We start from the raw sequence: 118,046 nt of genomic DNA, 5'->3' as shown, positions 1-118,046 counted from the left end.
AGCCTATAGGCACCTATGGGCGGAAAGAAACAGTAGTCATAGAAACCAGCAATGGTAAATCCCTTCCGTCTGGGAGGATACATGCTAGCTTTTGGTTCTGGTAAAGGAGGGTCGCTGCCACTGGCACCTTTCCTGGTTTGTGGTCTCCCCAGCTAGAGCCATCAGTATACCAGGCATCTCCAGGTACTGGAGGCTGTCCTCTATAGGACGAGGGCTCCAAGTCCTCCCCCCAGGCAGAGTGCTTGGCTCAGCCTGGGCTACAAGCTCCACAGGCCCCAGGACCTGTTGTATCTCTGTGCTCAAAGGGCTTGAACTAAGGGTGCTATGTTGCTCCAAGTAGGCACCCCACTTGGCGAGGGTGGTGGTCTGTGCCACCCCCGTTTTGGGTCCCTGGGTCCCCAGATGGACCCACCCCTGGATGGGATAGGTTGTTCGAACCAACACCCGTGCCATTCCTGTGATGGCTTATGTGGCCACTAGGGCTGCGTACACAGCAGCCAGCTGTTTATTAGAAAGTAGCGAACTTCTGCTCCTTTCCACAATTGGGACCAAAATCCCACTGGTGACCGGAGGTGGTCCTGCCGTTGCCAGAGGCCCCAACTGTACCCCTCTTGGGTTACGTGAACATCAAGGTCAAACGGGCAACCAGGGTCTACTACTTGTAGAGCCTGTGCCTACTGCACTGCCTATTTTGTGGCAAAAAAGTCTTGCTCTATAGCCTCTGTCCAATCCCATGAGGCCCCTGTTATATCATGTTATACAAGGGCCTTGCCATTTGTGCTAATGATGTACAAACACACGCCAATACTACAGCAGACCGAAGTACGTCTGCAGTTGGGAGACCTTGGTCGGCCAGGGAAAGGTTTCTATCTTGTCAATAACCACCTCAGGTATAACCTTTGTCTTACCCAACCACACAACACCCAGAAACTTGACAGATAAGCCAGGGCCTTGGACCTTTTTCTCGTTCACCACCCAGCCATGTGACTTAAGGTGGCAGAGAAGAGAGGGAGCTGCTTGCTCTAAATCTGAAAGAGAATCAGATGTTAGTAGAGTATCGTCAACATAGTGAAACAAGGCGACAGAGGACGGGTGATCCCACTGTGTCAAGTCCTGGGCTACGAGCCCGTGGCAGATAGTGGGGCTCTGCAAGTATCCTTGCGGAAGGACTTGAAAAGTCCACTGCCGCCCGTCCCAAGTAAAAGCAAACTGCTCTGTGACACTGCCTCAATATGTGCCTTCTCCAATTCCAATATTATATGACCAATCACTGTAACCACGTGCCAGGGCTGTGGCAACACTTGGGGAGGGTGGTGAGTATTCCCACGTTTCACCACTTTCACCACCCGGATCCGGAGACGGAACTCTCCTACCAACATCTGTAAGCTGAGGCCATGTAGCACGTCCACCCCTAGAATACATTCTGGAACGGGGGAGACATAAACCTTGTAGGTGCGAGGGGGAAGCCTTCCTACACCCAGTGGTAAGGAAATGGCTTTCACAGTCACAGTCTTTCCCCCGTAGCCATCAATGCAGATTGCTTGTCCAGGGAACAGTTCTGGGTTCCCATAAATGAGACTGCAGTCTGCGCCAGTGTCAACTAGAGCCAAAACCCTCTGCACATTAGAAGGGGATCAATGTATGTACAGTTCCATGTGGGGCCTCCGGTCCCTGCGCACCCCCTCTGACTGGGTACCTTGGCCCCACCCCTAATCAAGCTGAAAGGAGTCGGCCTCAAGCGGCAGCATGAAGTCCTGGAGGGACACAGGTCGCACTTTTCTGGACTTCTCCTTTAGGCTTTGCCGGAATTACTGTTCCAGATGCAGCTGTTTCCAAAGTTCCAACAAGAGTGCATTGGGTTGTTGGTCTATTTTTTCCTGATCAACCCCTGCTCCCACGACATCACACCACATCTGTGTGCATGTTACTCACTGAGGCCCGCGACCTAGCCTCCTTACTTCTGACTTGGGCTTCCAGGCCTTAACTTCCCTTGCCACTGTCTTTCAACATCCCCCAGGGTGGCCATGGCAGTGGTAATTTCATGGATCCGCCACCCCACATAGAGTGTAAGAATGGCAACCAAGGATCCAAAAGCACTCGCAGGTGTAGTATCCAAAACCAGATCTCTCATGCTGGTTGTAAAACGCTCACCATCCAGCCCCCGCATATTAGGGTTGAACATAGCATGTCTCATACACATTTCATGGATGATTTGAGTAAATTCAGTACACAGTTGCCATTTATTCACAGTGTCTGGCAGCTCGCTAGCTTCTCCCCATACTGTGCATAGTGCTCCATTAGAATGTGGTTTCCCTGGTCTTGGGCCAACCTATGGCAATTCTGTAACCTTTATCGCAGGGACGAATGCACTGTCACGGAGTCTAACTTTTCCATTTCGCCTGGGGAGCAGAGAAAGCTGTCTGCCTCCTCATCCCATAAATGCAGTAGCCAAGTCCAGATCTACTCTCCATGGCGCTGTCTGCACCGCCTCCCCAGCTCTTGCAACTCAGTGAGAGTGTAAGGGGTGTAGGTTGTGAACTCAAGTCACAATTGGGTTGCTGTCAGCAATGCCCCCGGGGCCAAAATGTTGCTCGTGTTTTATCTTTTGCTTCACGATGGGCCGATGGGCCGGGCATGGGGTGGGGAGCTACACTGTCTCTACTTGCGACGTCCACCTCTGCCTCAGAGTCTCCACTGTGGAGCTCCTCCTTTAACAGAAGGACCCAAGCTTCCAGCACCTCCCACCAGGACTGCTGGTCCTGCACCTGGACTATTTCATTCAGCGCGTCTTCTGTGCTACAACACAATGCGGCGAGGAACATCCAGCCCACACAGCCCGCTGTACACTTCGCCTCCCTCCTCCGGCAACCGCTCAGCTAGAACCTGCAGGGCCCTCTCCATGCTGGCCGGAGAACCATCCATGTCCTCCCACCCCTTCTCGGGGGTCCAACTCCTGAGAACAGTGGAAACTGGGTACCACACATTGTGTGGGGGCCACACATCCTCCTGCCCAGAGTCAGACACTATTCCTACCTGGTCGGAATCCTGCTTGCAGTGCCAGGTGTCTGAGTGGGTGGTGGCCTCAGTATAAGATGTCCACATCTCTAGGAGCCCACAGCAGCAGACCACCAAAAGGAAGATGATGCTTGCTTTGGCCAATAGGTTGGCGTGCAATCCGGGGCTTGAGAGGACCACCAATTGACTGAGGGATCATGTTTCTCCCAGGCAAATTGCATTTCCTGCTCCGGGCACCACTCCTCATGGGCTTCCTGAGACTGAGTGTTTTCACACGCACAATCTTCTCCACCATCCCTCGGACAGTTCTGGCCGGCACCATACCCTGCTCGCGAAACTGAGCTTTCATACATATAAACTGGTACATTATCCCTTTGAAAATTCTGGTCGGCACCATACCCTGCTAGCTGTGCCATGTGTCATGCGGGGTCTCTGATCTCGCTCCTCTCACAAGAACGCAGGACATGGTGAGGCCAAAAAGGAACACAAACTGAGCCATAGATAGGGGAGTCATACCACTATATTCTCGCTGTCTTCTGGGTTGGAGACACAGGGAGCAGGAGCCACATGAGCCGCAACCTGCCCTCTGCTTCTCTGCCAACCAACCAACCCCCTAGCATAGCCACAGCAGTTATATTAGTGGCTAATGGCTAACTGGTTACAGCTGATGGCCAACTAGCCAGCACCTTTCCACGTGAGACCGAGAGCCTGGAAGCTGCTCTCAGGGACTCTGTCACCACATAATCTTTCTAGTATTTGGCTGTTAATCAATTACACCCATCTTAACCACCTCACTCTGTAGGCTCTTTCCTTCTCCCAACTTTGTATTTTGGAAATTTACAAACAGAAGAGTCGGAAGAATAGAATAGTATAATGATATAGCATCTATACATACCGCTTAGATTCAATTGTTTTTAACATTTTGTCTTTTACATATGTGTGTATTTGCTTTCAATTTTTATACATATATGTATATATAAAGCCATATATATATATTTTTTGTTGAGTTATTTGAATGTAAGCTACAGATAAGACATTTCATGCCTAAATACTTCAACATAAATTTCTTTGAAGACGTCTACATAACTACAATATCATCACACCAAAGGAAAATAACAGTAATTCTCCAATATCATCTAATATTCACCTCATATTCAAAATTTTCTCCTTGTCCCTAAATTGTCTTATAATTATTGATGTTTAATCAGGATTTCATTAAGGTTTATCCGTGGTGTTTGGTTATGTCTCTTGTCTCTTTTTCTAAAACTTCTCCTCTTATTCTCTACCCCGTTGACTTTATGAAAAAATTAGACCATTGTTTTTACTTTTTAAGAGTAAAGAGTCAGTATTTTAGTTTCCTACTTGTCATGCGGGGTCTCAGCTCTCACTCCCCTCATAAGAAGACAGGATATGATGAGGCCAAAAAGGAACACCAATGGAGCCATAGATAGGGGAGTCATATTCTCTGGCAGCTGGGTTGGAGACGCAGGAAACAGGAGTCGCAATCTGCCGTCCACTTCTCTGCCAACCAACCCCTTAGTGTAGCCATGGCAGTTGTATTAGTGGCTAATGGCTAACTGGTAACAGCTGATGGCCATCTAATAACCAAGCCAGCACCTTTCCACGTGAAGCCGAGATCCTGGAAACCACTCTCTGGGACTCTGTCCCCACACTACCACTAGTGTTGAATGAGTTTCTTTTTCCTTCTCTCTATCATTATGTACTCAAGAATTTTCTTAACTGTTTGACTGTCAATTACAATTACTCGTTCTAATACTCTGTGTACTACTTGCTACCTCCCTGCTAGCTACTCTTGTTCATAGCTGGGCTCCTTTAAAAAAAATAGTCACTGTTAACTTGAATACCATTGACCATTCAACCTCTAGCAATCTGTTCTCTCTCCCCCACTCTTAGTGGCCATCGTGTCAGTGATTTTCTAACCCTCAAATCCAACAGATTTGTCATTCTCCATATTATTTCCTCTCTTTGCACTTCCTCTATGTTCAAGATACCATTCTCATGGTTTCTTAGTTTCTTCTTTGCTTTGATCAGGGCTGCCTACAGAGCAAATAATTTTTGATGGGCCCTTGTCTATGTAAACAATTTGATTTAAAAATGTATTATGAAATTCATGGGCCCATGTAAAGTAAAGTGGTTTGTCCATGAAGATCAGTGATGATTTCTACCTAAATTACACTGTGGTTATAAAACTTAATTCTATATTATTTCAATTTTTTGATCTTTGTTGACTTGTTTAATGCCCAATCTATACTTAGTTTTTGTAAATATTCCAGGTGTGCTCAAAAAGAACACATATTCCGCAGTTAATGGGCACAGAATTTTATGTGTGTATTAGGTATGTTCATCATGTTGCTCAAATTATCTGTATTGATTTTCCCCTGTTCTGTCAATGACTAAAAGAGGGATTTGAAAATCTCCCTCTATGATTATGAATGTGTATGTTTCTCCTTTTAGTTCTGTCATTTTTTTTAAATTAAAATGTATTGTGGTGACAATGGTTAGTAAAGTTACATAGGTTTCAAGTGTACAATTCTCTGATACATCATCTATATATCACATTGTGTGTTCACCACCCAGAATCAGTTCTCCTTCCATCACCATATATTTGATTCCTTTTACCCTCGTCTACCACCCCGCTCGCCTCTTACTCTCTGGTAACATTTTTTATCTTATTTTGAGGCTATGTTATTAGGTACAAATTCAATCTTGTATCTTCCTAACAAACTGAAAGGTCCATCATGAAAGTCCTGTTTCATCACTATTAATGCTTTTTGTCTTAAAATCTTTTTGTTATTGCTATGCTACTTTAGCTTTGTTTTGGTTAGTATTTGCAAGAAGTTTTGTTCTTCATTTCTTTTTCAATGTTTATGTCTTAGATGTGCTTCTTGTAAGCCTCACATGGTTGGGTTTTGTTTTGTTGTCCAATTGGACAACCTTTGTGCTCTAACTGGAACATTTGTTCTATTAACAATTAATGTGATAATTAAAATATATTTGGGTTTATCATTTCATACTTCCTATTTCTCCTCCCTATTCAATGTTGTCTTCTTGATTATTTTCTATTATTCCTGTTTTTCTTTCTCCTGGGTTTGGAAGTTGAATGCTGTTTCTTTTTGTTGTTACCCTAGGAATTACAACACACAAGCTTAGTTTATCAAAGTGCCTATGATCCCTGACATGATATTTCAACCTATGATTTTTTTGGACTATGATGGGGTGAAAGCAATACACACCCAGTAGAAACTATACTTCAAATTTTGAATTTGATCTTTTCCCGGACTGGTGATAGGCGGTAAGATACTCTCTCGTGATGCTGGGCGGCAGCAGTGAACTACAGCTCCCAGTCAGCCTCACAATCACAAGGGTACACAGTGTACTGTGTTGCCAGCATTTCCTGGATACTTTATTTAATAAATTACATGAGATATTTAATACTCTATTATAAAATAGGCTTTGTTAGATGATTTTACCCAATTGTAGGCTAATGTAAGTGTTCTGAGCATGTTTAAAGTAGGCTAGGTTAAGCTATGATGTTCAATAGATAGGTGTAGTAAATGCATTTTCAACTTACGATGGGTTTATTGGGATGTAATCCCATCCTAAATTGAGGAGCATCTGTAATTACAAAATCAACCAACCAAAAGCATTATGAAAATAGATATTATCCAAGATCACTAAAACAGAGACCCAAAAATTGGCAGTGGCTGGAGAAGCGTTTTTCCAGTCTTTGAAGATCAAAACTTAAGGTACATGTGCTTGGTAAAATAGCTGTAATTCAGCCAGATTACTTGTCTTGAGGCTTGCAGTTTGGCTGGTACCAGATGATGGGCCTGATTGAAAGCATTTGAACAAATATTAATTTGAGCAAGCTGAACGGATGTGATTAAGTTAACTGGAGTCATTAAATTGACAATGTGTTATAACTTCTTGATCTTGAGGTATTGCTTCCTTATATAACAAAAGGGAAGTAGATATGGGTCCTCTGGTATTAAATCTGTAACTCTTGAGTAGCCAATCAGCCCTATTAACTAGATACCATCTGCTGTTGACTGAATGTTTGTGTTGACCCCAAATTGATATGTTGAAACTTAATCCCCAATATGATAGTATTTGGAAGTAGGGCCTTTTGGAGGTGATTAGGTCATGAGGGCAAAGCCCTCATACATGGGATTAATGCCCTTATAAAAGAGGTCACAGAGAACTCCCTCACCCCTTCTAAGCATCAATAAACTTTGTACAATATTAGGCCACATAGAGTTGTTAGTTCTTATGGTTTCATCTCTAAGATCCAAGTCAAAAAGACCAGCCTATTTCTTCAAGCTTATTTTTACCTAGATATGAAAATATAACTATCCTATGGGAAGCCTGAATAAATTCCACGTATGAAAATGTAGACAGGATGTCTTCTGTGACTAACATGTAGATTCCTGCAAGTAATGGAAATGAGGTACTTCAGTTCTTGAAATATTCAGAGGCGAGCACCTGGCCGAAAGCACGGGCACATGATTGTGGTTTAAATATAGCTCTGGTTTTCATTTTTCAGCTGCAGAGGTATTTGGGGGTATATAGATAGCACATATCAGGTATAGTCTGTGGTTAGCAGATGTGGAATAATTGAGTCAACTAATGGTAATGATCCTGAAAGCTTTTCAAAACACCAATTTCCAATTTGCCAAGGACTTATGCATCCTGAAGCATTATATTTCCCAAATGAGAAGCACAGTGATCTAAACCTTTAGCTATTTTGGGGAATAAACCACATTTATACTTTATTTCCAATGATCTGTAGTGATTTGTACATGAAGAAGCATTTAAAAACTCTATTTCAAGTTTGCAATTTCTCCCATTTTAACTAATGAAAAAAACCACTGTGCAAGATTAAATAACTTGTCCGAATTTCCTTAGTGGCAAAACACTAAACAAAATAAAGTGAAAACATGTAAGAGTCAAAGTACCTCCTCCAATAGTGGTATTTTCCTCCCAGTCTTTGCTGCTTAGGACTTACTGTGTCAGAATCACATGAAATCGCCAGTATCTGATAGATTTTGACCTACAAAAACAACAGTTTCTTGTGGTTCAAATTAATATTAATAATTGAACACTTCAAACCACAGCATGTGTAAATTCAGAAATCTCTGCAAACACATCCTTTTGTTGAGTGTTATTAAAATAGCAAAAGTCTCATACCAACTACAGAGAAGCTGTCATTGGATAGTAACATAAAATTATAGTATAGTAAGTGATTTTGCAAAGCCCATGACTTTTATACATGCTGAACGATAACATCACTTAAGGTTATGCTTAGTTAACTAAAAAACACCATGCCAGGGAGCCCAAAGTCATAGGTTTAATTCCTCTGTCATCCTGTTTACTCACTGTGCCCCATGACCCACTGTACTCACTCTTAATCCAAGACATTCTTCTCTTAAATGCCTGTCCCAAGACAGAGGAAAGGATTGGGGTGGGGATGAATTTCAAAAACAGGTGAAAATCCATGACTCCTTCAGTGGAGGTAGGGGACATCTAAAAGCAGATTCCTACACCTGGCATACAGTACATGCTAAATAAATGGTGAATAAATTCATGAATGCCTTACTAGTGATGAGTAAGTAATCTCATTCTTATTTATGAAAGATAATATCGCTAAAGAATATAGAACCATATCATGTGTTTTAGCTAGAAGGGACCTAAAAGATATCTAGTGTCACATCATTCCTCAGTGTAAGAACTGGGACTAGAATTTATGACTCCTGGTTCCCAGTGTAATATTCCTTCCAACATATCATCAGAAAAAGCATCTTTCTCACCATTAGAAATATTTAGCACATAATTTTCACATCCCGACTACTCTTATTTAGTGTTGTGATTGGAGGAGGCCTTAAAGATTATTCAATCTAGTCCCTTATTTTACAGAGGACAAATCCATGGTGCAGATTAAGTGACTTGTCCAGGTTAAACACTTAGAGAATCAACAGTCAGGTCTCCAGATGTCCAAATCCAGAGCACATTACACGTCATGCTGAAAGACATTAGTATACTTAAAGCTTATTAGCTTTTTACATACTTTGATAGCACATGACCTACCAAATGGGGGCAACAGGAAATGTTTATTTATGTACAAGTACATGGGAAAGCAATTTCCATTCATGTTTTTTAAAAATTATGTTACAAATAAAAAGTCATTGATACATTCATCCATTGCACACAAAATACATTCTTTTTACTTTGACTCTCAGTATGAATTGTTTCTTAATAATAAACACTTAAGCTACAATGGACAGTTAGGTGGTTTTGCTATTTGACAATCTTTTTTCAAGAAGGAAAACCCAAACTTTAAAAGCCAGTCGGTAAATAAAGGAAATTGTATATTAAAAATGCTCCTTCATTGAATCTTAGAAGATGGAATGAGTACTCCTGTCCAGCATGATTTGTAGCTGTCCTTTAAAACAATAGAGGACTTTATAAATTCTATGTATGATAACTCAATTTCTATAATACTGAAGCTGTCTTCATAAAATTGATTATCATAACTAAATAATAGGCTCATAGAAAAATTCTTATGGACTTATTGGAGAATTAGCCATTATTCAGAGGTCTTCTAATTGACCAGTTGATCTAAGATCAGTTGCATTCTCTAAGTAGGACTTCAAGAAGTTCTGCTTAAATGAACACAATGACTTGATTTGCTAGACTAATTGCTTTTAAGAGAGATAATGAAAACATATGCCCACACAGAAACTTTGTACACAAATGTTCATGGCAGCATTATTTATAACAGCCAAAATGTGGAAACAACCCAAATGTCCATCAATGATAAATGGGCAAATAAAATGTGGTATATACATCCAATGGAATATTATTTAGCCATAAAAAGAATGTATTGATTCATACTTCAACATGAAACTGGAAAACATTATGCTAAGTGAAAGAAGTCAGACACAGAAGACCACATATTGTATAATTCTGTTTATATGAAATGCTCAGGTCAGGCAAATCTGTAGAGACAGAAAGTAAATTAGTGCTTGTCAGATGCTGGGAGAGGAGACAGGGAGAGTGACAGCTAATGAGTACAGAGTTTCTTTTTGGAATGATGGTTCTGGAATTAGATAGTGGTAATGGTTGCACAATTTTGTGAAAATACTAAAAAACACTGAACTGGACACTTTCAAGGGGGTGAATTGTATGGTTCTAGGTATTTTCACTGTAGACATCTTTACTTGTCACTGTATAAACCATCCAAGGGCTAGCTAAGATTTATATATATTGCAAAAATGGGAGTGAGAGAACTTTGTCAATGGGGAAGTGGAACCAAACTGACGACTAGCTTAAAAGGAAGTTGATCAATGAAGAAATGAAACCAACCAAACAAACAGTCACCCGTTACTTTATCTTTCTTTTTTACAATGGTTGATTGATTCGTCAATGGAGAAATGAAACAAAACAAACAAACAAAAAAACCCTGTCAACCAGTTATTTTATCTTTTTTTTACAGCAAAATTGCCTTATGGACAATTAGTTATGCAGCAACAATGTTTGCAGCAAAAAATGCTTGTGGCTAAGATGTCTACCAGAAGATGCTACAGCGAAACTACCGGACACAGAATTGTATGATGTGTGAATTATATCTGAGTGTTTAAAAAAGAGAGGGAACTTCATTTAAAATATTTTGTTTAGATTCCAGTTCCCTATCCCTCTTTTTAAATATTGATTGAAGTTCTCATACAATTTCCTTTCTACAGACTGTTTTCAGCTAATTGCACTCAGGTTATTATGGGCTTATATTTCTATCAGGCTTATTATTAAGGGAAAAAAACATGATAACATAAGACATGGTACAGTGTACTGTTAATATCTGCATATTAACATTTAAAATCAAGTATTATGTTTGTATTGAAGCTGCTGGTTAGATTTTATATACTGGTGGATTCAGGTATTACTGATAGCCTATTCTTAAAACCAACAGCCAAATATTAAGAATTGAGTTCATAAGATCTGATGATAAACATGTTTTTTAAAACGATGTGTATGTTAAAGATCCATGTTTTAATGGAAAGAGATAGGAAACGGGGAAATCAGGGATTCTCAAAGTCTTCATAAAACAGCTTCTCTAAATATTTTCACTCGCTGCTGAAAAGACCTCCAGAATGAGACTTTGCATTTGATTTCATCCCTATACTAAAAGTCATGCACTAAAGTGTATGCAACAATACACCATATTTTGCCATACGTAATGCACACTTTTTTGCCCAAATTTGTGAGGGAAAATTAAGGATGCACATTATACCTGGGTAGTACTAAAAAATTAAAACGAAAGACTTTTTTCCATGAAAGTTTGGGCCAAAAACGTGGATGTGCATTATACACGGCAAAATACAGTATATGGGGTCACTTTTTTTTCCCTTTAGATTACAAAAAATCTCTTTTTAATCCTGTATTAAGTGAAATTTGAGCAGAGTTTTTTTGCTGAAAACAATTTTACTCACAGACGTTTATGTAAATGTATTGACATACATACATTTATATAGCTCCCTTACATATCATCAAAGGAGCTCCAACCATCTGGTATGTCTAGAGAACACTTCAGTGAGCAGAAATTAGATCCAACATTCCAGTCATTTGAAATTTTCTACAACAGGGACATGAAAGTCCCAACACACCTTAAAGGGATAAGAGGATTAAAAAAATTTGTTTTTATTTAAATCAATCGACATTCATTGTCAAATAGCCTACAAGAAAGTTCCACTAGCATTCTGCAATTGTATAGGATAAGAGAATATTTATTCCTAATGATTACATTCCAGAAAGCAATATGTTTAGCAGCTGTTTTTCAAAGGGTTATCAAGTCTTGTTATTGTTATTTAATCAAAGCATAACTATGTAACCTTAAACAAAAGCTATGCACCATTCAACCAACTAGTGACAAATTATTCTAATAGACCAGGTTCTTATCTTTTATCATTCTGTACATAAATTTTTGCTTTATTAAGCATATGATATTCCATATTTTATTTCAGACTTTAGTGCATACGTAGAAAGGGAAAGAAACCCTGCTAAATTTCAAGGTTGGTAATTATGTCTATTAAACAACACTATCTATGAAAGTAAATTCTAAAAGCAGATTACAAAATTAGAACTATGACTCCATTTTTACCAAGAAAAAGAAAGAAGAGTCACACTGCCAGAATAATTCTTCAGAAGCACACTTTGTTATCAATTATGTTACATAAAGAAGAGAAATACATGAATAATTGAAGAGTTAACCAACAGCAACATGATGATCTAAATCTCATACCAATAAGCTGAATTTATAAATACCTAGCCTGACATTCCCCAAGGGAATAATTATCATCACCTTAATGAGCTTTTCTGACTGCCATTAAAGAAAAACAGTGAGGCAAAAGGGCAATAATAAATGGCAAACACAGCCACTTACAAAGAAAATAGAATCAACCCATTTTTCTTCCCATGGACAATAGGATCTAGAAGAAAGAGGTTCAAATTGCACTGTGAGGTATTTCAATAATAAGGTTAAGTTTGTTGATAATGAGGAGTTTACAACCCTGGAATTGCCTATGGAGGGGGTGGAGGGAGAGAGAAAGACACAGAATATGCCTTTCCTGTAGTATGTAAAGAAATGAAGAGTCTCTTGGGTAACAGTAACGTCCAAAGGCAGACTGATGCATCAAATAAGTGATTTCCTTTTAAGGCCCTTTCAGAAATGGAGCTCTTAGAAGTCAAGAAGGGTTCTTTGTTTAGTCCTAAGGATCTATATTTGCATCAGACCATCCAAAGTCTGCTTTTAATCAAGGAGAAAAGAACAAATATCTGAGTGCTTATTGTTTACTAAGCACTGTACTTTCAATGTATCTTATCTAATTTTCATAATAATCCTGATAGGTATTATAAGTCTGTCTCATCAATGAGGAAACTGATGCTGAAGAGATTGTGCTTTGCATAAAGTTACAGCTGATTAATTCATGGCAGTACTAGGCCCCCTCACACCTAGCCTACGGTCTCCCTTCTATACATCCCCCTACATCTCTCCCTTACGTGTCAGAATCACAACCAGCCAAGGAATCCATCAGGAACTAGAACACAACATCTCCAAAAATCATGCTTTCACTCAGTGGGAAAGGAGAATGTTGTTGACTCATGCACCTCAGGTCGTCAATTAAAGAAGAGGTAGCTCGCTTTTATGCCCTGACCTTTTAGCCAAAGGAGTCCAAGGAAGTCTCACCCAAACCCGAGTGTTTCTCACCATAGTGATGCAAGGCCAATGACTCTTATCAGCCTAGCAAGGATGCACGTTATTTTGCAGGTGGAATCATTTGGATCATGAGATTTATTTGCAAATGCCGCTTATAGTTATCTCCGGTTTTCGAAGACCTGTGTTTCATTACTTTCTATATGAAGCCATTTGGCCTCAGTTCTGTTAAAATCATTTTCAGATCATGTTTCTTCAAGAGAAACCCACTGACCAAAGGGCATTTGAGATTTTTCCAAAATAGATCTTGGGAACTGCTTATGCCAATGATCCACCTGCCTGTCTCTGATGGGAGCTGCAAAATTTCATGTTGGTGTATTTATGGGATCTTTCACTGAAAAGTCTGTCCTGTTTAAAAGGCCTATCCTGAAGAGACACTAATCATTCACTAAACTGAGCCTGGCCTATGTTTGGCACGTGACAAATATACAATTTTCACGATTTCCTGTAACTTCTACTAAAACAATACATTAAAAAAAATTTTAACTGAAGAACCATTTTGTGATTTCAACAGGACATCAATAAATGGATGTCTCAGCTTAGAGCATAATTGCAAGTAGTTTTTTAGCCTAACAACATGGAACTAACCTCCTCCCTGGAAGGTAGGATGCACTTTTGGTAGAAAAGCAAAGCCTTAAAAAATAAAAAATCATCAGCTCTGGGGCAACAAATATTTAATTAAACATGTTATAATGTTAGGAGGGGTAAAGTACTACAAAATAGAATGTTAATAGGTCATCTGGTCCAACCCCCAGCCAATGCTGGGATCCTCTCCACATCATCTTTGCTGAGTTTTTTTTTAGCCTCTGCTTGACAGAAACTCTTACCCAAAGTAGACCCTTTCGTGGTGAACCATCTTTTTAAGAATGTTCTCCCTAACAAATCTGTGGTCCTATGGCCTCTATTTAGTGGACCTCTTTTCACCCCCTTTGAACCACAGAATCTTTCTCTAATGTACTAATTGTATTTCTTTCTCATTCCTGGGCTAAATCTCCCCAAATCGTTCACGTATTCCTCAAATGTCTTAAATTTTAAATTCATTCACCATCTTTGTTATGCCTCCATTTTGTTTTTCATTCCAAAGTATGGCATCCAAGAATGATTGTAATATTTCAACATCATGGACTTAGGAAAGATGAAGTGTCATCTCCCTTGGTCTAACATTACTATATTAATTAGTTGCTTGAAGGGATGATAAGTTCTTAATTCAGTATACTTTGTACCCAGTGAGAAGAATGTCAGGGAAGGCAGATTTCCTGCCAGACACACATAGGCTTATGTGACAGAAATGAAATCCAAAAGGAAGAAAGAAAACACACCCCCTAATCCCAGAATTAGTGTTCAACTATACTGCTTATGGCGGAAGGTTGTTTTTCACTGCTTTTGATTTTCTAATTAAGTCTTAAAAGTATTAGTATAGTTGCATTGAAACACATCTGTCAGGACTGTGGTTGAGGAAAATAAGTAACCAGTTGCAGTTAAAAAATTCTAGAAATAAGGGCAAACCCTAGAGGAGCTCTTCCAGAGGCTAACAGGGTATTGGTCCCTAAAGTACTAATGAGCATGAAATATACAGAGTTCTGCAGGATTAGGAAACAGAAAATGTCTTATCTTTAAAGCCATTGGTTTGGTATATGAGGGGGAAAAGTGAAAAAGTTTTTTTTCTGATTATAATAAGATGATATCTTATTCACGTGGCTTGGTTTATAAAACAAGATCTTTTCATTTTAGTCAGAAGACCAATTCAAAATCACTTACAACTGCTACTTACTCAGAATGACACATTAACTAAAACTGGATGCTGAATCTAGAAGAATTATGGGATAGCTAAAAGGCAAATCACTGATCTAACCATGGAAGTCACCAGTGTCCTCCAAAAGCATATAGAAAGAAGCACAGAAGAAAGAAGAATCTAGTCTTCTGTTAAATTCTGTCTCCTCCCTCCAACAAGTCCAAACTGCTTAAATAATTCTAATCCAAATATCTTATTTTGGCCTGTAGTTTTTACCTTTCTCACCAAACTCCAAATCAGAAATTGACACATTGTCAAATCAATCCATTTGACTTTCATTTTTAGTTATTTTCTTGCCACTTTACTCAGGAAGAGATGCAAACATGAAATGACTAAAAGGGAAAAATAAAGGCCAGGCAAAGCTAATGAACTAATCTAAGTAATCCACAGAAAGGATCACTGGTCCTGTATAACCAAAATTAAATGTTAACATAATTTAATAGACCTAATAAAAGCATATAAAGGAATAAAAAGCCTTGCATAGGTATAGGAGGAAGCACAAAATCATTTGAGGATACAGTCTGCACAAAGCCATAATAAAATATCATTAATGTCAGCAAGCTATATGATTTCACACATTCTCCCAAATCTGACTCCATGACGTGACTATGATGCATTTTCATTGGAAATAAAAAACTTCTGCCACATATTTAGCAATTTTATTAAAAGAAGAAAAAGATCACACCAAAAATGGAAGCAGACATGGACTCTGGTAGTCTTGTAAGTCAGATCAAGCCAAACTGAATTATGAGAAAGCAACTCTCTTTTGCATCCACCCTTGAATGAGAATTCATTTTTATTGAAGAAGACTCATCATAGCAAAGAACGACACGACGGTTAGAACTAGAGGGCAAACCACTAAGTTTAGTTCCTGGCCTGGGTTAAGAAGAGCACATTTAGTTAATGTCCTTTCTCAAGTTCTATTTGAAAAATTTCTATTTAACCAAAAAACGTTCCTTTTGGCACTAAGTAATTTATTCAACTAATACTTATTGAGTACCTACAATATTGCCAGGCATTATTCTCAAACTTGAGATACATCAGTGAACAAGTGTCCATAAGGCCTAATCTGGAATTCACACAACTAAGGGGAAAAGAAAGAAAGAAACGAAGCCCTACATTCTCATGTGTCCCTGCTGATGGGCCATGGACGGGTGTCTGGAAATTACAGAGAGGCTGGGAGGAGTTAAAGGGTAGCAAGGGGCCAAGAGCAGAGCTTTCTAATCCCCTTCTGAGTACAGCCAAGGGTAGATAGAGGCGGCTGAGCCCTAGGGAATAAGAATTTCAAAATGCAAGAGCCGCTCTAGAAGCTTTTATTTTACAACTAAATGTGTCCAGTCTAACAAATTCCTATCCTCTAAAGTAACAAAGCAACTTTATTTTCAACACACTTGCTGCTGTGAGAGAATGTTGGGTCTTGGTGTACTGGGGAAACTGGATTTTTGCCCTAACTGAAAGATAATAAATCTGAACTTAGGGACATTTCCTTGCAATGTAAAAAGAGTTCTTCTGCCCACCTTGATCAACTTGTTTTCTGAGTACATTTACTTGCTGCCTTAGTGGGGAAGATGAGGAGGAAAAGGCAACAGATACCGTATAAATTGCTGTGGTTGCTGTTTATTAAAATGATTTTTCTTTCCTGCAGACTGTGAGATAAAAGCAATTCAAACTCCTGGGGTCCTCTTATCCACAGGATCGGGACAAACACAGTGAGTCGAACCAAAAGTATCAGTCCCTTAAACAATATGTATAGTCCCTATGAGCAAGAGATGGTCGGTCACTCTGAAACCTGCTAGAGAAATGCTAGAAATTCTTTATCAAAATCGTGTCTCTACATGACTCATTTCCTTAAAATTAAATGGCTTTCAAACATCAAAGTATCAGGACTGAGATTGCCACCATCTACAAAAGCAGTGGAATTACATATATTATCCTTAATCCATTACTCATCTCTCAGTTATGCTAAACAGCAAGCTATATAAACATCTGACAGCATCAACATCATACATGTTTAATTATTTTTCGCAATTTGCATTTATATCAGTGAATAAATTGGAAGGTATCAAAGTATGGCACTGAAGAAATAGTAACATATTCAGCAGCACAGCTTCCATTTTGAGTCCTGTTTTTAAATTGGCTAAATAAAGGCATATACACCTCCATTTGAATTGGAGATTTGCAGTAACACATGCATATAAGGAAAGGAGGGGATGGGGAAGAGTGAGGGAAAGAGCAGGGGAGGGAGGGAAGAAGAAGGGGGAGACCAGGACAGAAAGAGAGGAAAAGAGAAAAGAAACAGGAAAGAATGTATGGTCTGAGAGGGACATTACTACAAGAAGGAGGTGACAAATGACAATTCAACCTGCTTCCACAAGCAGAAAATTTTTAAGGTTATCATTGAAGATACAAAAATGGTTCGTGAGAGTTTTCATGTGTTGCTAGTCTCACTTATCAGACTAAAAACGTCTACAAAAATCCTAAGCCTTGGTCTGTCCAAGATGGCTAGAACCAGAAAGTAAAAGACGTGACCTGCTATGAAGGACTGTGCTCTGCTTGCAACTCTCAGTCCTTTAATCCACAGTATTTTGGTCAGATCTGGTCTGTTTTATCATACTACTCATCATGTCTTAGAGCTAATCTTTTATATTAGAATATTATCAACCATTTTTTTTCAAAGTTTTTCATTTGCTTAAAGGGCCGGAAAGATGGGAGAATAGAAGAAAACGGGGAACAAGAAAGGAACGTATTCTCTTTTCTAACCAATCTACCCTAGAAAAGGTAGCGAGAAGACTTTTAGAAAGAGTGCTGATTCATGGGCTTCCCTTATTATTATTTTTTATTTCTATGAAATACATTTAACGACATCAAGGTACTAAAATGTTTGGTCTGTGAAATAGTAGAATCGTTAGCACCAAAAGGAGTCATGGAGCTTGTATATATTATTAAAACAATAATTGTTAACTGTTGGTCATGGGTAAGGGTTTCATTTCATTTTTACATCCCAAAGTTCTTGAAAGTGCCTGTGGACAAGAGAAATAACACTTTTCAACATCTCCGTGGGGTCATCAGCACGTACCACAGAGACAGTTCTTGGCCTTCCCAGTTTGGGTTTATCAGGTGGACAAGAAAATCAGGGCCTCCAGACGCCCTAAAGAACAGCCCCCCACATGCACCCACTGATGTGCAGGAGGGATTCCCCTGGACTGTGTTCAGGAATGCGCTTTTACTTGTTTTAAAAAAAACAAAAGCAACATGCTCTGCAGATCATGGAGCGCGTAGTGCAATTTTCTCCTTGCTCTGACTCCAGACTGCAAAAGGGTCAAACTGTTATATGTTCTGCGAATGCCGGCCTGGGGGCAAGGCCCTTGGCCTGCCATGCTTTGTAAACTCAGGAGCCACAGGAGTCAGAAGGTCCGGGAGCAGGGGCCACCATCATCGCCAGATCTCCCCAGCAACTCGTGGCCCATTGGGGCAGCTGCTGATTTCTTTTGTTTCTGCTTGCCTCGGCCTTTAGTTGAAATTACAACAAGTCAAATAGCTGATGCTTTTCCCTTCTCCGGGTAAGGGTGACGATACATTGTTCACAAGTGTGTTCTGCCTGGCTTCACTGATGAGGCGGCAAGCTAAGTCAAGGAAGAGTTTCTCCACGTTATCCGATTCCTTGGCTGAGGTCTCCAGATAATACATGTCCTGAGCTTCGGAGAATTCTTCTGCTCTCTGCTGGGAGACCTCTCTCCTTTCAGCCAGATCTATCTTGTTGCCTAAAACAGTGGTAAAAAAATCACAGAAGGAATCATCATTTCATCTTTTTTGCAGTCTCAGAAACATCAAAATTCAATTCCATATGCGATGTTAAACCAGATAGGTGGGCAAGTAAAGCACAGCAAATGTGACCATGAGTACTAGAATGTTTATTTTTAAATACCAGTGCCATTTTTAATGGCAAGGAACTAGAAACAGCCGAAATGTTCATCAGTTGGGCTCTGGCTGAATGCACTGTGGTACACTCATAGTTATTCGGGTTATTTGGCACTATAAAAAGCAATAAGGATTACCTCTATATGCTTCGAGGGAATGAGACACTAGGATATATTGTTAAGCAAATAATGCAAAGTAGAAGAAAGTGTATGTAATATACAACTGTTTATCTAATAAAAAGGATGAAAAAAATATATACACACAATTATTGGCTTATTTTTTTTAATGGGAGAATAAACCAAAATCTTAATTTTAGTACCTGTGCTGACAAAGCGAGCACAACAAAATCTTAATTTTAAAGATAACGATTAGCTATGAAAGGAACGAGACTGGGGGAGAGAGAGGGAAACTAGACCTCTCTAAATATACCTTGTTTTATAGATGTAACTTACGCATCTTACAAAATTATACAATCAATATGAAATTAAATTTAAAAAGCAATTCCTAAAATTGAAAGCAAAATGACACAAATGACCCTGTTTGTCATGAAGTGGCATAACCACACAGAGAGAAACTTTTTCAGGTGCATTTAAGATACAGTAATTTAACTGAGCCTTCCCACTGGTATATTCCCTAAGAACAAAAAGGACTGAAGGAAAAACCTTTGAACTGTTTCAGTAATCATCTCATCAGTGGTAGTGCTATCATTGCTACCGTGTTTCCCTGAAAATAAGACCTAGCCAGACAATCAGCTTTAATGTATCTTTTGGAGCAAAAATTAATATAAGACCCGCTATTATATCATATTATATTATACTATATTATATCATATCATATCGTATTATATTGTATTATACCCAGTCTTATATCATAGTAAAATAAGACCGGGTCTTAAATTAATTTTTGCTCCAAAAGATGCTTAGAGCTGATTGTCCGGCAAGGTCTTCTTTTGGGGGAAACACAGTATTCTGAGGATGCTGTGCATGTTTTAGGGGATAAAACAAATGAGTCATTAGGGAAGTGTCACTGGACAGGGATTTTTGGCATGGGAAAAAAGAAATACAGATACAAGATTAATGAAGTATAATTTCTGAAGTCCTGAATTACAAATGGAAGTATCAATGTGAATAATTCATGGTGTATTTTATCTTTAAAACATTTTCTATCTCTATTCTCCTGGAAACTCGACCAAGGTGCTATGTCAACTGTGTTACTTGGTGACGTTTTCTATGGTAAAAGTGACCCCTGATTGATAAATGCCATCTGGCCTGGGAATTCTATGTAGGAATTACAAATACCTAATGGAAAGCCGTATCTTTGGCTTCCCTGAGTGTGGTGATTCTTCATTTGAAGAGACCTGAAAGTTAAGCCCATGGAGTTGTTATAAAAGAGATTGACTCCGATGGGGCACTGAGGCTTCTAGGCAGGGGCAGATACTGCACTTGCTTGAAAGTGAGCCTTGTTCCTCAGACATGAAGTGTCCCAGGAGGTCCAGGACAGCTATGGGGACTGCTATGAGGAATGCCTGATGCTGACCTGCTGTTAAGCCGTGTTTCCTATCCTGTCCTAAGTGAATGTGATGCTAAGTGCAGCCTATGGTTGTCTGGGGAGTCAAATGTTTAGTAGAGTCTAACAGTACAACCCCTGTGGACGCTACAGAATTCACCACACACACACACACACACACACACACACACACACACACACATTAGCTCTGTCCACGGACAAGCCTAAAAGCAAGGAGGATTATTATCACCTTGGTTGTGGCCTCTAAATACAACTTCCCAATAAAAAGAAATAGTGCTTGGGAGGATTGAGAATTGGTGCAGCCACTATAAAAAACAGTATGGAGGTTTCTCAAAAAAATTAAAAATAGAACTACCATATGACCCAGCAATCTCACTTCTGGGTATTTATCTGAAGAAATCCAAAACACTAATTCAAAAAGATATATGCACCCCTATGTTCATTGCAGCATTATTTACAACAGCCAAGATATGGAAGCAACCTAAGTATCCTTTGAGAAACGATTAGATAAAGAAGAGGTGGTATATATATACTATTCAGCCATAAAAAAGAATGAAATCTTAGCATTTGCAACAGTATGGATGGACCTAGAGGGTATTATGCTAAGTGAAATAAGTGCGACAGAGAAACACAAATACCATATTATTTCTCTTATATATGGAATTTAAAAAACAAATGAACAAACAAAACAGAGACTCATAGATACAGAGAACAAACTGATGGTTGCCGGATGGGAGGATGGGGGGGGGCACTGAGTGAGAAAGGTAAAGGGATTAAGAAGTACCAATTGCCAGTTATAAAAATAGTCATGAGAATATAAAGTACAGCATAGGAAATACAGTCAATAATACTGTAATAACTAGGTATGGTGCCAGATATAAATGTCTAACCACTATGCTGTACAGCTGAAACTAATATAATATTGAATATCAACTATAATTGAAAAATTTAAAAAGTATATTTTTTATACTTGAAGTATAAAGTATACTTAATTTGGTGAAAGCACACCAAATTAAGAATGTTTACAAAGAGAACTTAGAGGAAAAACTGCTTTGCATAGTATAAGTAATAAATATCTGTTGGTCTGATTTAAAAAAAAAAGAAACAGTGCTTCTTGAAGAAAAGGTTAAGTCCAGATCTGGGGCAGGAACTGCACACAATGTGTCTGGAACACTTTTCATACCAGAAAACAAGAAAATTATCAGATTTCTGGGGTCATGTCAAAAGGACTCAGGAGCCCATTTGAAGAAGCTCCAACTCTCAGAGTTGGAAGAGTTGCAGCATTGATAATAAAAATTGCAAAGGACTAGAATACATCAAATATATTTCAATCTATAATGATATTCAAAATATAAACAAACTTCAACAGTTACTTTTGGAAGATACTAAGGCACCAACTCATTACCTTGAAAAGTGGCAAATAAAAAAGAAAAAAATCAAGCGTTTTTCTTGACTTTCCTGTGAGAACTATACCTCAGAATACCAACTATGAGGTGTTTTTGCTAAAAAGAAAATGACCAAAATAATCTGAATCTGACCAGACCTCTAGATTTACCTACAAATCTAAGAAATTCAGGTGATGGAGGAGTATATGAAGTGACACCCACAGGGGTGAAATAAAATTCAGACTTGAAAACTCTACAAGGACAAACATATGCTTTAACAAATAAGTTCCAGGGGAGAAAAAAAAAATGGAAAGATAACCTACAGATAACAGGAGAATTAAAAAAAATTAAAAATCAATTATAACATATGGCCCTCATTTAGATCTTGATTTGAATAAACTAAAACATTTTTGAGTCAATCAAGGAAATTTGAACACTGTCTAAATTTTTGATGCTATTAAAGAATTGTTAATATTTTCAGGTGTGAAACGGCATTGTGGTTAGGTTCTCTTTTTTAAAAGAAACTTAACTTTTAGAGATATACACTGAAATTTGAAAGATGAACTAATACAGCATCTGGGATCTGAAGGGGAGGGCAGACAAAATAGATGGGAAACAGATGAAATAAGATTGGCCATGAGCTGATGATTGTCAAAGATGAGAGATGTGTACATATCGGTTCATTATACTGTTTTCTCTATTTTTGCTTATGTTTGAAATTTTCCATAGTAAAAAGTTAAATAATAATAGTAAAAAAGCCAGTGACTCTTTCACACGGAATTGACTAATTATCTCCCCTCAAATGTGCCGTTAAGTTCCTTAGATAGATTCCCAAGTAGTAATGCTTTGACTCAAGTTCTCAGGGGATTTCTGTGAAACAGAAAGAAAGCCCAAGTCCAAAGCTGAGAGGCTTTCAGGTGCTTCATGGCAAAGGCTCTCCAGGATGCAAGAGGGTTTTCAGGACTGGGCAAGGAGCATTAGCTCATAGAGAGGCAGATACTTAACCCAGCTCCTTGAAGAAACATCCACCAATTTGTTACAAGGCAGCACATTAACGTTGGACAAATGCAGGGTTTGTACTAGATCCTACATGCTGTGTGACCTTGGGCAAAAACCTTCACCTCTCTGAGCCTTGGTTTCCTCATCTGTAAATTAGGGATCACGACACATAAAGTTCCTAAAAGGATTCCTGGAACATACAAGCTAGCTATAATACTTACTATAAAGTGTTAACTCACTATTAGCCATAATTTGTAACTTCATGTTTCTAAGGTTTTCTACCCAGATTTCCAATTCAGGTCTTGCTAGAATATACAGCAATATTCCTTCTAGGAAGAAAACATTTTAACAGCCATATATTATTAACATCTTTCCATCACCACTAGAGGAATTTTTAATGATCTGGTCCATTTCACTGCAATTCCATTCTTAATGGGTATATTTGTCACCATAGAAAATCATGGGTTCTTTTCTGCTTTTCCCCCCATACTAAACATAGGTTCTATGCTCCTACAAAGTGAAACAAACTGCAGAATTTCCCTTACTGGATTCTTTCTGAAAATTAGAATTTCTCAAGTCAGCATAAATGTAAGAAGGGAAAAAATTAGCCAAAGTCATTTTTTAGGCAAAAAAACACACAAGGGCTTCAATAGTGAATTCCTTATCAACTTAGGAGATATATTTTACTTCTACACCAGCGGTTTCTGCGATCTTATAATTAGATTTAAAAAAAATGTTTAGCAGGTCACATAACTTTCATGGCAGTCTGCCTTCTTCCCTAGACCCTGCATTGATAAAAAAAATTAAAAAAATCCATCAGCAATATTTTCTACTTTACTTTCAAAACCATCACCATGGGGTAGGACCTATTTCACTTTCTCTTCAATTGCAGAAGAACCGGATGTTGACCGCTGGAATGATAGAGCCGTAGACTATACTCTTGGAAGGCACCGAGGCACAAGCTTTACGTGATTATAAATTCTCTGATGCCCACAAATCAATTTCCCTCCTCATTAGTCCTCACTTACCCACTAGCACAGTGATGACCTTGTTGCTGGCATATTGTTCTATTTCCCGCAGCCACTCCGGAAGGCAGCGGAAGGATTCCTCACAGGTGATGTCATAGGTGAGGATCAAGGCATTGGCGCTTCGGTAATAACTCTGGGTAATGGACCGAAATCTCTCTTGACCTGCTGTGTCCCAGATCTGAAGCTGTAAAAGCATAAGCGAAGGATCAGGTTGGAGAAGCAGAAAGGAAAGGAAGCATTGTTTTACTTTAGTTCAGGAGTGGAAACACCTTCACCCAAATAATTTCATGGTTATTTTCGGCCCTAAGAAAAAAAGCACCTATCTTTTTTTTCAATGTGTTGTGTGTGTCTGGTTAGGGACACAGGTTTGCTTTTTTGTTTTGTTTTATTTCTTTGTTAGATCACTTAATTTCCCTTTTACTCTTAAAAAACCCCAACCTATTGGGCATTTATTATGTGCCCCTTATTATATGCTCTAGTCTAAGCACTTTACCAGTAATAACTCACTCAATCCCGGCAATAACTCTAGGAGGTAGGTACTGTTACTATATCCATTTCTCACATGAGGTACAGAGAGATTAATAAACTTGCTCAACATCTCTCAGCCAGTATGTCCCAGAGCCAATTAAACCAGGCATTCTGGTCCCAGAGTCCATGCTCTTAACCACAATGCTGTATTATGAAAGTTGGATACAGGGTGTGCTGTCATTCTGCGATTGTCTGCATTTCACTCAGCAACTGCAGAGGGAGAAAGTCCAACCTCATCACCTTCTCCAGTTCAAAATTCAAATGATTACATTAAGGTTTTATCTTTGTTAATGAAAACAGGAACAATGCTATGGAAAATAATAATTTCCCTCCCCCACTTTTAAGCTCTGTGACCTTGAGCAAGTCACTTAAGTCTCTTTGGGCTTCAGTGGTTTCTTTATGAAAAGAGGTTAATAACATGTGAACCTGCTGAAAGTTCACATTTTCTGAAGTCATCTACCAGTTCTATGACCTAATAACTGGTTCCAATAACAAAGAAAAAGGCAAAACACTTCTCACTCCTCCCTGAATCTCCCTGCACAGAGCAGAAGACTACTGCAAGAGAATTGTTCTCCAGAGCGACTGCTGAGCGCAGAACAAATCGGACACCCTTGAGAAACAACAACAATCATTAGCTTATCTTCTAATCGTATACATTTCACTTGTCACAACATGCATGTATCCCCACTAACAGAACATCATTTCCTCAGAGAAGGCCTTCTGGAACCTTCTGACTGGGCCAGGTACCCCATTCTCCCCCACCCCCACTACACATATTTTCTCCTGCAGCCCACTTTGTAAGTCTCCCTCATGGTACCTAACATACTTGAATGATTTATTTATGTGTAATAATTTGTTTCATAGCTGTCTTCCTCACTAAGCCGAAAGCTTCACGAGGGGGAGGTTAGGGTCCATTTTACTCACAGTTTTCCCTGCACCAAATAGAGTGTCTGGCAAATAGTAAGACGTTCAAATATTTATTGACAGTCTTACCGAATCCTTACAACAGCCCAATGGATTAGGCAAGTTTATGCCTCCCCTTCATTAACAGGAAACTCCATCTCCTAACTGGTTTCTCTCAAAGCTGGGACTCGACTCCAGGCTTTCTCATTCCCAGCTGAGGACTCATTCCATGCCACTCGCAGCCACCCATCAGCAGCAGACAGGCTCTCCTTTGGCTTGGAGTTGCAGCTGTCTTTGATAATATACATGAAAGTCTGTATGCAGAAGGCAACCATAAAGATGCTCTGGCTTTGGCCAGGACAAAAGCTACATCTCTGCTCTGCCCCAAATCTAGGGACATGGGACCTCTCTGCCAGGGTGTGTCTTAGAACAACAGACTATGCCACATGGAGCCGCTAAAAACACTTGTGATTGGATTTAATACTGTCAATCATTAGAAATCAGTATGTTCTCGTGACTGGCACGTCTTGAGAACAGCTTTGAGAATTAAAGCCATTGAAATATTTTCTAGACTAGTGACTGGATGGCCTTGCCAAGAAGTATGCTGCTTTCTCATAGAGGGCTGCCTATTTCTAGCCTATGGTTCATTCTTGAGGATATCCATATTCCATTGCCTTTATCATTCAAGTCGGTTTCCATTCTCTCTGCAACCCATTTGCTCCTTTTCTACATGTATAGGCCATTAATAGATGCAGAGCACTGTGCTAAGCACAGGGAGCACACAAAGATGAATAAAACCCAATCCCTGACCTCAAAGAGCTCACAGCCCATAGGAAAGACAAACACAATGTTAACTAACCATAGTAAAATGGGAGATGTCCTATTACAGAGACGCCAGGAGGAGCAAGTGTCTCCTGGTGCTAGTCTCATGCCAGTCAATATGTGCTGAGTGCCACAGCCAGGGGCTTTCTAACCACTCTCACCTCCAGCGTGGGGCTATGCTTTGCACCCCACTACTTACCCCTCTGTCGCCTCACCGTCACAATAATATATCGCAATCACTGGTTTACTACTGTGTCTCCTTGCAGCCTAAGATCTTTGAATGCAAGGGCTGTGTCTTATTTAACTTTATGATCCCAGCACCTTCCTAATACAGAACGTGGTACATGGCGAACACATCTGAGTGATGGCTAACTGAATGAACAAAGGCTTGTGGAATCACAAAGCAAGGACTGACGAATTCCATGTAATGATTAGTAGGGTATTTAAAAGGGGAGCCAAGATGCTTTACCTAACACAGTGCTTGGCACAAAGCATCTGCCGTGATACAGGATGGGTGAATAAATGGGTGGATGGATGGTCGAACAAGCAAATATACGTGCATACTTTGAAGACTTTGCTATCTAGGCATAATATTCCTGATTATAGAGAAATCCAGAAACAATCTTCTGTATCTATTATGATTAATCTCCTAAAGTTAAAATGTTATAGACTAGCTCAGAGGTCTACTTATTACTCCTTTATTTATGATAGACTAAAAACTATCAATGGATAGGGGGAAAGTCTATATAAGTTTTAAGTCTATTTTCTACCCAAGGTCACCTTCATAATACAGAGCACGCATACAGAGACCAGGGCCTGTTCCTTAGCTTTAAGCCTTTACTGGGTATGGCACTAAGCCTTAAGAACTACCAGAATGTTTCTAATACCTTTCATTTCCCGCCTTCAATCCTGGGAGCCATTCTAGAAAGAATGAGATTTATAGGGAAGGCCAAGGGGTAGGGGAAATGCTGTGAGACCTGGGTCCTGGTCCTGCCCTGCCACTTGCCAGGCAGGCAATCTTTTTGCCAGTGTCTCTATGGGGTTCGGAGCAAGCCTGCAAATCACTAGCAAAAAGACACACACATCACCAAAAAGAGGTGTTCCATAAATGTTCAAGAACAAGAACAACAATGAGACAACAACTATTTCTTTAGTGAAGCCTGGGCAGGTCTGCCCTCTTCCACTGAAAGACTAAGGAACTTGCTCCTTGTGTGTCCACGTGTTAATGAGGCCCTGGATTAATGTGGTTGAAAGGGTCCTTTTGTGCCTTGATTCTAGAGATACGGCTAGAGTCACAGGCAACTTGGTGAGGACTTCAGTTGGGAGATTAGCCAACTCGCACTTTTTCTGGATGAAGGTCCAGAGGCCTAAATAGGTGACGGCGACAGAAATGTGCTGTGAGTCCAAAATCGAGTAAGACACAAGCCTTGCTCTTGGGGAGACTGTGGTCTTGTGATGGAGTCAGAGGTCGTAAAAAGATAGATTTTTTACCTGCGTGTAGTAAGCACTTAAAAATGAGGCTACGGTTTGCCGAAAGTGGAATACATGCAATACCTAAACCTGGCCATGCAGGAAAGAAAACTAAGCCTGTCCGTTCACAGAGGGGCCTATTTCTTACTCGCTCGCACTCACTCCCAGTGCCTGGCACAGGGCAGGCATGAACATGTCTGGTCAGAGGAATTAACTCGCACACCTATGTGCACATTACTGGGAAATGCCAACCTCTGTCTTGACTCCACTCCTGGGGCTGGCAAGCACTTCTGCTCTGCTGGAACAATAGAGCAGCGAGGGGCTCTTCCTGCCAGCGCCTCCTGAGCACACACCCCCATCTCCTTCCTACCCCACGCCCTAGCTCCTTCCTCCCACCCCAATGCACTGTTTTTCTGAGCTTTCCGGTTGGCATTTACACTCATTTCACTCTCTGCTCTTGTTTTCCAGAGCCCCCAGCTCTCCATCTCTACTGTATTTGATGCAAATGTCTACACTGAGGAACCACTCTGAGGAGTCGGAGCTGGAAGAGACACTGGGAGAGCTTCTTTCCCCAACTCAGGAGCCTCGTCTTCAACACTTGTGTCTGTGTCTACGGAATGCTGGAGAGCACCCTGGAGCTTCTCTGCCCTTCCCTTCTCCGCATGTGGAGGCCGGAGCTCATGTACATAGGGCAGAAGGATGCAAATGACAGGGACTCAAACTTGGGATGCTTAGCTTGAGATCGAGCTGGGACTCTGATGCCACAGTTTCCACTGTGCAGCCGATGCCAGGGTTTTGGCTTCTTTCCATGCACCGCAGCTCTGAAATATCTGACATAAGACTTTACTAACTCTGAACGGGCAGGTCTCTCTACCCTCCTTCCCTGTAACTTAGTCTCACTTCACACTTCTCTCCATCATCTTCCTTTTTTCCCTGCCCAACATGATGAGCTTAGTGTGCCTTCATTCACCTCTTCTTTCATGGCAGGGGGGACCGGGAAGCAGTGGGGTGCACTAGCTCACAAAACTGGTTCACATCCTGCTTATTTCCCTTCCTAACTGTGAAGCCACAGAAAAATAAGTCACTCAACCTCTCTGCAACCTATAAAATGAGGATAATTTACCTTACAGTACAGATTAAGTTAAATAGGACAATACATGTAAAATCACCTAGCAGAGGGACTGACACATATCAGGTATGTGATGAGCACTATCTCCCCTTTTCTGGTTATTGCACATACCACAGTTCTTACAGGTACCAAACCATTCAGAGGCCACAAATGGGAAGGGAGATCTCATGGATGCCTTCTGAACCCCTCATTCATTTAGCATTTCTCCCTTGCTATTAATAAGGGTATGATGGGAGATAGAATAACTCTAGTAAATGATTCATATGATCCATAATAAATGCAGGAATCAGTATGATCTTTCATGCAGCTGCTGTTCAGAAAACGTAGCACTGCTTATGGGCCCAACTCAGGAGATGCAAAAAAAATTTTCTTCCTTCTTTTTACATCTCCTCTGGCATGAGAGAAAACAGGACAAATCTGCCTTCACCCTTCTTTCTGTGTCTTCCCATCTATAAACACACCATCTAGAACCCCTTCCTGCCCCCACAGAGGGAATAGAAGAACTCTGTTTAGAAATAAGCTGCCATTGCTGAGTATATTATTTTCAATGTGGGTTTCAATTAGGAGATATAATAAATGTTATGAAAACACAGCTTCCTCTCACATAGCACAAAAGCCTTATTGAACACTTAGCATCTTACCTTTACTTTTTCACCATTAATCTCCACTGTCTTAATCATAAAATCAACTCCAATTGTGGCTCCTTGACCTGGGGGGAAAAGACCCTAAAGAAAAAATAATGGAAAATAACAATTAAGCGAATCTTTCAACTAAATGAAATTCTCCCCCCTCCCCCATCACTACCCATCACCAGCCCCTTCCTTTGGCTGAGTTCACTGGTAGTAAAGAGAACTGTGGTTAGTGTCATGGGAGCCCTATTTCACTTCACATGTATATATGTTTTGGGGGAAGGAGAAAAGGGGAGAGAGAAATTCTGAAAGAAAAAGAAAGGGGACAAAGAAAGGGAGAGGAAGGCAGAGAGTGAAGGGAGAATATCGGGAAAGTTCAGGGGGATCCGATTTCAAAGAAAGAAACAAAAATCAGACACAAGCATGAGCCTAGGAGCATGGAGCCACAGGGTGAGGTCGGGATTGTCACGGTGAGGGCAAAAGGGATACGTGCTCTAAAAGAGGTAAAATCAAGGAAGGTTAAAACTGGCTATCAGCTAGGGCATGGACAGCCATGGGGGTGGGCAACCAATGCGACAGAACCAACAAGAGCTCCATATCATAAACATGAAGGAAACAGGGAAGCTTTTGGATATCCCTCTGCCCTTACGGTGGTAACTATTTCTCTCAGTTGTACCATACACGTACATATGCGTAATGACATGAGATCAGGACCAAGGATCCTGGGAAGACAATTGAAGAAAACAAAGTCATTCAGGGAGGAAGCATAGCAGAAGTAGCACTAACCCAGGAGGCAGCAGCCTTAGGATCGCTGTGTGACCTCAGGCAAACCAGGCCCCCTCTCTGGGCCTCAAATTCAGTGAGTTTTAGGCTGATGTTAGCATTTCAAAACAAAACAAAAAAAGCTTTTCCTCAAACTGGAAGCTGAACAAGATTTTAGCAAAATTACATGTGAAATGTAATTTACCGTTACATAATATTTCCTGTAAACTTAGGGAGGGACTTAGAGGTAGGAAGGAATTCTGTCAAGAAAGAACAGGTCACCGAGATTCTCTTCCCTCTTCACTTATAGTCCACAATTCCCAGAAATTAAAGTAAAAGGGACTTTATTAGCTCTGGCAGCTAAGATTGGGGCATCTTTAATTAAGTCCACTCTCTAAGAAAAGAATTCCTTAATTAAAGTTTAAACTTAAAAGACTGAGCATGAAATCAACAAAAAATGTTCCACTGCATGTCTGCAAAAGATGTAAACATAAACATTCATAACTTTACTTGCAAATATTGAATCAATTTTCTTCTATTTTGGTTTGGCTCAAACACAAGGCTGCCAAACTTCAAGTTTATAGCTCCAGCTGTTTTGCAGTCTAACAAATGCCAAAACATAAAACAAATCCTTCCCAATGTCTTCCCCCATCATTTTGTTCCCCAAACCCTCATGCCTCAAAAACAGCTGAATCTAATTCATGTTAACTGTCTACTAAATAACAAAAACAAACATAATTCTGCCTATGAAATCTGAACTTTTGGGGTAGTAGAGGGACTCGGAGGGGTAAAAAGTGGACAGAAATGAAAAATAAGGAGTGGTGTGCTTATTGGTAAAAACCAGTGTTGAAAAATTGAAGCATTTTTACCTCTAATGACAAGGTTTATGCTTTTAAAGAGAAAAGTAAGACCCTATGGTCTCAGAGGTTAGGGCATGCAGAAGATAAAAATGATCTGGGTTTTAATCCTAGCCTTGCCACTCACATGACATGAGCTGCAAAGAAGTCATTTCATCCCTCGAGACCCGGGCTTTGCATCCATAAAATGAGAGCAGTGGGCTGAATAATCTCTAAGGGATCTTTCAGTAACTAAGACAAGGTCAAGGGAATTTTTGAAACAGGGAGTGAAACCTTCTCTACATCTCGCAGTCTTGTCCTGTCAAAAGCAGAAAAGATTACTAATGCTAAGTGGAAGTAAAACCACTTGGAGTTCCTCATGTGACGTCATGATGGCTGACTGAGCCCAAATGCGTGAGCTTGTTACTTTCGATGTCACCAGGCTAAGGCTTAGTAAAAAGCATGAGTTCTCGTCTGCGTTCATTACCATGGGAAAACCCCTGGCCTTTCCAAAGGTGACTCTCTGCCCTAAAGCTGTTTGTGTTATCCAATCTGCCTCTCTAATTTTCTACACAAGCACAGGGCTGCAAGGGGCCTTGGAGATTACCAGGCCCCTCGGGTGCAGCAGGGAGGCAGGGAAGCCCCGCAAGGGTGGGTGGCTTACCCTGGAACCTGTGTCTTGACTCCTAAGCCAATGTTCTTTCCACGACACCAGGTTGCCCTACGTCTTAGATAGAAGAGCTAGTCCCAACTTTCCCAACTAGCACTTTCTGAAAATGCAAGATGCAAGCACGATAATCCTGAAAAGGACACCATACATATTTTTCCGGGAAAACACAAAAGAAGGTCAACTTCAGAATGATTTCCTACCCATTCCTGTATAAAAACAGGTATATAATCTCTGCAGTAATTCTCAAAAGGGCGGCCCCAAAGGAAACTTGTACTCAGATTATACGATTAGGACCCAGAGGGAACATTTAATTTCGTTCAAATAGAGCCTGCACTGTTCTCATTTCATTTCCATTTAATAGATCTAGAAAAATCAGCATATTTAGTTCTGAACCAAAACGATTCACTTAGTATTCTGGGAGGACATATGAGGGCATAGGCAGGGAGTTGATTAGTTTAGTTTGTATTTGAGTTTTTAAAAAATTAATAGTTAGGTTTAATTTGATGTCCAGATACATTTGTTTCTACCTTTGGATTATTACTAATACTCTATCTTTTAATCGAATAATCTATTTTTGCTACTGCACACTGAAAGCAAAACTACTTGCCCCTTTCATTAAAGGAAGCAACAAGAAGCGTGGGAGGGTGGTGGTGACATACTGAGCCATGCTCCTTTGAGATGGTTTAAAAACTCTCAATTAGGCTACAAAGCTGATGCTTTCAAAGGGTGCCTTAAGAATTGGCAGCCAAGAGGCTGGCATTGGGCCAATCACCCATTCTATTAGGTTCCCGTAACCCTGCAGGTCAGACCAAGAAAGCCAACCCTGAACTTCCGAGTTCTTACCTGAGTGAATCGTCGGACTAGGCACGTCTTCCCCACACCAGCATTGCCAATTAAAACAATTTTAAACAGGAAATCATAATCTTCCATACTCATTTACACAGCTGCAAGGCAAACAAATACAGACAAGAGTGAGATGGGGCCTGGTCAGACGTGTCCACGGAGCTCAAGCTGGGCCTGCCCTTCTCCTAGGGGAACGACAGTCTCGACTCATTTGAACAGCAATTTATTGCTTCCCTCTGGTGACCCTGCCCACGAGAGAGAACACAGCTGTTTGGTCACAGATGGACTTTATTCTTTCCCAGGTACCTCACGCCACAGAGTTAATGACACAGATGCCCTTCCACCTGGTGACCCTTATTCTTCCAACTAGTCAGGTTGCAGGTCGCTCATGTGATGTGTTTTCTTTTCGCATGGTAAGGAGATTACAAATCAATGTGCAAACAAGCTGGGGGTGCATGGGAGCAGGGCAAAGGAAAGTCCATCCGAAGCTTCGAAGTGGTTTATGTCTAGGCTGTGTATTCCTCTGGGAAGGCCAGGGGCTGGGAGACTGAATGAAGAAAGGAAGCTTTCAGTTTCTTGTCAGTCCTGGGAGTCAGGGCCTTACCAGTGGCAGTTATCTCCACCTCGCTCTGCTATCTCCACCCCACTGCTGCCCACCTCCTGCCAGCCACACTGATGCTGTCTTTTCCCAAAGTACCTGTCTTTTCATTCCTCTGGGCTTTGGTGTATGTCGTTTCCTTTGTCTGGGACGCCTTCCCTCCCCCCCTTTCTGCATCGTAGTGAATCCTTTAAGGCCCCGTGCAACCATCTCTTTCTCTCTGTATTTTTCACTGATCTTCCCCAAATAAAGTTAAACACTTTCATCATTCCTCTATCCTAAAACTTCACTTGCTCTATATAATTATTTGTTCAAATGTTTGCCTCATCCTTGAGGGAAGGGATTACGCCTTTCAGCTCTATTTTTCTAGCCCATGGGACAGCTACACCTAAACGTCTACTCTAGAATTAAAGAATCAATGAATGGTCCTATTGCTTAAGTGTAGACCTTAGTTTCTCCAATTGTGCTAAAAAGAATACTGCATGCTCTGTCTACTCCAAAGGACTGTTGTGAAGATTAAAAAAAAAAAAAAACCTATACAAAAGAGCCTTGATATCCATAAAGCCCTATCCTGGTGAAAACAATTATAATCTACTGAGTACCTACAATATTACTACGCTCATCACCATAGGAAATACAGAGATGAGACATTCTCTGCCCTCGAGACCAACATGAGAAAAGTTAAACAACAACAATAATGTTCAATTCATTTCAAATCAGCAACAGAGCTCATTTAACAAGGTGTAGGCAGAACAAGCCCGGTGGGTCCTAGAGGAGTTTGAAAAGGATGGTCAGCGAGCCCCTGGGGGACGGATGCTTGGGAGAGCTAGAGAAGCCTCGGGGTCACTCCCACCAGCCAGATGAAGTGCAAATAATTGCAGGGTGGCAGGGCAGCAGGACTGCCCACTGCACTGGGACCTGTTAAGTACCCGCAGGAGTCGATTTCCTGTGTGCAGAGATTTCTATGTGGATTTCAACTGATCCTTGGAAAGATGACTGACAACTAAGCCACATGCAGGGGTCAGCTCATGAGGTTCTGTCTCAGTTCCTGGGACCGTGAAGGAAAAACTTTTCTCTGTCAAGAACCTGCATCCAAAGGCTGTTGTTGAACTTGCTAAATTCCAGACACTGTGCTTGATTGACACTTTGAGTAAATTCCCATTGTTTTCGCAAGTCTCTGAGGTTGGTATTTATGAATACGGTACCTATTTTACAGGTGAGTAAACTAAAGTTGAAAGAAGTTAAGAAGGTGGCCCGAAGTCAGGAAACTAACAGTCGGGTCTCAAGTTCAGAAGGATATGGTGTCAGCAAAAGAACTCGGCTTTGGAACCAGAAAAGCCTAGGTTCAAATCCTGACTCTACTACCTTCTAAGTCTATGCCTTTGGGCAGGGGGCAACTTTTTAGAGCCTTGACTTCCCCATCAACAAAATGGGGCTAATACAACCTATATCACAGAGATGGGATACTTGAAGGAATTCATGAAAACCCCCAAGAACAGTACCTGGCTCTTAGTCACCCAAACTCCGTCATATGACACACATTTTCCACCACCTGGTTTCTGCCTTTATTATTGCCAGCCCAGTCTCTGAGCACTCTCTTCACACCTCGTGCTCTAAGCTCACTGATTTTATTCAGTTTCTTAAACACCACGGGATTTTCCCTTCAGACCTTCACATACTGTTCCCCCTACCCAGAACACAGAGCACAACCTCCCCTCACTGCCTGCAGCCCGGCTAACTTTTATTCCTCCTTTAGATCTCAGCTTACACACCGCTCTTTCTAGTGTGCTTCTCTGACCTGGGACAGGGGATGGATCCCCCTGCTGTATGCTCCCACAATACCCTTCCCCTCTGTTAGTAATACTCACCATGCTTTTCTGTGCTTAATCATATACACCTGTCTCACACTCCACCACCATCCCTCAGCTCCTCTGCCCTACACACACACACACACACGTGCACGCATGCACACACACGCACGTGCGACCATGAGCAGCATGAGAATAATGCCGTGTCTGGCTGAGTCCGGACCCCAACCCATCGCATTGCTACCACTGTCATCATTCTCATCTCGCTCTACTCTAGTAATTCCCTTCACCCTCAAGACAATCCTTCCAGGCGGATACTATTAGCATCATAACTTGACAGATGGACATATGGAAGCACAAGAGAAGTTACATAACAAGTTGTTAAGATCCCACTTAATGGTGGGTCCCACTTAACCTGTGGAACTGGGGTTCAAACCCAGACAGCCCGGGTCCCAGACCCATGTCCCTGCACCACTGCCTTGCACTGCCTTTCCCAATACCTGGCTCACAGTAGGAGCTTAAGAGACATACGATGAATTGAATGATAATGGGTGAGCACTTAAGAAACGTGATTTTCCTTCTCTCTTCTCCTGTAGCTTCAAACCCAAAACTCATTCTACTACACTGTAGTAGTTTACGTAAGAATCAAGGTCAAACTCTGCATTTAAACTCGGGGACATGGTATGTTCATTAACACTCAAAATGTCTGTTAACACAGTGAAAAATAAACAAACCTCAGAGATAGGCACAAAGACAGCAGAAAATCATAAGGCCCCGTGGACCACCCATGGGCCACAGCTCACTGCTTTCATAAGCCAAGGAACAGGGAACACAGAACGGGACCGCAATCTTTTTCAGTGCTTTAATTGTGTGCCACACATTTACTTCTCCATCTTTGGCAGAGGTCAAAGAAACAAGCAGAGAATCCAGAGGAGGACACCCAAAAATAAAGACCTGAGAAACAGGGCTCCTAAGAGAAGGTTCACAGTGCCCAAGTGATGCGTCTGTAGGGAAGGAAGGCAAAGAGTTCGTTGGTGAGTCAAGCTCACAGTCAAGTCTCATGTGGCTACCACATGGAGTGAGGCACAGAAAACAAGTTAAGGCCCTTCTCCTTTCTAGAAGAAATTACGTTAATGCTCTGTTGAATTTTTTAAATAAACCTCTGGGGGAAAACGTGTTCAGTCTCTTTAAAACTGCTGGCTGTCTGGGGCTAAGGCTGGATGGTAAATTCCAGGTTACCTGCTGTAGTTACTGTTTTATTTCTAATAGAAAACACACGGCTGCATGAAAAGCTCACGAGATTCTCTGGAAACTGCACTGCAAGGAAGCTGTTCTGTTTGGTACGTAAGGTAACAACAGCTCAGGCATCACCGATCACATGTGATGAGACAGCTTGCCAGTTAGCTACAATCAGCCCTAAATTGGCAGCAAAGTCACACCATGTCTGGGGAGCAAACATGTCCCAAATATGCTACTGGCCAAGCACTATTTTAGGAATTTCATATTCTGTTATTGTTAATAATAATAATAATAGCTGACACTTAGTCACTGTTTACTATGTGCCAGGTTCTCTTCTACATGTATTCGCTCATGTAATCCTCACAACAACCCTCCGAGGTAGGTACTATTATGATCATCCCCAGCTTAGGGAAGATGAAACTGAGGCACAGAGATTATCCTAAAGTCACACAGCCAGTCAGTCTTAGGACCAGGATTCAGACCCACATCCATCAAACTCCAAAGCCCACCTCCTTCGGAAATAGGACGCTGCTGCCCTCTGCCTCGTGGATGACAGTGTTGCTACAGGGCCGGAGGCTCAGTTGAATGGAACCCTAGAACCCCTTGAACTGCAGCATTCTAGAATCTCTGTGCTCCGGAAGCAGACACCCACATTGCTTCCAGATCAGACAAGCACAGCTCCTCACTGTGCCCTCTGAGACCAGGTCTCTTTTAGGAGCTGGACCCAGACTTTTCCCTGCATACAACACCCCCAATTCTATCATTCATCCATGTAACTAAGTACCAGGCACAGGAGATATAAACATGAACACTACTCAGATAAACAAGCAAAACCCCAACTATCATAATTGCAATAGCTCTAAATAAATGGATATGTGCATAAGATTCAGAAAGAAAAAATAGATGAAGAAAAAAACGAGTAAAAAATGATACAGGAAACAATATGTACTAGGAAAAAGTTAAAAAGAAAAAAACCATTTTAAGCAATTTGATTTTGGCAACATAAACCATTTATCAAAGTAAGAAAAAAATGTATTCACTGTTGTACTTCAGAACACTTTCCCCCCTGTCCTTTGGGCTCAGTATAATAGATAAAGTCAAGGCTTCTGGTAAACAGAGGGCCAGATCCCTGCCCTGCATTCTGACCCCAACCTCGCTCAAGAAAATGATATTTTGGGAACTTGTCCTTGCTCAAAAACCATGTGTCTCACTCAGATCCTTTTTCCTTTCAGGGTCTCAACCTTGGTCTGTAAACTGAGAGGGTGGGGTGGATAGGCGCCACAGCCCCTTCCCGGGTCAGCGTGTCCTCCCGTTCTCATACCAAAGATGCCGCATGATAATGAAATCAAGAGACTTGGCTCTGCTACAGTTAACTATGTCAAGTTTCCTCATCCATAAAACTGGAATAATATTAGAACCTATATCACTGACTTGCTTGAGAGGCAAATAAGATAATATATGGAATAACAACCCTTTTAGAAATAGAATAATCAAATGTTGTTGTTTGTTTAACCCTTCTAACGAGAGTCATATATACAGATGGCAAAAATATACAGCCAAACAAAAAGGAAAGAAAATCACCCATAAGCTCTTTCCCTACCGATACCCCCTCCTGGGGATAATTACAGTCAACATGTTGGTATACATCCTTCTAGTTGTTTTTTTTCCTTCAATTTATATATACTCATATCTATGTGCATATTTTGTAAATTTATGGATTTTTAAAAATTTATTGGGGTGACAATTGTTAGTAAAATTACATAGATTTCAGGTGTACAATTCTGTATTACATCATCTATAAATCCCATTGTGTGTTCACCACCCAGAGTCAGTTCTCCTTCCATCACCATATATTTGATCCCCTTTATCCTCATCTCCCACCCCTCTCCCCCCTTACCCTCTGGTAACCACTAAACTATTGTCTGTGTCTATTTATGGATTTTTAAAACAAAAAATCAAAATCATAACATACAAAGATTTTGGTTGTTGTTTTCTGTAGAGTGGTATTTTCCCCAAACCCCAAATCAGAACTCGTGGTCTACAGAGACCATTAGCATCCGGAATCTGCAGAGGGACATGGGCAGGGCCTGAGGAACAACATATGACTGAGAAATCCAAAACAACCAAACAGAGGTAAACAACAGGGCAACAAGTGACCCTGAAGAAGAGATTACTGAGCTGGAGTTCTTTAGAATCTGGGCCAGACTTCGGGGACTGGGTTCAGACTGGCTGTGGGGCTCTGCAGGTGAAGTGTCTCCCTCCTGGACAATGTCAGAGCACTGAGAACGCTCCTCCAAGTACATCTCTGCACGTGCATCCGCCCAGCGGCAGGGCCATACTCTGCTCGTCTATTGCCCCTATGGTAGGAAGCTCGCTTCAACAAGACACTCAGGTCTGCATATCCCACTGCTGTGCTCAAGGTGTATACACTGAATTGAAAGCATTTGATCCGTCTTTCACTCTAACAAGGTTCTGTCTCAGGAAGCTCCTTATTGCTTAATTACTAGATGGCAATTACTAAACATGACTATAATCAACTGTTCCAAGCTCACTTGCTTTACATCAGTAGCTAATTTCATGTTATTGCAAGGTAATTATTTTCCTTGGCCAGGGATGTCTAACACCCACCTGTGCCGTGGCTGCTCCTCATTCACCAGGCCAAAATCTGCAGCATTTTATATGGCCCCTTAAAGGTTACACAATGCTTTCACAGATGTGATCTAATCTGGACCTGCCAACAGTATCAAGAGCTACTTCTTATCATTCATTATGCAGGTGAAGAAACTGGGAGTTTAGGTGATAAAATGACTCACCATTAGACACACACCAGTGAGTTGCAAGGTGAACTCTGGATCCTAGCCACCTAGAACTTCTCTCCCCTCTGTTGGAACACGCTATGTTTTCCCAGGTTCCTGGGTATTTGGACCATGATTTGAACACTTACTATGTGCCAGGAACTGTCCTAACGTTTTCTGTATATAATCTTAGTTAACTGTTTCAACAGCCCCATTAGGTAGGTGTTATTATTATTCCCATTATATACACAGATAAGGAAATTGAGATTCAGAGAGGTTAATTTGTTCAAAAATACACAGCTAATGAGTAAAAGTGCAGGATTCGAAAACCACGTCTTTCCGGAAATAAGCTAAATTGAAACTCTATCTCACTCCTTATACTAAAATAATTTCCAGGGCTGGCCCAGTGGCTCAGGCGGTTGGAGCTCCATGCCCCTAACTCCGAAGGCTGCCGGTTCAATTCCCACATGGGCCAGTGGGCTCTCAACCACAAGGTTGCCAGTTCAATTCCTTGAGTCCCGCAAGGGATGGTGGGCAGTGCCCCCTGCAACTAAAATTGAACATGGCACCTTGAGCTGAGCTGCCGCTGAGCTCCCGGATGGCTCAGTTGGTTGGAGTATGTCCTCTCAACCACAAGGTTGCCAGTTCAACTCCCACAAGGGATGGTGGGCTGTGCCCCCTGCAACAAGCAATGGCAACTGGAACTGGAGCTGAGCTGCGCCCTCCACAACTAAGACTGAAAGGACAACAACTTGGCAAAAAGTCCTGGAAGTACACACTGTTCCCCAATAAAGTCCTGTTCCCCTTCCCCAATAAAATCTTTAAAAATAAATAAATAAATAAAATAATTTCCAGACATATTAAAGATTTGGATTTTGAAAGATAAAAGTATGAAAGTACAAGAAGAAAGCATGATAGATATAAAATCTTGAAGTTTTTAAGATGACCTTCTAAGAATTACTCAAGATCATGGCCATAAAATAAAGAGATTGACTAATTTGACTAATTAAAATTTTAAAAAATTCTGCATGGCAAAACAACAAAAAATGAACTGACTGAAATATCAGAAATACATATAACTGAGGACTAACTTCCTTAAATGCATAAAGAGTTCCTACAAATCAATAAGAAAAATTGAATAACCCAATAGAAAAAATGGGCAAAAGATATGAGCAGATAGTTTACAAGACAGGAAATAAAAACGGCACATATATTTTTTTAAACGATCAGCCTCATTCATAAGAGTCAATCAAACTCTAATGAATTTATTATTCATAATGATAAACTATAATTCAAAAATTGAATTATAAATTACAATTTATAATGAAAATTACAATGAATGTATAATCAGAAACCATTTTTCATCTCAGATTGGCAAGGTTCACTCCATAGTGGAGAGAGTATGGAGAAACGGGGCACTGGTGTACACGTGGTGAGAGGCAAATCAACGTAACCTCTACAGAGGGCAAAACTGATTTAAATTGTAAAAGGCTATTACAAACCCTCTGACCCAGCAATTCCTCTTCTAGGAATCTATCCTACACTTATACTGATACATGTGTACAAAGACACATGGAGTAAGGTGTTCATTACAACAATGTTTGCAATAGCAAATATGAAACAACCGAAACCATCGGCAGGAAAATGGTTGTACACACAGATTTTAGGAACTCTACATCAATGTACCACGTGAACGTATATGGGCACCTGCAAGATGCATTAACTCAAACAAGCAAGAAGGAAAATGGTGTGTAGAGTATGAAAAGGGGGGCATATAATTATTTATTTATCTTTATGTCTATGAAGTATCTCCCGAAGGATACAAAAGAAAACTAGCAACAGGCTGCCTCTGGGGAGGCTGTAGTATCCAGGTCTTTCTAGGAAAGAAGATAACTGTCAACAAATCATCCTCTGCCGTCCCTTTCAGTCTACAGTAGTGCTCAAAAGGCAAGCCATTTCCTAATAGTGTGAGACAGGCCCTTTTTATATCATCTGTTTGGGGTGCTCTGTTTCTTTCTGTCTTTTTCTTTGTCTGCTGTGCTGCACCCTTTCACGTGACAAGGAAGGACTGTCCCACCCAGACGCTAGGGTTGCTTTTTCCAGTTAGTGGTGTGTGTGACACTGCTTCTCTGTTAAACTATATCTCAGTACAGCAAGTCCCTACACGGTGGATTCATGCTTTCACACCTCTCAAAACCAAGTACCGGAAGACGGCCAAAACCAATGGAGAGAACAATATTTGTGTCACTAATAAAAATAAAACTCTCACACATTTGTGTCATGTATTACCGCTCGGAAATTACTCTCACGGCACTCTGACGCAGCATCTTCCTGAAGAAGCAGGAAGATCTTGTGTTTTTCCCCCTTTTTTACAGAAAAGGGATTTGACGTCAAGAAAGCAACTTGCCTCAGGATACGCAGCATGCGAGCAACAGAGTCAGAAGAGCATACATGGGTCCCTTGACTCTAAATCAGAGCTGCTGCTAGGACACAGAAGCTCTGCGAGGAGAAATCCCGACTGAGCAAGGCCATGGGCAGAAATGCCAGGGAGGCTGGCATGGACCCATCAATGGAAAAGAAGTCAAAAGCAGCCCTTGGGAATATTTTTATGGATATGTAAAAAAATAAAAAATAAAAAAATAAAAAGTAGGCCTGAGATCCCCACAGTATTATTTTCAAAAAGCAAGACAATAAGATATCTTATTATTTTATTCTTTGTATATGTTGTCTTTTATATTTTCCTATTTCCTAGAAATACACAATAGATTTGGGATGCCAGACATATAAGGACAATGAAAATTAAGGCTCAAAACAACATTTCACCAGCATTAACCAAAGCAAATGTCTGAATCATCCTGTTGAAGTGCTCTGTCACCTTCCACAGTGACAAGGCGTCTGTGCTGAGCACAGATTTGGTTTCCTACAGAGAGGTGAGAGGAGAAGGGAGGGCCACTGCACTGGGCCCACTTGGGCCCCATTCAGTTCGAGCTAATTTCCCCAGGCAGAGCTCATTGTTTTTTACCACAGCACCAGGGCGCAGGTGCTTGACAGGGCACAGAGTCTTGGATGCTCCTGGAAATACTGGCACCTTCTTTCTGAGGAAAAGAAAGGCACCCTTCCCACTCATTAATCCTCTTCCAAGACGGACAGCTTCTGTCTGCAAAACATGTTTGTTGAACTGATCTGAAAAAGGCCTTTCCAGACCCGACTTGCTGTTTCCATCTTCTGCACAAGTGGCCAAGCTCCCTCTGTTGTTCCCCTCCAACAATAAACAATACCACCCACAAAGAGCTGGGGGGAGGGGGTGTTTGTCCCACTGCCCTCCCCTGTTGTGTTCTCGAAATCAAGGACTGTGTCTAATCTTTCCTCTGCAGAAGCCTTCCTGAGCTTGTCTGGCTCGACAGGAAGGGCCTCCTTATCAGCACCTTCGGTCTCCTCCCCCAGGCTGAGCGCACAATGCATCCCGGCCAGGCAGCCAGAGATCAGGGCTGCGGCCCAAGAGTGGGCTCAAGGCTTCCTCCCACCTGAGGGACCCACGGCCCAAGGACAGAGGTGTCTCCTTCCCTGCCAGAATGCTGTCACTCTAGGCTGAACCCTTATCAGCTGTTTAAGCAGAGCCAGAGAAAAGGAAAAGGGAAGCGTGTCCACATGCTCTGGCCCTCCAACGGATGAGGATCACACACAGGAATTCGCCCAAGATTGTCTTTCAAGTGTGTGCCAGGTTCTGTGTCATTCAAGAGAATGACTGTTTGTCTAGGGCCTAGGTGCTTTACACACAACAGCCCATTTCATCCTGGAAACAGCCCTGTTGGGTGGGATTTCTTAGTTACTGTTACTATCAGTAAGCTTTTACATCTATACAGCACCTCACGTTTGCTAAGTGCTTCCCTGTAAATTATCTTGTCTATCTCCTGGTAAATTCTGATGTGGAAGATAAGGTAGAAATTCTACAGAGAGAGAGAGAGAGAGAGAGAGAGAGAGAGAGAGAGAGAGAGAACATGCCACATGCCACAGGCCATCTGTCACCAAGGCCTGCAGCTTTACTTCCCCCTCTGCTCCACCTGTGTCTCTACTGCGCCTGCCTGGGTCAGGTTCTCATCACCTTGCACCCAGCCAGTCTCCTATAGACGTCTAACTGGGGGAAGTATAAAGTGGTGCCACTCTCCTCAACGGCAAGTTTTTAATACTCATCAAAAGACTTAACAATGGCCATAATCCTTGACCTAGCAATTCTGCCTCTGGGAATTTTCCCAAGGTATGTTTCCAAGATGTGCACAAAGATTTGTTCACGAGTTCATTGCCATATTACTTAGACTAGACCTCCAAAATGGAGAGAGGAGTGAAACCTCCATCCAACAATTGAGAAGAGGTTATACTTTCGTAGAGCCACACGAAGTAACGTTATGAAATATATACTCGGAAGGAAATACATTTCTTAAATGCTTACCTCTGGGTGGGGGGGTTACGCATAGCTTATTTCCTTCTTTAAATATTTATATCTCTTCTAATTTTCTTCAACAAACATGACGTTTAGAAACAACACACTTTGTTAGGATGTCATAGGGACTCAATACTGGCGAGGGAAACATGAGACTGCTACACACACACAGCTAGCAACCATCTCTTTTAAAATCATGGTCTTACTTGGTACAAAACAAAACCATTACAGAGTTCAAACCTTTCATGCAGTGAGCTCACTGCTGGGAATTCACTTTAAGGAAAGAACTGAACAAACTCGAAATGCTAAGTGAACAAAAATGCTCACTGCATCTTATCTAAGAGAAGTGGAAACAATCCAAATGTCCAACAAGGGATAGTTCAGTATGGAACATCAACACCATGGAATGCAGGGCAGCCATTAGAAATGCCAACTATGAAAACTATGTCGAAATATGAAATAATGTTGACAATAGGCTGTAAAATAAAAAGGATACACAACGCTGCACTTGTCAGGACTGCAGCTATGAAAAATAAGCATGTGTGTGAACAAGGGCATTTCAAAAGTAAGAACATACGCTGTGTTAGGATTATGGCATTATTATAATCCTTAGTATTTTATTATTATTTATTTTTATTTTTTTTAAGTTTGGTCCTTTTCTTTATACAACTTTTTAAACATTTTGCATGTGCCATAGACACATTTTTTAAAAACTTAGAAAACATAGAAAAGGGGAAAATAAATTACCAGAAGGAACATAATCACTGTTGACATTTTGATGTGCTTTTCTCTGTCTCTTTTTCCTAGTCACTGGGTGGTTTTGTTTTGTTTTTATTTTTATCGCTGTAATGATACTGTTTTCTTTAAAGTAGTTAAAAAATCATTTCAATTTTTAAAAAAATTACTGAACTTAACATAAGACCTGTAAGAGAACATAGCGGTGGGTGTTTTCAAGTGCTATCAAGAGAACTGACCTAATTTAACATCTGTTTATAACAACACACAGAAATATTGCACCACTGTGACAGCCAGATGGATTCATCAAAGTTCCTAACACCTGCAGAAGACTCTTAAGCCTATTTCAGCAGCCATCAGCCAGCAACGTGGAGAGTACTGTGTTACTAAATACTAAAGTGGACATGGTTGGAAATTAGAAGGGATTTTATCAGACTCTGAAAACACAGACACGATGCTGAACTAGGTTTTCAGATCAGAAGAAGCTTCAAGGGAACAAACCCAGTCGGTCACTGGGTCCAGAATATCTAAACTTGACATCTCTCACATGCTTACTCTCCAGTCTCCCGGCTCCCCTCTTCCTTAGGGCGAACCTCCCACACCTGGGCAGCAGCGGCCCTGTTCTGCCTGCTCTCTCAGCCTTCTTCCCACGTCCCCACTCACATGTAGTCCTGCTTCCACTCTGCTGTCATCACCCACAGGCCTAACTTACATCCATGCCACTCCTCCCAGGACAGCTAGAGGAACTGGGAAATCACCATCTTGGTGATTTGGGGGCTCAGCCGCCTATTAAGTAAGTCTAGAGAAAGTAAGAGGGGTCACTGAGTTTGTTGTCACCACTGAGGGGGCTCAGTTTCCATAGGAGGGTGACACTTTTGTGCTTTTCAAACAACAGGGCCTCAAACAACCGACTAGTCACCTCTTACATGCGTGTCCACCAAAGACAGCCCTGTGTTTCAAGGCTAGGGGAAGAGCGGCTGCATCGGGCTGACTGAGACACGAGACGCCACAGCTGATGCAGCAAACTTTACTCGGATACTCCTCACTTCAAGGGCAAATGGAATTGTGCACTCTTTGCCTTAGAAGCTTTTAGACACAAACCCCTGTACAAGATGCAGTGGGACTCCACGGCAACCTTCCCACAGAATTAATCTGACCATGTCTCTCGCGCACTTCAGTCTCCTCAGGGGCTCCCAGCTGCCTACACAAAGCCACCTGAGAGGAAGTAAGGTGCTCTGGTGAAGAGGGTGAACTTTGAAGCCAAAGGGCCTGAGTCTTAGTCCTGCCTCTGCCTTTCTGAGTCGGGTGGCTTTGGGCAAGTGCTCTCTCCTTTGGGTGACTGTGTTTCGTTATTTGTAAACAAGGGTGATAACAGTAGCTGTCTCCTAGGGTTGTTGTGGGGATTAAAGGAATTAACACACTAAAGCATGAAGAAGAGAACCCGCCTATAGGAAACCCTCAGTAAATGTTAGGTGCTGCTCCTGGGGTGGTTGTTTTGTTGGACAAAGTTCACATTCCCTAGCAGCGCACACAGAGCCATCCATGACCCAGCCCCCGCTCATGTCTCTGGCTTTGTTTCTTGTGACCTTTGAGTTACCATCACCCTGTGATCACGCAGCCACACCAGCTCCCAGAGTGCGGACCATGAGGCAGGTTCGTTCCCTCCTCACCTTTACTCTCCTCATTGGCTGCCGAGCAACCACGTATCTCGGAAACTTTCCCTCCAGCTCCACGTGTATTAGCCACTCCTTCCTTTGTGCCTCTTCTATGTTCTATGGAGACAACCCAGCATGGACACTTGATTGTCCTCACTGGTTTATGTATCCTGCTTCCCCCACTAGACCTTCAGGACAGAGGCCCCTGTCATTCCTATCTGTATCCCCATGGCCTGGCACGTAGTGCACCCTATGTAAATATTTATTAAATAAATGCAAAAGCAAAATGATCAGAATCGGGGACTACTTCTCAGAGAACCTAAATACCAGGATGAGGAAATCAAACCCCAAAACACTTTGAGCCTATGGAGAATTAATTGGCAAAGATCATATAACCAAAGAGAAGAAGAAAATTATAATCTCCCTAGAGAAAGCCAAACCTTGTTATAATGAAGTGTCTCTGTGTATATTAGGGGGAGGGAGACAGAAATGACATTAATAATGGTTCTAAAACTAGCTGAAGTTGAGTATTCATTGAATAGGTTTTTAAACCTTGTCTTCAGAAACAAATAGAGAGACACAGCTAACTGAAGAGTACTTTTCATTTTGTCCAGAATGAAGGTTATTGAAATATAAAATATTTCAGGGGACCCAGACTGCAAGAAAGAGAAGTAATCTTTGTTGAATGTCTATGATGATCTAGATACTTTTAAAAAATACAGTTTCTATTTATTAAGCACAGTGTCCTAGACAGAGAACTATTCACTTTACATGCATTATCAAATTAGAAAGCGCAAGTCCTCAACAACTCTGAGACATAAGTATATAAACCCCTCCACTTTACAGATGAGAAACACATATTCACTCACTCCATACATTTGTAAGTCACTGGGCCAGGAGCAGGGGCTACAGTGATGAACAAGCCAAGTGCCCCTTTCATAGAACATACATTCCAGGCGGGTAGAAAATAAAGCAAGGAATGGATGAGTGGATGGAGAAATGAGCATATACACAAATGAACAAGAAAAATATCAGACAGTGACAATGGCTAGTAGAGAATTAAAACAAGAGGAAGGGAAAGAGGTTGACTAGACAGCTATTTTAGGCTGGGTTATCAGAGAAGGACTCTCTGAGGTGGCTATATTTAAGATGAGATTTGAATAAGAACGAGACCAAGCACATGAAGATTGAAAAAAGAGCATTTCAGACTAAAGGAATAGCTAGTGCAAAATCCCTCAAGTGAGAATGAACTTGGCATGTTCAAGGAACCAAAAATAGAGCCGTGAGGCTAGGTGCATGGTCAATGAGAAGAGGCTGAGAGACGGACGTAGAGCAGGTCACACAGAGCTTGATCAGCCAGGGCAGAGTTTGGGTTTGATTCTCAGCGCAATGGGAGGCCACCTGGGGGGCAGAGGGGCGCAGTTAAGAAATGTGATGCAAACTGATTAACTTTGTTTAAAGATTTCTCTGGTCCTTATAATAGAGGGTATTGTGGTGGATAAAGGAGACAGGTGAGGAGGCTACTGCACATAGTCTAGGTGAGAGATGATGCGGATTGGATTAGGGTGCTGGTAGTAAAGATGGGGGAAAGCAGGTACATTTGGGAATGGTTTTGAAGATAAAGAAGATAGGACTTGCTGAAGGATTGGGCGATGATGGGGAAGCAAGAACAAAAACAAAAGTAATGCCTCGATACGTTGGCTTGAGCACTTGGGGGGATAGTAGCCCCACTTACTGAGGTGGGGAAGATTGAGGGAAGAGAAAGTTTGGAGTGGAGACAAAATCAAGAGTTCTCTCTCAGCCATGTGAAATTTGCAATGCCTGTGAGACACCTAACTGGACGTGGAGTTCCAGAGGAAGTTTGAGGATAAAGATGCAAAGTTAAGGGCAAATGGATATTATTGAAGCCAATGGATTAGACAAGGATATCTATGGAAGTGAGTAAATAAAAAAGAGAAGGGGGCCACTTCAGAACATATGGGGCACATCACCACTTAGAGATCAGAGGAGAGAAGGAGACGTGAGGAGAAGAGCACAGACAGACAGGAAGAGACCCAGAAAAGCAGTTTCCATGAAAGCAGTGATCGGCCTTGTCAAATGCTGCTGAGGCAATAAGTAAGATTAAAACAAAGCGCTGGCCTTAGATTTAGCTACATGAAGGTCATTAGTTGACACAGACACGAGAACAGTCCTGGTGGAATGATAGGGAGAGTTAGAGGGGAAGAAGTCAAAAACAAAACTACGGACAACCTTTAAGTTTTACTGAGAAAAGGAACAAAGAAACTAGAAGACAGCTAGAGGAGGAGATAATGTCGAGTTTAAAGTTAAATAATAAATTTATTTTGCAATATTTAATAGATAAAATTAGAAAATATTTTGGGATCTGTTTGTTTTCAGTTAAGAAATATTGGAGTATGCTTATTTGCTACAGAGAATTTTCCGGTATGAGGGTAAATTTAATAACGGCAAAGAGAAGGGACATAATTATAAGGACAAAGATCTATAAGACTAGTCTTAATGAAGTTAATAATATGCTCTAGGTAAAATAATTGGTAGGCGGAGAAACTGGGATACTAATCCAGGTCTGTTTTGACTCAAAGGTGCATCTCTTTCCACCACACCACTGACTATAATATATATACCGTGTTTCCCCGAAAATAAGGCCTAGTCGGACAACCAGCTCTAATTCATCTTTTGGAGCAAAACTTAATATAAGACCCGGTCTTATTTTACTATAATATAAGACCGGGTCTTATATAATATTATACAATATAATATAGGACCAGGTCTTATATTAATTTTTGCTCCAAAAGACACATTAGAGTTGATTGTCTGGCTAGGTCTTATTATCAGGGAAACACGGTAATACAGTAGTATGTATTTGCAAAAAAAAAAAAAAACAAAAAAAAAAACCCAACTCCAGTCTCTGCAGTGACTAATAACAGAGATAGCCGAATAGTTAGAGAACTTGTGAGAGACAACACAAACACACACTCCCTTCTTCCATGTAAGCAAGTCCTGTTCCTCATACAGACTTTTATTATTGCCTTTTCTTCACTCAAATATCACTCATTGCACATCTGGCTGTGGTCCTACTAGCTGTAGGACCCTCCACTGTTGCCCTTTTACATTCAGAGTGGGTTTGAGGAGAGCACGGGGCACTAACCGGTGCAGTGTAAGGGAGAACCCTGTAAGAGTAAACTTTTCAATGACTACAACAGGGCAGTAAAGAGACTTTTAAATGCCAGTTGTGGATTTATATTCAACAAAAGTGAAGATGGAAATTAAGGAACATGGTCATTTTGTTTCCTTCCTCTTTACGTGGCTACCTTAGGAAGCAAGTGACCAGGGTTGTGCTAGGAAGTGGCCCCTTGTCATCTTTCCCAAGCCCACTCCTGCTCTACCCCATGGGGGCACAACCTCACCCCTCCAGCCCCATTGTTCTCTCACCTGGTTTCCCAGTATCTGTTCTAGTTTCCTTCTTCCTTCAGGACAACATAGATGCCATCCCTCCCAGGAAGTACTCCCTGATCTTTTCGTCTTTGAACCTTTATATCACTAAGTATTAGCTCTTCATCATATTAAGTCTTAAAACTATTCTGTCATTCAAATATCAAATGAGAGTAAGAGTACTTTTCAGTAGGAAATTCAATACAATCGTTGGCCATTGTTACTTTGAGAAGTTGCTTAGTACTGGAAAGATTCAAATGGATTTCAGTTGAAATTGTGGCTCTGTTCCACCTCTGACAAGCTGAGTAATCTGAGGGAAGTCACTTTCTGACCCTTAGTTCCCCCATCTAGAAAATGGGAATAATATGACTTACCACCCACCACCTGGGTATGTAGCCAAAATGTGCTGGACAGCTCGTTCTGCTGAAAACCCTACAATGGCTTCTCATGGTTTTTAAAATCAAAATCAAAACTCTTCAACCTATTTGCAACATCCCCTCTACTTCTCCAGCCTCACTTCTCACCTAACTCACATTTCATACTCCAGTAACAATATTTTGGTCCCTTCAAACCCTGCACTCTTATTCCACCTCGCTCAGGCATCACTCTCCTCCTGGAAGCTTTCCCGGTTTGTCACCTTCACCACATACACAGGTTAGGTTCTCTCATGATACCATGACCACAGGTTATTCATTGCAGTTGCCCCACTGTTTATAATGATTTATTTACAGGACTATCTCCTCCATAAAACTAGGGTTCCTTAGGGGAAAGGACTGGATTTTATTCATCTTTGTATTTCCAGCACAGTGCCTGGTACATATAGGTATCTACTTCTACTTCACCTTTCTGATGCTCCATGTCCTCATGTATGAAATGGGAAGAATATTACCTACTGGAAAGGTTGGGATTCAGGTTAAGTAGTCAAAGCTGACTACAGGGTGTCTGGCACAACCAGCCTTCAGTACATTTACATTATATTCTCAGCATCTCTTGATTTTGCTTTCTTATTGTGTCCTTCAGGACCAGGCTCTTACACTGGCCCTGTGTCCTGCGGTAAGCCCTCTCCCCCATGCATATCCCTGAGCAGTGACCCTCCCAAGCTCCAGATGTGTCTTGGGCTCCCACCCCTGCTGGCTCCCTCTGGACTGTGAGGATGACTCAGCTAAGGCATCAATGCAGTACTGCAAACATTTCTTGAGCACTTTTGTGCAAGACACTGCCCCAGAAACAGTGGAAGTGATACAACTCGTACAAGGCCTTGCTAGGGGGTAGGGAAGAGATAGGAGACAATTTGACAAATGAAGGCAGTGCAATTCAAAGAAGAAGAAAACGGTTATATATCTCTGGGAGAAGGCGGGAAAGCCTTGGAGGAAGTGGCATTTGAACTGGACCTCAAAGGATGACTTTAAGCTGAGGGGCTGTTTCCAGAGTTGTGTGTTTTCCACAAAACACAACAATAAAATCTCCTGTGCCTCGGAGGAAAACTAAATTTAGGAAATGCTGCCTACTACATACCCCTCTAGGAGATCCATAATCCCAGTAGCAAGGCTCTGAGAAGTCTTGAAGTAAGGAATCCTGTTTAACTTTGTTTAATCCAGTACCTCAAATTTGCTTGACTGCTAGTTCTCTATTTCTTTACCCCTGGAGGATTATAGCACCTTGAGGAACATACTTTAAGAAACAACAGGTTAAATGTTACCCTTGCAAAGTTATATATTTGCAACAGGACCCCTCAAAGATAATACTTCAACATCAGATTTTTAAATAATGTAATCAGCGATTTAAAAAATTCTCCTGGCATTTTGTCCAAAGGGAAAAAGCAATGAAAGATCATGCAGAACTAAGCACCAAACATAAGACCTAGCCGGACCATCATCTCGAATGCGTCTTTTGGAGCAAAAATTAATATCAAACCCGGTCTTATTTTACTATAATAAAATAAGTGAAATCAGACCGGGTCTGATATTAATTTTTGCTCCAAAAGATGCAAAATAAGACCAGGTCTTATATAGTATAATACAATATAATATAATAATATAATATAATATAATATAATATAATATAATATAATATAATATAATATAATAGTAAAATAAGACCGGGTCTGATATTAATTTTTGCTCCAAAAGACGCATTAGAGCTGATGGTCCGGCTAGGTCTTATTTTTGGGGAAACACAGTAGCTGTTGAAACAACAAATTCTCTCCTTCTCTACTGTGAAGCAGAGTGTAGACCACAAGCCTTTCTGTCAAAGGAGGGAAACAACGCATCTTTGACTGAGTCCATTCCTTCTTTGGTAGGATGTTTACACTCCAATAGCCACCCTCCCTCCCTCTCCAACCTGCTGACTGGGTAAAAAACACCAGACTTGAAAGCAAAGGGAACAACGTTGCATAACAACCAGCCAGTGGACAAGGCATGTTTTGCTCCTTAGCATTTACTAAACAGTGGTGCCAGTAAAAGGCGAGAAGGAAAGGGGCATTGTATGCTTGTCTGTCCCCACTCTGGAAGCACAGTGCTAGATGTTTCAGTCTGTGAGTTAACAAATGTGTACTGGGAGGGAGGCATCGTGCTCACGATTCAGAGAAAAATAAGACATAGTCCTACTCACAAGTCCTGCCTCACAGGGAAACTAGACAGGTAAACAAACTGCAATGCAGCATGTGAAGTGCAAGCAAACAATTCTATAATAAGAGGTGAGTACAAAATGCCAGCAAGGCACAAACACGGACTCTTTAAAACTCTGCCAGGCCCAAGGGCGGAAGAAAGGCATACTAAAATAGGAGATTCCCCTTAGTTCTCAGAGGCCTGGAAAAGCGTTCTGAAGGCAAATAACATATATAAAGAAATAAAAAAGGGTTTTAGGGTTGAGTAGAACAGGGGAGGATAAAGCAAGACTGAAAAAAAAAAAAGAGAGAGAGAGCAATGGATCTTCCTGGGACGGTGGCACATTGAACAGCTACATCTACTTTCACTTACTCCTGAAACCCCACAGGAAGTCCACAGAGGCCTTTTTTTCTTAATAACAAAACCATACAAATGCAGGGGAAGAGGAGACTGACTTAGTCAACTCAAGGAATTTGAATCCTAAGCCAGATGCAGGGAAAGCTGAGAATTCAGCCAATTTAAACCACAGAATCCTTACCGGGCCCAGGACTGGCAGAACTGTGTCCCTAGAACAGGGCGGGGTACAGGATGCTACAGTGAAGAAGACACAAGCGAAAGCTGCTCAAAAAGAATTTGGGGGATCCCTAGATTCCCTCCCCACTGGCAGAATTCTAGAGGCTTATTGTCTGGAGAGCATAAAACAGAAATGTCTAGTATTACTTTTAAAATAATCTGGGGTAGGAGTTGGAGGATACAGATGAAATAAAAAGGTCCATGAAGTGATCACTGGTGAACCTGGGTGATGGGAACAAGGGGGTTCACTGTACTGTCCTTTCTACTTTTGTAAATCTCTGTATTTTTTTATAATAAAAAGTAAGTGTGTCTCTGGCCCAGAAGGACCCAGCACATTTAAAGGGGAACATAACAGAGACAGGGCACTGTGTCTCCTGAGGTGGAGTGGCACACATCCCCATACCCGCTCTCCTCCTGACGACCAGAACGTTGTCAGGTAGACTGCACTTTGCAAAGAGGAGTGTAAGACTCTTCTCAGGTGAATGCAATCTAGACAGAGCCTGAAGATGCTGCCTGGGGGGCTCCCCCAAACAGCCCACCGCCATCACGCAACAATGAGGCTCAGAGTTAATGATCTCCACCCCATATTCAGTTTCCTTTTGGGTTTTTGACAACTTTATTAAGCTATAACTCACATAATCAATTCACCTTTTTAAAGTGTACAATCCAATGGTGTTTAGTATGTGCACAGAGTTATATAACTATCACCACTGGGATGGTTTATAAAGATATAATATTAAACTTTATTAAGATATAATTCACATACTCAATTCTCTCTTGTAAAGTGTACAATTCAGTGGTGTTCAGTATATTCAGAGTTGTACAACCATCACCAAAATCAATTTTAGAACATTCTCATCACCCGTCAAAGAAAACCCTATACCCATTAGCAGTCCCGCTGTATTTCCCTCACTCTCCAGCCTCAGGCAACTACTAATCTATTTTCTGTCCCTATAGATTTGTCTATGAGTATTTGGACATTTCACATAAATGAAATCATACACTATGTGGTCTTGTGTGAGTGGCTTCTTTCACTTACCATAATATCAAGGTCTTGACAGCTTTTTTTACCCACCCCCTTAATCGGGAACAACACAGCCAAGGATCACATTCAGAGTGACATGTTGGGAAAGCCTCTAATAAAGATACAGACCACAGTAAAGACAAAAAAAGCGACTTGAAGGAAACAGATACCACACTGAGTAGGGGAGTAGTACCATTAATATTCTCACCAAAAATGAAATAAAACTGTATCCATGCAGCGAAAATAGGATACTGTAAACGAAATACTCAGAGAACAAAAAATAGCTCTTAGGACCTGACAACATAATAGAAAAAACAATAAAAATGCAATAAAAGGATTAAAACACAAGGTTGAGGAAATCTAGAGTGTAAAATCAAAAGACAAAAATATGGAAAACAGGAGAAAGAAGTTAATATTTCAGAGGAGCAGTACAAGGGATCCAATACCTGAATAAGAGATATTCCCAAGAAAGGGATAACAGAAAAAGAAAAATCATAACAATATAATTTGATAAACCTTTGAAGAACTGAGGGGTGCAGGTTGCCAGGTTGAAGGGCTCAGCACACCAAGCACAGTATGAAATTACTGCGGAATTTCAGAAACTGCAAAGAGATGATTCTACAAGCTGTCAGAGAGGGGGAAATCAAACAACCAGGCTATATACAAAGAAATCAGAATGCTTCCCATTTCTCAACAGCATCAAGGAAAACAAGATAATGGAGCAACTCCTTTAAAATTCTGAAGGAAAATGATTTCCAACTTAGAATGTAATACCCAGTCAAACTATCAACCGAGTATGAGAATGGAACAAAGATATTTTCAGCTATATAGGATCTCAGATATTCACATTCCATGAACATTTTCTTAAGAAGCTCCTGGAGGATGTCTTTCACCAAGTGATATCCAGGAATCAGACGATGGAGTAGAGACAGGCAATGGAGGACCCCATGATGACTTCCACATGAAGAAGCCAACCAGACCAGAGAAGCATAACTCCAGGAACAGACATGTTGAAGATGCTCATCACCAACAACCCCACTGCCAAAACCCTCTTTGGTGATGTTATTCTAGATATTTTAAACATGTGATTATAAAATTTTCTAATATACTCAAAATTAGAACCCCAATACCCATCACCCAGATTCAACAACTATAAACATTTTGGCCTGTTAACTACTTGATCTATCCTTTTCTTTTCTATTTTTTTCTTTGTTTAAATATTTTAAAACAAATTCCACATCATATCGTTTCACCCCCATGCGCTTCAGAACCCATCTCTATACATCACCCATTTTCTAACATCACAGTATTACTATCACACCTAGAAAATAACAATAATCCCTTGATATCAGTCCATAATAAAATTCTCCCATCATCTCGAAAAAATGCTTTTTTACAATTAGACTGTTATAAGCTAAAGCACAAAAAAACCCTAACCTGCAATACCTCAGAATGTGACCGCAATTGAAGACAGGGCCTTTAAAGATGTAATTAACTTAAAATGAGGCCATTAGTGTGGGCTGTAATCCAACCCTACCGGTGTCCTTATAAGAAGAGGAGATTAGGACACACAGAGAGAGACACTAGGGTTGCATGTATACCACCATATGACCACCGTGCACAGAGGTAGGAAGATTATAGCCATTTGAAATCCAAGGAGAGAGGCCTCAGAGGAAATCAACGTTGCCAGCAACCTTGATCTTAGACTTCTGCCTCCAGAACTATAAGAAAATAAATTTCTGTTGTTTAAGCCACCCAGTCTGTGATATTTTATTATGGCAGCTGCAGCAAACTAATACATAGATTACTCAAATCAAAACAAGGTTCATACATTACATTGGGTTATCATTCTTAAGCCACATTATTATTTTTGTCATGCCATTGACTTCTTGCAGAAACCAAATCCGTTGCCCAACAATGAATTTGTTTGCTTCCTTAGAGTATAATTTAACTTTCCCCCATATTCCCAATAAATCAAATAAATCAAAGTTAGCTCTAGAGGATTTAGGGGTTGACTTTTGGGTAAGAATATTCCATAGGTGGTACTACATACTCTCTTTTTAACCTGACAATGACAGGTAATCTTAGTCCAGACTCTTCTGATTCTGTTTGCCTTGACCACGTGCTGATGAAGGATCTGCTTGTCCCCGCTGTCTGTCTGGGTTAGCTGATGGCATTAACTTCATCCTATAGATGATTCTTGCTTTGACCTACTCTCTGAGAGCTGGAGATAGGCCATAGAGAGACTAGGAGCAGAAAAGGCAGAGCAGTCCACTCTCTGTGACCATATCCTACCAGATGTCCCGTGCCTGGCCCATCCTATAGCCCTGTCAGATGCCCCAGTAGTGGTGAGCCCTATATGTCCTAGGATTCTCTCACACCTTGCACACTGACTTCCCATTAGGACCTTTTGTAACTTCCAGGGATGCTAAAGCCAGACTATGATCCCAAGTCAGTTTAGCTTATTTTCAGATCTGAGAGTGGCCATGTTACCCTTTTCTCACATAGCTTGCTAGATTTATGCTTGCATCTTTGTTTCTAAAAAACTAAACAATATATAGTGTAGTAATATAAACATGGGTAACTAAACTGTAAAGAAAAATGAGGGAATGATGAACCCAAATCAGGATATCATTGCCTCTGGTGAGGAAGTAAGGAGACGTGATTTGGAGGAAGAGAATACAGAAGCAGCTTCTAAGGTACCAATAATATTCAATCTCATAAATTGGATGGTCAATGCACAATTTTGATTTTATTATTCTTCTTTAAGCTGTAAATATATATTTCAAATACTTTTTGGTATGCACGATGTGTTTCATATTAATTTATTTTTACATGAGTAGTCCATTGTGGCTAGAACATGGGGTCTGAAGAGTAGAGTGAAAAGAGAAAAGACTGAAAATAGAGTTTACTCAAAGCAAATGGAAGCCTCAGTAATGCTCTCTGGGGAGTATCATCAGGAGATATTTATACCCAAGATCAACTAAAATGGCTTTCTCACAATCTATCCATCAAGAATGATATCAAAAATCCTTTTTGTTGCCTGCTAAGTTATGCAGAGATGGAATATCTGACATTGTAAGCCTTTTATAGGAAACGTAATAATATGGTTTTGGTGTATTTTTCCAAAGAGAGGAGATTCACCTTGCCCTACAGAACACATCTGCCTCAAATTCTTAAATGACTCAAAGCTAGGAGGGAGGCAGAACAAATGTTCTGGATGACAGAATTGGGATATATTTTGGTGAGCTGGAGTAATAGGTCAAATCTAGCCCAATTTCTATCAATCCCTCCATTTACTGAGAACAGATGATACGCCAAAAGCTTTACATCATTTAGACTCATTGTGGCTGGGAAGCTGGGACCTAGGGAGGTAACTTGCTCAAGGTCACAAAGCATGTCAATAGCAGAGGCATAATTTGAACCTAGATCTTCAGATTCAAGTTTTAATCTCAAGTAAGATTTCTTCAGGTACCAGAAACTAACATTTAAAAACTGAATCCTCATTACTTGAATTCGGTCCGTCACCTTCAGAGAACTGCCACCTAACCCCGATGCCCTTGGGCATATAAGGGGATCAGCACCTCAGAAAAGGATTAGATCAGACTGATTTCACTCATGAATGTGACATTCGGGGACCCCCTGACAGCTGCCAGGAAACCTGTCTGACCTCAAGAACAAGTCTGTCATCAAGAGCAAGCTGTAAGAGGATTCTCTCTGCTCCCCATTCCCAGCTCAGCTCTGTCTGCCTTCCCATCCGTATTTAAGACTTCACAGAATTCAATCTAGGTGGCTGTGGATGGAGGTCCCTTACACAAAGACTGCTGAGTGAGATCCCTTAGCCAGACTGTTTCCCATTTTCAATTTTCTCTCATCTTCAGGGCCACTGTGATTTGATGGGTGTGTGTAGCTGAGAGAACAGCACAACCAGCTCCAGCGGAGTCATAGCCAATGGAGCAATCCCGAAAGACAGCCAGAGAATTTTAATGAAAACCAGAAAACTCCTGGCTGCTAAGTCCAACTGCATTTCAGGCCTGCCAGCCCCTCCTCCTGCAGCTAAGAATCCCTGAGCCAGCTTCACCCCAAAGAGGAGGGAGGAGAATCCATTTTGCATGCAGTAGCCTTCCACAGCAGCCACTTTCCAGGGTCATTTAGGTGAGAGGCAAGGCACATGCTAATTGCAATAGGACCCAGGGACCCTGAGAGGCACACAGGGTGTGGTAGCAGCAGATCTGAGCCAGCAGATTATGAAACAGTCATTTTAAAAAAAGGAAATAAAAAAGCCTCTTTCCTTCTGCCAAAGCTGTCTGAACACAGCTGTATACAAGGCTAGTGAGGAATCTTAACAAGCTTAAAGAGGCCGTGTTTCTGATACTCCACAACCAAAGGTGGAGGAAATGAATACTTTGAGCACTTACTACGAGTCAGGCGCTCTGATCTCATTCTACATTCACTAGGAGGTAGCAATTATCAACTGCATGTAACAGATAAGAACCCTGACTCAGAGAGGTTAGATAACTTATCCAAGGCAAACAACTGGCAAGAGGGGAACCAAGACTCAAAGTTCAGTATGGGTGAGGCGCATCAGAATCCTGACCTGTCCGGCCTAATAAAATGAAGCATCACTTACTGAACATCAGCTATGGGCCTGGAACAAAGCTAAGATTTTTGCATGCACTATATCATCTAATCCTCACAGCCACCAGATAAGAGAAGGATCATTATTATCCCCATTTTCAATGAGGAAACTAAGACTAGATGTTAAATAACTTGGCCAAGGATATGACATAGCAAGGATTTGAACCCAAGTCTATCTCATCCTACAGCCCCTATGTTAAAACACTCACCCTAACAGCCCATGGGGGAACGCCCCCAGGCCATCATGCCAAGCAAGCAAGCTGAATAGAGACTTCTGCCTCCCTTCCCAGTGGGTAATTCGTGTTTCAGTATTACCTTTCAATCCCTCTGAGCCCTCCTCAGCGGCAGGCACAGAATCACTGGCTCTGGGAAGGCTGACAGCAACATGTCCTGCTTCCCATGGACCGTGAGCTGCGTTGACACTGCCTGTGTGAAGGAGGAGTCTCCCACCATGATCCCGAGATGCGTGTGTGTACAGAAGCTGACAGCTCCTTCCTGCAGGCTCCGCTCCACAGGCCCACACACCTCACAGCGCACCCCCCTCCACAAAACAGCTCACAGGTCCGTTTGGTATTCTTAACAGGAGACCACGTGCCTCCTCTTAGAGCAACTGTGATTTCCCAAGGGAGACAACTGTCTAGACAGAGCATCCCAATCCATCTTGACAAGAGATGGGCCACACAAAGTCACGTCTGATCATGTATTTTTTTTGGAGTGAATGTTCAGCGGCCCCGTAAAGGCTCAGCCCCGCTGGGTTATCACACTGAGCACCACTCGGTGCAACGACGGATATCCAGGGTTGGCACTGTCTTCCCGGCCAGGCAAGCGTTACCTGAGGGGAGTCACAGGTGTCTTCCCCCAGGCTACGGGTCCTGCACACACAGGCACTCTACATAAACAGTTCCATTAATCAGAACTCTTCTATACATGTTCGGAATTAAGCACCAGACTTTGAGATGGACCGAACACATCATATGTGCCAGGTACTACAGCAGGTACATATATATCCAATTATTAATTAACCTTCACAACATTCTGTGGGCTAGATAAGATTGCTATTGTACAGATGATGCAACTGAAGCCCGGAGAGGTAACGTAATCTGCCCAAAGTCACACAGGAAGTGGCAAAACTCAGACTCAAATCCATTTTTAATGATTCCAACACCCTTACATTCAGTCAATCATGAGGCCATTCATTACTCCTCAGACAGTTACTGAGCACCTTCTATGGGCAGCTACTGTGCCACTTGCAGAGGAGACTACAGCTAACATGGTAGCCTACGTCCAGAGAGAAGACAAGGGGATCTGAGAGATGGGTCCAGGGTGATGAGATCAGGACCTTAGATGAGCGATCAGGGAAGGCCTCTCAGAGGAAGTGGCATTTGAACTGACACCTGAACGATGAGAAGGAGCCCGCCATTTGCAAAGCTGGGAAAAGGAGAGCACAGGCAGAAGGAACAAGAAGCGCAAGGGCTGTCTGCAGGAAAAGGCTTGGAACATCTGAAGAGCAGAAAGGCCACCAAGGACCAAGAATAAGTGAGCAACGAGGACGAAGGAACGTTTGGGATGAGGCAGGGCCTTGTTGACCATAGAAGACTTCCGATTTTGTCATAAGGGCAATGGGAAACCAAAGAAGAGTTTTAATTAGGGGAGTGACATAATCTGATTCGCACTTTAAAGAGATAATTCTGGTTACCGTGTGGCAGAGGGGGTGCATGTGGGGAGGGCACAAGAGTTAGGCATCAGGGCAGACACAGCAGACTTCAGCTGATGTAAGGAAGCCCTGCCTCCTGGTCAGAGCTGTGGAAAGTGGAATGAGCTGCCCCCGGTGCTAATGACTTCCTTGTCGTTGGAAGAGTTAAAGACTAAACCAGACGACCCCTTGGCTAAATGGTTAGAGAATTCAGTAGTAGGGTGAGCAAATCCTTCCAAACCTAAAATCCTTCTGAACCCTAGAACTCTGGTTTTAAGATAAAATCTTTATTACTCTAACTTTCAGGACTGGAGTTTCCACAACAGGGCACAACTTCCTTGGTAAATCCTACCTTTTAAAAGGCAAATGAGAAAATTCGCTTATTTTAGTCACTATCAAGTGACTCCTAGTCGCCTTCTAAGTGTCATGCAAGACGCTGTGAGGCTTTTGGAGTAGGTAAAAGGCACAAGCTATGGAATCAGATATCCCAGACCTGCAATTTATTAGTTCTGTGATATCTGGCAAGTTACGTATGTAAATCCTTTGGGTCTAGGTTTCTTTCTTTGAAAAATGAGAAAAATAACGCCTAGCTCAGGATGATTGCTTTGAGGACCAGACTCCAGTGTATGACACCTTATAATAAGAATAATAATAAGTAACATGTATTGAGCCATTACTATGTACTAGCCTGGGCTACGTGATCTATGTGTATTTCTTTATCTAATCCTTACAAAAACCCAGAAAGGAGGCACTATCACTATCTCTACGGTGAAAATTAGGAAACATTCCTGGAGGTTAAGTATAACTTATCCAAGAGTCATATAGCCAGTCATTGTTCAAATTAGAAAAACACAAGCAAATAAACAAACTTCAACAAAGGTTGAAAGAAAAAGACAAGGAAAATCAGATTTACATAATTTGAAAAAAGATGCAACCTACTGTTAAATTGAATAAACAATTCAATTCACTGACTAGACATTTAGTAATATTTATTGAACATATAAATGAATAATCAAATGAATAAATGATTCCAACAAACATTTATTGAGTGCCTACCAGGTACAGCATAAAAAAACTAAGGTTGCAGAGGATTTACTTCAATTTAATTGAGATTTAGCCATTAAAACCACAATCTTCAAACTGCAGATAAAGTGCCAACATAATGACCCACTGTCCATGCAAAAAGGTCCTAAGAAATGTCCTTCTCATGCAGACAGAGAAAAAGAAGTCAGAATTACTGTTGTTCTTCCTGTGGGACGTCAAACTGTGAGAGCGGTGCACGGAGCAGTTGACAGAAGACTCAGAGAGCACCACAAATGGAAGCCTAGGGACAAGACAGTCTCAAAGAAAAGATGAGAAGACTTCCAAAGGGAGCAGAACCTAAGAGGGCAAAGGCCGATGTAATAGCTAGGAGCTTGCTGATGAAATTCACTAGAATTGCGTAGAAAGGACACCAAGTCTCAAAGGGCATTTGGGTGAATGGGGTAAAGGCGAAGAGGACTCACTGTTTTAAGACATTTCGCGATACAAAGGCGAGGGGGAGAACAGCAGCCTGATGAGGAGCAGAAGGATTGCTGCTAAGTGCAGAAGGTGAGGAGCAGTGGCCAAATGAAGAGAAGAAGTTAACGACAGAAGATAGACAGAGGAGGTACAAGAAAGAACTAGGAGAACCAGACCCACGGAAGTAAGTCCAGAGGGGCAGGACGGAATACATAGGGAAAGGCTACCCTTGGGAAAAGAGAAGTCACCTTCTGCACTGTGACAGCAGGAGACTGTGATGTACGGGCACAGCGAATGGTATCCTGACTCAAGCTTGATGAATACAGAGAGGGATCGTTGGATAACACCATTTGAGCTTAAAAGAATATTGATTTTCTTGGGCCACTCATAAACTTGTATTGAAAAGGACAACCATCATTTGGATATAAATTCTATCCAGTTAACAATCAGGCTTATTGGGATGTGCTTATGTTCTGTCTCTTAATCTGGGTGCAGGTTTCCATTGGTGTGTTCAGTTTGAAAACTTCAGCAAGCTATATGCTTATATGTACACTTCTCTTATGTATATTACCCTTCAATAAAAAATGTTTATAAACCAATCATTAACTTAGAATCACCATTCCTATACTCTTTGTTCAGTTTTCAAAAGAGTAACTCAACCTCAAGAAAACTATATATTCCTTCAGACCGGCAACATTCCTTACCATTCTTGTAGAGCCTCCAATAGTACTAAATTCAAGACTAGATACACAGTAGATATCCAATAAATATATATTGATGTGATTTGAAGAACTTTAGCACCAAATGTCCAGACTTAATACAAAACTATCTCCAGGAACTGGCACCTTATGACTGTGAAATCTGTCAGACCCCACCTGAGCCAAGTGATTGCACTGAGCATCACCAGTAATGGAATAAACTAATATGATGTGCCTCTCCTTGTGAAACAATGGGAAGTATACAACATCCGCTGTTTAAAATTCTTGCCCAAAATGTCTCACCCACACATCATCGTGGAGAAATAACTAGACAGATTCAGGTTGTGAGACATTATTAAGAAAACCAACCTGGACTCCTAAAAATATGAATATCATAAAATACAAAAATAAAAGTGGGAAACATGGATTACAAGAGACTAAAAAAGAGACTAAAGATACATAACAACTAAATTTAATGTTTAATCCTTGATTGGATCTTGAATTAAAAACAAACCAACAATTACATTATTAACATTATAAAAGTAACATTATTATAATATTCTTTGAACAATAGAGGTATGATAGATTGTTTGCAAAAATGTTGCAATTGTTCAGGCCACTGTCTCCATGCTCCTGAGCAATATAACTTTACAGCTTCTCTCATCATAGGAGCTTGTGAAGGGCTTTGACCACTAGACTGCAACAGAAGTTATGCTGTGTGAGCTCCAAGCCTAGGCCTCAAAGGCTTTGCACACTTTCATTCTCTCTTTGCATCTGCCTATATGCCATGGGAACAAGCCTGGCCTATTCTGCTGGAGGATGAGAGACCCACTGGAGCAGAGATAAGCCATCCAAACTAAGGGCAACTTAGAACAGCCAGCCCCTGGTGGAGCCAGCAGCTGACTGCTGATGTTGAGGGGGCCCAGTCAAGCTCAGCTGAGGCTCATGCACATTAGAAGAACCATCCAGTTAACCCACAAAATCATGGTTGTTTTTTGTTTTGTTTTTTAAACCACAAAGTTTTGGCATGATTTGTTATGCAGCAAAAGGTAAGTGATTGAAGACAAGAAGTAAACATACACTGTATATTATGAAATCAATGTTAAACTTCCAGGGCATGATAATGCTATTGTAGTTACGTAGAAGAACGTCCTTATACTGAGGAGATAAATACCGACATATTTTGAGATAAAATATCATGATGTCTGCCCCCCCACACACACAAAATATAAATCTGCATAAAGATAAAGCAAATGTGGCAAAATATTAAGAATTAGGAAATCTAAGAGCTTTTGAGTGTCCTTTGCACTAATCTATTCGTTTGAAAGTTTTCAAAACAAAAAGAATAAGTGCATACCTATCTCCAGAACACGGTGACACCGACTACTTATCTGGTAACACAGCAGCCACATATAATGAAAAGATCTTTCTTACCCTTTCCTCCACTTCCTACCCATTTTTACCAAAAACAACTACTATTGCTGAAGGGGGAGGTGAAGCAGATATAAACCGCAGCAAACCCGGGGTAGACATGAGTTAAAAGAAAGATTCATTAATAGATAAGAAATGTTTAAAAGTTGGTATTAATAGTAAGTATTCACTGAGTTTTTCTCCCTGATAAAATCAGAAAGAAAAAAATTAGGGGTGGGTTGATTGAAAGTTGAAAAGGAAAAGCTTTGGCAAGAAACAAGGGCAGATCTTTGAATTATTTTGTGTTAGAAAACAAATCTTCATGTGTTTTCTATTTTAAGGGATTTCTCAAACGCCTACAAATGAGAAGAATATCTTGTATTACATCTCTTCCCCTTGAAAATCTCTCAAGATTCTTACCAACAGAGCCCAAATCTGTTTTTTCACAATCGAATGAAAGCCTCCGTTATTTAATTTGGATTTTCCTCCAAGTGATATGCAGCAATTATTAATGCTGTGTATTGACTTATATGAACCAACCCAGGGGCCTAGGTTCAAAGGAGGTAGCTTTCTGAGCTAAAATCCAAGACCCTCAGCTTTTCTATGCCACACAGAGAAACTCTGCTTACAGTGAAGGGCAAACAATGCTTGTGCTGTTCTTTATATTAAAAAGGAAAAAAACAAAACAAAAAAACACAGCAATCTAGGTAGAGAGGGGATTTTTTTAAAGAACAATTTCTACAAATCTGTCAAAATCTATTTGATGTCAAAAAACTGCCATCAAATGAGCCCATGTGTTAATATTATCAGGTAAGAAAAACATTCAACTTGTATAAGAAAGGAAACTTCACAAGGTACTGTACATCTCATGCATCAGTTGTTCTCATCTGTCAGAACCAAAAAATAATGCAGCAAAGATACTTGTTTTAGGCATTATTTTGCTCAAAGCCAAATCCGTGCCCTCTCTTCTTTACAGAATCCCTCAATTCTCTAGTTCACAAACTTCAGGATGCCTCAGACTATAGTTTGAAACTACAATTTTAAATTAAAATGGTTGAGGGAAAAAAAAAAAAGAAGGTACCACATGCAGAGAGAATCTTCCAGTTGCCTCCACAAACTTCATCAGATTCAGAGAAACCAATCAGGCTGTCACGTCTTCGAGGAAACTTTGATGTTCAAAGAGAATTCTACTATGCACATTAATTCTCAAAACTGTTCAGTGACACCATAAAGACAGCTGCAGAGCAATAGGCTTTCCTGGCCCACATCTGCATAGCATTACTACATGAAGCTGGCGATAGGACAAGACACCAGCAGACCTGGGCATGGATCTAGCACAGCCACTGAGTTCCCAATCATTTATCACTAAAAGTGTCAACTGATTAAAGCACGGGTGGATTGATTGACTCATCAGTTCATTCATTGTGCAAACATCCGTTGAGCAAATTCCCCAGAATGGGGAAACACACATGAAGACGATATGGCCCCTGCCCACAAGGAGCCCATAAACTAATAGAGAAGCAGAGTCCAAACACATAGGCAAGTTGGAGTAAAGAGTTCTGAACAAGTTAAGCACTTGAGCGTGGACTTGACTCCTGGCTCTACCACTTACTGGCTCCGTGACTTTAGGCAAATTTTACCTAATTTGTTCAAGCTTAGTTTCCTTAGCTGGGGATGGCAATTGTGCCTATTACATTGGGTTACTGTCAGAATTAAATGAGGAAATACATAATTACTATACATGTCAATAAGCTTTCAATAAATGTTGGCTATGATTATTATTCTTTATTATTATCTGGGTGGTTCTACTAGATTATCTTTTAAAATCCTTTTAACCCTGAGATTTTATTAATTAGTTGTGTGACCCAGAATAAGAAATTTAACATCTCTGGGCCTCATGCTCTTTATCTGCTAAACAAAAGGGTACAGCTAAGTGATCTCTAAAATCCCTTCCAACTCTGGAATATTAAAAGGCTCTATGATTGATCTTCTATAATTTCATATGTGTCTCAATTGCACTGCTTAAAGTGATACAACAAAGCAACTGCCAAATAAACCATCTTTCTCAGGTGGCTGTCTGAATATTTTTTCACTTTAGTTCCTTTAATCTCATAATCTACCCATGCATATATAGGATGTATATGAGGTATGAGGCCCTAGAGAGAAAAACGAACAAGTGTGGAGGAAGCCAGGCCACTGTCCCCTTCCTTTAGGTTCGGTAGTGGATTCCAAAACACAAGTGGGGGAGACGCAATGAATGAATGGATTCACTCATTCACCCACAGAAGCAACGCACATACTGAGGGCGGAATGCTTTCCTGTGCTCCATAGCAACCCCTACTTGTCTCCATGTGCCACTTTCCACAGTGCCATCTTATCTGCCTGCACCAGCAACTAAGCTGATTGAGGGCTGGGACTTTGCCAGGTTAACTTTGCATCCTCAACTCCACGTACAGTGCCTGGAATGTGGCAGGCACACAATAATTTAATAATTAATTAAAATGCATACTTCCCCCAAAACTAGGACCATAACCATACATTTGCAAAGTGACTAGGCCATTTGGGGATCCTTTACTAAGTCACCAATCCAGCAGTGTCAAGAATAAGCTGTGTGACCTTGTGGGGGAGGGATCATTTCACCCTCTGGCTCTCAGTTTCCCCTTAAGTTAAAGAAAAAAAGGAAGGGAATGGCTTAGATCAGGGGTTGGCAAACTATGGCTCATGGGCCAAAATCCAGCCTAGAATAATTTTTTCCAGCTTAGAATAATTTTCACATTTTTAAATGGTTGTAAAAGTAAACAAAGAATAATATGCATCAGAAACTGTTTGTGTTCCCCTAAAATGAATATATTTATTCTCTGGCCCTTTACAGAACAAGCTTGCTGGCCCTGGGTGAGATTATCTCTAAATTCCCTTCAAACTCGGAAATTTTAGCATTCTAATTCTGCTGGGTTTCCATGAACGGTCTGATTCTGGCTCTTCGCACAGAATATTCCTAAGTCTGAAACAATACTCAAGACACAGTAGAAGCTCAATTGTTATTTGTTTAATTGAATAAATGGATTCTGCAGCAGTAACCCTAAGAATTAAATCCCCCATGAAGAGGGTAAATTGGGTCACTGCGTATCAAATGACCGCCTAATAAATGCCCCCAGGATCAACTTGCCACAACAAGAGGAACACACAGCTCTATTGGCTCCTGTGGATGACAGGGGCCCCTGTACCAGCCCAGAGCTCAGATAACCAGGATTAAGACTTACCTTGTTCCACAAAATAAAAAATGCATTTGGCCATCCCCTGAACAAATCCCTAGGGCAAATTATAAAGCTATCTAGAAGGAGCTATCAGAAACACAGATCATCTGAACAGATCATCTTAATAGCCATAGACCCAAGGGAATAAATCCCATCCACAACAAGGCATATAGAATAATTTAGCATGCAACATTCTGTTTCTCTTTCCCTCTGTTGTTAAGAATATATAATACCAAAACAAGGAATTCAAACATTTATGTCAGGGCAGCAAGCCAACGAAAGCCTAGAATATATGATCCTATTAACGCTAATGGAAGTTGGAACAAGGTAAAAGAGAGCATAAAGCTCCCTGCCTCCACTCTCACTACACATACTTTCCCAAAATAAACAGCCTGCAATTATTCTTGTAATGCTCCTTCTCTGTACACCCATAAATCATTCCTGGGGATATACCTTTGGCTGATTTCGAGGGATGGGTTTCTTTTCTTTTTTTTCTTCCCTGTGCTCTACCTCTTTCTGTATGCCTACAAAGAGTTCTCCTCAAGGGGGTTGCGGTTGCTTTTCTGCCGTCCCTCAATTGAATATCTCCAGTACAACTACAGCACACCCCAACCTCATACCCCGTCAGACTGTCCTTGCAAATTGCAAAGTCGATCTAGGGATTCTGCCCTCTCCACTCTCCTTGAAAGAAGCTACGTGGAGCTCTCTTTCCTCTCAGCTGACCAGAGAGGTCCGAAGGCCCCCCATACCCAATGATGAGGTGGATTCACACATCTCACTCCCCACCCCCACCCCAATCACCATGCTCCAGACACACTGACCTGGAAAGTTAAAAAAAAAATAGTGTATATCTCCACGCTCACTTCCAGGCTTTTCATAAAGCAGAGAAGAATAAAGTTTGGATTGCCTTCCTGATTCATTAGGTAAGCTTTTTCTAATAGCCGGAAGAGACAGGCCCTTTGCTGACCTCTGTATGAGCCTCAAAACAACAACAACAACAAAAAACCCCTTTATTTCCCAGAGTCTTGTTTTCGTGTGTTTTTCAATGAATACAAATGGGTTTAATCTTAGCTAGCATCCTTGCTTGCAAGATAAGGATCTAGCACTTCGAGATACATAGTTGGATTACGGGATTCTCTGCTGGCTCTTCTCTGATCCCTGGTCCAAACAGCCTCACCCACATTTTCTCCAAATCCCACCTGCTTCGGGGACCCAGCATGGCCCTGAATGCCTGCAGCAGCCCTTCTTGGCTGCTCCTGCTCCTCTCCTGCCGGAGCATGTGACCAGAGCACCTACTGGGGCCCAAAACGTCATCAAACGGCGAAAAAGAATTTCTAGAAGGAGTCTAGGTGACTAATGACAGAAATGCTGACTGCCTCCACCATAAGATAAAACTGCCATCCAGTGACTTTGTCTCTATAAAAGGCTTCACAAACTATTCATTAATATTTGCACAAAGAAGAGCCCCACATATGCCTTTTGAACGTGAAGTTTAATAGGAAGTTTGAGGTGATTCAAATAGGCGTTGGAGAACGTGCTGACCTACTTATTACTATCGAGTGTAGGAAAATTGTATATTAATACTCAATACAGACTACTGTTTATTTTTTTAAGTGTACAATCATCTTAGTAAACACAGCACAAACTTTCTCACTCCTTAAAGCAGAACGGACCATTTCCTCTAGTTTGGGGGCCATATAAGGACTTTAATAACAGAACCTGAGATGCACTATTTACTCATTTGTTTAGATGATTATCTCCCCACACCCCACTGCTTCTACTACCCGAGGCTATAAGTCCCTTGAGGACAGGAACCATCATATTCCTTCTTGAGTCCTCAGCGCCCAATAGACTTCCTGGCACACAGCAGGTACGTCATAACACCAGAATGGCAAAGGGGGAGAGGCAGTAAGCATCAAGAGGATAGAACCTGCATCCGTCTTATTCATTGTTACCTGGCCTATAAACATTTTCTGAATTGACGGGTGGATTAAAGAAACAAAAGAGCAGTGGTACTAAGGCATGCAAGTACAGAGCTTGATTGTGGACTAATAAATATCATCTTTTATCAATTCTAAAAACATTTTCTCTTATATTTTGACAGCTTGGAAATTAGGATGCATTTAAAATGGATGGCATCTTGGCATTGTGTCATAGTTTATTTGGAACCTTATTTTCTCTTTCTTCCTCAGTGTTGTATGGAATAGCTATACACGTTAGAAATGATGATATCATCAATTCAGTGAAATACAATTGTTTGATGTAGCTGTGGTAAGAAGGGTTGGAAAGATGATGGTACAATTGCACTGAATTTGCCACAGGAGTAGAAACACAAAGAGAGGTCAGGCCTTTTTAGTGGTTGGTAAATGGAATGGCTATTTGTCTCACAATGATTCCGCCTCCTCTAAGAGCAGCCCAAGTGGAACTTTCAGTGGCCAAGTCTATGCTAAATGACCCTGCCCTTCTGCCCACCACTGATTGGTTCAAGAGTGGTCACATGACTCAAACTGAGCCAATCATTACTCTTTGAGAATTTTTACCTGCAACCAGTGAGAGTGTACATCAATTCCTCTCTGCTAACAGTGATGGTTAGAGCTCAGAGACCATCTGTGGCCATTCTCCCTGCCATGTAGGAGAGCAGCAAAGGCAAGAGACAGAATCTTGACATAATTTGAGTCTCTGTGTGGCTTGAATTATCTACCTGCTTACCAAACCTATTTCTTCTTCTTCCTGGGCAAACAGGTCATATTATCTCAGCCTCCTTTACTGTTATGTGGAGTCATGTACTGAGTAGTAATTGATGGAATGAGCACAGAAGTGATATAAGCCGCTTCCAGACCTGGCCCATGAGAACCTCCCACATGAGACCCTTCAATCTCCTTCTCCATTTGCAAATTGGAAGGAGAGAACTTTCAGAAACCCAGAGGAGAAGGAATCCACAAGACAGAAGGAGCCTGGGTCCCTGAAACATAGAAGGGGGCCTAAGCAGGAAACACCATGTTGAATTGCTGTACAAACAAGAAATAAACTTTGTGGTAAGCATTGAAATTTGGGGGTTGTTAGGGCAATTACCTGTTCTAATATCTCCTGGTTCCAGCTGCACCCATCCTTCCTATGGTTCCATGAGATACCCTAGTATTCTTCCCATAAATTCCCTCTTTGCCCAACTTAGTTTGAATTGAGGTTCTTTCATTTACAACTTAAAGAGTCCTGAGGAACACAATTAAGAAGAATGAACTGCAAGCATATGAAGTGGCAAGAGACAGAAGTAAGCAACAATCCCCAAGGGAACACCTAGAAAATTTCTCAGAACAGAGTAATAATTTCAACAAACAAATGACAACACACAAAAGACTCTTTTCAGTTTCCAAGGTCTACTGGCTCTAAACTCATAAACCACTTACAGCTCTTCTCATTCTCATTTCATTACCAGAAGCATGTACTAAGTTGCAGTAGCCTTGCCTTAGGGTTTACCTACTATCAGGTACCCTCAGGAGTTCTCAAACATACAGAATCCTACCAAGCAAGATAAATTTCATACGTCCCCAGCTCTGCTGTCTCAGGATTTATTGGGAAATGGATCGACAAACAGCTCCAAGAATTCAAATAATTACTCTGGGGTAAATAGCTCTGGGTATTAAGTGTACAATCCTGACCAGAGTTTTTGAAGATAAATATTAAAGAATCACCAATGCTCCTGGGAGTATTTATAAGACGATAAATGAAAAGATTACAAAAATAAACAGGAGAATGATGCCATCAGTGCCTACTTGAGCAATGAAAAACCCGGCCAGGAACTGGAGGCCGGTGATGACAGAACACACATCCTGCTCAGTTTCCGGAAATGTCTCTCATTGAGCCAAAATGGTTTTATAACAAGCACTGACATCTGTAATACATTCTACAGGCTTCGTATAAAACACTGTTATACTATACATTGAGTAAGTAATAACACAGAGTTATTATTTGACCCTCAGAACAACAGTATGAAGCTGGGATTGTCACTGGTCCTTTATTTACAGAGAAGAACAGGCTCAGACAGGTCAAGTGCTCACGGCCCCAGGATATGTGACTTGTGCCAAGGCTTGAGCTCCAATCTCCTAACTCCAGCTCCTCTGTTCATGTTGCTGTAGCCTGAACTATGCAATACCAGAGCAGAGAAGGGGCCTGACTGGAGGAGACTTTTTCCCAGTACCATAATTCCTCAACCCATGTTGGAGGTTAGTTTTTTCTGTTTCATGCAGCCATATGTGGGAACTCTCCTGGGGGTTAAAGGGCCTGGGATAGATGCCTGGCCTGCCTCCAAAACCAGCTGGGAGAACACTTCCTGACAAGACACCATAGCTTATGCCCACAGTAAGGCCTTGAAAGAGGAGGGAGCCTGAGGCACCGGTTAAAAATGCTGAGACTCCACATGATTTTGTCAGAATCTTATAGTTGGAGGCTTCTAAGAGCCAGAAAACAAGGTCTCTCAGGACCCAGAGATAGACGCTAGGACAAATGAGCTGAAGTTACCCTTTGTTGGGGAGGGAGAGGGGATCAACTACATAAACTTAGCTGGTCTCAATCAGCATTCTCAGATGATTTTCATGAGCCATTTCTAGGAGACAAATTGCCAAAATCAAACACTTGTACACTACCTGCGAAAGGCAAAAAGGGGGCGGGGGAGAACATTTTGGTAAGAGCCATTTAACCCTGGTAGCTGGTGATCCACCAAATCAGAAGGAAGACACAGGAAATTGGAGGAGCTGCCCTTTAACATAGTGGAAAACATGAAGAGCTGGCCTCTCCAACTACTTCCTGGGTTCCAAGGATGAGAGGGAGGCCCTGTATCCCAGTGCAGTTCCTCCAGAAATAGAAAATGCAGGATCCTGAAGAAGCCTGGGGTAGTGTAAGGGACAAAGACCTTGATTTCAAAGACCTGTGCTTGAACCACTGCTCAGTCTCTGGTTAGCTGTGACCTTAAGCAAGTCATGACCTCCTTGGGCTTCAGTTTCTATGTCTGTAAAGGATTACACCTATTTTATAGGACTGTGCAAAGGATAAAACAAAATTATGAATGTAAAGGTTCCTGATACATAGTAGCTTCTCAATAAATGTTAGCTCCTAACTTTTCCCCCTCAACCCTCATTTTAATTCCTTAGTATTGGAATTCTAACACTTATGCATTCTAATTCTTAGTAATTCACTGGTCCTTAGTAATCTTGGGAAAATCACATATATTATCCAATATCTTGACCATTTCACTTGCCTGTTAGAAATATAAGCATTTGTGACTTTTGTTGTGAATATCTCAGATAACTCTTGGCTCTTGGGCCTCTTAATAGTCTACTTCGTGATTCTTAAATTCTCTGAGAGAGAGAGAGAGAGAGAGAGAGAGAGAGAGAGGAAGGAAGGAAGGAAGGAAGGAAGGAAGGAAGGAAGGAAGGAAGGAAGGAAGGAAGGGAGAAAGAAAGAGAGAAAGAAAGGGAGAAAGAGATAGAAAGAAGGAGAAGGAGGGAGGCAGGGAGGAAGGGAGGGAGGGAAGGAAGAAATTCTCAGGTCTCTCTTTGACCTTACAAGCTTTCTCCATCTAAAAGAGAATCCAAACCTAATAGGTATTTTGCAAATAGCTGTGCTTGACAATGGTCAAATTCAAGCAAACTTTCCATAAGACTTAAAATAAAAAAGTTTTGAGTTCACCAAAGCTTTACTAAATCTAATAAATATGTAGTGTGCTTATCACCACAGGGACAACAGGAAGGATGAGGCTTTTGTGACCTTCTCTTCTTCCTGGGCTTTGGGATCATTTCCTCTTGACATCCTCTTATCCAAGACAGGGTCAGGTGCCCGTCCTCGATGCTCTAGTCTTCTGTACATACCGCTACCAGCACCAGAACCATATTGTACAATAATACCTATGTTATGTCTCCTTCTCTAGCCTACCATCTCCTTCCAGGCAAGAACTGTGTTCTGCAAAATCTCAGTTAGCAGTACCCACCAACACAGTACTTGGTATATAATAGACACTAAATTAGTGTTGGGTGGATGGATGGAAGGGTGGATAGATGAACAGGGTTTTTAGATCTGGGGGAAACATTATAATCTGCTCTAATACAAGGTCTTCATTTCACAGATAAGGGAGAAGCCTCAGAGCTGTCAGATAACTCAACCAAGGTAGCCTCAAAAGCAGCAAGAAGACAACAAGTGGTGGCAGTTACATGCCATTTTGACTATGAGTTCAAAGGCAGACATCACTTCTCACTCACCTCCAAGGGGAGGCAGTGTAGCATGGAGGACACACTGTGGCTCCACAGCGAAGTCTTGCTCCTGCGACCTATATCAGTCATGAGACTTTGGGCAAGTTACTTCTCTGAGTCACAGTTTATACATCTGCTAATTGGGACTATTAACAACTTCAGAGTTGTGGGTATTACATCTGCCAACATACATAAAGTGCCTGGCATAGCGCTAGCACTATGTGCTAAATAAATATTTACTGAATGAATCATGAATGAGTCCCTGTCCAGCATACCGCGACCTCAAGAACTTGGCTCAGACTTTGCATTTAAGTCTGCCCACGTGGAAGGTGGCTGGGACACCCATTAATTATAGAACCATGTACTTGGAGATATGTTCCTTGCCAGAAATGGATCTTAAAGCAGCACCAAGTAGCCTCTACACTTTTCTCACTCTTCCCTTCACCTTGGTTGCCCTTCCCACCTTCCTATTGCCACACAAGTCTTACCCATCTTCTACCGTATTGCCCAGCCAGATCTACCCAGTCTAGGAAGCCATCTCTAATCCCTATGACTTCATCTGTTCTTCCTGTCTCACTAATTGCTTTCCATCACATAGTAGAGGGGCGTATCTGTTTGGGTTTTGTTTTGTTTTTTAATTGTGGTAAAATACACATAACTATTTTTAGGTGCGCAGTTCAGTAATGTTAAATATATTCACATTGTTATGTAACCAATGTCCAGAACTTTTACATTTAGTGAAACTGAAACTCTCTACCCATTAAACAACTCCCTGATTGCTCCTTCCCCCCAGCCCCTGGCAACCACCATTTCACTTCCTATTTCTATGAGTTTGACTACCCTAGGTACTTCAGTAAGAGGAATTATACAATATCTGCCCATTTGTATCTGGTTTACTAGCATAATGTCTTCAAGGTTCATCCATGTTGTAGTGTGTATCAGAATTTCCTTCCTTCTCAAGACGGAATAACATTCCACTTCATGTACATACCACATTTTGCTTACCCATTTATCTGTTGATGGACACTTGGGTTGCTTCCACCTTTTATCTATTGTGACTAATGCTGCTGTGAACATGGGTGTACAGGGGTATATCTGTTTTATCTCCTCTACTTGAGTGTGAATTTCTTCATGACAGAGACTAGGTCTCAATCATCTCTGTAGTTCTCAAGGTGCCTGACAGGTGATGGACACCCAATAAATACCTATCAAGTAAATAAGACATGAGGTGAAAAAGTAATCATCTTCCATACAAATTGAAAAATGGCAGAAAAGCACAGGTTTTGCAGTAAGACTGTCTTGATTTCCGGCCCTAGATCCGCCTCTTACTAATCATAGGATCTCACACATGGTATTTAAGCTCTCAGAGTTTCAGTTTTCTCATGGGTTTTTCTTTTTGCCACAGGTAAGTGGTATAACTTATGTAAAGCAGTTAGCACAGCTCTTGGCACATCATAAACTCAAAACCTGTTTGCCAATATTAGTATTATAAAGTTATGTTAACAAAAGTAACTAATTGCACATGTAAACAGGCCATTTAGCTTCCTGGCCATGATACCTTCAAAAGCCAAGAGCATGCAGTATTCTGGGACCAAACAATTTAGGACAAGTAACGTCAAAACAGATACTACCAGAGCAGGAATAATGACTCCACCTCGGTATCAACCGAATGTGGAATCTTGAGCTATAGAGTTGCAGCTCCAGTAACTGGCAATGTCACTTCAAAAGGACAGACCTCAATGTTACACTTAGGATCATCTCACTCAGCAAAGCAGCCTGTTCAAGATCCCATAAATGTTTTTTAATCAGGATTACTTGAAGTTTTTTTAATGCCTGGGCTAAATTTATTTTGAATTTGATCATTCATGTTTTAAAGCTCTTAGCAGAAAGATGAAAGAAATAAATAGATCCTTATTACTATTTCAGACAGAAATATTTATTTCAATCTGTCTCAAAGGAAATTGAGCTCCCCACCCCATTCTCAGTTCCCCTCTAGGACATGAATTCCTTTTGAGGTTGCTATCCAAATTTTCCAGACCAGAAACATTCCTCCCAAAGTTAACTCTTAAGAAGTAGAATTCTTAAGTATCAGAAGAAAAAGCTTATTCAAGTGTCTGTTGTCTGCCAGAACAACTAACATTTGACATGGCTAATTAAAATGGTACGCTGAAACAAAAATCAGACACTTGGTTGTGTGGTAGAGGCGAGGGAAGGGAAGGAAAAAAAGGTAAAAAGAAGTTGCCTGAATGCTAATACTGACCCAAATATGGCCCTAAGTGACCATAACCCCTAATTTTCCCAGGACAATCATGACTTCGTGTAAATTTAATGCTCTACTAAGATGATTTGTTACATGGATATCTAAATGTGATTTGAGGTGTGTGTGTGTATTTGTAAGACTTTAGAATTAAATGAATTTACAAATAAAGGAATAAATTCTTTGTCAGACCATGATTCCCAATTTCGGATTCAGAATAACACTGTTACCATACACCATGCATCCGCTGTAATTGGCTCCCAAATAACGGCTAAGAGCGCCCGCTGCCCGGCCCACCAGGATGCTCCCGTGCACCCCGGAGCTCGCCAGGTGCAGACGCCATGCTGAGACTGGACACACGGGGCCTGTTTCATCCTCACAACAACACTGCGTCCCAGGAATTGTCCTCTCCCCACCCTCCTTTCTCACCTTTTTGTTTTGAATTAACTTCAGACTTACCAAAAAGAATGTAAGAAAATTACTAGGAATTTACATATACCCTTCACCCAGATTCCTAAATGTTAATATTTTACCACATTAGCTTTATCAGTCTCTCTCTCTCTCCTCTCTCCTCTCTCTCTCTCTCTCTGTAAGTAGTCTCTCTCTGTAAATAAATAATACTAAATACTTAGTAGTTCCTTTAAAATAAGGACATCCTCTTATATTTTCACAGCATGAGGATCAAAATCAGAAAATTAATATTGGTATTACACTATATCCTTCTCTCAACCCTTATTTAAATTTTGCCAGTCGACCAAATACCTTGTTTCCCTGAAAATAAGACCTAGCCAGACAAACAGCTCTAATGTGTCTTTTGGAGCAAAAATTAACATGAGACCTGGTCTTAATATTATAGACACAGTATTATATTATATTATATTATATTATATTATATTATATTATATTATATTATATTATATTTATTATATTTATTATATTATATTATAGTAAAATAAAACTGGGTCTTATATAAATTTTTGCTCCAAAAGACGCATTATCCAGCTAGATCTTATTTTCGGGGAAACACGGTAATGTTCTTTATGGCAAAAGAAAAAAATTTTCTCTGGTCCAATCCAATTCAGGATCACGTGATGTATTTAGTTTCTGTGTCTTTAGTCTCTTTAATCTAGAACTAATTCCTCAGTCTTTTTCTTTCATGACCTTGACGTTTTGAGAAATATCTGTACAGCCCATTTATTTCGTAGAATGTTTCTCAATTTGGGTTTATCTGATATTTCCTCATGATTAGATTCAGGTTATGCATTTTTGGCAGGAATGTCACACAAGTGATGTGTCCTTCTCAGATGTTAATTTGTTTCATCACTGGAATTAACTTTGATCATTCAGTAAAAATGGTGTCTGCTACCTTTGTCCACTGTAAAGTTACTCTCTCCTCTTTTGTAATTAATATGTATCTTTTGAGGAGATTCTTTAGACTAGGCTCCTCCATTACAGATGAGGAATCTGAGGCTCAGAGAAGTGGTGGCTTGCCCAAGATCACACAGCTTAAAAATGACAACACAAATTCAAACTCCAGTTTGTAGGCTCCCATTCTTAGGATTTTTCTAAAGCATCTGATGCCTTCTAGACCAGTCACCAATGGCTAACGCAGCCTTGCTAATGCCCTCACCAAGTGTATTAGGCAAACCAACGTGAGGCTATCAGGGCCCATAGAATCATGGTACCTCCCTGGTCTTAAGAAGTAACGTGGTCCTAGCCACTCTCTCTAGAGCCGCTCCTAAGTACACCTGAAACCTTGCAACTTTATTAACAATTGTCACCCCAATACACTTTCATTAAAAAAAATGTACAGGAAATCCTCAAGCCAGCACTTTATACTCAAGCCTCTCCCACATACTCACTCTGCAATGAACCTGGGAGAGCACTGGAGGAGGAAAAGTTAGATGGTTCAAAAAAGCAGAAGATGGAAATGTACTCGTATATGCATCAGGACACCAGGCTGAACAAGGAAAACCTTGTCAACCCAAACCCAAGGCCATCTTGCCACACCCTGACCTTTCAGCTGACAATCTGAAACTTCTTTCTGAGCTGTCATTTCTTTCTAATGTTTGTTTTAATTTAATTTTATTTTGGGAATAGATAATACTTTGGTAATACACTCATGGGGTTCAAAATTCAATGTGATATACCCATTAGAAAGGTTACATTAAAAAAGATAGATAATAACAAGTGTTGGTAAGGATGTGGAGAAATTGTCGGACTGGGTGTAAAATGGTGTAGTTGCTTTGGAAAACAATTTGGCAGTTCTTCAAAACTTCAAACAGTGATTGACCAAGTGACCCAGCAATTGAACTTCTAGCTATAGATGCAAATTAAATAAAAACAAATGTCCACTGAAAACTTGTATGCAAATGTGTATAGCAGCATTGTTCATAATGGCCACAAAGTAGAAAAACCCAAATGTTCATCAATTGATGAATGAATAAATAAAATATGCTTTATCCATACAATGAAATATTATTTGGTAATAAAACAGGAATGGAGTACTGATACATACTACAACATGGATGAATCTTGAAAAGATTATATGAATGAAAGAAACCAATCACAAAGGACCATTTATTAATATATTAAATGTTGTAATAGGCAAATATATAGACAGAAAATAGATTAGTAGTTAGTTGCCTGAGGCATGGTGCTGGGGTAAGGGAGACAGCCAATGACTGTTAATGAGTACAGGGTTTTTTTTGGGGATGACGAAAATGTTCTAAATTCATTCCGGGGAGGGTTGCACAATTCTGTGTACATACTGAAAACCACTGGATTGCACATTTTAATGGGTGAGTTATGTGACATGTGAATTATATCTCAATAAAGGTATTTTAAAAGTCAGCCTTACATAAAATAGTAAATCTTAAGAAATCACACACACACACACACACACACACACACACACACACACACCCCACTCACTCCTACTACCCTGTACCAGTAACCACTTTGTTATTTTATATCCTTCCAGGGATTCTTTGTGCAAACTGAAATATGTTTAGCCCCACTTCTTTCATAAATATGCACTATTCTGCCACCTTCCTTCTTTCACTTAACATATCCTTGGAAATTTTTCCATACCATTACTTGAAGAACACCATAATTCTTGTTTGTAGTTTAATAGTTTTCCCTTTTGTAAATATACCCATTTATTTAACCCACTGTTGCATACTTAGGGTTGTTTCCAATCATTTGCTATCATTACCAAGAATGATGCAATGTTTTTAACTTGGTTTCATCCGATGACATTCTGCTCCTGGACTGCCAGGAAGCAGCACGAGGACCAGGAACAACTTTAGACTTAGTCAGAACTGGGTTTGTCTCTGACCTCATCTGCTAACTAGCTATGTGACTCTGGGAAAGTTACTTGTATTTTCTGGGACTTAATTTCCTCAATTATAAAGTGGGTAAAATCCCAGCTACTTTATCAGGATGCTGCAAGAGTTAAGGGACATAAGACAGAAACCCTGTGGCCAAATTTGGGACAATTTATATATCATAAAGCATAAGGTTGAAAAAAAAGGCAGAAGTTTGCTAATGGATTATAACACACTGGGTGGAAAAGAAGAACTCAGGAGTCCAAGTGATACCAACACACACACAACCACAAAACCAAGAAGGGGTACTAAAAGCTAATCTATCAGAAAAACGCCAGGTAGGGGCGGCCAGTTGGCTCAGTTGGTTGGAGCGGGGTGCTCATAGCACCAGGGTCGCCGGTTCGATTCCCACATGGGCCAGTGAGCTGCGCCCTCCACAACTGGATTGAGAATGACGATTTGACTTGGAGCTGATGGGTCCTGGAAAAACACACTGTTCCACAATATTCCCCAATAAAAATTAAAAACAAAAAACAAAGAAAAAAAAACGCCAGGTAATAAATACAAAAGGAAGGAAAGAAATAGAAAATCATCCTTTTATAGATATCAATTGACCTAGACTAGGATTATCAATAGATATTAAAACAATTGGATATAAATTGTTGAGGAACAGGATATCCAAACAATCTCAGAAGATCACCCCACAGATTTCATTAATTACAAAGAGAAAAGAGTACCTTTACAATGCAGAGATCTGGCAATACCACCTCATCCAAAAGATCAAACCTCACATCACCAGTGATATAAGAAATTGACATTAGGTATCATAATATGATACAAGGGGAGGGAAATAACATTGCCTATGGAGAATTCTTAATACAAATATTTAACCTGAGTCTAATAATGAGATCACAATCAGACAAATCCATTTTACAGTCTACGAGGCAACAAACTTGGAATCTTCAAAATTCCAATGTCATAAAAAGAAAAACAAGAAAGGCACTGTGCTACATTAAAGGAAACTAAAGAGACACAACTAACCTTGTGTAGTCCTTGATTAGATCTTGGGTCCTAAAAAACAGAGTTATAAACAACATTGGAACAATCTGGAAAAATCTGAAAATATTATTGTTTTAATGTAATGGTATTGTGGTTACACTGGAGCATGTCCTTGTTATTAAGAGATACATGCTCTAGTGCTTAGAGATAAAATGTTGCAATGTCTGCAACTGAGTTTCAAGTAGTTTAGGGAGGAAAAGTGTGTGTGTGTGTGTGTGTGTGTGTGTGTGTGTGTGTGTGTTTCTGTGTAGAAAAAGCAAATGAATCTAGATGGAAGGTATATGGCATGTTCACTGCAACATTTCTACAATTTTTCTACATGTTTGAAATTTTTAAAAATAAGTTGGGGGAAAAAGATCAAATAAAATATGTAAACCACCTGGCGCCCATAGGTGCATGACATTTCACATCAGAGCTTCAGCTAACTCAGTACATCTACAGAAAGCTCTTCCCCTATGCCTGTGGGTAAAATGTACCACATGGAAGTAAAGGCTACCAGCCAGTCCTGCCCTCATGAAGCTTATACTTTTGATCAGAAGACAAGGCAAAAACAGGAAGCAGCTGGAGAAGCAGTGTGGTTTGGTTCCACAAAATCTACCTAGGGCCTCCATCTGCAAAAAAAAAATGTAAGCTAGGTAACTATTAGAAACAAAACAAGTTACTTAACCTCACGAAGAACTGTTTCCTTATTTATACGGAAAAACTGAGCTAAAATCTACCACCTAGGTAGACTGAGAGAATAAGGCAGCACACATAAAACACCTTTGTGAGGCATCTTGTATTGAAGAGGCTCTTTAAAAGATATTTGTCTCCTAGAACAAAAGCGGGGAAGAAGGAAAACTCCTGGAAGGTTCCACCTTTGTTTCCCTATCGGAACACCCAGCACAGGATCTTGCATTTAGTTTATGCTCACAAATATTGGGCTGAAGAAGTAACAATAAGGCATGACGAGACAGAATGTCTTTTGGGCTACAAATGCCATTGGAATTAAAGGAAAGATTAATGTGAGTTGGCTCTGTCAGAAGCAGCAGCACCTTCACAACAGCACATACTCATGCGCAGCGAAATTTGCATATATATATGCATATATATATATATATATATACACACACACATATATATATAAAATCTCAATTGAGACTCATAATAATCCCCATTTCATAGATGATGAAACGGCAGCTTGAAAAGATAAATTACCCACTTAGCACAATTCAAATTTGTGTTTGCTCCACCCGGTCAGAAAAGAATGGAAATAATTGGCTAAAAGAATGGAAATAATTCACAGCTCATGATCCTTTACAATTTCTTCCTGGGGGAGTCTCTGCTGGGGCAGAATGAGTCACTAATGACCACTCCTAAACTCACACTTTTTCTGTAGAAAAATGCCAAAACTCTGCCCTGGGATTGCTTCTAGTGATATTCAGAAAGACGAACAATCAGGCCTTTTAACTACCTGCTTCACATATCTAAAAAGTAGAATTTAAATTACCCTTTCTACTGTGGTTGTGTGACTGAGATGGAGAGGAAGTGAACAGAAGAGGTTATTTTCATCTCCAGGTTGATGGTGTCCGCATTTTAGTGAAGTTAACCATAACTCAAAAATAAAATTTTTCTGCAGAATTTTCTGGGGAAAACTCTTGGCTGCTTTATCGTTTCAGTTAGCTTTTTAAACATCATGCTGTGTTGCAGGCATGGATAATGCATTTTATATCTCTCTTCCAGAGGTCTCCATGTTATGTACATAACAACCTTTATTTCAGCAATCACAAAAACCAGCGGGAACTCTGCAATTCCATTTTTGTCCACTTTCTATCCACCCATCACAACTTCCTTCCCTTAGTGAGTTTAGCTCAAGTGGCTAATGGACTTGGCAAAGGTGTGTAGAAATGACTGTTGATAAGAATTTAAATCTGGGGGCAATTAAAGGAAAACTGTTCGTGCCATTTGAGCCAGCATTTCTACCCCTATAATGTATCCTACAGAAATATTCCCACAAATCTATCATCCTTTCAAATGCTCACTGCAGCACTGCCCAATAGCCATTAAATTGGGTAAGTTAGAGCAACATGCAAATACATGGGACAAATGCCCAAAATATATTAAGTTAAAGAAAGCAAGCAAAACGATGTGTAGCATAATCATATCATTAGTATATATGCGGGGGGGGGGGGGAAATGACAAGGAATACACATCAAAATCTCAACAGCTGATTATCTTTGTGGGGTGGAATTAAGGGGAATTTTTCCTACATAGTACATTGTATGTTTCTGTAATAAGTCTTGATGAATCTTAAGTCTAGAATCAAAAAACAAATTTAAGGTATATATTTATGTGCCCTTTCCTCTTCACTTCAGCGAGGTCACAGCTCCGCCTGCATCACTACCTCTAGTGATACCAAAGCTAGAGTGCCAGCTGTAGGAGTTTGCCCCTGTATGGAATACACAGGATCATGTTTAGAAAGGACACAAAGAACACTCACAATATCCCCAACAAAGGCTATTCCAGCCCACAGGCTGATTCAATACTTGCAGTGACCAAGAAAATCACTACCTTCTGCAGCAGCCCTTCATGTCTTCTAGCTTTGCTGTGACATTCCTAAAGGTGACATCTCTACAGATGACATTCAGAAACAGCAACTGATCTAGACACTAATATCCACGATACGTCAGGTTCAGCAGTCGGAATACTTATCACATTCAAGAAAACTAACATTGTTACTGATGCTCTAATACGCAGCTCCCATTACAATTTCCCCAATTGTCCCCAAGATGTCCTTTATTGCTTTTTTTAAAGTCCAGGATCCAATCAAGGGTTACATGTTGTATTTGGTTATCACAGTTCTTTACTTTTCTTTAATCTAGACCAATCACCCATACATTTTGTTTGTCTTTCATGACATTGACATTTTCAAAGATCACAGGCCAGCTGTTTTGCAGTATGTCCCACAGTGTGGATTTGCCTGATTACTTCCTCCTGATTGAATTGAGGTTAAACATTTCTGGCAAATATTCTACATTGGTGATGTCGTGCGCTTTCCATTCCATCAGTTATCTAGTTACATTGTTATCTTTTTATTCATTTTGTAGCTATGGGTACTAAGCAAGCATCAGCCAGTAAATAAAATATTTAAAACAATACATAAAAACAGCTACCATGAGCACCAGCTATACCAGGCATAGTGCCAGATATTTCAAATGTATTATTTCGTTTAAACCTCACCACAATCTGGCAAAGAAACAATCTTCAAAGAGGTTAACTAACTTGTCCAAGGACACACATGCAGTGATATAAAAACATGTGCACGAACATGTGAACTCTCACACACACACTTTATCATATAATCTCAGGTTCATGGTCATCCTGAGGATCCTCCAGGGATAAGCTCAGAACCCCTACCTGAGACTAACCTTGAAGAGGCCTATCTAGTTTTCAATAGTTGGACTCCAAAAGAAAAATACTGAAATTAAATTATCTATGGTCCATATAAAATTCTTCCATACTTGGAAATGTTTTTATTTGGAAATGGGCCACATTTTCACCACAACCAAGAAAACAGGATAATGGTTCCATAAGTGATTATAATATTGTGGTGTTTTTATTGTTTGTCCTTTTTGTTTTTAACTATTCTGCAACAAACTGAGAAAAATAAAGACAATGTAGAGAATTTTTTATAAAGCTAAATATATTTTAATTTTTAAATTGTGCTCTTCCTACAAGTTTTGATAGTAAATGTTCTTTATTTTATGAGATAAAAGTGAAGGGGTACATGTAAAAAATATCTTTACTATAGGAAAACAATCATTATCAACAGTTCTCCTCCCCGTTTTATTTTATTTTATTTTTGTAATTTTACTTATCTATGACATTCAAAAGTCTGAGACCCATTGATTTAGGGAACTCTATACAATTAAAATTCTTTTTGAGAAACTAACTTAAATAAAGGAAGTCCAGACCAAAAAGAAACCAGATCTATTTCTGAATTTCCCTAAAAATCACCCAGAAAACATCTCAAAGGCTTCAGGTCTCAGGAATACATGTTAATGGATGTGTTTAAAGGATTTTACACTTGACATTTGCATTACTAATTGCCCTCTTCCAAAGTGTTGATAATTCCTGCTTTTGAATGGGCCCTTAGTGACTTAGGTTAGTTCACTCAATCAACAAATATTCAGAGTCCCTAATTTATGCTAGATACTCTACTAGGTGCCTGGGAACACAGTCTGGAGAGGTTTTTTTGCCTTCATGTCTCAGGTCAAAAGTCACCAGCCACTTTGTAGATACTACCCCTCCCCCGCAGGAAAGAGGAATGAAACCCTCCTTTGGGGCAGTGCTCTCCTAGCAAGACCTATATACCTCTCAGTATGTGATCATTTGATTATGTTTCCTCCCTCTCCGAAGCAAATTATTCCAAAGCAAACACTATCTTATTCAATGCTATCTTCCTAGTGCAGTGCACATATAGCTGGTGATCAGTATAAATTCATGAAATAAATATATTTTGCAGGGGAGGAAACTGAAGGTTAGAAGAAGAATGTGATATGTCCAACATCAAACGGCTAATAAGTCGTATCCAGTCTCAGAAAGCCACACCAGAGATCTCTCTATTCCACCATGCTGCATCCATGCAGACAGGGTGAGAAAAAGATCTTAGATGTCTTCCAGGAAACTCAAACTCAACATGTCCAAAATTCCTTCCTTCTTAAAAAACAAAACAACAACAACAAAAAAAAAAAACCACACACACACAAGCGAAAATCTAGTCCCCGTCCAGTGTTCTCTTTCTCTGTAATGGTATCCCCAATGGCTCAAGGGAAAACTCAAGTCTTCTCGACTCTCTCTTCTCCCTATCCCCACAACTAATCAATCAACAACCTTATCAATTATAATCTTCAAACTTAGTGTCTCTCCAGTCTCTTCCCTTGTCTCCAAGCTGCCTGCCACCACCCTAGATTCAAGCCACCATCATCGCTCACCTGGACAACAAAAATGAATTGCTGTTTGGTCTTCACACTTTCACTTTGGCCAATCCTCTCCATTTAAGGGAAATTGACTTGTAGGGAAATTTAGAAGTATATCAGATCTTGTTTCTTTATCTGTACTTCCTTGATTCTAGTTCCTCAAAAATAATTTTAACTGTATAGCGTTCCCTAAATCAATGTTTCAGACTTTTGAACTTGAAAGATAAGCAAAATTAGAAAAAAAGATAAAATGGGGGTGAGCTGTTGACAACAGTTATTTTCCTATAGTAAAGATACTTTTTCAATGTCTTTAAAAATTAAGTGGAGACCTGGTTTTTCCACTTGAACTCTTCTCCACTTAACAGCCATAGTGATTTTTAAATTTCTTTCGCATATGTAATTGATCTAGCTAATTAAAGCCCTTTGTTAGGTTCCTATTGCCCTTAAGATAAAGGCCAAAATTCACCTGTGGCTCAGAAAACTGCCCCCTCTCTAGCCTCTGCTTACCTCTCCAGCCTCATTCTTCTTCATTCTGGTCTCTCTCCCACCCCGTATACTGACTGACCTCCTTTCAAATCCTCATAGTCACCACTTTTTCCTTTGTACTTTGAACATGCAGTTCTCTCTGTCAGAAGCCCCCTTTGTGCCCCCTCTTAGCTCCTCCCATTGCCATCCTAAATTACATCCACTCACTCTTCAAGTCTCTTGAAATGTCACTTCCTACAGGAAACCTTGCATGATTCACCCAGACAAGGGGAGAGCTCCAGTTAGGAACTCCTGTTCCACCTTGTAATAGATCCCCCTTTGCCAGTAGCATTCATCACACTTGCATTGACTTGTCCAATGATTGTCTCCTCTATTAGAATATAAACTCCATGAGGGCAAGAGAAGCTTCTCTTTTCATTGACATAGCCACAGTCCTTAGGACACAGTAGCTGCTCAATTAACATTTGTTGTCAAAATGATAGGCTGGGGCCAGATGGTAGCAGGCCAAGTAAACCAAGGGGCAAGGAGCATTATCCTTTTGCAAATATGTAAACTGAGGCAGTAAGATGTGCATAGTTATTCAAGGTCACAGAGACAGCAGTGATGGGCCCAAATCTAACAGCTCAGATCATTTCTCCTCCCTAAAACACTACCAGGCATGGGTGGGAGAGGGAGCATCTTAGAAGAAGAAAATTAGGAATGAGAAGGTGGTGAGAGAGGTTTTAGGATGACAGCTTCTGAATCTGCCTGTCACACTCGTTGCCTCCAGATGGACAACAGTTAGACTTTCCATGCCTAGAGAAGCACTGATGTTAAACAAACAAACATAACTACCACCACTCCCTTCTCCTTAAGAGGAGGGTATAAAATAACAAACTTCTTTTATCCACGAAGGAGAAGAAACCACAGAAGGGAAAGATGTTGTCACTCCAAGTCTCTCTAAAAAAAAACCAAATGGGCAGTTGGGCCACCTGGGTTGTTCCTCTGCAAATCAACAGAAAAGGGAGGGGGAAAGAGCCTTCCCGCCTACTGGAGCAGGGATAAGAAAAATAAAGTATTAAATGAGGCAGAAACCATTGGAAGTCTACTTATTCTTTGGGAATCATCATTTCATGTAAAGCACTTAAAAACCTTGCTATCCCACTGGCAGTTCTTAATACAGGTAACAATACGGTTGGCATGAGCTCAACTGCAACATTTCATTGTCCATATGTTTCCAGGGCCAAGTTTTGTCTGTCACACAAGCCACAAACCAGGCCAAGGGGTCAGGCTCATTGCTGCCCATCCTGCCAAAAACCCCTTGCAAGAAAAAGAAAACAAAGCCTCTTCAAAGAGGACTCTGACAAATAAATATTCACACAGTCTACACACAGCCTGGAGTTTCTAGGTGAGGCAAAGGAGGAGTGAGGAGGACATTCAGAGATTGGGAAGAGGCTTAGAAAAAGAGATGTGAGCTATTGGTAATGAGAGGAAGATTTTGAAACACAGAGGAAAAATGAGAATTGTAAATGGAGAAACACGGAAATAAACTGAAAGAACTTCAAGAGACATAAAGGATTGGGGAAAGGAAGGTACAGAGGAAAAGGTAAGGTGCCCCAAAGAGCAGACAGTAAGCAACAGAGAGATATAGGGAGAGGCAAAGCCAGGCAGTCCATTTCCCCCCAAATCCAAAAGCTGCTCATCGCTTTCCAATAAATCACTCTACTACAAAGCCCTACAATGGACGGTCCTTTGCATTCAGGAACAAGCAGCATTAAACCAAGCATCACCCAGCTGCAACTTTGGAGATCTAACTGTCTGAATTAAAAATGAACAAAATTTGTTCAGCAGCAGAAGACAACCAGTGATGACTTTCCCCCAATGTCTAACTTGGCTATCAAATGTTTTGGTATTTTAAATTTAAGGGTAAAGTACACGGCATTTTTCCTTCTATTGACGTTCCAAGAGGGGGTGTGGTTGACCCCAGGTCCATTCATTTCCAAGGTTGTAGATCTCAGCTAAGACTGGCCCCATCTGTTCTTGAATCAGCCAGCTGTTTATCTCAAAGTAACATATTCATTGCACTACCATCCTAATAACTTGCAAAAAGAGCCAACATCATACAAGTCAGAATGCTTTCTGTCCGGGTAAACGTGTCACTTTGTTTAAAAACCAAAACCAAAAAACCACTGCGATGCTCCTTGATTTCCCTGGCCAGGATCACTCTTCCGTGGGTACCTGTCAGTAATGGCAAATGAAGGTTAACAGTGCTTCTAACTTTCCCTAATGCAGGGAAAAATGAACCCAGGTTTCCTTAATGATCCCTTCTCCAAACCGTTATTTGTGACTGGTGACTGTGCCTCAGGAAACAGCAGCTCATTATGGTACCACTGCCAGTGGCAAGGAGCCTATTGCAATGTAATTTAAAACACTCACACAAGCACAAATCTGTCGGCTCCACTTCCAAACAATCCTGAAATCCTGCAGTCGGGAGAACACTAAACGAAAATGCTGCCTCCAGCAGCCTAAGAGAAGCTTCTCTAGACACGTGAAATGTTTCTGACTGGCACGGAGTGCACCATTAAAGGACACTGTCACCTCAAATCAGCAGAAAAGGCGAGACAAACGACACACACACAGACACACACACACACACACACACACACACACACAAAATAGAGCTCCACAAAACTTAACCTACTCAGAAGCACGCTCATCTGAAAAATGAATAGTGAGTGTTCTCCCAAGAGACACAGAAATGTTCTAAAGTAGTGTGACCACATCAAATCACTGTCTCCATTTCTCCCCACGCATCACCCTTTCCCACTCAAACCTCAGCACTCGGGCCGTCCGTGACAGGACTGCAGTTCCCCACCTCTGCCTTCTTCTGATTTTCCAAAAGCACTTCCCAACATCCTCCCCAGCCCAGCCCCCTCTCTCAGCCTCCGAAAGGTTGAGGGGAGTTGCGACTGGAGAATTGGCAGGAATCGGTCCTCTGGCGGGGGAAGGTTGCTCGAGTTGTTCTTTGCAGTGACCCAAATTGCACAGAGCTTTCGCTTAGCAGCGCTTGCGAGCACCCCCCAATCCTCCCGCCCCCCATCTTCCCAAAAGAAAGCCTTGAGAATTAAGCGGGAGGAATAACTTGGTAGAATCATTTGAATAAATCACTTCAACTCACCTGGTTTGGGATTTTTCTCCCCACCCCAGGCATAAACAGAAATGATGTGCGAATGAGTCACGCACGTAACGGAAGGTGTTGCGATGTCCTAAGTCCAAGGGCTGGAATCAGTCCCTGCCCTGGTGCCGCTGCTACTCTTAGCTCAGCTGGAGCGAGCGGCAATCGCAAGCCCAGCAGCAGCAGGGGGGTGGATAAACCGTAGCACAATGAATGCAGTGGGGTTTTTGCAATGACATCATTCCTCTGTCCAAAAGGCCCCAATAGCCATGCTCAGGAGCTCTGCATTCTGGGAATTGTAGTCTTCTTAGAGCCTGGCGGGACCCTGAGTCTATTGCCGGAACTACAATGCCCAAAATGCGCCGAGATCGGACGCGCCTGGAACGAGCAAAAGGAGTGAGGGAAGCTCGGCCGCCATGTTAGGAGTGCCGGGACGATTCCGCGGAGCCGGCTGAGGTTTTTAGGGTGCACGGGAGCCGAGTGGTGGTGCATTGGGGACGGTGAGGTGGAGGACAAGCCCTTCGGGGAGCCGACGGCCCGAACCTGGGAACCGGAGGGTGGAGGCGGCATTTGGGGACAGATGTAGGGCGGGTCTGGCTGGAGGCGGCAGCAAGAGGCCGAGTGGGCCTCGGCCTTACGATCCTGCAGGGATTGGCTTGGTCCCCTACACTTCTTGCTCCATTTTTTAAGTAAGGTTTTGAGGGAGTCGATTTACATCTGGGCTCTGAGCACATTCAGACCCTCTAACAGGGCGGTCGGGTTGATTGGCCACTTTGTAAAGGTGCAGGGACCCCGGGCAGCGACCGAGTTCTCGCCTTTGGTCGGAGATGTTTTTCACCCACGGAGTTGTGCTGTCTCTCCCAAATTTATTTTTAACTGAATTTATTTTCCATCCTACCTTACCCCTCCCCAAGGTTTTGGACCTTCACTCGTTTTTCATGCAGAATGATTTGCAAAAGGAGCCAAAGAAATCGGTGTTGGAAGGTAGCCAAGCCTCAAAAGGGACGGACGGTGCTTTGGCCCCGCAGTTAAGGAGAGGCCTAAAGGAGTAACACACCTGGTTTGAAACGACATCTTCATACCTGCCAGCGAAAGCAGGGAGATGTTGAAGGGGGATATTACTGATAATAGGCCTGTTGATGGCTAGCGATCGGTTCTGGAGTAGCAGGGGTTCTTGGATACACCTAGCGTGTGTGCTAAAAGACTGCAGAGACAGGATGTTCATTGGGATGGATCACCAACTTATTTAAAAAATATATTTAATGTTTTAATTTGTGGTACTCTATATTTACGACTACTTTAAGAAATAATGTTTTTTTACTAACTAAAACTGAAATCATTGGTCTTTATGTTATTTGGCCTAGTATTGCAAATGAACTGTATTTTTTTTCCCAATTATGTAACTAAAACAATGCTGTGTCTTTGTTGTTTTTCAGAGTCTGTCTACACTGGAAAGATGGGGGATTTCTTTTTCTCCTGAGAGTGCCTGAAGGGTTAAAAATGCTGATATATTTTGTGCTGTTTTTCTTCCTCCCTTTTGCACCTATTCTGAAAACAAAATTAACTAGTTACTTTGGGTCAGTAAGTATGCACTTCACCTGTTAGGAGTTAATAAACTTATAGCTGATAAATGGATTCTCCTATGAAAGAAAGGCTAGGCACAATGATTTCAAATGATAAAAACATGGTAGAAACAGTCTCTGATGTATGCAGATGATAACTGCAAAAAACAGTTTTATGAAGAATGATCTTGTATATCATGTTTCTGTGAACAAATCACAAGGTGAATAGGTTTGTTTCATTTTTAAACAAAGCTAATCGGATTGGTCTCATTTATTCATGAACACAACAATGGGAAGGGCTCATGCAAATCTGTTATTCAAAAACACCTTTGGAAATAATGGTAAGTATGGGAAAAGGAACAAAATGTTTACTATTTTCATTCTGACTATTAATATAACTATAGAAGTGTTTTAAGCTTAGTAGAATAGACAGCTTTACATTTAGGCTTAGTTTCAAACTCTTATTTTTAGGGGTTGGTTATTGAGGGTGTTCTTGTGTCTTACACAAAATTAGAGTGAATCTTGTTCATTTTATAAGATATTTCTTTATATAAGCAGTAACCTCCTTTGTTTGAGTTACTATGGAAGACAGATTTGTGTGTGGGGTGAGGGAGATCCCAACAGATTTCTCAGAAATCTTGTGAGAAGTGAGCTGTGTAATGCAGTGATTTCTGTAATTTGTCATCTGTTTGGGTAGTTTGAAGTTTTTCCAGCCTTATACCTAACGGATATCTTACAATACAGAAATGAAACAGATCTAGCTAATATCTACAAAAAGACTCTATGATTTAACCCTTTTAGAAAAAAAATTCTGTGCTTTAGAAGTTTCATTTACAAAATTAATATTTCAGGAGTTGATGGTGTCAGCTTCTGAAAGAATAACCTCAGTATCCCAGAGAAAACACTGGATTAGGAAAACTGAAAAGTGGAATTAGGAATGTCAACAGGGTTAAGTGTCAGGATCACCTATAGAACTGTAAATATATATAGCTATTGCCCACACATCCTTGCTGAATTGAACCAGCTGTTGTATATTTTTAAAATTATTGGTGACTGCATGGGTAGGGTAGAGTAGTCCTTCACATCCTGTATTTGTGTTTTTTTGTGGTGTGTAACACTAGTACTAAGTTTTGGCAAAGATTTTAGGTTTATTACTAATTATACTCATAAATGTGTTCTGAAAATGTGTAGATGAGGAAATCACCTAGAGATCAATTTATACAGAGTGGTTAGGGGAAAAAAGATCCATTTTAGCCTTAGGAATACCACAATGACTTAGCTGGATAGTTCTTACAGTGAGGTCTTAGTCTAATACTAAGAAAGTGATGATAGGAGACTTACCAGTAAGAGCTCAATGCTATGACAAAATTACGGTAAAGCTATTCAGATAGTTAAAAAAAAGTCTCTAGACAGAGGCAACCAGATACTAGAATTTTCTGAGAATAAGTTTAATAACTCCTTTTCCTAAATTCTGAATTTTTAAAAGTATTGATAGATCTTGGTATTGGATATTTGGATATATGACATGTAGTAGAGTATCTTTTTTAGCTCCAAATTTGATGTGGTTACTAAATTGGGGGTTTTTAGTCAAAATTCTAACATGCTTTCATCTATATCTGCTTAAGAATAAAGACAACCCAAAAGAAGCATTTGAAAATTTTAAAGGAGTGAGGTCCTCTTAGAGATTGTTGATGAAGACTGGCTTTATCAAGTGTTTTGCAGAATATCAGTGGCTTCTGAATTCCTGCTGTTTTAGTTTGAAATCTATTTTGAGTTTCTTGGGCAGTATCACAGAAATTAGTAACATTCTAAACCTCAGTGATAATAGCCTCATAGGGGTGTGGGAGAGGATTAAACAAACTATGTAAAGCACTTAGCAGAGGGCTTTGGAAGAGGTAAGTTTGTTGTGGGGTTTTTATTTAAGTTTTTAGAAAGTAGCCCAAGAATAGTTAGGACCCCAAGCACAGATTACCTCAGATGTTCTCTTTCAACACTTTGTTAAGTCAAACTTGTATGACTAAGTTCTTACCAAAATATAGTTTGATATAGGGCGGCAACCGATGTTTTCAGCCCTTACCACCTAAGGAACATAAAATTCCTGTTATGTTACTAAGAGATTATGATAGTGCCTGGAGTGGTAGAAGTTAAAAAATACAAATGTAATAATTTTGCTTGTGTACCTGTGGAGCTTGGAAAAGCCTCACAGTTGATTATGAAAATCAGGCCTTGTCTTAATTCAGGGTCACTAGTTAATCCTTTAAAAAAATGATATAAATTATGAAAAAACTTAGCATTGTTTTATGCCTTACAAAGTTCTAACGTAATGCTTTTATATTCCAAGCTATGAAATTTGAGAGAACAACTCTGTCTGCCTTTCTATATCTCTTCCAAAAATAGAATCAATTTTGTTACCTGTCTCAGAAATGAAATGCCAGCAACCCAAAGGTGATATAGATCCAGCAGTTACATTAAAAATTATTCTAACCTCATCACAGAGTTGAGACAAGCAAACTTAGGGAAAAAGAAAAACATTTTAGCAACAGATGTTTCGAGCCTCACCTTAGATTGAGTTAAATAACATTTAGTTTTCTACAATGTACATGTCTGTACTTGGACATAGAAGAGCGTGCCATACAAGGCTCAGCAGTCGTAGTTGCCCTAAGGAACATCTTTAACTTATTCTGGAAACTTAATATTTCATATTTTAAAAATTTGAGTTAATATTCAGGCAACAAAAACATGTTTTGGGTCCTGTTTACTTAACCACTGTTGTGTTTGTAACAAATTGGCATACTTTTAGCTGCTGGCTTTAGTATGCTACTAAAGATGAATGCAGTAAATATCCCAAGGTCAAGATTTGAAATACAGGTGTCATAGTTAATGATTAACTAGAAAAGTCTGCCCTCTTTATCCTTTGATTTTTATTTTTCAATTTTTATAGGTTTGGATAAAGTCTCACTAGAAAATATTTCTTTACAAGAATAACTACATGAAGATGAACTTAATCAAATATATTAATATTAGGTTGGTGCAAAAGTAATTGCAGTTTTTGCAGTTTTTAACCTTTTAAGCTGCAGTTAATTTTGCACCAATCTAATAAATATGTTTGTGAATATAGCCGTTTAATAAGCTCACTGGGTGATTCCTCTCCAGCTAATTTTACTTGGAAGTACCAAGGTGAAATAATTTGCCAAAGTTATACCTGTAAATACAAGCCCCCTCTATTTTGTGTTCCTACTCCAGTCTTTCCATTGTGCACAGTATCTCGATACAGTTCTAAGATTGATGCCAAAATTTTTTAGTGTTTCTGTGTATGTATATTCAGTGAAGAATAATATAATTCAACCACATGAACAAGTATTGCTTAAGTAAGGTATAATAAAGTTTTCTTAGGGAAGTTACATGATCCATGTCTTCATCTAAAGCATTTGATTAAAAAAATATTTTTAAAAAAACTACAGTATTCTAGACATGGATATCCAAGGTGTCAATACTTGGGGGGCACAGTTTCAACCAGTTTAAGTCATTTCATTCTGTAAGTTTGTATTGAGTTCCAAGTACAAGGCCCTGGTGGTACCAATGGTGACTAGGACCCGTGACTATAACTATGGACACCAGTCAACTCAACCTTTTTAGTGTCGTAGACCCCTTTGTCAATCTAGTGAAGCCTACGGATCACTTTTCAAAAGAAACTTTTAATGCTTAAAGTACAGTATATTGCAAAGGGAGCCAATAATAAAATTACTTTTAAAATTTAAAACTTTTGATACAGAAATATACAGTAGTACCTCGGTTTTCAAACGTCTCTGTTGGCAAACATTTCGGTTTTCAAACACGCCTTGGAAATCAAACATGTCACGGGGCTTTCACTGAGTGCAAGATCCTGAGGCCTAGCTGTTGGCTGTTTTCGAACGTTTCAGAACTCGACCAGTCTTCCGGAATGGATTACGTTCGAAAACCGAGGTACCACTGTATAGCTTTATTAACTCGGTTAACAAGATCTAGCACTGACCCTAATTTCAACAGTGGTGAACAAATATTTCAAGTCATGTGCAACAGTCATGAGAACTTCAACTGTGAGCCATATTTACTGCTAACTATGATCTGTTGTCTACGTTCAAATTATATCACAAGTTACTGAAAATGGAGATGTAATTTTCCCCATTCTAAGTTCACGGAACCCCTGAATTCTATCTATGAACTGATAAAGAACCCTGGTTAAGTTTTTAATGATAGGAGCTTTATCTTTTTCACTGTTGTATCGATGGCCTGATTAAGGTCCTTAGAGACCTAAGCACTGAAAAACTTGTGGTGTTGGGCCTCAATTCAAAGTCAAATTTATCAAAGTAGATTTAAGGCTCATATTTCTCATGGAGACTCATACTTTTAGGAAGTAATAAATTATCTTGTTAGGGGCAGGTAGGGAAAGACTGCTTTACTATTTATTGTCTGAAAGTGTTTAGTACCCAAGCTTGTCTATATCCACTACACTTGGTATACAGTAAGAGCTCGATAACTGAATGAAGGAAAGAACATCGTCTGTAATAGATTCACTAATAACATTTTACCTACCATTTGCATTCAGCAGCACTTAAGGTAGGAATCACTTCCATTTTTAAATTAAGGCACAAGTCTGCTTAGGGTCACCCATTAAGTGGAAGAATTAAAAATAGAGCTCAGGTTTGTTTGACTCAAAATCTACACAAGAACCACTACTAGTCTATTTTAGGGGAAACGAAGTAAATGTCCCAAACCTAAGTACTGATTTGGCCAACTATAAATATGGTCTTTGCCCCATATTTCCCAAAGAGATAAAACAACCATGTGAAATTAAGGCAGTATGGTGAAATGAAAGTTCCATAATTATTTAAAGCACATTTTAAAAAAACGCTTGAAAATACTTTTTAACACTTTAAATAAGCTGAAGTTTATATTGCAATTTTCTCTGCTCCACAATGTGCTCATACTTGGTATCTTTCTAAGAAAAACATTTCAAGGTTTCTGGGGTTTGCAGTGGTAATTTACAGCTAAAAGGATTTTTTAAGTTCCCCTTCTACACCCCCCAGCAATACAAGTGGGTATGTTTTCACATACCATGTTTCCCTGAAAATAAGACCTAGCTGGACAATCCGTTGTAATACATCTTTTGGAGCAATAATTAATATAAATTGACTCGATCTTATTTTACTATAAGACTTGGTCTTATCTGACATTAGACCGGGTAATATAAGACCGGGTCTTACATTAATTTTTGCTCCAAAAGATGCGTTAGAGCGGATTGTCCAGCTAGGAAACACGGTAGCTTGTTTAGTCAAAAACATTGGACTAAGAAAATTACAGTGAATTGTATTTTCAAGCCCATTTTGATCCACATGGGCAGCCCCAGACCAATATGTCTAAATTAGTGCATGATACATATACAGAATATTTCAGTTCTGACTCAGAAGCACTCACATTGGTTAATTCATAAAAAAGTTAAATAGCACTTCATTTTACAGGTGAGAAAATGGGGTACTTGGGAAGTTAACGTGGCCTGACCTGTGCTGATTTGAAGCCATTTATAGACTTTACCCGTGCTGCTAGGTATGAGGATTCATTCAGTTCACTGCAGAAATCCTGTTTACAGTGTGCTGCCCTAGACCCTGCTGGGGATGATCCGTAACACACGGTATATGGACCTTATTGCCATTGTAAACCAGGGATCACTGAATGCTGAATCATCCCTAGCCCCAGGGGCTTAGGTCAGGGATGGTCAACCTGTAGTTCTTTCCACAATAGTCATCTAGGTAATTTGATACTTAGAAACAAACACAGTGACAGTGTGTCCCAGACTTGACAGAACAATTTTCATTTCCAGTATTTTTTAATTTGCAGTTCTTGTGCATGTCACATGACAATTTTATATTTTGAAAATAATTATGGGTCTACTGCATCATTTAGTACTTGACCTGAAAAAGTAGAACCAGTGACATTGTGGAACAATGAAGACACTTAGAAAGTCACCTTGAAAACAATGCTCCCCAAAAGCTGCTTTCAGATGTCTAGGGAACAACTTGATTCTACCTTCTAATTCTCCATTCCCTTTAGCACAAAGCTGCAAAATAACTGGCTCAGGATTGAGTAAGCTGCCTTTGGCAGCCAAATGTTATTACCTGTAGGTCATACACTCTTCTGCCTGGCATATACACAGTAAGCATGCATGTTAAATTATTATAAAACTTGAATGGATTGCTTAGTCTTAAGTAATAATAGGCTTATCCCACCCCTCAGCACATGATTCTTTTGTGATATATTGGGCTAATGAAGTGGACTGTTCCCAGACAATGAAGAAAATAGAACATTGCTTGAAGAAACCCTGTAAGGCCTGGACAGGAGACTGAATAGTAATCCTTGATTGCCAGTGCAGAGAGGACCATGATATTTGAGAATAAAATATTTATTGATAGCTGGGCTCTTATGTCATGTGTTTAATGCCATGACTGTAAAACCATTACTGTAACACTTAGGTGTATCTTCTAAAGGAAGCCTGTCAAATGACTCCAGAATGACTTTGTTTTTGGTGACATTAATTACTGTTTTCCTTTGGGACCTGATTTTTTTTCCTTTTTTTTTAAATTTTTTTATTGTAAAATATACGTGACATAAAATTTAACATCTTAACCAGTTTCTGAAGGAACTTGATTATGTAACAGATTCTAAAATGATGCAAGTGTATCAAAAGCTGTTCCATCCTCAATTTGTTTTTTCAAAAAAACTGCGATTAGGTAACACGTTTTCAGATAGACTACCTCCATCCGCCTATTTTCCTGTCACCCAGTAAGGTTTCTCATCGTCAGCCACAGTTCTATGAAGGGACGTTAAAGGGTCTCCTGTTGCCACTACACCACTGATGTTCGTAATAAGGTAGGTTGAAGGCTTCCAGGCTTCCATGACCAGCCTACACTCAATCTTTGCCCTCCCTTCTGCCCCCTTTTACTTCTGTTATGTTCCTGTACTACTACCTACATTGCGAGTACATGACCACTTAGTTGTTAAGTTCCTTTGAGAGCAGGAACTAGAACGTTTATTTTCACATCTTCTGTGCTTAAAACAGGACTTTCATTTCTTCAGCAAATATTCACTGAGTATCCACTAGATGTCAGAGATTAGATTCTGGAGACACCAAGATAACTAAACACAGACTCTCCCATAACAATCTTGTGGGGGAAAGGTGGAAAATAGATCTGTAAGCCAGAAAAGCTTCAGTATAATATATTGGAGTGGATAGGAAATTTCCTGGTTTAAGAAGACTACAAACCATCATTTCCAAAAATATCTCCCCAATGAAGTCTACCTCAGCGACTAAATTTTCACCATTAGAAAGTCATTCTCTATAGGACCACTTGTGCTGTGGATGCTTCTGTGCAGGAAAGCTAAGGGGTATTAATGGGCAATGAAATTACTTTTTCCCCCCTTTAAATTTTTGTTGTTAATTTTAAAGTTTTCACACAGCAAGATTCACTCTCTGGTACATAATTCTATGAGTTTTGACAAATGCATAGAGTCAGGTAATCATCAGCACAATCGATATAGAACAGTTCCATCACCTCAAAAATGTCCTTGTGCTGTCCTCTTTTTTTGTGTGTGTGGTAAATAATTTTATTTTTCAGAAAGTCATGTTTGAATGTTCCATGTATAACTTCTTTATCCAAAAAAGGTATTTGGGACAGTACCTTTTCTAATAAGCCTCTAGAAATACTGATATCCAAAGAGGGACTAAATCATTACACCATCGTCAGTCATCTGTACCTTAGTTTATAGATCGGGCTGTTGAAAAGTAAAGTGTGCCTGTGGTGTATGTAGGCTCTGTGTGTGTGTGTGTGTGTGTGTGTGTGTGTGTGTGTGTGTTTAGAAAGAGGATGGGGTCAGCAGATGGAGATACAAGGATAGGTATGGGTAGTGTGTTGTGTTTTAAGTAGTATTAAGGGCCCTGAGTTCTCAAAGATAGGGAGCACCAAAGAAAGTATATAAGCCCTGAAGAGGGATGCCCTTCATGTAAAATTTGATCTGTCTTTATCTGGTGCTACATAACTGGGATTCTAGTACTGACTCTGCCAGTAACTTGTCTTGAAAAGTCACTTCCCCTTTCTGGGCCTTAATTTCATCACTTATAAAAAATAAGTTTGGATTGAGTATATTCTAAAGTCCACTTCAGTGTTCTCCAACTAGAGGTGAAACCTGTGTGTGTGTCTGTGTGTGTGTCCTTTCTGCCCTCTCGCTTTCACTGGACATACATACATGTAGATAACAATAACCAAACTCTAGCTAGCATTATGAGCTCTTAAAATTTCATGTAATTTGATGTGAGAAGTTGCAAAGTTAAGGCTGATCTGAACTGGGCTCCAGTGATACAGATCTCTGATGAGCAGCCTTCTCATTTGTAGAATGACTGTATATATGCTAATGTTCCTTGTAGTTTTCACATTTTATGACTGAAACCTATTAAAACTTACCAGTGTTACGTCTATTCTCACTTCCTCTGGGTCTGCACTTGTTCTGATTTTGATTTTATTTGTTGTTATTTATTAACTACTTTTCATTTAGTACCTTCTATGTGCCAGAACTTTTAACATAGGGTACTTGACCTACATTATTTAAGGACTTTTATAGTGCTGTCATAATGGATGTAGAGAAGGGAAAATCACACCATGCCTCCTACTCCCATCCTGCATAGCATACACATTCCTACAGCAAGATCCCATTTCAGTGCATGTTAAAAGTATCACTAAAGAGGGGAAGAAAGAAGATACATGTGGTGTTAAATTGAAAAGTAAAGAAAAATGAACTAAAGTTTGAGGGCTTGCTATGTGCTAGGCATTTTATATATGTCTGTCTTCTTCAGGTCATTGAGATAAGCAGATATGTACAGACATCACAAAGGGAACCTGCTGGTTTTGAAAGCAAAAAGGAGAAAAATTATGTCAATGTCATAAATCATTGGAATAATTCAGAATATTTATTTTTAATATTCTCCACTGAGGGCACAGACAACTTAGTGCCTCTCTGTAGTATTTGGCAGATGTTTGTCGAATTAATAGGGATTTTTCTCACGCCCTAAAGTAGTGGTTCTTTGGGTCCAGGGACCACTTAGAATGTTAGAAAAGCTATGGACCCATCTAGGATGTCACCTCCTCCATTATACACAGAAAAGAAACAGCCAAGTCCCTCTCATCACCCTAACCATCTCCACATCTGTATTTGGAATATTTTCAGCCCCTCTGCAATCCCTTCATGTGCCCCCAGGTTAAGAGCTCAGCCCTGGAAACATTTCTGAGTATCTAATCAGCCTAGAAGAATTGTTCCACTAACTTACAATGCTACCATGCTTTTTTGGTCCTTTATAGATTACGGAAAATCACACTATGCCTCCTGAGTATTTACTAATGGTCATGTTCAGTTTTCTTTTTATGAGCAGAGATTGTATTCAACATGTTTTAGGTTCATTAACATGCTACAACCAAAGGATCAATATCACATACTTTATCTTTTTAAGGTTTTTGAAGGAGGAATTATGCAGTTTTACAGATGAAGAAATTAAGGTTTGTCCCAAAGCTTACCTTATGTAATATATCTCTAGCTTTCTAGATGGAATGATTTTTATTTCTATTTTTACCTCTCCCCATTCAGAAACCCGCTTAAAACACTGTTAGGCCAGTGTCCTCATCAGTGAAATTTTTTCTGAGTAGACATGATGAAAAATTGTTCTCGTCTCAGAGTGGAGGAGAATGACATGTAAAACAAATACAGTTGACGCTTGAACAATGCTGGGCAGGGGTGTCGACTTCCTGCATGCTGTAAAATCCAAGTATAACTACAGTTGGCTCTCTACACAGAGGGATTCCCAACCGGGGAGTTGACCCTTGAAAAACACGGGTTTGAACTGTGCAGGTCAGTTGGAAAAAATCTGCATATAACGTGGACCCGCATTGTTCAAGTTTCAACTGTATTTTAAATAATTCCAAATACGATATGAGAACTACCCCCATGAAGTTTTGAGGGTCAGACTGGTTAAAGGAAAAGTAAATGTGAAAACTCTACCTTTACCTTGATATAAAATCCTTAGGACCTTATATAATCCAACTGAAAACTTCCCTCTTTTCCAATAGTGTTGTCCCTTTTATACATGACAGCAAGACTGCATCTCACCAGGCTTGTGATGGAAGAAACTCCAGTTGTTTACTATTGTTATTAAACTGGAAAACGGAGTTGTTGATCAAATGGAGTAATGTTTTGAGCATTTCCTCTGGGCCAGGGGCTTTTTAATTTACACAAAAGCTTTCTGGTTGGCGAGTGAGAGTCTCCATTTTTCACTTACCCCAGGCTACACAGTTATAGCTAACATTTGATCTCTTCCTAGAAGCAAAGTTTTATTCAGAAGTTTCTCAATATTTATAACAACTCCATAAAATACTGTTAATACTGTCATCCCTAATTTATCAATAAGAAAATTGAAATGTAAAAAGATTAGACTATTTGTCCAACTCTGGCTGATTTGACTCCAAAGTCTACTCCATTCCAATATGCTACCAAAGCTTCTAGCATTAATTATCATTAATCATTGTTTTCTGCACAGTAAGTGTGGCTGTCCCTGGAGAGGAGTTACTAAGGGAGAGATTAAGGGGAGTTACTGGGCCATTTTTGAGAAAAGTGGTGCCTTTCCCTGCAAACAAGTTTTCTGTGAAATCAGGTTGGAAGGATAAAGAAAGCTGAGGAAGGTGGAGGTGGCGTGGTTGAGCCTGTTCAGGAACTGATTACATCTGAGCCTCTGGCCCTTTTGCCTGCCAGCTGACTCAGAGTGGGCAGATGGGCCAGAGCCCAGGCAGGTTGATTTCATGGGTTGTATACTTCAAAGAATCTGATTCCTGGCACTGCTATGCACATTGCTTTTCAGAGGGTGCAGTCTTCCAGGTGAGGGAACAGGATGGTCTCCATGAAGTGTTTGCGAAAGGCCTAGGCAAGGCAGTGTTTGCTCTAAATCCAAATACATACAGCTTTGTTCTAGTCCTAAGCATGGCTGAAAATCTAGTCCTATACTCTAGTATTCCTCTGCAGTAAACATGGCGGTTAAGAATATAGGCCTGAGAGTCAGATTCTAATCTTGGCTCTACCACTCAACTGTGGATAACTAGGCCTCAGTTTTCTCAAGTGTGAAATGGGAATTAAGGTAGTACCTACTTCATATTGTTGTGAAGATTAAACATATATAAAGCATATATACCATACTACCTGAGACATAGTAAACACTTGAAAAGTTATTATTATTCTAAGAAAACTCATATTTTATAAGAAAATCCCAGGGCTTAAACAAAATAAATTAATTGGTTCATCATTCTTTCAGTTAATATACACTGAAAGGTATTTATTATTGTGCTGGGTGGGAGGGGGGGGGAGAAAACAGTATAACTTCCATTGAATACCTAAAATGAGCCATATATATATGTATATATACAGAGGGTGCCAAAAATATGTATACACATTTTAGGAAAGGAAAAAACTATTAAAATTACGCTGATGGTAACCACTTTGAGCACCTCTTGTAATTGCAGAAGTCAAACGTGACGTATTCATCTTTTGTTACCAGTGTATATTGAGTATTACAATTTTAATACAATTTTTTCTTTCTTAAAATGTGTGCACATTTTTTTGCACCCTCTGTATATATATCAACATCCAGACACTTCTGATTACAGCGAACTACTGCTTGAGCAACGTTGACCAAAGTGTCCATTTGTATATATATATATATTTTTGGCACTCCCGGTATGTACAGAGGGTGCCAAAAAAATGTATAGACATTTTAAGAAAGGAAAAAACTGAATTACTTGTAATAATGTATACTTATAACAAAAGATGAGTACAAGTCACATTTGACTTCTGCAATTACAAGAGGTGCTCAAAGTAGTTACCATAGCGTCCTGACATGTCTAATTACAGCGAACTACTGCTTGAGCATAGATAACATCTGTTAAAATGTGTATACAATTTCTTGGTGTATATATATATATATATATATATTTTTTTTTTCCCCACTGAGTTCTTTCAGGAAATTGATTTTTATTCTTCAAACACCAAACTTACATGTAGTATAGCCAGGAACTCAGGGGCAGATGTCTTTGTGAATAGCATTTTGCTCTGTCATTCCTAAGAACTATTAGAGAAATGGCTTAAGCTAAGGAGTGTGGGTTTGGAATCGGGGCACAATAGTGGTGAGCCAAATATTTTAAAAAGTATGTTGTTTCATTTACTGTTCACAGAAACCCTATGAAGTATTTTCCCACTTTATAGATGAGACCCTAGGTTGAGAGAGATTTAGTTACATGCCTACAATCATATAGTCAGCACTAATTCCAAAGCCTGTGAATAAGATAGCCTTTATCCCCACCAGAGCATGTTATTCATCAGGCAAGCAGACACGTAAACACGAATCTACATTCAAAATACTGTTATTGAGGTTTACACTAGGTGCTTGAGAGCACAGAGCAGGGAAGGTAAACTCGGGGTGGGGTGAGGTGGTAAATGTAGTCCCCTTCCCAGAAATGAATGCTAATAGTGGGGCTGCAGGCGGGAATGAGGTAGGGGCTTTTGCTGGTAGAGGAGTTAAAAGAGGTCTTCCTGGGTTTCCTCAAGTCACACTGAAAGACAGGGGTTAGAAGAAGGGCTTTCTGGAATTCCTCAAGTCGATATGACTGTCTTTTAGATCTAGCATTATAATTGCAGCAAATGTTATAGTAGCAAAGAAACTGTCTCCACAGAGACCAGATTATGTTGTTTACTTAAGGTGAGATGGTGGGGGTTATTATATAAATAATGTCTCTCTACATCAGAATCATCTGTACCTTCTTGGGCTTTGGGACTGAACCTAATATAGTAATAGCAACTAACTCATTGCAGGGTCATTAAGTACTAGTCACAACTGTGTTCAGAGGCCAGAACCCTTAGCTGGAGATAGAGGAAAGGCTTTGTCTAAGTCAGTACAGCAGTAACCCCCTTATTCGTGGTTTCACTTTCCATGGTTTCAATTACTTGCTGTTAACCGTGGTCTGAAAATATTAAATGGAAAATTCCAGAACTAAACAATTCATAAGTTTTAAACTGTGCACCACTCTGAGTCGTATGATAAAATCTCGCTCCTTTCCACTCCATCCTGCTGGGGCTGTGAATCATCCTGCTGTCCAGCGTATCCCTGCTGTACACACCACACCCTCATTAGCTGGGTAGTAGCCGGCTTTGTTATCAGATCTACTGTCCCAGTATCGCAGTGCTTCTGTTCAAGTAACCCTTGTAGTAACCTAACGCTATGTCACAATGCCTACATCATTTGCTTCACTTCATCTCATCACAAGGCATTGATTGTATCAGCTCACATCATCACAAAAAGGATAACTACAGTACAATAAGATATTCTGAGATAGACCACATTCACATAACTATTACAGTATATTCTTATAATTATTCTATTTGATTATTGGTTATTGTTAATCTCTTACTTTGCCTAATTTATAAATTAAACTTTATACTTTATGTATGTGTAGGAAAGAAACATAATATATATAGGATTCAGTACCGTCTGCAGTTTCAGTCATCAGCTGGGGTCTTGGGCTACATCTCCTGTGGACAACTATATATATGTGTGTATATGTATGTGTGTGTGTGTGTGTATATATATATATATATATATATATATATATATATATATATATATGCCAGAGAGATATTACTGTACTAATATATGATGTCCATTATGAAATGTAGGTAAAATCAAGAATTCTAAGGAATGAAATGAAGTTGAAATAAACTATTTCACCTCAAGGCAAAATACATACTTAGGATTCTGTATTTGTTATAAATAGTGGACATAAATTAATATTTCAAATAGGCTACTTAATAGTTTGGAATTTTTGTTGTTGTTCAGCTTGTCTGATTTGGTTAGATCATAATTGTATTTAATCTCATAAAGTGACTGATACTAAGTAGAAGTATCAGTTCTGCCTTTTTTTTTTTGTCCTTCAATTCACAGGTTGTTGTTTTTTCAGCAATCTTTTTAAACCAGTTGCTCATTTTGTGAGACGTAGCTTAATGAAAATTAGATTTTAAAAAAATCCATAAATCCTTTTTTGAACTGCCGTATGTCACTAAATACTGAAAGTGAAAAAACCTTTATTCATACCTCACATGACAAGTAATCATCAAATAAGGACAGTGTGGGCATGCCAAGTTTAATCCATATTAATAGAGGTTAATTTTCTTTCTTTCTATATTGAAATTACAAAAATTCTTACCACACCTCAGTGGATGTCTTGCATACCTCTAGTGTGAGCACACTCCACTTTGGAGATCTGTAGCTTAAGCAACAGAACCTGTAGTGATGGAATGGTAATAACCAATCCCATATTTAGCAATGATTGGTCGAGATTCATTTATCAATGACAAATGGAAAGAGTACAATTGACTTCCAAGGAAATCAGAAGAGCTGAGTGCAGCTGAACCTTTGAGAGTGTGGCCTGTCTGTACAAAGATAGAACCTACATTTTTTGAATGCCTCCAACAAACACATTCTAGTTTTTAAGACAGTGGACCTTGTCAGACGTACTTAGATTTAATCCCAGGTCAGCTATTTATTAAGATGCAATTTTGGGAAAGCAAAAACCTCTTGGAGTCTGTTTCTCATCTCTGAAATAAGTATGATTGATACCAGTACCCACCCCACCGAGAAGAAGAGTTTAACGTGATACTATTGAACCCTCACTATGTGCACAGAGATGCTGAACTAAACTCTTTACAAAAATCTATTTAATTCTCATTATATACTAGTGTGGTGCAGGCTAACTAGTTGTTCACCAAAACATTTTCTTTTTCCTCTTGGGCACACAAAAGATCATTTCCTGGCCTCCCTTGCAGCCACATTTCTATGTTCTGGCCAATGAAATACGCGCAGAAGTGGTCCACACCATGTCCATACCTGACCCATGAAACTTTCCCTTGAAATTCTCCATGTTCTCTTTCCTCATCTGTCAGAGGATCCAGCAGATCCATTAGGTGCAAGGGCCTCTCCCTTCCTCCCTGCACCTCCTACCTGCATTGGACTGTGATGTGAGCTAGAAATAAACCCTTATTGTCATTGAGATATAGGGGTTGTTTGTTTAGCAGTAAGTGTACCCTGACTAATCTAACAAAGTTTGACAAGAATCTAGAGAAGGGAGAGATAAATTGTTTACAGTGTCTGACACATGATGTACAATAAAAAGGGTGACTAACCTCATTGACTTAAGAAAAAGATTACTTTATGAGACAGCTTATAAGCAAATATCTGTAAAAGTTTTTTGGGTAAAGTCTGAGACAATGTCAGGAATCACTGATATACACTCCAGTTTCCAAAACTTTTCATAGACACCCTGGGAATACCTCAAGGAATGGCGATACCACCCCCAAAAATCAGGTCAACACATTTCTCTAAGTTTTATAAAAATACCTAACAAGTACGAATACATTTTTTTTATACTGCATTGGGAATCCGTCCTCCATCCTGATGAGGTGTTTCTGTTGTTTATTTAAATCTAAGAACTGAAATGTGTACTTTAGATTTCTCTCTCAAGTCAGTCTCTATATAATCAAGAGTTCCCTTCACTCTAACACATTTTCTGGACATTACAGTACTGGGCTGCAGCCATATTTTTATCTTGAGAAATTGAATTCCTGTCATTTGGATTACTCTTGGTCTCTGAATGATCTCATGCCATGTTTTTTATCTAGCAACTATTACCGTGTTTTCCTCTCTTTCTCTTTCATGCTTATTTGCAAAATTGATTCCCTGTGGAATTGCATGAATAGCTACTTAGGCTCTTGGCTTCACATTTTCTCCTCAAATGCAGATGAATTATTTCTTGTTCACTTTGGTGAATCAGGATATTAGCACAGCCTCTCAAAACTAGCTGCTATTACCCTTGTCATGCTCCTCCCCTCAATCTTATGTTTTTGAAACATTCAGGAATGGGGCAATTGGTTTTGAAGCCTTGAAAATATGTTCACAGAAGCTATGTGGCTTAGAGGAAACAAACAAGCTTTGTGTTCAGACAGACCTGATTTCCAGCCCTGGCATGGCCACCAACTAGCTCTATGTGACATTGGTCAGCTGTTCAACTTGTTAGGAGTCACAAGTACCGCAACATGGAGATAGTAAAACCCACTTTGTAAGATTGATGAGAAAACCCACTTAACAAAGGTAAATGGGATGTATAGGCCGATTTCATTTTTGAATATGGATACAAAAATCTTAAATAAAATACTAGGAAACCAAATCTAAAATATACATCATAACCATGTATTTATATCAGGAATACAAGATTGATTTAATATTTTAAAAAATCAAAAATGTAATTTATACCTTAACTGATTGATGAAACACATATAGTTATTTCAACACATGCAGAAATATTTTTATAAAATTCAACATCCATTCATAAAAAGAATACTCTTGAAAAATTGGGAATAGAAGAGAACTTCTTAAACTGATATAGGATACCTATTTAAAAACTTATACTTATGGAAACAAAAACTTAAGTTGGTAAAGGATAACTTAAAAGTATACTAAATGGTTAAAAGATGAAAAATATCTCTTTGAGATCGAGAATAAGACTTATATTATTCACCATTGTCCTGGAGGTCCTTGCCAGCTCAGTAAAGCAAGAAAAATATCCAAATAAAAAGTATTAAGGATTCGAAAGGAAGAAAGAAAATCCCAAAACAACTACATATAAATTCTTAGACATAATAAGAGCTTAGAAAGTTTATCGAGTACAAGACTAATGTACAAAAGCAATTGCATTTTTATATACCAGCCATAAGTAGTGTCTTAAGGTATCTGAAATAGATAACTTATAATAGCATTGAAAATATCAAGTACCTAGGAAAACTGTAACAAAGGATGAGACTATCTCCAGGAAGAAGACTAAAACTCTGTTCAGAGATATCAAAGAAGACATAAATAAACGGAGAAATATTCCATGTTCAGACTGTCTCCTTCACCCCGCTTCTTACTGCTCTGGAACCCAAATCTCGGTGCCTCAGAAACCCGCTGGCCTCCAGTTCTTTGTTACTGTAAACAAATGTCTGTGTACAAAGGAAGAACTGAAACTCTGCATAGGAATAGTCCAGATAGTCTCAACACTGTCGTGTCCAATCTGGGACACAAGCTCACTGTCACCAGCTCTGATGGCAAGGAACACTCTGCTGGGGCTGCGTGGTGGACTCTGATCTTTGCGTGCTCTGGGGAAGCCCAGCTCATCTCCAAAACGAAGAATAGTAAGCATTTATAGAAAGGTCACTGTATTCAAATCACATTCCTTTTTTTGACCCTTACTACAAGGCCATCCAGAAAAGGTTTGTATTACCCCATTTCATACCATGTTTCCCCGAAAATAAGACCAGATCTTATATTAATTTTTGCTCCATTAGGGCTTATTTTCAGGGGATGTCTTATTTTTTCATGTACAACAAGCTACATTTATTCAAATACAGTCAGGTCATCTTCTTCCGAAACATTGTCATAACGTACTAAATGTGTCCGTCTGGCTGATGATCTTAACTGGGGCTTATTTATGGGGTAGGTCTTATTTTTGGGGAAACATGGTACATTTGTACAGTGCCCCTGGAAGCTCTTAGAATGAGTTTTGTGTGAGCAAGAGTAATTCCATTTTGGACATGCACAAAGAACTTAGCAGACAATACCCAGGGAGCCACCTGGTTGCCCTGGTAATTGGGTGTAACCTGCTACACCCCGAAGGTCTGCTACTGAAGATATGATGATGTCAGGGTCCCCTGCTGGCTGCCCCAATAAGGTGACGTCAGGAAGGCACTCAGAGCTGCATAAAAACTGAGGACTTTTGCAGCTCAGAAAGTTGGTCTCAACTGAGAGGTGACAATGCTGCCACTCTGCTCTGCTCCGTTTGGACTGAACCTCTCTCTGCTGGACCGACCTCCCGGACCAGCCACCCTTCCTCGCTCCACCAGGAGTCTGACTTTGGGACTGGTTCATACTCTGTTTTACCCAATTATTGTATTACGGTGTGTGCTTCACTGTTTGGTGTGTCAATGGTTGATGTTTGAGTAAGGAGCATATTGAAAGGCATTTAAGATCTTGCGTGCTCTCTTCTCCCCCCATGTGATGGCTACCGCAGAGGCTTCAGTCAGTGCCAGGTAGATCCTGGGGGTCTGAGAGTCTCTTGGGGTTAGTCCCCCTGACTTGCAGAAAGAGACTGCAGCACAGACTGTGAGCCAAGCAGTCACTCATAACATGTGAGAAAGCTGAGGCTCTTCAAGGTTAATGACAGTCATGGAGACGGGACTCAAACCCAGGGCTTTTGACATCAAACTTAAAACATTCTCTTCCATAAAAACTGTATATTTTTGAGAGCAGCCCTGTCTTACCACATTCATCAGGACACATGCATTGTCATGGATTCTTGAGTCTTTTGACTAGGCAAATCTTTTCCTGATACCTCTAACAACTGTGTCTGTCAGCATTATATTTTTACATCTTACCAAGGAAAGAGAAGGTCAGAAGAAAGAAGAGAGAAAAGAAGGGACTTTACAGTATTTGCCACACAATTGTTAGTTGATTTTTGTAGACCAGCCTAAACCTCCATTCCCTTACCTGTAAAGTGAGATGACAGATTTCTCTCTCCCAGGCTTTTGAGGATTAACTAAAGTAAAATATGAAAGGGGCTTAGCACCGTGTCTAGTGCAGAGTATCTATTTGCTCAATAAATGCTAGCTATCGTTATTGGCAACTACTACACCAGCAGAGGATAATCCTAGGGGCTTTACAACGAAACAGCGTATCTCCCAGATCAGGGCAGAGGAAGCACAACACCAGACTGATGGTAGCCTCTTTTTGTGAGGTCTTTTGCATTGTTCTTGAAGAGACATCCTTTCCCTGGAGAACTGCAGTGGGGAAGAAGACCCTCAGGAGCGCTCTAAGTGTTTTTGGTTCTCAGCATGTAATTCACAAGGGAAGCTATGTTGTTTCAGACATCTCCTTTGTTCATTCTTTTTTATCCAATACACCTTCACTGAAGAGCCAGCTATGTGCCTGGCACTATACTAGTCACCAAAAATGGAGAGAAATATGAGGTCTGACAATTAAGTTTGCAAACTCATCCTAGAAAAAGTGCTCCATACCTCATTGCTGAATATCACTATGGTCACCTTCGAAGTACTCCCCTTGGGAAGCTATGCACCAACACCAGCACCTAGTCCACCCTTCAAAGCAATTTTGGAACTCTTTTTCTGGAACAGCCATCAGAGCTGTCATTGTATTACCTTTGACATCGTATTACCTTTGACATCCTAAATGTCATCAAAATGTCTCCTTTTCAATATTTTCTTGATCTTCCGGTAAAGAAAGAAGTCACTGGGGGCCTGATCAGGTGAGTAGGAAGTGTGTTCCAATACAGTTATTTGTTTACTGGCTAAAAACTCCCTCACAGACAGTGCCGTGTGAGCTGGTGCATTGTTGTAAGAACCATGAATTGTTGGTGAAAAGTTGAGATTTCTTAACTTTTTCACGCAGTGTTTTCAGCACTTCCAAATAGTAAACTTGGTTAACTGTCCAGTTGGTACAAATTCATAATGAATAATCCCTCAGATAGCAAAAAAGGTTAGCAACATCATTGCAACAAGTTCGCAAACTTAATTGTCAGACCTCGTACATCATACGGACTCTGTGGTGATCGTGTGAGGCCTCACAGCTCTGGGGATCCAGGATATTCATTTGGAGGAAGAGGGGGCCGACTACCAGGTATGGTGGGAAACGTATGAGCTTTGGCATCAGAGGGACTGAAGTTTCAATCAGGATGCTGCTTACCTTCTACATGCGCTTGACCAAATCCTTCATGTCTCTAAACCTCCTGTTAAGTGGGAATGATATACTTACCATGAAGAGTTATTATGAAAACTCAGTGGTGTCGTTTATGTGAAATGCCTGGCCCTTAGTGGCTCATCCTTCTCAGAAAAATGATCTGGCCCTCTGCCCCTCTAACTTCTCCATGAAAAGGTGCATTTTTTTCTCTCTTGTGTTTTCTTTTTCCCTTTAAACCTGACCTTAATTTGCTGTAAAATCTGCTCTCAAACATATAATGGTAATAAAATAAATGGAGAAGTGGGTAGGACACACAGTGTACTTTGCCCCCAGCCAGGAAGCCACCCTCTCCCTCCTCTTCCCACACAGCGTCATTGTTTCAAGCACAGACCACGGCACTAGATCTCAAAGGCCAGTCATCCTTAACTGTCCGTAACCAAGCATTTCAGGCCATCTCTTAGCACATCAAAAGGAGCACATTTGGTGCAGGTAGACTATTTCCACTTTTGCTCTTTATCTCTCAGTAAGTGGTCAGACTCTTCCGAGGGAAAAAGGATGTCATAAGGAAGTTGACTCTGAAGGAATGTTGAGTATGTCATTCTTGGGCTCCTGATGCATCAAAACAAATGTCCTTTGTCCTCTCCTGGATAGTGATGGCATTGCTTCTATTTGAATCCTGCTCTAAACACTAAGAAATTTGTCTTCTTCATTTATTTACTTAATTGTTTATTCATTCATCATTCTGTAGACATTCATTTGACCAGCAGCTATGTTTCAGGACTGTGCTAGATCTTGGGGAAATATCAGTGAGAAAGACAGACAGACTAGGTCCCTATCCTCATGAAGCTTACATCCCACCAGGGTAGGTAGACACCACCCCTCAACAATATACATACCAAGGTGCAAAACAATGTATACAAGTGGACACTTTGGTCAACATTACTCAGGCAGCAGTTCACTGTAATCAGAAGTGTCTGGACGCTGATGGTAACCACTTTGAGCACCTCTCGTAATTGCAGAAGTCAAATGTGATTTGTATTCATCTTTTCTTATCACTATACAGTAGTACCCCAGTTTTCGAACGTCTCTGTTGACGAACACTTTGGTTTACGAATGCTGTAAACCTGGAAGTAAATGCTTTGGTTTTCAAAGTTGAACATGTCACGTGGCTTCCGCTGAGTGCAAGATGCTGAGGCCTAGCTGTCGGCTGTTGAGTCCTGAGCACCCGCGCAACACAGAGATGATATTTGGGCTTATTTGGTGACTGTGTGTAATCAATCTGTGCTCAGCTCATCTCAGGAGCACTCTTGCAACCAATTTGTTTTTGTGACTGTGTGGAACCCAGTGCATCAATCTGTGTTCATCTAATCTATGTATCCCTTTTGCAAATTTGTTTTTGTGACTGTGTGCAATCAATCTGTGTTCATGTCATCTCAAGAGCCCTCTGCCAATCACCCCTTGCTGTGAGGAATGGATAAAATCTGCAAAGCCAAGAGAATCATTAACAGAACAACAATAGAGGTGAAGAAGGAAATTGTGTCTCTGGGAAAGTCCATGGGCTTAGACGTGAGTAGTGATGATATGGAGGAGTTAGTGGAGGATCACAGGACTGAACTCACCACAGGAGAACTTCAGCACATTCTGACGGAGCAGCAACAGGCGGCAACTGAGGAACTGTCTTCGGAGGAGGAGGGAAGAGAAAGAGTTTCTGCTGCACTGATCAAAGAAATGTGTGCAAAATGGGTTGAAGTGCAAATTTTTGTTGAAAAATATCACCCTGACAAGGCTGCTGTAATTCATGCCACTAACACTTTCAATGATTATGCTGTGTCTCACTTTAGCAAATTTTAAAACATCGGACAAAGCAAATGTCAACTGAAAAATTTTTAGTGAGGAAAAGATCCAGTGAGTTTAAACCAGGTGTCAGTGGTGTAAAAAAAATCAAGGGGAGGAATGGCAGGATTACATTATCATTTTTATCATCGACAGTACTGTTTTTACATTTTGTTTATTTACTATTGCCTTTACAGTACACTATGTGGTGTTTATTGCTTTCATTGTGTATCATTTTATGGATCTATGGTATCATTTTAGAATATGTGCTGCGGAAGCGAGCACAAGGATCTATGGTATCGTTAGATAGTAAAACTCATGCTAAATTGCAGCTTTAGGGGTTGATTGTATAGGACTGAAACGGATGAATCCATTTTGCATTATTTTCTATGGGAAACTGTGCCTCAGTTTTCGAACATTTCAGAATTTGAATAGTCTTCCGGAATAGATTATGTTCGAAAACCGAGGTACCACTGTATATTGAGTATTACAATTTTAATAGTTTTTCTTTCGTAAAATGTGTATACATTTTTTTGGTACCCTCTGTATATAAACACATATAATAAATAAATGAATGTCATCAAATAAATGAATAAATGAATAAATAATAAATGAATGAATAAATAAATAAATAATAGATAAATAAATAAATAAATGTCATCAAATAAATGAACAAGAAAATTGTGATGTATAAGAACAACAAGGTTAGTTCATTCATTTATTCTTTTCTTTAGATTCCACATATAAGTGAGATCATATGGTATTTGTCTTTCTCCGTCTGACTTATTTCACTTAACATAATGTTCTCTAGGTCCATCCATGTTGTTGCAAATGGTAAGATTTCATTCTTCCTTATGGCTGTGTAATATGCCATTGTATAAATGTACCACTGTTTCTACCAATCCAGTCGTCTACCAATGGGCATTTTGGTTGTTTCCATGTCTTGGCTATTGATAAAAAAGTAATTGGGTAGGATGGAAGGCAAGATGAGTGGTCAGAGTGGGCATTTTTGAGGAGGTTATGTTTAAATTGAGCCTGAGATACCAATTATGCAAAGAGCCAGGAAAAATCTTCTTCAGCAGAGGCCTCCAAGTGGGGGAAGGGCTTGGTATGTTTAGAGAAATTAAAGGGGTATGAAATGAGAGGAGAGGCTGACAGAAGACAAATTAAGCAGAGTTTCGTAAAGTTGGACTATAGATTTTACTTTAAGTGCAATTCATTAAGTATTCAACAAACACTGATTGAGTGCCTAATGTGTGCCAGGCACTATTCTGAGCTCTGGACAAAGTTACATTGTAGCAGGGAGACAGGCAGTAGATAAAATAAATATGTAAAATAGCATTTTTAGATAGTGCTAAGGAGCATATTTTAACAAACTGAAAAAGGAGTTAAGAAGTGTTGGGTTGCTGTTTTAGATAAGAGTGGCTGAATAAGGCCTCCCTGAAAAAAACTACATTGAAGTAAAGATTTGAAGTGTCCATGTGCTCTCCAGGGACAGAGCCCTGGGCCACTTCAATGTTTAGAGGTCAGGGAAGATGAAAAGCACCAGGAAAGGAGAATGACAAGAAGCATCTGGAAAAGCAAGAGAAAACTGGGAAATGTGTCAGGGAGAAGAGAGCCCAAAAGTGTGAAATGCTACAAATGGTAAGTAAAGATGAGGACCGAGGCAGGATGATTGGACTTTGTAACATAGAGATCATTAGTCACCTTCAGAAGAATAGTTTCACTGCTGTAGTGGAAGCAAAACCCTGGTGGGAGTTTGTTCAGGAGAGAGTTGGAGGAAGGGAACTGGAGACCCTGAAAGTAGACACCACTTTCAAGAAGTTTTGACATAAGGTAAGGGGATGACATGGGGCAATGGACACAGGGGAAGTTAGAGCAAAAACAGTTTTTCCTGTAACTTGTTTTAAATGTTCAAACTTACAGAAAAGTTGAAAGAATAGCATGATACCCACACATCCTTCACTTGATTGCAACAATTATTGACATTTTGCCACATTTTTTCCCTCCAGAGCAGAGGGGTTTTTTTTCTAAACCTTTTCTTCAAAATGTGAAATATAATGCATACACAGTGTGGGGACAGAGCCAGGAGTGCAGTTTCCAGGCTCTCACCCTCACGTGGAAAGGTGCTCACTCGGGTAGTAAATGGCCATCAACTGTGATTGGATGGCCATCAGCTGTGGCTAGTTGGCCGTCAGCTGTAACCAGTGAGCCATTGGACACTAATATAACTGCCATGGCTACGCTAGCAGAAAATGGGGGGCTAGCAAGAAGATGGTGGCTGAGCTAGCAAGCTCGGATTGCAGTTAGCACGGCGGATTACACTTAGCAAATGAGCTTGGTTGGCAGAGAAGCAGACAGTGGATTGCGGATAGTGCGGCTCCTGCTTCCTGTGTCTCCATCCCAGCCACCAGCGAGAATATTCTGGTATGACTCCCCTATCTATGGCTCCGTGGGTGTTCCTTTTTGGCCTCACCATGTCCTGCGTTCTTAGAAGGGGAGTGGGACTAGAGACCCCACATGCCACCCTGCATGACACACAGAAAAGTCCACGAAACAAAATGTGTCATTTAGTGAATGATCACAAAGGAAACACTCACGTAACCACCACCAATACCAAGAAATAGAGCCTGCGGGCATCTCCAAAGCCCCTTGGCCTCCTCCCTCCCATCAAAAGTAACTACCATCCTGAATTTTCATAGTATGACTTCCTGCTTTCTTTTATAGTTTTACTGTGTAGTAATGAATTCCTAAACACTATAGTTTGTGCTTGTTTTTGAGCTTCGAGGATGGAATGATACAGTGACATTCTTTTATATCTGACTTCTTTAGCTCAATAGGTTATGTGTTTATTTCTTCATTGTACAGTATTCTGTAAAATATGCCATTTATTCATTGCACTGTTTATGGTCATATTGTTTCCAGTTTTTTGCTCTTATGAATAATAATGAATGCTGCTATGAACATGTTTGCACAGGTATGCATGCGTTTCTATTGGGTACATTCCTAGGAGTGGAATTGCTGGGTCATAGGTATGTGTATGGGCCCCTTACTTCTATAGCTAATACCAAAGAGTTTTCCTCATTGGTTGAACCAATTTACACTCTCTTCAACAATGTATGAGAGCTATTGTCCACATCATTTTCCTCTTTTTCTTTTTTAATACTTAAAATTTCAGTGGGTATATTGTGGTAGATCGTTGCGGTTTTAATTAACATTTCCCTGAATACTGATGTTTATTGGCCATTTAGATATCCTTTTGTATGAAGTGCCTGTTGAAGACTTTTGTCCATTTATAAAATTGGATTGTTTGACTTTTTGTTACTGATTTGGAAGTGTTAGCCCTAAATAACTAGATAAAAGTCCTAGTAAATTATATGTGTTGCACATATCTTCTCTCAATCTGTGTTTTGTCTTTTCATTTTTCAAATGCTATCTCTGGATAAACATAAGTTCTTCATTATAATGTAGTCAACTGTTCAGTCTTTTCCTGTATTGTGCTTTTTTGGGGGTTCTGCTTAGGAACTATTCATCTACCTCAAAGTACATACTCTCCTATGTATTGCCTACAAGTTGTATTGTTCTGCTTTTCATATTTACAGCTACAATCTACCTGGTGTTGAGTTTTGAATGTTGTCTTTCTTTTTAATAGCGAATGGATATCTAATGACCCAGCATCACTTATTGAAAAACTGTCCTTTCCCCACTGTTTCGAAGTGCCACCTTTGTTATAAATCAAGTGTGATTGTAGCAGTTTGTTTCTGGATTTTGTGTCCTATTCCAGTGGTCCTTTGTCTTTCCTCACAGCATTACCGTACTGACTTAATTACTATGGCTTCATAAAAAGTCCTGATATTTGGGAGAGCAATTACTCCTACCTTGTTCTTTTTCTTTATATTTTTTAACTTATTTTTCAAAAGTATGTTGGCTAGTATTTACTTGTTCTTTCCATGTCCCTATAAAGTTTAGAATCAGCATGGAGTTTCATAAATGAAACAAAACAAGTCTTTTTGGGATTTGGATTGAAATTGCATTGAATCTACAGATAATAGGGGTGAATTGACATCTTTAAAATCATTGAGTCTTCCAATCTATGAACATAGTATAAACTTCTCTTTATTTAATTCTTTAATTTCTCTCAATAAATCTTATAGTTTTCTGTGTAGAGATCTTGCACATTTTTTTTTTTTTTGGAGTGAATTTGTTTCTAAGTATTTGAAACTTTAAAAAATTTAATACCTTTCTCCTTTCTACTTTTTATTTCTCTTATGTTTTTCCAATAAGGAGTTATAAGCAGGAGGGCTATCTAATCTGATTATGATCTTAAAGATTCCATTGGCTGCAAAAGTAGAACAAAAGAAACTTTTTAGGAGTTCAGTACAATAGTCCAGATTCCAAAAGATGGTGTCTTGGGCTAAGAGAATGGCAGAAGACATGGACAGAAGTGGATATACGGGAAATATATTTTGAAGGTAAAATATGTGGCAGAAAACAGGTTGACCATATTACGTTAAAGATTTGCAAACTTCTTGGAAATCTTAGAATATAAGAATCATGGTTAGTAAGGACCACAAATATGATCAAGTGTTACTCTAAAGCTATCTTTTATCAGGTTCACTCCAACTTTCTAACCACATCCAGTGATAATGAACTCACTATCTCCACTAGCCCTCCATTCCGTATCTTCAATTCAATCCACGAACCCTGCTCTTTGTCAAGTACTGGGTAGGGCCCTAAGAAACATGGATAATCAAGATTCACTCCCCTCCCTTGGGAAGCTTAAACAAAGGGAAAGCTCTTAGAAAGTCTCGTTCCTGGCAGATACGCCCTCTAGTTTCTTGTCTGTGTTCTCATATAGAACAAGGCTGATCTCCCTTCTTATGCTGCTCACTCTTCAGATATTTGCCAAGGCGATCATAGCCTTTGGGGTTTCTAATCTCCACTACCTTCTTGTCCTTTGTTTTGTATTGTTTTGTTTTCGCCTGATCTGACACCAAGCTCCCTCTTAATCCAGGTCCAAATTTGAGAAACTTGAAACTTGTATTTTTTGTGTTATTTTCTGAAGAGTTATTATGTCAATTCTCTACCTTTACTCCATAATTTAATACCTGGGGAATTAATGTTCATTTATTTATAGGTAGATATTATTGTTCATATTTTTGATTTTGGCTTAGTTCTTACTTTTTTACTCACTTCATTAAGGACTTAGTACAGGAAGTGTATAATTAGCTCTGGGAACAAAAGACTAAACAGCCATGCAATCAATTACCTTGCTAGGCTTAGCAAACACTACCTGGTTACAGTAATAAAAGCATTTATTCAATGAAAAGACTGAAAATAAAATAATAATGCATGTGGAAAGAAGCTAGCAAGTTGATTAGTGTTGAGTGAAATATAAATACATGATTTCTCCAAGATAAGCAATGATACAGTCTCCTTCGGCAAATACTACATAACATCCAGTTTTAAATAAGCAGACTTTTTATTTTTTTCACAGCAGCCCATTACTCTTCCAAAGTAGTTATGTTAATTATGTGTTCGCAATCCCAATCCAATTTAACAGTCAATATGGTTAATGAAGATGTTATCTTCTTGGTGAGGCATTTTTGTGTAACATTTGAATATGACTATATTTGCAGTGTTAAAAGTCTTAATACAATTTGACATGTTTTCCCAAATGAATTGCAGAGAAATGACAGAGGGGAAAGGAAGAGGTTTTATGCTGTAAAGAGGGTGACCCTGGTCAATTCAGAATGGAGACAGCTGTGAATTATAATGGGTTCCTCTGAGAATTGTCATATTTCAACTACACTGATGATACGGTAGCTCAGGGAATAATTCCTGGTGCTTTGCAAGTGTTGTGGGCAGTTTGCTTTCCTGCATGATGTAAGATAATTTTTTTTCTCCCTAAACCTTCTCTTTAATCCTGGGTAACTTGGAATAGTATAAAGAGCATTGGTTTTGCAGTCAGATATGTCTAACTTTGAATTCTGATATGAATCGGGACAATTCAATAGCTTTTTCAATTTTGTACATGTTACTTAACTTTTCTAATTTGATTCATTAATATTTAAATAGATTATAATATTCCCCTATTAAGGTTACTATGAAATTGAATGAATGCAACCTGTGTATATGTGTTATTTTCATTTATTCAATTTTCACCTTTTTTTAACCTTTTAAACTGCAATTACTTTTGCACCAACCTAATATATATATAGGTTATATATATATGTAACAAAAACCCTTACTTTTAGCAGATGTATAGTAATGTTAGAGGTCAATTCCCTACCATGTGTTCCCTTTCTTTTCAATCCATTCATTTGCCTAAAGTACTTCTTTCTTTCCTATCAGACATTTCTTGGGTCATCAAGTTATGTTGATTCTGTTTCTAAAATACTTTCCAAATTGTATTCATCATCACCATTGTTTCTGGCAATGGCTTAGTTCAGAATACTTTGTCTCTTGACTAGATTATTGCAACAACTTTTTAACAGATTTATTTCCCTCCCTCCAGTCTTGCCATTTCCAAGCCATGTGCCACGCTGTCTAAACACTTCTCAAAACACAGTTCTGATTATGACTCAACTTCTCCTGCCTAAATATTTTTAATGACCAAT

The 118,046-nt window shown here is 40.1% G+C and overlaps 1 protein-coding gene and 1 long non-coding RNA gene across 3 annotated transcripts; one reads left to right on the top strand and one right to left on the bottom strand.

Moving 5' to 3' along the window:
* Window positions 1–9,124: 9,124 nt before the first annotated feature.
* Window positions 9,125–88,364, bottom strand: RAB30 (RAB30, member RAS oncogene family). Of its 2 annotated transcripts, none has more exons than XM_019752547.2 (5): window positions 88,141–88,364; window positions 32,542–32,642; window positions 29,443–29,526; window positions 23,950–24,133; window positions 9,125–18,853 (listed from the first exon to the last, which is right to left on the bottom strand). In XM_019752547.2, the coding sequence occupies exons 2-5, from the start codon at window positions 32,632–32,634 to the stop codon at window positions 18,603–18,605; spliced, it is 612 nt and encodes a 203-aa protein (XP_019608106.1). In that variant the 5' UTR covers window positions 32,635–32,642; window positions 88,141–88,364; the 3' UTR covers window positions 9,125–18,602. The 2 variants fall into 2 exon arrangements, with proteins under 2 accessions (XP_019608106.1, XP_074191790.1); XM_074335689.1 differs by lacking the exon at window positions 88,141–88,364 and adding an exon at window positions 87,796–87,818.
* A 40-nt stretch (window positions 88,365–88,404) lies between these two features.
* Window positions 88,405–103,301, top strand: LOC141572211 (uncharacterized). The gene is made up of 2 exons (XR_012497460.1): window positions 88,405–96,602; window positions 99,232–103,301. It is a non-coding gene; the product is annotated as an uncharacterized LOC141572211 (long non-coding RNA).
* The last annotated feature ends 14,745 nt before the right edge of the window (window positions 103,302–118,046 follow it).

The sequence above is a fragment of the Rhinolophus sinicus genome, linkage group LG06 (assembly GCF_036562045.2).
Source record: "Rhinolophus sinicus isolate RSC01 linkage group LG06, ASM3656204v1, whole genome shotgun sequence".
NCBI lineage: Eukaryota > Metazoa > Chordata > Mammalia > Chiroptera > Rhinolophidae > Rhinolophus > Rhinolophus sinicus.
Note: the sequence above shows the minus strand (reverse complement) of the source record. Positions and strands in the feature narration are given on the sequence as shown.

Bases quoted from the DNA above. Each gene is read 5' to 3' on its own strand.
- RAB30 (XM_019752547.2), bottom strand. From the start codon at position 32,634: ATGAGTATGGAAGATTATGATTTCCTGTTTAAAATTGTTTTAATTGGC. The intron at 29,527-32,541 runs GTAAGAACTCGG...TTTTTTCTTTAG, and splicing joins TAGTCCGACGATTCACTCAG to GGTCTTTTCCCCCCAGGTCA. The intron at 18,854-23,949 runs GTAAGTGAGGAC...CCACTGTTTTAG, and splicing joins GGTCATCACTGTGCTAGTGG to GCAACAAGATAGATCTGGCT.